Below are 144179 nucleotides of genomic sequence, written 5' to 3'. Positions count from 1 at the left end.
TGAGGACCACTAGAGGCATCACCCCTTGCTTGTTTGAGATGAGATTTTTGCAATGCCCTTAGGATATTTCATTCTTAGTCAGCATGCCTTGGCATATTTCTTGCTAGATATATACTTCCTTCATGTCTCTATGCATACTTTGTCCACAACTACATTAATATGTCCTTCAGGTGCTTCATGCTACATACATACTTTCTCCACAGCTACATTAATATGTGTACAAGTAGGCTACTTTTCCTTTTCCATTGCTCTCTTGGTGGCTATTAACTTTTCTTTTAGTTTTTTTCTTAGAATAGGTGATTGAGCTCAATTGATATTTTTTGTCATTTTAAATTCTTCAACCATAAGGCATGGCTGTTGCCAACTATTAGGCATGGGTATTGCCAACCATAAGGCATGTAGGCTTCTTTTCCTTTTCCATTCTCTTTTTGGCCTACTGACTTTTCTTTGAGTTTTTGTCTTAGAATAGATGATTGAGTTCAATTGAGATTATTTTGTATAAATTTCTCAAACATAAGGCATGGGTGTTGCCACCTCCTTTAGAGGATAAAATTGTGGCTACATATAGCCAATCACTTGATCATTATGGGCTGCAATACAATGGGTATCGTAGGCATTAGGAAGTCTATGAATGTTTTCCTCATACTTGTTGCCTCATCTTAAGATCTTGTAGTTCTCGCCTTTACTTTCTTTGGCCTTACCTACATGTTGTGTTTCCTTTGCTATAAGCCTCTTCTATGTTTCTCTTTCTCTCTCTTGGGATCTAGATATTTTCATTTCCAAAATTTAGCATTGGATAGGCCATTTCTACATGTTTGCTGCTACCTCTTTCATCTTTTTTTAAACATCTCTTGCCTTGATTTGCAATGTCATAGTATTTAACTTTATTGCAACTTATGCTTCATGGAGAGCATTATACCTTGTCCAAAGTACTTGAATGCCCTTTTCATGATTCTTACCTGAAGTCATTGCATCCATCATGTTTTTTTATGATTGTGGTTGATCTACTAGGGGTTTTTGTTTTGTCCTTTGCTCTCCTAAATAAGGTTACCTATCCAAAATACCTTTGTTGGTTGTCAAATGGTTTTGCCTTTCTTTTATTTTAATTTCAAAAAAATAAAATAAATAATGCTAGCTTGTATTAGAATGGTGATCAGCGCCAAAAAAAAACCAAACTACAAAACATTGCTAACAATTAAGGGCACACTAATCATAGCCTACATTTCTCTGTAATAGGATAAATTTAGGACAATAGAGCTACTATGAGGGAGGAACTCATGAAAGAATCCTTAATCCAAATGATCGCATTGGAACCTTGCAACATTTGCTACTACATTGGCAAGCTTCTGATATCTCTTCATCCAAAAGCAAGCCCGCCTCCAAAAATCAAATTATTTCTCACTCCCAAATAAAAAGTATAACTATATCATAGTTATCCTATTAGTCATACTAGTCATATTTGATTCATCATCAAATATGACTAATAGGCTACTAGGGGTTGAGATGTAGTTGTTGAGGGGAAGGCACAAACACACAAGAGAGAGATGCTCATTAATCCCCTTCCTTCATCATGCAATGTTACTTCCCACACTACTCTTTACATTCTTCTTACACCTCATTTACAAGAAGTTCATTAAGACACACACACACTTTGAAGATTCCATGTCACCAAGGCTATCCACACTCCACAACTATGTACACCCTGAATCATCCAAATACCATGAGTATGAATGATCTCAATCCCTTTACACTACACACACACTTTAAAGATTACATGTTACCAAGGCTATCCACACTCCTCATGGTTTTTGGATGATTCATCCAAATACCATGAGGAGTATCAATGACCTTAATGCCTAAAAAGTATCTGAGATGTCCTAGGTGTTTCATTGAAATTCCCTTCAAGCCAATTGCTTCTTTATGGCTATAATTCATGCATCATAGTTTCCCATGATGATCAAGTCATGAACATATATTATTATGATCATCATTTTGGACTCCTCACGTTGCACATACAAGGGGCAATCAGCTTTGTACTGTTTGAAATTTAATTTCAGCAAGGTTTTCCTTATCATGTCACACCATGCCCTTGGTGCTTTTGTTAGCCTATAGAGAGTTTTACTTAGCTTGCACACATGCATTGGAAACTTAGGCTATACATACCCCACTAGCTATAGCATATATACCTTTGCTTCCAATGAACCATTTAGAAAGGCATTTTAACATCCATCTTCCACCATAAATTCCAGCCACACGTGCTAGCCAATGCAAGAACCATCCTTAAGGTAGTCATCTTTGCTACGGATGAAAGTCTAACTGTAATCTAAACCATATGTTTGGGCATAACCCTTTGCTACTAACCTTGCCTTGTACCTTTTGCCACTCCCATGTGATTTGCATTTAACTTTATAGACCCATTTACAACCAATATACTTTTTTCCTTTAGAGAGTTTGCCAAGAGTCCATGTATTCTCTTTATCCAAGGAATCCATCTCCTCATCCATAGCATCTCTCCATGTATGAAATTTTGACAGCTTCTTCAAAGCATGATGGCTCAACATGTTGCACTTTACTAATCATGTATGGATAATGCATCCTCATATAGCCATTGTATGTCAACATATCCACCAAATGTTTAACCCTTTCCGATCTCATCAAGTTTTACATATTTGACACTTGCTTCCTAGTATGTGGTGGCACATATTTTGAAGCATGCTTAATATCTTGAATTTTGACAAGCTATAAATCACTTTCTTCATCACCGCTTGTGTCCTCAATGCTCTCATCAACCTCAACTTTTTGCTTCTCTTTGTCCACATGCATACTTACCCTTAGTCTTCCATTCCAAGGATTCACACTATCAAAACTTTCTTCTTGCTAAGATGGGCCTAACATAACCTTACTTGAAGGTACATCTTGTTGTAATTTTGCCATAGTACTCTTAGGCACCTATTCATCTTCAATCATAATTGCTTTGGGCTCATACCAAGATTCATACTCATTAAACTTGACATCCTGACTCTAATACACTTGTCTTATAGTGGGATGATAGCATTTATATCCTCTTCTTTTAGTGGGTATCCAATAAACACACATTTCACGTCTCTTGGCTCCATTTTCTTTCTTACCTCATTGGGCATATGCACATAGCATACATAGCCAAACACTTGCAAATATGACAAAGTCGGCTTGTACCCATAAAGCTTCTCATATGGTGTCATCCCATGTATGGCATCTATAGGAGTGCCTATTCATTACGTACATTGTTGTGTGCAATGATTCAGCTCAATATGTCACGGGCATATGCATTTCTAAACATATCTCCAATCACTTTATATTTCATTTTTGCAATAGCATTTTGTTGCGGAGTGTGCCTACATCATGTAACCCATCTCTTTATTCCTTGACCATACAAGACTCATCAAACCCATAAGATGTATTCACCACCATCAATCTATGTCGAAAGCATTTTATGTGACACCCAAGCTCCTTCTCAACCATTCTTTTGTATTGGCTCCATCTTAGACCAAGTTGGACATGCATAGGAGCCGCTCTCCTCATGTCCTCCTTTATAGACTCCTACTCCCCCTCCTCCACCTTCACAACTCACTCAACTAGTTGTTATTCTAGTCTTTCTTAGGGTGCCCACATTTGTGGGCTAGACCCTTTCTTCTTTTGAATCTCCTTGTTTTATTAGCATTGCCCTGCTAGGGGTAGACTATAGCAACCAAAAACTTGCCATTTTAGGAACTCCCCTAAAGTGGACCTCCTAAAGTGATTTTAACCTTAGAAAACTAGAGTTTCCTCCTGTGAGTCTGCCCCCTCTCCCTCCACTCAGTCCCACGCTCCCTCTCCTCTCCCTTCTTGCCCGTCTCCCTCTTTGAGAGATGTCAGCAAGAAAAACCTATTCTTTTTAATTTTGCTAGAGGATAATGAGTCAGGCACCCTTTTGTTTTGGAGAACTCTTTCCCTGCCTTATGTATTTTAATTCCACTTTTGGAAACCAGATTTGCAGCGGCAGGTAGCCCTTTCGTCATGGTTGCACCTGGGTGACCGTAGTGGCACTTGGCGTTGTCCTCACTCTCTTGGGGTTTCTATCTCTTCTTGCTCTTTCTGTACGGGACCGATGGCAGATTTCTTGGCGAGTTCAAAGCCGATCGGCAGATGCTAACTTTTCAAGTAATAGAGAACTAGCATGTACAACATGGGATTGTCGATGACATCCCTATTGGTGCTAAAATCATCTCTCATCAGGCTACAGTAGTAGTCAACCCAGTTCGTCACCTAAAGGTTCACCATCCTCAGTAAGATATTAGGCACAATGGATTGATGATGATCTGTGTGCTTCACTTGAGTGAGCCATTACAGGGCCCTTGCTAGGTGCTCTACCTCAGGCTTGTAGATGGTAGTGAACTGGATACGGCGGCCTCTGCACTTGTGGCGGTCGTAGGGATAGACCATCTTTAGGGAGTCGAGGTTCTTCTTTTTCTTGGAATATTTCTCTGCCACCACTGGTAGGTTCTGATTGATCTGGTAGTAGTGGGGGTTGCCAGTTGGGTCACGCAAGACACTAATGTTGGTGTTGCTATCGTATGTCGTGACGAGCTCCACCAGTAGATTCATGTCCATGTGGCATGGGAAATAGGTTGCTACTCTTCCCAAGCTTGAAAAGTTAAGGGCTTCCACGACTGCCGGTTCCTAGAGAGCGGGATATGCTACTGTGGTGTGGTAGTGGAGGGTGTAGTCCTAACCCTCGAAGGCAAACTGCGAGTGGATCATGCAAGCATCTAGCTCTTGGAGCCATGCTTCTCCTAATGGTGAGTGTGCTTGTGAATGCACGATCTTGTATTCGGCATAGTGGTTGGCATCGGGGTGCGCTTCCGTGTTTTTGTGGGGGTTGTGCCTGCTATGGCTGGCTCTTCCTGAGTCGCCTATTTGGTGGAGGTTTCTTCATGTAAGTCCTCCAAGGGTATTTCATCTGGCATTTGAATTGTGGCCGAAGGAGTGCTTTGAAAATCTGATGGGCCAGTGGCCTCTGGAATAGTAGGGCGCGGGTGGAGATCCAGGTGAGTCTCGAATTCGAAAAAGTTGTGTTCGGACTCCATGGCAAACAGAAGTGGAAGTTGCGTGATGAGGGAAACAGTGGATGAGGAGGAACAGGAGGACATCAATTTGCTAGTTGGGATGGAGAAGAAGTGGGAAAGAAACTATCAAATTCTGGATAAATTTTCACAAAGTTTGGCTGCAACAGCTATGGCGATGACCCGGTGGGGTATTCCTTCTTTTATAGATTTCTAACCAGTGGAATACTGGTATGGTGATGGTTGGTGCTGAATTTGATGGCGACAGTCAGTGTGAAGTATCTTAGGCCACGGTCGGCGGCACAGTACCTAAATGGCAACAGGGCGGTGTTGTTGGATGGCGATGACCCAGTAGGGATCGTGATTGCGATAGTCGGCGGTGAACCTTTCGGCGAGACAGACGGTGGTGAACGCTTCAGTGGCGAATGCTTCAGCGACAGTCGGTGGCATAGTGACTATGTAAAAATAGGAAAAAAGAGAAGGAAGGGGGAGTGGGGTGGGGGGATTGTGGATGGTGCACTTGTGTTGTGTGACATGACAATGAGGTCAACATGCGAGAACATGAGCACTCACAAAAAATGCAAGAGTGGACTCATCACCTAGTGCTGACTGTGTGTGCGGGTGCAGTGTGTTCGTCAAGTGAGATGCCTACCGTACTAACTCACCTAGACCTAGACGTGATGATTATGATGAATGAAGTGGAGGCAGATTTCATACTATAGCATAGTGAGTAAGGAGCCATGTAGAGTACATGTCTAGCTTGTCCTTTACCTTGGATGCAAGAGGCACCTTTGTGTCGGACTTTGTTACTGTTGTGGGCTCCGACATCGAGTGTCCATCCCCAAAGCGAGGTTCTTGCGTAACTCTTTCTGGGGCGAAATTCAGTCCCTGTGGGGTCTCTCGACTAGTGGTGGCAATGCTTGTGTTGAGTTGGACCGCCCGTGGCACCATTGCATATTTGATACCTTGAGGCTAGCCTGTTGTGTCTGAATTGTTGGCAGGTTCTTGTGGTGCTGTATCCTATAAGGACACAGGTTCTTGTGGTGCTGCCTTCATCGCCTTAATGGTTTGCAGTGTCTTCTTCTGGATCAAGGCAACTTTGTTGCCTTGTCCGCCCGAGTGGGTGGTGTTGCTCGAGTGTTGGTGATGTATGGCGGTGGATGAGGCGTGAGCGTTGGATGCGACTTCCTCCAAGTAGTGCCTATGTGTGGGGGAAGTGATATCGAGGTGGCTAGAGCTGCTACTACTGCATTACCATTCTCCAGGCATCGGTTTCGAATGAAGTGACATTGGGCAGTGAGGATAGCATCTTGTAGGATAGCATCTTGTACTTGCAGCTCTTGAATTTCTTGAGCAACAGATGGTGGTGTGGGTTGAGCATGCAATGGAATTGGTTTACCACTGTGGCGAGCTTTGTAGTCCTTTTGAGTTGGGACCTGTGGGGCGGTGTGCTGGTGGAAGCTGGGTTGTCTTGTCTGATTGTCTTTGCTGTGTCGCTTCATTGTCGTAAATCATCGAGGTCGGGGCTGAAGAGGGGGGCTTGGTCTGCACAACGGGACTACTCTCGTTTGACCACCATTAGTAAGCGAAGTAGTTTGGGTGCACCAGTCGACTTGGTAGTTGATGGCATAGCACCAGGTTCTTCCTAGAATAAGATATATGTTTTTTGGTGGCTTATGTAGGGAGAACATAAAAGCGTATATCCACAGCTTGGTGAACAACCATTAGATTTAGATTTACATAACCCAAGGTTTGCAGAAGTTGGCTATTTATAGCATAGTGAGGGTTAGGTGTACCTGTAGCTTTTCCATACCTCTCGGGAGATGAAATTGTGGCTCACCCCTAGGTCCACGAGTGCTTTGATGTGCATGCACGGTACCTGTAGCTGAACAAGTAACCTGGCTGGCTCTATTGTTAGCTCATCCATTAGTTGAATCTGTTCAGTCATTGCCTTAAAAAGGGTCACTTGTCTACACTTTCAAATCTTAGCGTTATAGATTCTGGCATCCTCTATGGCCTGGCGCTTCATCCTGGTCACCTCTGCCTTGAGCTCTTTTTCTCTATGCATGGCTTGAAGGGTACGGATAGTGAGTGGTCCGTAGTATCTTTTCAATTTGCTTCAGTTTAGGTAGCCATCCATTTCTGTCCCATCAAGGGTGGCTATTCCACATGCCCCTTGGGGGGTGATCTCAACCATGCGATAAGGACCCATACATCGGTACTTAAGCTTACGTTTGGTGTTGCGGATGCTATACAGGAGTGCCAAGTCTCCTTCTTCCAGGCCCTTGTTCTTGAGGTTGCAGTCGAACCATTTTTTACATCGGGCCTTTTTTACTCGGAGAGCATAGGCTGCTTGTAACCTTTTCTCCTCTAGATTTTCGAGGTCGACTAGCCTTTCGACTAGTGCATTTTTTGTGTCTTTCCTTTACGGCAAGATGGAGGCTAGGCACTACATACTCCATTGGCATTACTGCCTCTACCCCAAAGGCTAACTTGAAGGGGGTACAATGTGTTGCCACTTTGTAGGAGGTCCTGTAGGCCCTTAACACTGCTATGAGCTTATGCGCCCAGTCAGTACGCCTAGCTTCTACTGTACATGTGATAATCTTATAGCAAGTTTTGTTGGAGCTTTTGGCCAAGCCATTTGCTCTGGGGTAAGATGGCATTGACTTCCTATGAATGATCATAAACTCGCTTGTCAGGATTGCTATGGTTTCATTGAGGAAGTGGGTTCCTCAGTCACCAACCAACTCCAACGGGCATCCAAACCATGTGATGACTTTTTCATATAAGAACTTGGCAGTGGATCTTGCATCAGCCTTTACCGTGGCCCTTCCTTCTACCCACTTGGTGAAGTAGTCGATGGCTACTAGGATGATGTATCGAGCCCCAGTCCCCTTAGCAAGTTGGGCTTATGGGACCAATGAAATTGATGCCCCACTTCTCGAAGGGTTGGCAAGCTAGGATCCCGCGGTAAGGGGCATCATGTCTGCCTTGTGTGGGATTTGGATGCGCTGGCAAGGGTCACATCATTTGACAAATTCGTCCGCATCTCTAAAGAGCGTTGGCCATCAGAGACTAGCTTGCAGCACTAAACGTGCTGTAACCTCAGTGGCAAAATGGCCTCCTGTGATTCCTGAGTGGGCTTCTTCAAGCACCTCGATGTATTCATGTTTGCACATGCATCTTTGCAGTATGGCATCCTTACCCATGCGGTAGAGGTGGCCTGCTATCAAGTGATATGGCGTTGTGTCCTTAATGAGTTTATGGGCTCTATCCTTCTCAAGGTCTTGGCCTAGGGGTAGTCCATTGACCAAGTAGTGGCCGATTTCGGTGGCCCATTGTGGAATGATGTCGAGGAAGAAGAGGGAAGTGTCGGGGAGATCATCTTCTACTCCTGTTAGAGCTTCGTTGCCATTAGGGATCCTCGATAGGTGGTCGGCTAAAACGTGGGTTTTGCCCTTGCACACGACGACTGCAAAGTTGAATTCTAGCAGGATCAGCATCCACCTAGTGATGCGTCCCGTCATGCAAGGTTTGTTGACCAAATACAGCAGTGCCTAATGGTCCACTAAGAAGACAAACGTGTTAGCTAACAAGGAGTGCCTGAATTTCTTGATTGCATAGACCATGGAGAGACCCTCTCTCTCAGTGGTGGTGTAGTTAACTTCGGCTTCATTTAGTTGACGGCTTGCAAAGTATACCAGGTTATCCAAATTATGCTCCTCTAGCTGAGCTAACACACATCCAATGGCAAAGCTAGAGGCATCAATGTGGACGTGGAATATTAACTTCAGTCTTGCGATCTTGAATAGTATAGGCCTTATAGTGGGTTGGCACTTGCTGCAGGTCTCCTTTATCCTCAATCTCCCTCTCATTTTCTGTCGGGGCAGTGGACTTTTTGGCCTTTGCCTTGCCTTTGGATGTAGGGGATTTGGGATGTGAAGGGGGATCTTCCCTTGTACTTATAAAGTCGACAGGGGTGGTTACCTTACCCTGTTTCCCTAATTAGAGGAGAACTCGTGATGGGCGGTCATGGCATCTACGTAGGTCAACCAGTGATCTAATTTTACCCTTATTGTTCCCTTGCTTAGCTCTCGTGGTTTGAGCATATTGAACATCCTTAGGGGAACCACCGGGGTCAGCAGACCCTCAATCTCTAGGGTGGTGATTTGAAACCCTACTTTTTCTGGGACATCTATGTTGGCTAAGATGTGCATCCAATTCCGCGAGAATTCTAGCTCAGGGAGGGGTGCATACCAGAAGTCGTCAGAATCCTTCTCATCCTCTCCCTTGTCACAGGGTTGGAATAGCTTCACGGAGGTGGTTTGGGTGGTGGTGTTGTACTCCACAGCAAAGAGGTGTCCTGAAAATGGGTGGGCCTTGTAGGAATGCAGGTCCAGTCTCATGGTTTGCTCCTCGTGCCGTAAGTGGATAATATCATTATGCTAGTCATGCATGAGTTCGGACATTCATAAGAAGGGTCTGCCTAGGATAGCTTCATATCCGGACTATCGTGTGAAGTCCATGACCACGAACCTGATAGGGTACGTGAATCCAAACACCTTAATGTTTATGCCTCAGTACTCCTAGAGGTTCAATGGTTCCTCCATCGGCTAGCTTTACTACTAGATGGGTCTGCTTGAGTGTGGGTTTTCCCCATTTTTCCTATCATTCCTTGGTGCAGACACTCACTCCTACTCCCCCATCCAGGATGGCTTCTACCTTCTGGTCCTAGTAGACTATGGGGATTGAGGCGTTTGTGTCGTCACCCTCAAAATACTAGCCTAGCTTGTTGATGGGAATCTTGGATAGGTTTGGCCCCTTATCTAGTGTTGATTGGTTGGGCTTAGGGCTGGCAGGGGCTGGGGGTAGGAACAGCATGTTCATCCAATTGGACAGATCACGCCATAGGATGGGATTTCCTCTTAGCAAAGACACGATCGGCATTTTCACTTCTGTAGATAGGAAGGCAGCCAACCCGGCACTATCATAGGGTTCCGATGAAGCTTCTTCCTCCATGGACAACATGTCATCGAAGCCGTATAGGTCTCCTTTGTCTTGGAGGTTCTGTAGCACTGGGTCTTCTTAGAACATCTTCTGCATCAGATCCGGAGCTTCCGACTACTCCGAGCTGTTCTTCTTCCTCCACACTTTCTGGGACCCTGAGAGATTTCGCTCCTCGATGCCCCATCAGGTGGGCTGGATGGATAGTATTTGATCCCCTACTAGCCTTTAGTCAATGCTCAAACTTATCCTGGCACTCACGCACCAAGTCCTGGGCATCCTTTATGTATTGCTTTTCTAAGACCGGGTCAGGGTAGGTCTCTTTACAGGTGGGAGCCAGTGCCAGGCCCTGAGCCTGCACTGTTGTGTTTAATTTTGGAATAGGGGGTACCTTAGGGTCACCCTTGATGGAAGACTATTTGAAAGCGGAGAAGGTGGAAAGGGTAGCTATCTCCTCATCGGAACCGTCTTGGATGAACACCTAATCGGAATCGTCACCTACTCGACGAATGGCTTTCTTGCAATGAGTTAGAGGCTATGGAGGAATCTCGGGAGTGGACAACGGGGATACCTTACCCTTCTTAGTGAGCTTCTTCATGGCCTTACCTAGTGCCTTGGCCTGCATCCTTGTAATGACTTGTAGTGGTACTGTGGCCACATGGCCTTGTTCGATGCTAAGCAGATTGAGGCTGGTGCTCTTTAGCTGGGTGAGTGGAGTGGTTGGTCTTCTCGTGGGACAGTTCTGGAATAGATCCGTGCCACATCCTATGCACAAGGGGGCGGGGTTGGTTGCAGTTGGGGCGGTGGGCATATGATCCCTATATGGACAGTCCTTCGAGAAGTGTGGGCCCTGGCATTTGAAACAAGACACCGGCGGGTTCGAAGTGCCTCGGTAGGGGCATTCATTTGCTTTATGGGGACCTTGGTAGGTATAACATTGGAGCAAGGGCCTCCAAGCAATTGAGTTCAGATCTCTTGCCCTTGCATTTATGAGGACAGTCTGGAATACGGGGACTTGTTGATCCTCTAGCGGGAGGTAGTGAGCTAAGTCTCCACTTCCCTCCTCGTAAGGATAATACTCATGAGGTCCACGATCACGGTACGTTTCCTCCCAGTCGTTGGGAAACTCTTCAACCAACACTTGATTGACTGGGGCGATGCGAGGTAGCGGGGGTTGTGGGCCTAGTATGGGTGGAGGTAGTGGAGCTGGTTGAGCACGGTGCTGGCTAGAGCTAGCTACAGGGCCACCTTGCAGGATTTGGGGGTTGGGTGGGGCTGTTAGGGCCAATGGGGGTCGCATTTGATACATGGGTAGGGAAAGGGACCCTTAGATGCGAGCGCTCATTGGAAGGGTGGTTGCCATTGCATACCCCACACCAGACATTGTCTCGTCATGGAAACAAGTGGGGGTTGCTCGGCACACAACTTGAAAACAAACACTTTCTGGAAGTCAAAATGCAAAAACTCAGAAAAGGGAAGCTCTAGAACATGAAACTACTTCAAAACTTGACAAAAATCCTTAGTTTTGTTGTTTTTTGAGGTGATTAAACTACACACACACCTGTTAATCAAGCCTACTAAGTTCCTATCAACTTGAAACACCAAAAAGAAACCAAAACAAGCTTCCCAAGCTCACAAATGGCATTCCTACATGAAAAAACAGATTTTCGTTCTCTCTCTCTCTCTCTCTCTCTCTCTCTCTCTCTCTCTCTTCTCTCCTACAACTCCACTAACAAGCTCCATGTTAAACTTGAAAACTTGTGCAATGGGAATATAGTGAAGGGAGACAAGTGCAAATGCAAAAGCTTACCTTTTCTCCCTGATAGCGGCGCCAAAAATGTGGTGGGTCTCAGTGGTGACTCACGTGTCATGGGGTAGCTGAAGATATGCCGACGGAGCTTCTACTCCCGGCTACTCCTTGTGGGAGCAATGCATAGCACGAGCCATCCACAAGTGTCACTCAAGCGGCCTCCGGATTGTTGCAATGTGGTTTCACGTGAGAAAGAGGGAAGGGGAAGAGGGGAGGGGAGAGGAAGAGCAGGAAGAAGGGAGGAGGAGAAAGGGAAGGAGGAGAAGGGAGTGAAGAGGGATAGAGTGACAACCACAAGGGCACTACAATGGAAACAAGAGAACACCCAAAACACTCTCTTGGAAGAGAAGAGGGAGCTTGTATTCAAACTTGTGCAAACAACAATGAAGACCAAAGTCAAACTTTTGGCATTTTATACAAGTCACCTTTTGAAGGGAGGGCCAACCCTTTTCCTTTCTAGTACTCTCCCTCACTTTACAACCATGGGCTCTTGGGCTCGTAGGGTGCCAAGGCATATTGATATTCCTACCGAGTCTCCCTACTAGCGGAAATAGTGCTTGTGTCAACCATATTAAAGCGCTTTTGGGACAAACCTAGTATTAGGAGGTGGTCCTAACCGGCGGTTCTCAAATAGCGCTTGTGTTAGCCTCACCACTCCTAGGCTCTGGTGATTTGGGGCTCAAACTCCCCGAGCGCCCTCACACCTTCACTTGTTTGGTGTCATGCATGAGACTCAAACCCGGAGTGGCGAGACTCAACTTCGTCAGGACACTCAATGGTAACCCTATCCTGCGATGATATTTGGGAAACAAACTCCCTGAGTTTGAGTTGTACTCCTTTCATGGCTATTTTCATTGGCGTCACTATTTCTTGTGGATGTGGAGCTAAAAAGTGCAAGGCGCATGCACTCTTTGTGGCCTAGAAGTGTGCATCTCCTTGTTCCAGGCGGGGGCATCTAGAATATACAACTTGTGCACATTGCCTGGAATCTTTGGGCGGGCCTAGGGTATTTGGGGATCAAACTCCCTGAGTTTGAGCTATACTTCTATGTGCACATTGCTTAATCATTGATCTTGGTGTATTTAGGTATCAAACTCCCTTGAGCTTGTCCTGTTGAAGTAGATCATTCGGCTTGGTCACCTTTACTCATTGATTACCCTGCATTAGGCGGTTGTACTCTGTGGATGTTAACATCTATCTAAACAATTCCATAGAGGTTGACTTATTATCTCTCTAGGTTTTAAGTCTGGGAATAGTTTGTAGATCTTACCATGAATCCTTCAAGGTTGATCGCTGGATTGGATACATCTTTCACATTCCTTTCGTAAACTAACTTAGATGATTGTGGTGCATAGCGCCCCAAAAATTATAACGCAAGAATTAGTATCTTGTGAGTGTTAAAGCTTTGCAAATTAGTTATTGGTTGATTAATATTCTTGAGTCATCATACATGCGTAGCTCTCCCCCATAAAGTTTGTGTATTTATATTGTGGGAACCTCTGAAATCCGTTGATCTCATCTTCTTTAACCCAATCTCCCCAAAGAATACCATTCCCTGTGGCCTTGGAGGGGAGGTCCTTTCATTGACCAAACCATCCATAGATGCTGTCGCTGCTGACTTTTAGCACTGCAATATCGATTGGTTGATAGTTTGGCACCTCCACCTCCTTAAGTGCAATATCTGTTAACTGACAGTTTTCCACCTCCACCTCCTTGCTTTGCCTCTTAACCTCCCAATGTTTAGATTCGCTCCGGCCAATTTTCAATAAAGGGCGACTGAACTCTTCAATATGGAAGGCAAGACCTTGTTGAGTCTCGTTTGCTGGTGTTCACATTTTTGAACGCTTGCCAACATTCAATGCCCGGCACCGCTGCTTGCTTATTGATCCTATTGTTGCTTTTGTTGTCCATATTTTACATTGTTGCAACAGCCCGTCATGGATATGAGACTGTTTGCACCACATAAGGCTGAGCATTTCTCACACTTCCATTTCTCTCCGTGATTCCGGCAAAAGTGCTTCTTGATTCCATATCTTCAAGAGCTCTGGAGGGATCATGGTGAAGATACACTTTCTTCTTGATTTCTTTGCTGGTTCTTTGCCGGGGCTTCAAAGGTAGGTTGTGGTCGCGCCTGTGAAGCTGCAAGTTCTAATCTCGTTTAAATCCTTTGTTGCAAATCTCGAAAATGAATGGATTAGTGGCTAGGAGTGTAGTGGGCGACAAGGCTACGACTTTGGCATCATGATTTACAAAACTGGATTGATCCCCAAGCGGCTGCCAATTAATGGAGCTTTGCTGCAGTCAAATGTCAAGGTGTGGGAATGTCCACCACGAAACCAAATAGTCACTCAAATTTCTACCAAAAATTTCTACCAATTCTCATGCTATGTGGAGGGAAGACTCGCCTGGAAGCACCATTTGCTAGTGTAGTGAGCTGATGCGCCATCAATCCAACTCATGCACCATTTGCTAGTGAGCTCATGCACCATTTGCTAGTGTAGTGAGCTGATGCGCCATCAATCCAACTCATGCTCCTCTTGCAATCAAAACTTCGAGAGAGGCGCACAATCTATTAAATTTGTGAGTATTTGAAAATGGAGATCAATTTTTTGTAGGGCAGAGAGAGAAGTGGCAGCAAAAAGCTAGTTATTACAAGTATCGCCATAGCTAGAAAAGGTTTGAGCTTTCCATATAGTTATCCATGTCCATCAAGCTTGAGCTTTTTCTCAACAATCAAGCTCACCTTCATCTCACGCCATTGCTCAGTTGGGCATCTCTGTAAGCTTCAAGCTTGGCCATCGCCATAGCCAGATATCTGCCTCTATACAGGAAGAAAAATGTGACTCCAAATGAGCCTCTTCATTGCTTCCCTGCGCTCCATAAGGGCAATGCTGGCGACCGTCCCACTCCTACTCCAGCACACAAGCACTTCTTTGGAGTTTCAGTTTCAATAGGCAAAGGACTGAGATTCCTGCCATCGCTCTACGCGCTTACAGGCCATTCCTCATCATCACACACTTACTAGAGGCCTTCCATATAGATTACGGCATGTGGTCAGCCAAGATGAACTCCTAAATAGCGTATTTTCCATCGCAGCCAAGTTCAAGACGAACTTTCAGCTGCAAATGCATTGGAAGATTGCAGTCCTGTAAGACGAAGCATGTTCGGATGATCATTACCAGCAAAAAAGACCGGAGAGAAGGAAAGCCACTTTGGCTCATGTGAAAATACCATAGGTGCTTTTTGGCGATGAAGGGGAAGATAGTGAGGCGATAGCACTTGCTAAGGCAAGCAAGCACAGTGAGGATCCCAGCTCCAACAGGGCAACGTGCAAGCAAAGTAAGGTTGCAAGCAATCATGAATAAGCAAGACTCGAAGAATTGCTCAAAATGGGAGCTGCACCTTGGTATCACACCCCGGCAAGGGAACGCAGACCAAGATGGCCGTCGCAGGCCATAGTTGCAACCACTTGGCTTCATGCACACAGGTTTCATGCCACCCCCTGCTAGCTTTGATTGGGTGCGTCTGCCAATGCTCAAATATGGAGCTTCATCATTCCAGGAGCGGTAAGCCAGCACAACTCTGGCACCCCTGCTCTCCGTCGCAGATTGAATTCGTGCAGACAATGGCCATAGCTTCAATCTGAGATGAGGCTTTTCTTTCGCCACCTCCCCTTCCTCCTTTTGCCACCACCTTTGAGCTCTTTGCCTGACTCCGAACTATAGGCCCTGCTCGACCTCAAGTTGATGCTCGAGAATCCCAGCTCTTTGCAAAGCTAGAGCCAGTAGACTGACTTCTGTAATCTCCCCCTTCCCCTTCCCTCGCGCTCGTCTGCTGAGGAGCCAAATCTAGATTCTACATCACTTGGCAATGCAACACCTTCCAACACCATGCTCTCTACTTCTTTCTCGTCCGAGTCCCTCATGCTCCAAAGATTTTGTGGTGCCATTTTCACGGGTGACTCAAAGCTACCCCAAATTTGGAACATGAAGATGAAAGACAAAAAGCACACTCTAATTTGGAAGTGTGTTTGTAGCCCTCGAGATCAATCCAAGATCAAAGGCCTACAATCGAGCACCTGGTTCAAGGAAAGGGACAGCCGTAGAACTGCATGAGAAAAGCACTGATGTGCCTTCTGGTAGGTGCATGCAAGAGATTTTCGTTGCAGGAAGAGGTTTTGTCAGTTGCATGCAGAGGGGGTTTCTTACATCTTCGTCATTGTTTGTGTTGGATTCGTGTGTGCTACTTTTGGGAAGGGGAAGATGGACGATGCGGTTGGCCATGCATTTTCTTCTGCTACTCCTCTCTTGATTACGAGTTCCAGTGCACCCCTAAAGGATGGGCAGTTGCTCAAATAGTCTTCCATAAATAAGTCAATGGAAAGGTCCTTACGGAAGGGTAGCAGCAAAAGTAGCGTATGCAGAAGGTTGGGTCATCATATTTCACATGCAAGTTTTGTACAATTGTCTTGTTTGCAGAAGTGCGCTTACTCACTCTCGTGTTTGTACATGTTGCTTGGCAGGGTATATGTTCTATTGGAGCAGTAGGTTGTGCACCTACTGTTGCACATATAAAATATGCAACAAACAAATTTGCATGACTCTTTATGATACAGAATCTTCATAGTGAAGGGTGTTTTGTTTTAGCGTTCCATGAAACACTTACAGCAAGAATTTTAGAGGTTTCTCGGATGCTAGGTGCTGATAACGTGGTGTGTTCTTAACGTTCGTTTTTTTCTATTGGTCCTAGTCTAAGGATTTACGATTGCATCATATTTTCTGTTGTTCATTGGTCGAGTGCCTTCGTTTGCTTTTCTTTTTGGCCATGCAGATTCATTGAAATATAGAGAAACATTCGGGCCGTTTGTGTTTGTGTGTGTGTGTGTGTGTGTGTGTGTGTGTGTGTGTGAGAGAGAGAGAGAGAGAGAACCAAAATAGAAGGGGACCACTTGGCAACAAAGTGTGTGGGACACTTTTTGACAAAACTGTAAATAGAGCGCTGCCTGGTGGAAGGCGGTGCTAAAAGAAGAAACTAAAGGAGGTGTAACATACTATACAATTTTGTTGTGTTTGAAGAGATATTAGTGGAGAATTCGCCTATGGTGTGAAAGAGAACAATATGTCCAAAAAGGAACAAGGTGAATGATAGATATCTATCATTCATATGGCTTGCGTGTGCATGAGTGAAATGACCAGAGAGACCATAAAATTGAAGAGCCAGGGTAAAAAACAACGCATGCAACTCATCAACAGCCCAAATGCCAAGAACAACAAGGTGGCAATGCCACTGCAGCCCTGCAAAAGGAAAGAGAAGGTACGTTGGAGGAATAATATGGGATACCACAACCCTAAAGTTCCAACTAACTACAATTACCACTATAATTTGACTTTTCTCAAAGGAAGACCATCATCTAGACAAAACCACACCCATTCCATAGGCCCCTTGCAGGGCCAAAAATTGTCAACATTATCAGCCCGAATGTTCCTCTATAATTGAATGAATCTGCCAACAGCCAAGAACAACAAATCGTCCTCTTTTTTAAAATACTCTCTCTCTCTCTCTCTCTCTCTCTCTCTCTCTCTCACTCTCACACACACACACTTTGCAAATCTCTTTGCATTTGTAAGTGGTTGCATCGTCCATTCATCTTATCAATCGTTTGCATTTGGCAAATCTCTTTACATTTGGAAGTGGTTGCATCGTCCATTCATCTTAACAATCGTTTGCATTCGGCAGATCTTAACAATTGTTTGCATCTGGCAGAACTTAACGTAGTGCTCACTAGTACTTGTAGTCACTTGTTTAATTATTGCGACAGTGCCACCTACACCTCTTTCCTTGCTAGTCTCAGCATCCAAGAGGCCTAACTTGCTGTTTACACACTGCCAAACGGTGCCCAAAGTGTGGGCACCCAAAAACATTCATGGGCGGGTTGGAATGGGCACCCCCCGTTACACACCAACTGCCCATTGTGAGATCATTAAAAAATGGGTGCCCATGGATGGGCACCCTTTTTACACACCGCCCAAGTACAAACCCCTCTTGTAAAAATGTGGAGCTGGGGGACCCAAATTGTGATGGTGATTGGTTGAATCCAACCCTGCCCATCGGTGGGCATCCAAACTTGGCTGCCCAAGGAAGGCCTTTCTCAAGGCATGACGTGAACTCCATGTCGGATTAAAAGGTCTTGTATGTGTAAAGAGATGCCTGCCCAAACCTCAAATGGTGGCTTTCTATCGGTCCAAACTGCCGCCCAACGTTGGGGGCCCTTTGGTGTGTAAAGGGCCAAAGCTCGAATGTGGCTTTTCAAAGGGTCAATCGCCGGAGCAGCGTTTGTACAGTCGCTGTTTTCGGATCGCTTGGATGCTTTGATGGGCTCCAGTGACGTCGAAAGCTCGGTTAGAACCAGGAGTAAAGAAGAAGAATCAAAGGTACAATCATTTCCTGGCGTTCAGTTGAGTCCCGATTTCATTGGGGATTGGAATCGAAAACTTTCCCATTTTAGAGAATTCTAATCATTTTCAGCGCCCAACCGGGGAGCGTGGTGCGCTCCCGTGCCTCCGCCTTCTCGCGTCGATTAGACTTTTCCGTCAACATTTGAGCTTCGAGAGCTGTAAATATGTTAAGTTTAGATTTTTCTACGCCTGCAGAATTTTGTACAATAGTTCATGCTAATGCCATATACCTTTCATCCCAGGCACTTTCAAATAGATTTAATAATCTGTTCCATTCAGGATCGTGTAGCGCAATATATGGACAAGAGCTAGTACCTTCAAAAATCTCTGAACTGAGGCAGTTTTCAGTTTATTCAGATTTCTCATCAATGAGAGGCTTACCACTTTGTGCAAACGCTAGTTGTGGCTGTGTTGATAAGGATGATTCCCCCGCTCCCCTCTTTTGGTTGTCCACATTGGCTGGTTTGTGCCGACCAACACCAATTGATCAGCTGGCTAACGTGCCATAATGCAATTACTGCTGCTCTGCTGTGGCATGCATGCCTGGTACGCCCCCAGTGGGACTTACTGAACTATTCGAAAATAGGTATCTTCTAGGGTAAGCCCAAATGAATCAAGGATCCATGACTGTTCCAGAGATTGAAACATATGTAATTGAGGTTGGCAATACCTTGGGGTTGAGATTGGAAGTAGCATGGAAGGAAAAGCCAAGCCATCTTGAGTTTTGCCTTGAGGATTAGGGTGGGGTGCCAATTGGTACAAGCCAAGGCTCGTTCTAAGTGATCTTGGTAAGATAGCGTCCAAGTATTTATGGATATGATGGCATTTATGGATGCTTCTGTGGTGTGGGATGCATACGAGTACTTTCTGACTATAGATACTCGGGTGTGGGTCCACATAATGAATCTATGGCAAAGTCATGAGCTGCTAGCTTCTTGCCTACAGGGCTTCAGCGCCAAATTCTCCCTACAGGGCTTGCGGTCTTGGGGCTTCCAGGTTGTGGCTGGTGGGCTTGATTGGGATCCTTAGAAAATCCTGGGCAGCTGTTTTCCAGAACAAAAGCTTTCTTTCCCCACACCCCTATTATTGGTAGCAAATACTTGGGCTGCAACCTTCATGTGCTTTTCAGTTGAAAGGAGAGACGCTTGACTATTTTCAGTGAGCAAAGGCTTGCATGGAAAGCAAGCAGTGCTCAGGAAAAAAAGTTAGTTTGGGCACCAGGGCTAGGTACACTGAAGTCACACATCCCAGGGAACCATCCGGGTCATCTATCATCCATTGGAGCAGTAACTTGGGAGCAGATTGGAGCAGCAGGAAGCCAGTCTGAAGGACCCATCCAGGAGAAAAAGTGGTGCCAGACTGTTGCAGACAGCTCTCACCCTTGGCGGTGCCAGACTGTTGCAGACAGCTCTCACCCTTGGCTGTTTGTTAGGGCAGAAAGGAGGATGGATCAAAGGGGGAGCTTGTATTGGCTGCGTTTTGGAGGTGAAGCACTGCCTTACTTCTGTCTGGGAGGATTAGCCTTAAGGTGCGTTCGTGGGGCACGACGATGAGGCCCACTTAAGCCCATAGGAGCACGAAGGCCGAGTGTTTTGGGAGTGCCACGTAGGTAGGAGGACAACTGTTGTCTATGTAGCGGATTTTACATCTAAATAGCACTCTGCTACGCGGGGGTGAGACACTGGACATTGTTCTTGTATTGGTCCGTTATGGACAGAAACATTAGCAGTGTTTGACAATTTGTAATGTTCAAAGATAACCTGATGGTTTTCTTACTTTGTGTTTGTGTGGTTCTAGCTTCCTTAAGATTGCAAGTTTTCTTAGTGTTAATATAGTCTCCTTATTTACAAATTTGTATAGCATCCTTTGATATTTTGGCAGGTCAATATCTTTTTGCTCCCACCAAATATTATTGCAGAAGCTATGTCAACCCTTCATGAAGGCCTTGACTTGAGGTCTCCAGGTCCTATCACACCCATGGAAATGAGATATGTTGAGCAATATGTGCAAGCAAAGTATCCAGAGTATTCAGAATGCTATAAAGGGATGCTGAAGCACAGTCTTCCAAGTGGCTTTTCACTCGTGAAAGAAGACGGGGAGCATTCAGAGGATGGAAAGGGCCAGGATAGAGGTTTTTCCGCCTCTTTTGGAAAATCACCCTCAGGTCTTAGGACAACCCAATTGGAAGAAACATCTCGTTTGGATGAGATGCTAAAGAAGAGAGCATCTTTGTTCGACACTTCAATCTCTGTCCCAGAAATGCATGCTAGGAATCGAGTTTTGAAGCAATGTGCTGTCACTGAGGATGACTATGTTGTCATTTTTGTGTCTGGAATAAAAGAAGCGATGATGTTAGTGGGGGAAGGTTATCCCTTTCAGAAGCACACTGTCTACATGAGCATTTTAGAGGAGGAAATGGATGATATTAAGGGTTATGCTACTCACAAGGAGGCAAAGTTTATGTCAGCCCCTGCAAGTTGGTTGGACCTAAGAATTGCAGGGTCACAATTATCTCAACATTTTAGGAGAAAGACCAAGCACAATCCAAAGGGTTTGTTTGCATATCCAGTAGCGATAGGAGGCACTAGAAATTCATTGCACTGGGTTTCAGAGGCACAAAAAAATCTTTGGCATGTGCTGCTAGATTGTAAAGGGCTCATCCTCGAAGAAGAGAAGCTTAACTTGTCCGTACATAAACCAGATTTTGTGCTTTGTACCCTTCCCAAAGTGCATCCGAGTGAGAAGCTCTTTGAGAAGATAACCCAGGGGTTTTCTTATGTTTGTCTTTTAGTTCGCAGAAGTTCTTTTGTAACTGCATTCAAGTGATCATTGTTTTTAGGAGAGATCATGTAACAGAGACTTAACTTTTGTTAAAGGGTGGTTACCGTGCTGTCGAGCACCCTCCCTATGTTGTGAACAAACTCTCAATAGCAATCGCTTGCATATTTTCTTTAGAGCATTACATGCCTTTTAAGTTCGAGAATTGTATGGGAACGCATTGGTGGGAAATCTATTGTAATATATGTTGGTTTAAGTTTGCCTTTCCACTTGAAAATCAAATATTTTTGATCGACTTTCTTTATGTATTGGCAAGTCATTCAAAATTGACATCAAAATCTTAGTGGAGCCTTCTTCAAAGTATTGCCTTTTATAATAATGTGGCTAAGTAATGCGGAAATGTGTGTGGCGAGAGAGAGAGAGAGAGAGCGAGCGGGGTGACGTATTCCTCACAAGATGTTATGAGACAACAATATTACCACCACCATTGACTTGTTGCAACTTGTGAATGACTATCATAAAACTGAGGTTGCATGGTGGTGTGTTTTCAAAGGATAAGTTTTGGGCACTCCCCCTTCCCGCTCTTACATTGATTGGCCCCATCCCATCCCTTGTTCTCTCCTAGGTCTCACTCATGTGCATGGATTAGTGGAAGTTTGCATCTTTTGGTGATGGGAAGGGATACTATTATCCTTCTTTCAACAATTGAGAGGACATATTAATTTAATTTAAATTTAGAAAACCTAATATTTAGATTTAAAAAATGGATTGAAATTTTTGCGCAATTGAGGTCCTAAAATTTTAACATGTATATCGAATACACCATAAATAGAGAGAGAGAGAGATTTTAATGTTGTTTTTTCGGAAGATTTTATTTCTTGATTAATTTTGCTTAGTCACCTTCTTTCTTCTTTATTTCTTATTTTCTTTCTCTTTTGTTTATTTGATGTATTTTAGTAAGCACTGGGTTTGCCCAAGAGACTTTTGGGGTCTTTAGAAACCCACTCTAGCTGCTTATGCTCGGGCACTGATGATGACATAAGTGTTGCTTTGCTTGCTAAGTATGTCTTCCTTCAGTTTTTCAAAAAAGTTTTTGTAATTTCTTTTTCTTTTTTCTTCTCTTTCGTTTTCTCTTTTATTTTGTGTTCGATACTTCATTGACGGCTTGATGAGTTATTTTAGCTCCCAGTTTGTAATCTGATGTAAAACTCTCCATTTGTCTAGGTATAGCCATCCTCCCCTACCAAGTTTTGTGAAACCCGTGTGGGTCTTGATCGTCGAGGCTCTTCTAGTTCATGTTCTCTTCTAGTTCATGTTTTGTGTGTATTCAATTCTTGATCGGTGTCTAATGAGTCTTTTTAGCTCTTGATTTGTACCTTGATGCAAAAACTCTCTTATCTCTCCATGTATAAGCCATCCTTCCCCACCAAGTTTTGTAAAACCCACATGAGTCTTGGTCATTGAGGCTCTAGTTCATGTTTTTGTGTGTGGGTGGGTGCGTGGTGAGAGAGAGAGGAGTAACCTCTGCCGGTTCAGCCCCGTCAAGCCCCCCTACAGCCTTCCCTTTTTGTCCGTACATTCGTATGGCCCCGTACAGTCCTCCCTTGGTGCCCATGTAGTGTTCGTACATCTGTACGGCCCCATACAATCCTCCCTCGGTGCTCGTGCAGTGTCCATACATCTGTACGGCCTCGTGTGGTCTTTTTGTACAGGTCATCGCCTACGTACGTCGTATAGGAAGTTGCTACGCGTACACTATACAATTTTCCTGCAATCCGTACAGGTTCCGTGCTGTAGTCCGTAAAGGCTCCGTATAGCCTCGCTCTGATTTTTCGTACAGGTTGCCTACTTCCAGCCGTACAATTTTTTACAGTTGATCGTACGATCACATTCCGTACAATTTTCAGCCGTACAGTTTGTGGGTTCTTTGTGCAGTTTCTTTATGGGTTTCAGCCCCCCTGAGTTTACTCCTCCCTCCCTCTAGCTGTCTATGCCCTTTCTATAACCTCTTACAGACTTACCTTTCTCCTGTCTAAGCTCTTTTCGCTTTCTTTCTTCAGTTTCTCTTCCTCTTCTCCTTTTCAAAAAATGGTAGATTGTCCATATGAAAAGACTTTTCAAAAAGAAAGATCGGTCCAAAGCAAAAAGCAAAAGCAGGTTATGGGTTAGGATGACTCTTTTCGTGCCTCTGTAGAGGCTCAACTAGTATATGAGGTAATGCACGAGGGGTTTGAAGATACCCGAAAAAGTTGGAAAGATCCAGTTCCTACCACAAGCATCATGGTGAAAGTGGATGATATATTTGATCGAGTCAAAGAATATGCCAAGCATGCCATCATTATCTTTTTTCCAGCACGTATGCCTACTGGTGTGGATGTTCGTAACTGGTTGACTAGAACCCTGGGTGGTTGCTATGTCAAAAAAGTTCACTATGCAACAAGAGGCTTTTTTTAAGTGATCATGGTAGATGAAGAGCACAGGCAGATTTTATTGGAGCACTCTTCTCTTTTCTATGGGTAGCAAATGGTTCATGCGTTGCCTTGGTCTCTCACCAGAGATTATCAGGCTTTGATCCGACACAGATGCTCTGTCTGGGTGAAAGTTGTGGACTTCCCTCAATGTCTGGCTTCTCTTTTGCCAAAAATTGCAGCGTTTCTTGGCAAAGTGGTTTGTCCACCATGGCCTAATGGTAATTCAAACAGATTTTTTATTTTGTGGGACAAAGATAATCCAATCTGAAATTCTTATCCGGTCATAGTGAATAATGTTTCGATGGGCAGTGCCTTTTATAAATTGAATGCAGGTGATTGATTTGATGGGCAGTGCCTTTTATTGAAATCACCACAGATAAAAGCATAATGCCGCTAGGGATATTTATGCATAGCATCCCAAATCAAAGCTCGGTTCCCGAAAGATTGAGGAGCATATACTGATGCAAATTCAAAGATGTCGCCTTGAATAAGGCATTGTATGACCATGGTGATCATTGAAGACCACAATAGGCTGAAGATCATGCTTAACCAAAAAAGGCTACCCCAGAGGCGCTTGTAGAGCCACTATATCAGGCTACAATTGGCGTATATACAGCCAGACCACTTTCCATTTTCGACACAACTGCAATCCTACAAATATTTTGCAATCTCTTCTCCACAACTTGCATCCTCACAAACACGTACTCCTCAACGCATGTATTTGGCATGAACTGGCAACAGCATACAAGTTAGCAGCCTGTAGAAACTTATAGAAGCACCAAGACACTTCTCGGGCCAAAGCATGATCAGGTGTAGCCAATCGCGAAACTATTTTTGGGGCATTTTTGTGGTTGTGTGGTGTTGCGTTGTGACACAGTAGTGAGTGAGGTTTCAAATTCAAGGTAGGCTCACGCTTTGGTCGGGTGCTTTTTCTTATGTATTGATTGCCACATTGGCGAAATGCTGAGTCACAATCTATCAGAACTAGATGGTCTAATCATTCTGAACGCCATGCATAGCTAGACATGCGACACTCCAAGCCTTTAATCCATGAGCATACAGTCATTTTGAACACCATGCATAGCTCGACACTCCACACCTTTATTGGACATGCACACAACGTGGTGATCACGGAATAGTGGGACCACCGTGCTAGTTCTTGTGCGTGACCACTACACTTATTCAACAAGAGAGCTACTTTAGTAGCTTTAATGCTAATTAAATCAACGCGGTGGTCACTTTTTTCATAGCTATTTTAGACAGAGAAGCCAATAAACCACTATTTTTCTTACAACATATATTTTTTAGAATTTTAGAGCTCTTTTAGTGCATGCTATGAATGATATTTTAGGATTTAAGATATTTTTTTAGATCACTTGACTATATAGAAAACTACACTGTCACATGCATTTAAGGAAAAACTATAGTGTATAGATCTTTTTGTAGATCACTTTAGAAAATTACACTCACGTGTATTCAAGGAAATGCACTTGATTCCTTAGCATCCCAACCACGATTGTGGAAAAGTACACATTTTGGGCACTATTCAGCACATTTAGCATGCTCATAATCTCACAGAGACACGATCGCACAGAGACACTCATATTTTATCTCAAAAACTGGACTATCATTATTAGAAATCCATTAGCACCCCAAATAATGGCCCAAACCATCTACTCTCAACTTTTATTGCTCCATACTTTACTATACTAAAAACATTTTACTGTAACAGTCTAAGCAGTCTAAGCGGATTCACCATTTGGCAAGGGAATATGAGAAAAAAGAAACGTGTTTGCATCATTACAAAATTCGAGAAGAGAATATTGAGCTCTTGGGCCCTACAATTGGCCGATGTGCGACATCCTGAGGTGCATCTCGAAGGAGGTCCAAGATAAATAGGGCACCTCTCTTGGATGGATCCATCTTGTTCCAAATCCATTTGACTTCCAAATCATCTTGCTCTCATATTGTTGAAACCATCTTGCTCTAGGAGCTCCAATTTGAAAGAATATTGCCCCGCCATCATGCACAAGGGTTGCTAAGGAGCAAAAAGCGAGCAAACTCTTCCAAAAAAGTGCTAACTCCTACATCGATGTCTAAATGGGATCCACAGAAAACTAAATATAGTCCGACATTATGCATCTTGAACAAGTGGTTGATCTTGAGACCTATTGAGAACCATTGGAGAACACTAAGCCTATGCACAATGCACTGCAGAGTTATATTTGTGCAATGCAACAAGATCACCTTGCAGGAAGAGCCAAATAGAAGAGGAATGATGGCTGGTAAAAAGAGGCACATTGTTAACAGCAAACCTCCAACAAATGTGGCGAACAAGGGAGCAATGGAGAAATAAAGTTTTTGTATGGTGGCAAATAGGGGACCACATAAGCAGTGGAGAAATAGAGAATTGCATGGAGACTCGAGGGGTCCCAACTAGGGGCAAGGGCCATAGATGTCCCAATGGCATCCTTCACCTACCAAATCAGGTGGAATAGACTTCAATTGCTCTTTTACGTGTATGTCTAAATAATCAAGAGCTAATCACACATGCCAGCCTAGTGGCATCTCTAAATAGTCATAAGTTGCCTTCAATCGATATAAATTTGAGTTGCCTTCAATCAATCTAAATTCGAGCCAAATACTATCCTAGAGGCATCTCCAATGAATCATGTATCCAATGCATGCTAGCCAACCGGGTCATGAAATGAAGTGTCAAGTATCCAAATTCGAGTATCCCAAATTTTCTCTAAATTTGATTTGGCATCTCCAAATAATCATGTGTGCAATGCATACCATCTAGCTGAGCGCACCAAATTAAGTGTTAGTGACTCGTAATTAATTGCAAGCCTGGTGGTGCATGCAAGCCCAGTCGTTGTTATGATGGTTGTATTTTGCATCATCATTACATTCTTAAATTGATGCCGTTGCACACACTCATCATTACATTATCAAATTAATTTCTTGCACACAATCAATTTATTCTTGCATCTAATCACTTTGATGCAACAGCCAAGTGGCTTCATTCCCAATGGTTGGGGTGCATGCAAGCTTGGTGGTTATCGTAATGCACAAAAATAATTAAACACAATCAAATATAATAATCTAGACAAATCTAATATTCTATACAAATCATCATTATGTTCTTAAATTGAGACATATAGCATCCAATACTCTACATGCAAGCCCGGTGGTGCATGCAAGATGGTTGTCATCATCCATATTAGATTGACACCAAACTGACACCTCCCTTACACACTCCCTCTCACATTCCCTTGTAGTTCTCGACCTTATGCCCTTCCACTCAACCATCTTGAACTTTTCTTTCTTGCACTGAGCCATATTTCCAAAGCTTGCCATCCATCCCCTCTCCAGTGGATCCCTCTGGGTCACCATCGAGCCCCTCCCCAATGGACCTCTCCAGCTTGACATCCAATCTCTCCCTAATGGATCCCTTTAGCTCACCATCCAGCAAGATGAGACTTAGTCCCATCTAGCTTCCTCCAATCTTGAAATCATGAGAGACTCCCATCCAACTTCAGATGCCCAATATGTGTTCTCTTGCCAACTTCACCAAGATGATGAAAGAAGTGAATGTGAAGGAGGGATCTCTTATCTATAATAATTAAAAGATTATATTAATGAAAGCGTGATTGAAAAGTTGCCCAGCATGGGTTAGCATCCAGCATCCTTTGAGGCAGTTCTCAAGCTTGTTACATGGAGAAGGCATGGAGGGAAAAGTACCTTTTAGATTTATTCCCTCCTAAAGCTCAGATTAGTAGGGATGGTGCATTCAAGGTTTCGAGCTGGCCAACAATGTTCTAGCTACTTTGAAGGAGACAAGGCATTTCTTTCCTCAAACGAAAGGAACCATGAAGTTCTAGCAGGTACATGCAACAATAGAGTAACTGAACAAATGTTCGATCTCTTACTCAAGGGTGGTCTCCAGGACCATGCTAAGCAACTTGAAGAATGTAAAGGATGGCAAATCCTTGAAAATGAAATTTGAGACCACCAAAGATGGATTGCACCTGATGGGCACTTGCGTCAATATAGTGTTGTGCAAATATGAGCAGGAGAGAAGGATGCTACAGAGGGAAGTAGCCCATGCAATGTCGATGGTGCAACATGAGAGGGTCCTCGGGGAGGATGTAGAGGCCAAGGTAGAGCTTGTACAAGCCACAGTAGAGGAGGCAGAAGTAAAGGTCATGCAAGGACAAGAGCAATCTGAGGCTATTGAGGCGTAAGCAAGAGAAGATGAAAAAAGGTCAAGAAGGGAAGGTAGAGAAGAGAGGATGCACAAAGGCAAGTCAAGCACCTACAACAACAGCTTGAAGACACTAGAACGGATGAGAGCCAAGAAGAGGTCAACCTAGCAAAAATGAAAGAACAACTTGATGCTCAGAGAGCAGAAAAGGAAGTTTTCTATCAAAAGCTCCGCAAGATACAGAACACATTGATGAAGAAAATAGTGTTATAGCTCAGCAGTAGAGAAGGGATAATGCACACACTGTGGCAGTGATGCAGAAGTTTTAAGAGAGCTTTAAAGCCAGAAGGATGCAGTTTGAACAGAAAGCAAGAAGGATGCTGATTAGATAAAGAGCAGTTAAGGTGGAGTATGCGGAGCAAATGATAATGTCTTTAAAGGGTGATCTACAAATCTACATACTCCCTTAACAATTTTCCCACCTGCTCATTCTTCAAAGGGGTGATTACTGCATTTAAGTAATAATCATGTTCCTCACGATTCAAACTAAAGTATTGGGTCTTGACAGCTCTCAACTTTCTCACACCTAATCTACCTAAATAATTTTGAACACGACACATAGCAGTGCATGTCGCTTTTAATTGAGCCTCAAATGTTAGGAATGGCATTCTTCTCCTACCATAACCCATGGATCTTTTATTAGTGTGCATCCTTCCCTTTTGCCTTAGGTTCTTGGTAGAAGTAGATGCACTTTGTTCAGCTATTGAAGGACAAGGTGCAAATGTGATAAGTATTTAGTATATATTACTTGTATTTATATAAGTATATATCATGGCTTTTACTCTTTTGGGTGATGCTAGCATCGCACACCAAACCACAAAGGAACATCTTTTATAATGTTACATTTACTAGCACAAATGTAATTACTTGGACCATGTCCAGCTTTATATGGTGAATTAGAATAATAAAAATTGCTACTATAGATTCTTGCTCATGCAACCATCTAGGTGATTCTAGCATTACCTGAATTCTTTTGGATGCAATCATCTAGGTGATGCTAGCATGCCATTCCTAAAGATAGAAAGATAACCTTCATAATCACAAAGTCAATGCTAGCATCAATCTATTATAATTCAAAAATGAAAGAGTTTTACAATCTTTAGGTCCGATGCTAGCATCAACCAAGAGAGTAGAAACCCCTTAAAAGCCCTGCCCCTCTCCAACATTTTTCTTTTTAATCTTTAACAACCTTGTACTCTCTTTGACGATACTAGCATCAACCAAGAGAGTAGAAACCCCTTAAAAGCCCTACCCCTCTCCAACATTTTTCTTTTTAATCTTTAACAACCTTGTACTCTCTTTGACGATACTCACATCACCCAATTTTCTATGTAGCACAACTTTTAGTAGCTAGAACCAATGCAAGAGGTTGGGCAATGCTAGCATAAATTGACCCATTGGTTACAAACTTCGAGATAGAAGGCCAAAATGTGGGGGTTAAAGTCCATTATGCCTTAACTCCAGTTATGTACAATACTCAAATATACATATATATGGATGAAATAGAAGATTAGGGTGTTTTGCGCCCACCAAAACTTGTGTGGCTCTCTTTTAAATCTCCCTCTCTCTCACCCTCTTCCATTCCTTTTCTGTTGAGAGCACTCTCAACTGGTATCAGAGCCCAGGTGGTCTATCTCATGCTTGTGGGTGGTCTAGCTGAGCCCGTGTGTGTGCCTGGAGCCTAGATTTGCTATTGTAGCTCTATGGGAGGATGGAGCAAGCCTATGGCTGCTTGTTTGAGCTACCCAGGCGGTATTGGAACCTTGTAGAATACTGCAAGTGGTTTCTGGAAGTCTTCTGAGTGGTTTTTGCAAGCTTGCAAGTGCAAAAAGATGTTTTTTGACGATTCCCTTGTTTCTTTCAACGACGCGACTGAGAGTCCAGAATGACTTGCAGAGGCAACCATTGCTTGCTTTTCATATCCATTGCACTTTGGGAGTTCAAAATCCCATTCATTCTTGAATTTTGGATCATTTCGTTGGATTTTTGATTCACTGTCTATGCTTAAATGTTTTTCAGCCCACAGTGTGTTGGAACTCAAGTTTGAAGCAACCATTCACAGATCTGTCAATTCCGAAGGACTGAGGAGGTCCTACAACTTTTGTGTTGCTCATTATTCACACTCCATTGGTGTTTACAAATAGATCTGCTTGCAAAAACGTTTTTTGGTCCATGTGTTAGAGCAGGTGATTGGGACAATAGTTTCTAAAACCGTATGTTCCATTGCATTTCAAAGGCCCAAAAACCCCTACCGGTCATCTCTTGCATGATTCCGTGGAGATTTGGAAAAGTTCCGTCTCTCTGAGATGTCATATTGTTTGTTTCTCTGTCAAAAATCCATTCAAAGGTTCAAACCTTTAATTTTTTATTATAGGTAATTGCAAGGGTTGACTTCCCATTTCCCATCCATCGGTTGGGATTTAGGAGTTCCAGAAGAAGAGAGATATTTGCAGATTGTCTTGCTGAGTCCGATTATGCAGTGACACCCATGTTTTAAGGCATCTCAAGTCCTATTTTCAGTAGCGGTCATTGCCGTGGGGCTATGATTTTTAGAAGGTACTCTTTGCATATCACTTGTTGTAGTTTGAGCCGTGTGCACTCATTTGTGGTTTTGCATTGGGTAACAATGGATGCTTTATTGGCCATTTGGATGCATTGCGGTCCTTGTTGGATGTGCTAATAGTCCCAAATTGCCTTATGGGATGCTCTATTGATGGACATTTAGCACGCGGATGCTATTTTATACTGACGGATAGCTGTGATACATTGCAGTGGATGCACAGGTTTTGCTATGATCTCTTGGATGAGATTTTGTTGATGCATATGCTCATGGATAGCATTTATGCTTTAGGAATTTTGGCACTTATTGGCATTGGTATTACCATTGTTTTGACATTGTAGTTGGCATTTTCATTTGGGCCAGATTTGCTCATATGGATGCATAGTATATGCACATGAGTTAGTTGCATTTTGATGCTTTAAGCCTTTGAGGTTTGGTGATATTACCTTCCATTGTGGCGTACACATTTGGGTGCACCTGGTATTTGGTGTGATTCTTTCTTGCAAGCACTAGCATTTGGGATTTTGCTTTATTTGCATCATGGCATCCTCTTCCATGTCTGTGCCACTTATGAGAAGGAAACTGCCTCTAATAAAGTTTACCTCATGAAGAGGTTGTTTGAGCTGCAAATGAAGGAAGGGGTCTCCATTACTTCTCACTTGAATGAATTCAATATTATTTATAGTTAGCTTTAGGCAGAGAAGCTGAATTTTGATGCAAAGACTAAGGCAATATTCCTCTTGTAGTCATAGTTCATGGGATACCTTCTGTACAGCTGTCAGTAACTCTGCACCTGGTTGAATACTGAAGTTTGATGATGTTGTGGGTAGCTTGTTGGCCGACGAAATTAGACAGAAGTCTATAGATGGCAACAAGCAGAATGCAGCCTTAATGTGCAAAGGGATTGACCACAGTTCAAGGGAAAGTCCCAAGAAAGAGGGTAGTCTCATTTTTAATCTAGGGCATGGAACATTGAGTGTTACTATTGTGGCAATATGGGCCACATAAAAAAGTATTTCTACAAGCTGAAAGGGAGAAAAAGGATAAGAAAAAGAATGAAAATTGGGGTGCAAGTAAGAAGGAAGAGAGTCCAAGGGAAGACAAAGGAAAAGTGAAGATCGAGAAGATCAATGCAGTCACACCGATATAATGACATTCTCTAGACTACCTACAAAGTTTCTTACCACTTTAGATGATGCATATTGCCAGGATTGGATTTTGGATTTTGGTGCTTCATTCCATGTTCCTCCCCATGGGGAATGGTTCTCCACTTATAATAGTGGAAAGACAGGTTGTGTGCATCTTGGAAATAACTATGCATGTGACATAGTAGGAGCAGGTGACATAAATTTTTCTTTTGCAAATGGGTCTACTTTTGTTTTGAAAAATGTGATTGGATTTTGGATTTTGGCACTTCATTCCATGTTACTCCCCATGGGGAATGGTTCTCCACTTATGATAGTGGAAAGACAGGTTATGTGCATCTTGGAAATAACGATGCATGTGACATAGTGGGAGCAGGTGACATAAAGTTTTCTTTTGCAAATCGGTTTGCTTTTGTTTTGAAAAATGTGAGACATGTGCCTAAGCTAACCAAGAGTCTCATTTCAGCTGGTCAACTAGATGATGCTAGTTTTCAAACCACTTTTGGCTTTCAAAGTTGGAAAATTCAAAAGGGCTCTATGGTTTTGGCAAGAGGTGCCAAGTGTGGGACATTGTATCCCTTACATGTAACAAGGGTGTTTGATCATGTTGTTGCAATAACCGAGTAGCCAAGTACTTTTTTGTGGCATTGCCAATTGGGGCACATGAGCTAGAATGGAATGAAACTCTTATGCCATTTGGGTTATGTACACGCATTGGAGTTTTTCTGATTTTGAATTTTGTGAGCACTGTCTCTATGGGAAGTAGACTAAATAAGGTGAAAGAAAGAGTTTGAGAAGCTTAATTTGGTGCATTTAGACAAATGTGGTCCCATGCCTACATGGTCAATAGGTGGGGTTGAATACTATGTGACAATCATTGATGATGCAACTAGGAAATTGTGGTCTTATGCTATGGCTCGAAAGAGCAGCGTGTATCAGGTATTTCACAAATGGCTAGATTTGGTCAAAAATCAGTCCGGTAGAGCGGTTAAGTGCCTATGGACTGACAATGGTGGAGAGTATCTCTCTCATGGCTTTCAGCATTTTTGTGATACACATGGGATCAAGAGGGATCATACTCCAGAGTAGAATCCAATTGCAAAAAAGATGAACCGCACTAGTCAGGAAAGGTTTCAATGTACACTTTCCAATGCAAGGCTTTTTGGTGGTTTTTGGATTGAAGCAATGAAGACTGCAGTGCATGTGATCGATAGATCACCTAGTAAGAGTTTGGATGGTGGTATTCCTAAAGAGGAATGGAGTGGCAAGAAGCCCTCTTACTCTCATTTGCGTATATTTGGACGTGAGGCATATGCACATGTGCCAAAAGAGCTTCGGAAGAAGCTAGATCCTAACTCTAGGAAATGCATTTTTCTAGGTTATGATGAAAGTGGAGAGAAGGGCTATCGTCTCTAGGATCTAGAAGCAAAGAAGATCATATGAAGCCATGATGTGGTATTCAATGAGAAGAAGATGCATGACACCCATGAGGGATGTGGAAATGAGAAGAATCACTTTCTAGGATGTGAATCCACCCGCATATGTTGATAGACAACAAGTTGTCCATGCACCGAATGTGCAAGAAATGGTGCCACCAGGTACTTCCACAAGTACACAATCAAGGGCAAATGATGGATCATCTATTGATGGAAATGATGAGCCAAATGTGGCTGATATGCAGGCACGGCAACAAGCCGAAATTCCCTTGAGAAGATCAGCTAGAGTGTCTAGACCGCCTGATAGGTTTATTCCAGGGCCAGACTATGTGATGGTTACTAATTGCAAAGAGCCTTCTTGCTACAGAGAGGCCGGAAGGCTTTGAAAAAAGGGCAAAGAATTTTGTTTTGCAAACTAAAAAAGATTTTCTATGGCTTAAACAAGCACCTAGAGAATGGTATCAGAAGTTTTATGCTTTCATTTGGTCCCAAGTAGGGTAAAAAATAAGGAGGGGACAAGATTATGATAGTGTAGGTCAATGGGCGAATCTTTCCCCATATAGAGTTATAAATATTAGCCCTGCCACCACTTTGAGGGCGAATTTATCAAATTTGAGGCTCTAAAAATTAGTCCACCGTTATTTTTGGGCTAACTTATCAAATTTAAAGCTCTAAATATTAGCCCAACCAACTTGGGAAAGCCTCTAAATTAGCCCTTGGGCTAAAATTCACCCCTAATTTTTTCCCTAGTCCCAGGGTTTCAGAAGAAGTGAGATTGATCACTACCTCTACACTAAAAGGGCTAAGGATAATAGCCTAATACTCTTGGCACTTTATGTAGATGATATGCTATTGGCTAGTAAGAACACTTATGAGCTGGATGCATTGAAGGCCAAGTTTCATGAGGCCTTTGACATGAAGGATTTGGGACCTGCAAGTCATATTCTTGGTATGTGCATCACGCGTGACTGGAGTAGGAAACTCCTTTGGCTTTTGTAGAAGGAGTTTGTTACAAAAGTATTGCATCATTTCAATATGGAAAGGGGAAAGGCTATAAGTACGCCATTGCCTCCATATGTGACATTAAGTCAGGAAGATAGTGCCAAATCAGATGAGGAGAGGGCCATGATGGCTAGAGCTCCTTATGCATCAACGGTTGGGAGTCTTATGTATGATATGATAGCTACTAGACCGGACATTGCATTTGCAGTGGGAGTTGTTAGCCGTCAGTATATGGCTAATCGAGGAAAGAGGCATTGGGAGGCAATTAAGTGCATCATGATATACATGAAGGGTACCAAGGAGATGTGCATCTGCTTTGGCAAAGGAGAGATGCGTGTACTTGGGTACACAGATTCAAACTATGCAGGGCATGTGGATAGCAGGAGATCCACTTCTGCTTATGTGTTCAACTTTGTAGGTGGTGCAGTGTCATGGGATGTCTCGCGCATAGAAGTGCTTTGCTTTGTCTACCACAGAGGCTGAGTATGTTGCAGCCACATAAGGTTGTAAGGAGGCTATATGGCTTGATTGGCTAGTGGGATATTTGGGGATTCATATAGGTTTACCGACATTGCATAGTGATTCCATGAGTGTTATTCAACTAGCACGGAATCTGGTTTTTTATGCAAAGACCAAACACATTGAGGTCAGGTACCATTTCATCAGGGAGGTACTTGAGGACAAGCGCATAGAGCTTGTCAAGGTTCATACAAATGATAACCCTGCAGATATGCTGACGAAGAGTCTACCTAGTCAGCGGTTTGAGTATTGTAGTGTATTCATGGGCTTTGGATAGTATGCTCACTGGTTGTTCTCCCTTAAAGGCATATTGGCCTTTAAGTGGGAGGTTGTGGGGGTTAAAGGCCACTATGCCTTAACCCCAGCTATGTACAATACTCAAAAACATATATAAATGGATGACTAGAAGATTAGAGCACCCATGAAAACTTGTGTGGCTCTCTGCTAACTCTCCCTCTCTCTCACCCTCTTCCATTTTGGTTTCGTTGAGAGCACTCTCGCAAAATGCTAGCATCGCCCAAGAAAGTACAAGGCAATAAAAGTTGTAAGAGAGTATGAACCCAAAATAAAAAGGCCAAGAGTCAAGAGAACAAAGTAGAATAATTATTTTTTAGTGCCATTTTTAGCACTCAAATTTTTTTCCTTTGCTTTATTCTCTTTTTTTCTTTTCTTTTGCAAAGAAAGAAACCTTCTATTAATGCTTGAAAGACTTCAATACAAAACAGCAGCCCCGAAGGTGCTAAGTATGGAGAAAACTTAAAACAGTCTGAAGGAAGAAAAACCAACCTGTTCCAGAGAAACGGATCGGACGGCACGAGGAATACCAGAGCTCGGGTCGCTTGGTAGACGGTGATCGTGCTACAAGCATTGGGAGGCTTGGGCATCATAAATCCAAAGATGCGGAGCAGAGCCCTCTTGGGCAAGTTGGTTGTGTGCAGCCTCACTCATGGCGCAGAGCCCTGGAAGCTCCTCTTGTATAGCTTGGGCTTCTCAAGAACACCCCACGAACTGGGGGGCAGTGGCAGCATTCACATAGATGGATCTTTTCAAAGGCCCCCCTTACGGGGAAGGTTTCCCCCATGATGACGAGCCTCCATAGGGTCTGGTAGAGATTAGCAAGGGGCCTCATCCGGGCTCTCATCCCCATTATTGCAGAGAGGAGTTCAAGCACCAGCCCCTCATATGGCACCTGGAGATCATGGATTAGGATGCTCGAACAACGGACTCACATTGGATGGGCACATTGGGACAGTGGCTCGGCCTATTCCCTTGGCAGATGGAGCAAATTACCATGGAGGCAGAGACGAGGCTTGGAGTCATAGCGGATATGCAAGGGGTAGGGTAGTGTGGATGAGGGAGATTAACCTAGCCATCCTCAAGTCTTGGCGGGAGGGACTCCATGTGTGGATGGATAGTAGATGGTTAGGTCATTTTTTTTGGACTGGGGTCCCCTTGAGGGTGATGATTTCGTGGGGCAGCACGTGGCGGCTTATTTCGTGTAGGGCCTGGCGACCTACTCCAAGCACTCACTGAGAGAGACCCAGAGATGGATAGGAGCATGGATGGGATTCATTGGCAGATGATTAGAGTGGTGGGACAATTTGGGAAGGAGTGGCACATTGATCCTCCCAGCATCCAAGAGCAGGATGCCCCTAGATAGCACCTCTGGCTTTGGGAAGGTAGGCCCCTGAGGGAGGTCCAGTGGGATCTGGGAGAGTGGTTATGGCCTTCCAAGATCGGCCTTGCCGAGCAGGTGGACGAGGTTCCCTTCTTTTCATACACCACTCGGATTGGCAGGAGGCTTCAGATGGACTCTTTGACTTGGAACCCTTCGAGGGAGAGGCATTGGGTAGCCCAGAGGGTGCCCTAGGAGGCCCGTTCTATATTTTGGACACGTCTATGGTCTAGTTTGCGACCGAGAAAAATCTCGTACCTCTTTTGGCTGGCCGCTCACAGGGAGGGTTTCCCATAGGCCCATGGTTGGAGCAGATGCAAGTGGAGGGGTAGCCACTATTGCTCTGCTGATTTTCTGGAGACGATCCTGCATTTCCTCTAGAGCTGCTATCCAACATAGTGAGCATCTGGATGGGAGCCCTCAGGATCATGATCCGCATGCAGAACCTTCAGAGTGACTACACTTGGGGATGGTGGCCTGGTTGACTGAGGGAGGACACGTGCTCCAGATTGATCAGGCCTCTCTAGCTTATCGGATACAGTGTTAGAGCATTTAGAGGATAGAGCTTTATGAGGCGGTCCCTCCTGATAGCCTGGATCCTCACCTCAGGGGGTGCACTACCAAGAAACCCTAGGTATCATGTGCATTCAAGGGGAATTTTAGAAACACCTTAACTAAAATTTCCCCTACCCTTCTTTACTTATGAACTAATGGATTTTTTTCCAAAGTTGAATTTAAAAACCCCTCCTGTTATTGTAAATCTGCTCAATTTTTTTCAAAAATTCCATTAAAATACCCCTCCTTTTGAGGGCATGTGGGACACTAAAATTTTGTGAGGTGAACACCCCGAGATCCTCACTCTACTATCGTGAGGCGCGCTCGTTTCTGGAAGGCTTGGCCTGTAGGAGTTTTCTACATATTCACTTCGCGAGACGAACCAAATGTCGGAGCTATCCAATGCACCCTCTGTGAAAACACCAGCGGGAGGCAACGTGCCAGGCTGTGGCAAGAAGGACCTGGTTTGCCACTAAGGCACAGCCTGCTAGGGACAATTTGGCCGAGCTCGAGTAGAGAAGCTTGCACTGAACACTCTCGAGGACCGGAGCGATCTGGCAGTTTGGCCAAGCTCGAGTAGAGAAGCTTGCATTGAACACTCTCGAGGACAGTTTGCCCTACTGTAATATCAATACTCACCTAGGTATCTCACTGTGTGGCCCCGTGGAATCTAACGAAAGGCAAAGGCACTCCCCCACTCTTGAATCTCCTGTGTCTCCTTAGAGCCTGTGAAGAAACCAATGGATCTTGTCCAATTGATCCATGTGCCCGAGACCTTGCAGTAGGTAGCCAAGGCTCCCTTGACTCTCTCCAAGCTCGTTGTGGTGCCCTCTACATAAAGGCTGTGTCATCTGCAAACTATGAGTCTAGCAACTCCTCCTCCTGTCAAATTGGGAGCCTCAACCCTATGAGGCCCGCCACCTGCGATCTCAAGTAGTAGCCCAATGCCTCCGCCAGCTCTGACAAACCAAGCGAGAGAGAGAAAAGGTCTCACCTGTGTGTCCACCGACAAGCATCTCACTAGAGCTCCCTGCGTAGAGTGCATAGACTCCTCTAATCCATCTATTTGAGAAACCCCACAACTCTTGCGAGACTACCATTGGAACATGATCCCAAACTATCTCACGGGCCACAAGGCAAAGCTGGAGTCATCCTCTCCGCCTGAAAGAGCTGGTTGTAGAAAACCATGGTCAGCTCTAGAATCTCCTGTGGATCGGCGTGCATAATGCCCTGTGGATCCTGTAAATGCTACAAATGTGTGCCTACTAATGGAGTTCCAGTGGTATGAAAGATCTACTTCGTCATACTTTCGGGCCCTGCTGTACCCAATGGGCTTGGGTGGAGTGGTAGGAGAACTCAACCCGCCGAACCTCTGTGTCCTAGAGCTCAAGGCATGCACTCTCATATCTATCACTAAGCAACTAGGATCCTGGGTCCTAATGGAGGTGAGGTCTCGTCATTGCAGTGCACGCTCGCTCTCCTGGAGACCCCTCCATCCAAGGGCATGAGGCTACAACTCCTCACTGCTCCTCGGAATCGCATTTGCCACTCACGAAGCCCAACCCTCATGAGGTGCTAACTCTGACTGTTGCCAAATCTCTGTCATAACCTACTGAATCTCCTCATCCTACACGAGGTTCTCTAGAATGCGGACCCGTTTTTGGGGAAGACCCCAATGGGGCTGCTCTAGGTAGAGGACTATTGGAGAGTGGTCTGACATCGTGGTGCCTGCTAGAATCCCTGTAGAGCTGCCTCTATAGAGTGCCCAGTCCCCAACGTAGAAGCGATCCAGTCTCTCAAGCAGTCCATCATGTCACCTTTGGTCGAATGAGAAACGGAGGCTGCCAGGTATCCTATTGAGAACTCTAAGTCTCTCCATGGGTCTCTACCTCTAATCGTGAAGATGAAATGCTCCCACGTGCTCCCCTCTGAAGCTAGCATCTCAGAGAAGGAGGAACCCCCTGCTTGTCCTCCCCGAACCCCAGGTTGTTGAAGTCTCCTCCGACGAGATCCAGGAGTCAACATCTGGCAGACACTCCGTCCTCCTCCAGAAGGCCAGACGGTGTTGTCTTCATGCTGGGGCATACATGTTTAGGATCCCGATCTTGGACTCTCCCATCCTAACTCCCATCCAAACTGCCCGACATGGGATAAGCTCACCCTAATCATAGACGTCTGGGGCCACCACCTGGGAGACCGAGATGCAAACCCCTCCACTCCGTCCCTACGACAAGAGACCACACCTCCGAGCCTCTCCCGGGAAGAAGGTGATGGCACCCTCCGATGTCTGTGTTGAGAACTTGTGCTCCTATATCAAAAGGAAGGCCACGGCGCGCCCTACCACTGCCCTTTGCAACTCTTCCCGAAGGATCAGGTACTACGGCAGCTGACCACATGCACGGTCATGGAGCCCTTGTATGTTCCAACTCGCTATGGTCCAACTCCTGAGGATGGGGAAATGGGAAACAAGGCTCGCCTGTGAGTGGGTGGGTGTAGACAAGTGTCACCACTAAGCTGACTTTCTCCGAGGCGTAAGCCAATGAACCCGAAGGAGACCCGAAGCTGCACGGAAGGAAGAGGAGGGGTGGAAAAAGGGGGAAATAAGGGGGAGGAAGAAAACGAGTGGTGGGAGGGAGATGAGCCAGTGGGGGAGGAGAGGAGAGTTCACGGGGGGGGAAAGGAGCAAAGGCGGAGGGAAGTTGGAGGCGGGAAAGGGAGCAGGGTGAGGGGCAATGGATGGAGAAGGAGTGGGGGTGGAGGAGAAAGCATAGGGGTGGAGGAGAAGGCGCGGGCGGGGGGCAAAGGGTAGCCAGAGGAGGAGCAGAGGCAGGGGAGAAGAGCTTTGGTGGAGGAGAAAGTGCAAGGGAGGCAAGAAGAGGTGCTCGGGGGCGCAGAAGGAGGCATGGGGGCAGACAAGGAGGAGGTGCCGGGGGGGCAGAAGGAGGCGCGGGAGGGCGAAGCAACGCGACGAGATGCGGAGTCGCGAGTGCGGGCGAGGAGTGGCGAGGGAGGCAGAGGCGGGCTGGAAGGGAGGCTATGGCAAAGCAACTTCGAGAGCAAGGAGTAGAAGTCTCTCGGCTGAATGGACTAAACCTATTGTTGAATGTTTGGCACTAACTTCTTTTTGCTTGACCCAAGGCCTTAAAGAAGAAAAAGGCTAGGGTTTAAGAGCACAAAGCAAAAAAACAATTATTTCTAGCACTCAAAAATAATTTTTTTAGTGTGTTCTCTTGACACACTGCCTATTCTTCTTTATTTTGGGTTTATACTCTCTTGGGTGATGCTATATTCTGGCCTCTTATACCGTAGAGCATTTTGCCAAGTTTTATACGAAGCACAACTTTTGTTTCCTTCAATTTTCTTGGGCAATGCTAGCATTTTGATCTTCAATGTCATAGTTGAGGCCATCTTTTTTGTCAAGGAGCTCCACAACTTAGGTATGTGCTCTAAGATTGCTTCCTTGTGCATGCTAGTAGCATTGAAGCAATGATAGCAATAAGTCTTTGCATCATCCCCATGAGTTACCATTCTTGCTTGTCTAGCATTGTAGTGCTAGCCTAGAGTTTCCATTCTACTCTATTCTAGGCTAGCAATCAATTGATGAATGTTTTGTTAGATTTTTGACCAATGAGTATGGTCGATAGTCTTGAACAATGATTTAGCTTGACCTCAAGTGTAAGTCCCCATGCCATTAAATTATGAGGGGGGTGCACATAAGCTGAAAAGTTATGATCAAGCTTAGTGATGGCATTGCCTAGCCATCCCTCCTAGCAGCATTGTGAGGAGACCTTCGCATTCTTGCAATGTGGCTTTCATCTTGCTCCCTCTATGTCATCTTTATTGATTGTCTTGTTCCTAAGGGGGTCTTGTGAAGGACCCGAGGACTGCTCAGAGAAAACATTTTTGTCAACAAATCACAAACTTGAGGTTTTCTTGAAAATTTGCAAATTCTAAAACAAAAATATAACTAAATTGTCTAAATTTTAGTAGATTTTACCCAATTGAGAATATTTTTTACTAGTCAAAACGAAAATCATTCACTCTTGAGCGGAAGGGCAACCAGAGGCTCTTACTAAAACTACTATGGGAGGTTGGTGCCATGTGGCACTATACAGAAATTGCTAATAAAACAGATGAAATGATTGAGAACAAAAACTTCCCGCTAACATTTTGCTTTATTACTCTCTTACAGGACCTTTGTCCACACTCAATGCCACTATGAGGGCGAGGCGGCTGCTTCAGCAATCTCATTTTGGAGTATAGATAATTAATTACTTGCCAAACCCACTGAGTGCTTATGCCAAAATGCTCGATCAGAACAAAAATCTCACCTTTTGGATGATCGAGGCTTGAATCCCAGCTGCAGATGATGCATTTGTTCACCAGCTGGGAGTATCAGCTCGATGCAAGAGTAAAGTGATCTTGTAAAAGGAATGCAGTAGTCTGTCACAGCCAAACTGGGCTTCATGCATACCCTGCTGTGTTCAGGGGAAGCTGATAGTGTGGAGAGAGCAATCCCACAATGCTTCTTACCAGAAGAGATCCCAATGGATTGAGTGCAGAGCAGCAGAGGAACCCATTTGAAAGACCTTGTTGCAGAACAACAGAGGAACCCATTTGAAAGACCTTGTTGTTTAGAAATGGCAAGTTTTTCCAGTTCCCATCTCTGCTCCACAATCAAAGATTGCATCTTGCTTCTTGAATTTAGTGCAGTCTTCAGCAATACGTAATTGGGTATCTCCTACCGAACACTGACCACTTGTGGTTGAGCAGCAGGTACGCAATCCCCGCTTGTAGTTATCGACTTACCTTCAATTCTTCTAGCTATACCTTCATACGGCATTTTGTGTAGCTCTGAGTTCTTACTTTCCCCTTTCGGACGATAAAAAGCATACACAGCTCCCTTTGTATGCCGTGCAGATTGATTCCTGGACCTTCGACGCCGGTTAGTAACAAGAGTGAAGCCATCTCCATTGCCCTCCGACGTGCTGCGTAAGTTCCCATTTTCAATTGCATCACTATCGCTGCTAGCATCAGAATTCTCACCGAGCGCACTTCCATTTTCATGTTGAGGGGCTTCTTTCACGAAGGACAATCTATCTTCATCGACAGGCTCTCCCGTTGAGCGTCTGCGCTCGTCTGTTACAACATTTTTCAACTCACCATTGCCTGATTGGTTATATTTAGCCTTCACTGCAACGTTCTCGAAATTTAAGCGAGTTTCTTCGTCCAAACATTGGGAGGTAGAATTGTGTAAAGAGCCCTGAATATCTCCACGTTCAAGCTCTGTATCACTTTCACTTTCAACGTCTGCCCACGATTTTGGTGAAATTTGATTGGAATATTCAGGAGATTCTATATTTCGAGCAGAACTTTGCAGACCTTCATTTTCCTCAGTCATCATTTCCTCGTGTAATTGGTCATCATGCCTAACTTTCTGACTGGCCAGATTCTCTGCTTCACCGTAGTCAGCCATGGCTTGTACTTTTCCGTTACTGGTGCTCTCTTCCGGTTTGTCAGATGCCTTAATGTCTTCTGCCCCACAATTCTGTGACGTGCAAAAAATTGCGTCTGGACATTCTCTGTTTTGCTCTAATCCACTGGACTTAGATGACCCATCAGCAGGTATGTTTATCTCAGGATAGGGCGTTAATGACTGAGATGGTTGCCACGGTTTTCCAGGAACAAACTCAGGTGCGTTTGGGTTCATTGACTTACCTGGACCGAGCTCTACAGCATTTGGACTCCTCAAAGCAGGAGAATTGAGTATCTCAGTATTCTGCTGGCCAGCTGTAGAGCTTATGCCATTCCCAGCAGTTTTCTCATTAGAACTCGTCCCAGAGAGAATGGATAGGGAATTCGGTAAGCTAGCAGAGTTAGAATGACCTGGAGACCGAGACACGCGCCTCAAAGCACGGAGACGTGGAGGTCTCCGGATTGGTGTAAGGGCCATGGTGGGAGAATGTCCAGATGTCATAGTTCGAGGATGTGGGAGTATACCACCTGAGTGTGATGGTTTCCCATCCTTAATAGGTGTGACAGTCACTGTGCCAACAACAGCACACACTTGTTCTGAAGATGCTGGATTGAATGGAGTGGCTTCTGCTGAGAGCTTCTTGGAAACGTCATGGGTACTTGCTGGATTGCAGGTGGGATTTGAGAGTCCTTTTTCCTCACAGGACTCCACAGCATTTTCAACATCACCAGCACATTCTGTGTTAGACACTTGGTCGGTTAATGTTAGCATAGCATGATTTGCCCCACCTCTGGAAGTGTCAGTCTCTACTTCAAGCTTGGAATCCTGAGCAAAAGATTCACACGTGCTCTTGCCAGACACGTCAGAATCAGGCTCAATCCCATTCTCTTCAACCAGCCAAGCTGCAATGGCCTTCCCAACACTCGCAGTTCTTGTACCTTCAATGGTTCCAGGTAAACAAGTCTTGTTTCTTTCATCGTGTGTCAGAGAAACTGACTCAGAGTTTGGATCTGTATTACCTGCTTCGATCTTGCTGCTATCTCCATCCTTTTCACCCTCTGAATCTTGTATTCTTTGTTGCAACTGTGCATCTAAAGAAATTTTCATGTCTGGTTCCTTCTCATGAGATTCTTGCTCTACTATTTCAGAAGCCAGTCTTATGATAGTAGGTCTCAAAATAGCACACTTCCCTGGTGGAGCCAGAGCTACTTCTTTGTATGAAGGAGCAGATTTTGCGAGTGGAGGTGAAATTCCAGAGATCGAAGGTGCGACTGACACTGTATCTTTGGGTATGACATTGCCTGAAGTTGAAATTGACCGCAGTCTTACCTCACCATCTACAGCCGAAGGGGCAGAAACAACTTCTAAGGCTGTCGAGCAAGATTGTGGCACATCTGTCTTTAGTACACTAGCTGTGGACTGATCACCTTTTTCCTGATCTTCGAGACCCGCCTTGTTGGAAAGTACTGGGGATGAAGCTACACCATTAACACAGGAACTCTTCAATAGTTTTCTGGCAGGGTTAGTATCAGATGTAGCAGCACTCCTGGAGGATGCAAATGTGCTCCCAGATTGAGGCACCATTTTTTTCCATTTACTGGGTGCATTGCCTGAATTAGTACTCTTCACCCTATAGTGTACAGGCCTTTTCTGACCTCTTAATTCGTTATTGACATGATTGTTAACCAGCTTAGTAACGGCAGGTCTATGGTGACCAAATCTCCTGGATACTCCAGCTGAATTTCGCCCTCTGGGCCCTGCTTCCTGCCAACCTTCATCTTCATCAATTGCATTTTCTGTGCTCTGCAAATTCATTTGCACATCAGAGGTTGAGTGTGCACCAGAGGCTGCATCGATCAGGGAAGGATCTGTTATCTCTGTGGCAGTGAGGCCAGACTTTTCGTCATTCGTGACCACAGGATCCAAGAATCGTTTTTCATGTTCTGGTGCCAAGTCTGCATCTTGATCTTTGTTCACATCGATGGGATCACTTGGTAATGCAGATTCCCATGTATTTTGGCTCACTTTTTGTTTCGACTGCAAACATGGACCAATCAGATTCACCATTACGACTGAAATACACAATGCCAATTGAAACAGAGCATACAGTGCATCCACATTCTAGCAGAACCTGCCTGTATTGTGACGTACCTTTGTGCGGCGAGGCTTTTTCTTGCCCTCAGAGTCTTTCCCCTTCATATCCACATTATTATTGATGTATTCCAGCAAGTCTGAAACACTATCAGGCAGATTCTCATTTTAACTTTCAATACAATAATTATTCAATTACTTGGTTGAGTGGCCGCACGACAACACATTATGATTAACAGGTACCTTAGGTGGCCTTTACAAGCAATAGAAGCATCTGGCTTGGGAGTTCCATTTTGGGCAGCTTCCTGCTGTTCCAATGCCTTTGATTCAAAGTATTCCAACCATGCAGCAGCATCCTGCAGAAAGATTCAAACTGCTATTACATACTCTTTTCATAGTTGAGCCCAGCAGGAAACATGCCTCAAAGAAATTGCCTCTACTTAAACAAGGTACTACATGGAGCTACAAATGAACAAAGAATTATATTGGTACCTGAGTACGGGGATCATCAGGACCCAGCTTAGATTGCAGAATCTGTAAAGTTGTTTGTTCATGCTGAACACTAAGAGTGTATGCCTCCATTAAAGAAAGGGCAATAGCTATTGCATGGTAGCTAGCAGCAGTCTGCAACATCATTTTGGGGCAATTCATAAAAGGTGAGAAGGCTTCTCTATTGAAAAGGATGTGCACATAAGCTTTCAGAAAAGGCGAGCCAAACAACTGAAACAGTATCATTCTTTAGAAGGTGAACTCAGTAATCAACTTTGAGGCCATCAGAAGGCAGTTTTATGGTCTTGCTGTTTCCGTATACCTGTATATGATCTGCGCCAAGGAGTCGTTGATTGCATTTCAAAGCTTCATGTAGATAGCGAAGTGCAACATGAGCATTCCCAAGCCCTTCCTCCATCATGGCAACATTGATGTATGTTGCAGCAGTGTTAGGGTGAGAGGGACCACATGTTAAATGCAGTAGATACAGTGCACGATTCACATACCTGTAAATGCAGGAAGCGGTTAATTTTAACATCCAACCTTCTCACATTAAGGCATACATCAGGGTCCCTGGATGAGCTATCAGCAGACAGGACAAGCCAACTTACTTCAAGGCAAGCTCTGTGTGCTGGAGCCTGTAGTAGAAAACTGCAAGATCTCCATAGCTTTTCATAGTGTCTGGATGGTCTAGTCCAAGCTCTCGTTCATTGATATCCAAGGCTTTCTGCTGATAGATGGTGGCCTGTAATTCAATCATGTCAGAACCTTATTAAAAACTTTTCCCTCATTATAATTGCAAATTAGAAGAGTTGGCGATGGTGACCACGAGAACAATATGAACATCAAATCTGGTTGCAAAGAATGACCTGATTAAAATCCCCTGTATGATACAAGACAACAGCTAGAAGACTGTAAGCGCCAGCAGTCATTCGGTGATAAGGCCCACACACAGCAACAAGCTTGGCAAGAGCCTGCAGGTTCTCACACGGCATGTCAGTGATTTGGTAAACTGTTTCGTAGAATTTCAACAGATATCAAATTTAAAATTAAACCTGTTCGTATTCATAATTCCAACACCAAAGGATCTACCTTAGTTCCATTATTGACTGCATCATCAAGTTTTCCCTTATCAAGAGCAGTCTTTGATGATTCCAGTAATGTGCGTCCATCAGCTGAAGAGCATGCCACTTGCTGGACAAGGAGGATAGACGTAAGTTATATCCAGGCTGCGACTCAGTATGTTAAAGGGCCTTTGAATGAGTTCGCTAGTCACCTTGTAAACAGGTACCATGCTGATTATATCTCTTTTCTTGAATGGATTGGAGCTCTCCATGTCATAGTCACGAGGGGCCACTTCTATGCCCACCTGCTTGCGATTTACAAGAGTAAGATGTCATACTTCAATAAGTGATGTAAAATGAGCAACAAAATCGGGGGTTGAATTCCAGTGCTAGAAAGATGGCACTTGCAATGAACAGAGACATTGCGAGTCTGTCACCTAGAAACGAAACAGGCAAAGACCTACTATCCATGAATACAACTTCTGATCAGAGAAAGGCCCAAGGCTATATGAACCTGCCATGTGCCAGGAGAAAGCTTGCAAGGAGAAATATCCGTCATACTTATCTACTTAGCCCATAGCCTTTACATTTGGAATCTCATGATACTCTTCCCTATACTTTTCTAACTAGCACTACTTAACGCTGACCCGTACACTTCACACATCTTCATATCTCATAGAAGCATTAGATACTAATGTAAACCACTTGCATGAAGAAACCGATTTCATGTTTAAAGTAAACCCTTACACTTCACATTATGGAACTCTAGGAAGCATTGGACACTAACTTGAGACATTTGCATCACGAAACCAACGTTCAAAGTAAGCTGGTAAAGCAACTCCACAAAAAGAAACAAATCTCAAGTATTCCTAGAAATATGAAAAACAGATTGAAAAGCACTGGAACAGAAGGCTTTAAAATTATACAACCTTGTGACATAGACCTCGAAGGACTGCAAGCTTTCTGAGCTGAGGCCACACATCGTTTGCAAGCTTCGATCCAAACCTTTTTCCAACAAACTCTTGAAGCCATCTCCATATGAGAGCTGAGGCATCGAAGGCAGTACCTAACTCCTCTTTGGGTGTTGTTCCTAGCATGACATTCAGTGCTGCAGCAATTGCAGCTGCCAGGTTGGCTATGTTTGGTTCGGCTGCAACAACGGCCCGCAGCAGATGTTTATACGCACGGATAACCATCTCATGAATGCATAATGATTGTACATGAGGAAGATTTTGAGCAAGTTCCACCTGATCCAACAAAAGAAAGCACGTGCACGTGGTTCAATTTTGGACAAGGAAGTGAAGGAATTAAAGCTAACCCAAGAAAGTTCAAATTCCCTCATACAGAATCCAAAAAAGAAAATAGGGGGAAAATTGCAGGTCTGAAACTCATGCAAATTCAGGTCTGAGGAAAAAAAGAATTAAAATTTAGGCCTGAGAGACTCTTGATAAAATTTTACAATGAGTCAGATACACACATGTACTTTTTTAACAAGCATCTATAAGCACGCGCTCATGTCGTGGACCAAAGGTTTCATAAACTATGAAGAGTTACAGTTCAGTATGCAAAGACTGGCTATTGAAGAAATAGATGAGAGGTAATTCATCCATGCAGTCTTAAACTCCCAGATGCATTTATATTTTCAAATACACCTGTCTGAAACTCCATGCATATATTCTTTAAAAGTTAGATTGCACATAAGCTGATTTCTAGTGAGAGGAAAACAGTGGGATCACTTGAAAAATATATTTTAGCTGCAGCATTATATGAATCATCCCATCTTTGGTTACAATGCAGTCCTAGTAGAGCGGAAAAGGCAATTATTCTGGATAGGCACCAAGTTACCAAAGGCTGATATATTCACATACATGATCAGTACTCATGAGTATGTCAACCATCCCATCCTCGATTACCATGCAGTCCTGATCAAAGTAAAAGCGGCAGTTTTTCTGGACACAATGAAGTCAATCAAAGGCTAAAAACTATCACTTTTGTAACTGGTGTGAGAAATCGTTCAAGCGGATTGCAGAATACAGTTCATGAAAAGTCAGAATTCCTTAGGAACGCACATCGTGTCCACTCGAGGATGAATACAACCTATGGGACCAAAGACGAACTATTGGTCATCTGTGATATGAAAGTAGCACTATTGGTCATTTCTTCTTTTCCCTCCTTTGAAAATCAGGATTATTTTATTGATCTGCCACTCTTCAGGGAAACCTTCTTCCATTGCCTTATTTGCTATGTGTGTTGGCAATTGATTGGTTTTCTCCCTTCCCCATTTCTAGTTCGGGAACCTTTCTGTTTGCAGGATTATTTTATTGATCTGCCACTCTTCAGGGAAACCTTCTTCCATTGCCTTATTTGCTATGTGTGTTGGCAATAGATTGGTTTTCTCCCTTCCCCATTTCTAGTTCGGGAACCTTTCTGTTTGCTCATGTCTTCAGCCCCTTCTCAATGTTATCCTCAATAATGATACGATTTGGGGCCTTGATAGAGATTGTCTGATTATCTTTCCCCTCCCCTTCTCCTTTGTAGAGAGATTTAACAAACATTGTCATGTCTTCCCACTTCACTTCCGCCTTCTGGAATTTGTTTGAATGCAACTTCTTGAAGAACTACATTGGTTTTATTTTTGGCTCCTTGGATTGTTCAAACTGTTTGTCCTTAATAAACCTTCTTTTCTGTCTTCTGACCATACTTCTATAAATTCTCTCTTGCTGATTGTATCTTCAGCTGCTTCTGATTTCCATGCTTCAATGGCCTTTTTGCATTCTGCGTCATACCAGTTGTTGCATGACATTCCTTTGCTTCTATTTTTGAAACATTTATTGGCAGTCTTTTGTAAAGTTTATGTCAAGCATCTGCTCATCTCTGCACAAGTAGTTACACTGCATGATGATAAGGCCATTTCCAATTCTTACTTGTAAATGTGAGAGATTCTAATCAATCTTAAAATGGGGAGCTGTAATGCTTTCCTTATTTTTGGCACTTTATTGTATGCCTTCTATACACACACACACACACACACACACACATACAGAAAGGGTACTACAAAGAAGAGTTAAATAACCAAAAGCAACTGTTGGAGAACATACTTCAAAATAATAAATACTTTGATAACAAAACGCTGATAGAATACTTATTAAACAAATGAAACGATTGAAGTACAGAACATCCTTGATATGGCTCCAAAGCTGTGTGGCTTGCTGTATGTTGGCATCAGCTTCTTACTAAAGTTGTGCAGCTTGTCAAAGAGCTTTCATGGTCCAATGAAACTTGCATTATCCAATCTTCTTGTACAGAGAGATGCTTTTATACCAGATTCTTAAGTCATGATTATCTCATCTTAAGCCGTAATGGCATGTGTCAGACAGCAACTACGTAGATTCATTCCTCCTTCACAAGAAGAATTTTCTACCTGTTGCATACAAACTGTTAGGAAGCCTTTTCTGCAGTGTTCAAATTCCTTTAATTGGATGAAAGCCCTTCAATATCCTCCATGCGCATTTGATTTTCTAGATCTCTTATAATAATGCAGCTACAGTAGAATCTCAAGCTATTTGCAAATTTAAGGTCCAAAGAAATTTGCAATATCAGTGAAGCGGGAATTAAGATGCTTTTATGCCAGAGTCCTAAAATGTTTTTAAGTCGTGAGGATCTCATTTAAAACCCTAATGGCATGTATCAGACAGCAGAATAGGTGGACAAGTTCCTTTTTCATGAGAAAAGTTCTCTACACGTTTCATACAATATGTTAGGAAGCCTCTTTTGCAGTGTTCAAATTCCTTTAGTAGGATGACAGCCCTACAATATCCTCCAGGTGCAAATAATTTTCTAGATGTCTTATAAAAATGCAGATACAGTAGACTCTGAATCTAAAGCTGCTTTTCATTTGCTTTTCCACTATAATAGAAACAGTTTCACTAAAAATGGCAGAAGTATTGCAACTTACCACTCGACCTAAAGATCGCATTCGTAAACCTCGAGAGTGCATGAAATCTGTCAATGTGCGCCCATCTACTGGTGATAGTTCTAATGATCCAAAATCAGAAACCTAAAAAAATACAGTGCCCCGATCAGGTTTATGGACCCACACTCTAGCACAGTCGTAGAAACAAAACATTCCCACGTCAAGTAATCAATGCACTGCACAGTAAAAACAAGGAGTGCCTTTGCTAAAAGAGCAGCCTTTTATACTGAGTCAACAGGGTCAAAATGTTACCAGCTTAGGCAATGCCACCTCCTCATAATACTTTTGAGCTCCTTCGATCAAATCACTTCGAGACTGTCAAACGAAAAATGAGGCTTAAAACAAGTGATGAAAAAAATAACAGAGGCCTGCACAAGCAAGATTGAAATACTACAAACATAAGATGCGTAGTGCTTTAGGATAGTGTGTGCAACTACAGTGCAATTTGAATTTCCAAAAATCTCAAGTCTCAACAAACCTTAAGATGGAGCCCTGTTTCTGTATCTTTTAAGCGATCAAATGTATCCAGAGGAAGTAAGCCCCTGAGTTCTACTTCATGATCAGAATCATTCACATCTTTCTTGGTTGTGTGAGTACTAACTCCGTTCTCAGAGCACGGTCCCCCTTCTGGAATAGATTCAGCTCTCTCTGAGCTGGTATCAGGTTCAGTAATTGGAAGTGGACAATTTTCTATGTTACATGGATGTTCTGCAATGGCCATGTCTGCCTGCTTTGTAATGGCCTTTGCAGTAGGGTCATTCTCACTTGCCTCGGCAGACTTTTTCTCTGCTTTTTCTGCTGCTGCCTGAGATTGCAAATGTTGTACCCAACATGCACCAAGCTCCCATCGCAAGAAAGTATCATTATCTATACCTTCTCCCTCTAATTCTGACAGACTCTCTTGCAGAACTTTACTGACCAAAGGTCCTGCAGAGACCACTTCTTCTAACTCTGCAGAAGACTGAGAAGCTGGTCCAGAAGCTATGTGCCCAGACACTCTTTTATGCAGAAGAGTTCGAAGACTGCAGGAGTAAGTTTAATAAATGTATGAGGGGCAAGCAAGCTCAATTCTTAACAAAAACATACAGCATGCAAGTTCAGAGGTACTAGAAACATCCCAACGTAGGAGAAAATACCCTCTCCCACCCCTCCCTGAGAGTGTACCTGTTCACATTGAGAGCATTTGCACCTCCTCCAGGTTGTTCTTCAATGGTAATATCATCCTGGAAAGGCTCCATCTCACCGGCGTCAGCATCACTCATCGCTTTTACTAATACAATGAAACCTTGATGCCGCACAAGGACTGATCCCAAGGTGACAGTATCCTGAGAAAAGTAACAAAAAACGCCTCCATGAGAAACAAACCTTGACGAGGATCATAAAACCCAGATAAGTGCCACGCCCTATATGACCAAAAACTGCACATAAACCCTTACGTGCTGCATGATTGCACATCAGAGACCAAAACGACCCAAAAACTGAGCAATTCAGTTTGATCAATCTAGCTAGATCTTATCGACACCACGAATTTTAGAGAAATGGATAAATGAGCTATTCTAGGAGAAATCAGAAATCATCAAAGAAGAATAGCTACTTCTTATGATCGGACTACAAAAACAGTACCCTTATTTTCAAACATAGACAATACTTCAATGCCAAGTTGCAACAATTTGCTACCACTGTGCAGGATTGCAACTTCTGTTCTCTAAATAAAAACAAACTGCTGAGAACATACATGAATCGTAGTGCTTTCATCTGCTGTTATCCCTTTTAGCAAATTTCTTTCTGCCAGGGCCTTCGAGGAAATTTCCGGAGACCGGCTCCCATCAAGCTTGGTGGGTAGCTTCCTGCTTGCATTAGGGACATCTCGCATTACAATGATTTTCAAGTTGCTCTGATTTTCTTCGTGACAGGTATTTTCTAACAACCAGTCACTTTGCCGAGATCTTCCTAATGATGTCACTTGATGAACCATGGCTACAGCTTTGACAATGGCAATATCAACGAATAGACCATGAAGAAGAAAAGCCTTCCTGTCACGAACTTGGCGCTCTTCAACTGTTTTGCAAGGCATAGCAGCAAGAATGGAAAATTCTTTTGCCCAAGGTCTTGCATCAGCACTCCTATCTCTTCCTCGGCCACCACCATTGCCGCCCCAATTTTCATCCTCTGTTGGTAGAGGGGGAAATAAGGATGGTGCAGCTGCAGCTAAAGGTGGAGCCACCCATGTGTTTGCACGGAAGCCAAAGGGAAGATTGCCAAACTGTTAAAGAAATGGTCTATGTTCAGCTGAAGTCATGAATTCGAATCAACCAAAACACCTTCACCTTCTAATCACGAATTCTAATCAATCAAAAAAACTTCAGCATCCACAATTTCACAGGTGCACTCACCTTGTTCCTTTCTGCAAAGGCCTTCATGACTTCTCCATATGCCTACAAGTTACAAATAGACCAATGCACCACTAAGACACTCGTGCAAGAGAAACGGAACAATGACAATTGCAAAGAATGTACTCCCTTGAAATAAAGGGATATTGAGCATGCACCAAACTAATGAGACTCAAACTTAAAAGAGTCCTAATTGTGATTTCATCTACAGAGCTTGGAAAAAAAGGGAACACAAACATTGGCAAATGCATCGCTCAGTCTTTTCAGTAAATTGACCAAGTTGTGGCTGTGAATCAAGTGCTTCCCCACATTGTAGAATCCTTTCTTTGATGCGGCTATTGTCAGTAGCTTTCCATTACAAAGCTTAACCTGCTTACAGTCATAGTCTTGGTAATGAGTAAGCAAGGCATCTATCTGCAGACTAAGCATAGGAAAAGAAAAAAGAAGCAATGACACAGATCAAACTCTCTGACTTGACTCAATAATGAAAATTAGTGGGTGTAATTACTGACTGACACTTCACTCTCGAGCAGTGGTGCTTACATCAATTGCAAAAAAATCACCATTGGCCCTTTTGTCCTCCTTCGTTGACCTTCTCAAAACTAAGAGCGAATAAAAACAGGAATGAATCTCAGGCAGAAATCTTGTAAGGCAAAAGTGTTCAAACCGAAGTTTTCTGATACTCTGATTACAAATAGCTCACAGTTTACAATCATATCAAAAAGTGATAAAATAGAAACACGATACCACAGAATACAAATGACTTACATTGGATCGGGGGAACAAGATGAGAGAGAGAGAAAATTTCATAAAAGCGACCAAGCTTTGAAGGTGGACACATCCCTGTCATGTCTCCTTTGTCTGTGGCTTCTTTTGCAGCTGCCATTGCAGCAGCAGCTTCAGACTTCTCCAGTAAGGAGGGTCTAGAATTGTGAGCCTTGCCTGTCTGATTTGCTTTCCTCTGTAACTTCTCTCCAAGCTGAGTTTCTGGACAAATTTCACTTCCTGCATCAGTAGGATCATTGTGAATGGTGCCTCCATTCGTAGTACTCTCTCCCGCCCTTTCACACTGGATAGCGGACATTTCAGTGTCGGCAGGACTAGAGCTTCCAAGCTCAGCAGTGGTAACATTTCCTTGAGCATGAGATCCATCTTTAGCGGTTCCCTGAGCCGAACGGCACTCCAAAAGCTTTCCAGAAGGGCCGAAGGAATTGGTGCATGCTACAATATCAAGGAGTCTGCGTATATGGGAGATAGTTTGCTCTTCAGTGTACTCCTCTGTAAAAAGAGAACCAGAATAAAGTGCAATAACAAAATTAAAGAGAGCCGATTGAAGTCTCTCTCTCTCTCTCTCTCTCTCTCTCTCTCTCTCTCACACACACACACACACACTCACGAATTCATTCTTAATCAACAATCCACCATATATCACAACGCGGCAGGTTCTAACCTTTTCGATCAATCTGGTTCCTGATACAGAGGAGGTCTTTCAATTTTCTTGGGCAATCTCAGGGCAAGCAAAGAAGCGAAATGTACGTGGAATGAGAACCATTTACCCAAAAAACACGAGTTCCAGCTAATGAGGGACAAGAGGAAATCCTCGAGACAGAAAACCGTAATATCCATGGGGAGTGTGAAGACCAGTGCCTCAAACCGTAATATCCGTGGGGAGGGCGACAGGTATAGTAGTAGCAAAACAGTGTCGGAGATTAAATCGTAGGTAAAATTTTCACCTTCGATGACCTTAAGAACGCAGGGCTTCAACTGAGCGACCTCAAGAGCATCCACAAGCTTATGACCTCGAACCTATCAAAAAACAAGTTAAGCCCGACGTTCCATTAGCCAATAACAAACTCGACATCGCGTTACGATGAACATCCCCGGGCTAACGTCAAGCTCTGTGCGTAAAGGAAAGACCTATGCATTTGCTCCTCGTTAGTCAAAGAAAGCCTCTTATAGCGCTAACCTCGTGCGAGAGAGAGTAATTAGTGAGATGGCAGGTTTCAACGTTAACACAAAGAAGCCGCCGGACATCCACTATCCGATCTGTAGAAATTCCCTGGACAAATAAGCATCGAAACAGATGTTAAACCGGACAGAATCCGACGAAATAAGCAGCATTGGATTGTCTCCCCATTGAAATCGAACCGCCCAACAATGGAAAAAAGAGCCATTGTACGAAGGAGCGGCCGGAATTCGGTGTCTCACCTTCAGAACGACTTGATTTCCGTCCGAGAGAATTACTGTAATGTCCAAAATCACGGGCAGGACTGACAATACACATAAGATAGTGTGTGTTAACAATCCAATGCGGCAAAGCATACAGATTTCGGAATCAGTAAACGAAACTTTGAATTGCAGATGATGGAGCGTATATCTGTGCATACAGAAAGCCACAGAAGAACACAGCTGAGCTAAAAATCTATGCCGAGCAGAGCAATGAACAGATGATTTAAGCGACTGTATACAGAAATGCTGCAGTCGAGAGCTCTCCGAAATTTGTTAGCTATTCGCTGCTGAAAGCAAGCAAGCAATGCAGACTTCACGCAGTTATTCGATATCTTCCATGCAGCGGCACCATTCCGGTAGAAAACTCACTCTTTTCCTCCTTCTTCTTCTTCTCGCCTTTGGACTTGTGAGTCTTCGTCTTGTTAGCGCGAGGCGCCATCCCGCATTCCTGGCCTCTCAACGCTGAGGTGAACGTAGACACCCTCTGGATAACTTCTGCTTCTAGCAGTTTTACCAATGTACGTTTCTACAACCTCGCTCTCAGTTCTCCCTAAATGACCTCTGTAAGCCAAAAGTCTTTTTTTCACGTGGCCTGCGATGGCGACGCTTCCTACAGCGGCCTTGCTGATCGGGGTTTTCCCTTGCTCCTGTAGAATGCGAGGAGTTGGCACTGGACTGGGGTTCTTCAGTACGTCATAGGGCGTCTCTTCCTCATAGCATTTGATGCTGTTTTACTTCATCTGTGAGCATGGAATCTTGGCGTGGAGCCGCGCGGATATAGACTCAATCGAGCCAAGATGCTCTACAGTGATTCTAAGAAAATGACAATTTGATAATGGCGCAATACAAGTGGCAGCTCTGTTTGCTTACTTTCTGCACATTTTTCTTAACCGTCCGTTCGTCGCGGAGGAGTATTTCAAAACTGTATCTTGGAGCGCATCAGCTGATTCAGCTCGGGGCCAAAGCAGTCAAGCTTGGCAGGATATTTAAGCAGTAGAAGCCCGAATTTTCTTTCCGTCCGTTCGTCGTGGAGGAGTATTCAAAACTGTATCTCCCGGAGTATCAGCTGGGGCCAAGGTAGTCAAGCCTGGCGGGAGAGTAAGGAGAAAAAGGAAGCAGGAGAATAAAAAGGGAGACGAAGCGAATAAAATGACGCGCTGCTGCGCGAAAGCTCCCGTTCCGGAGCTAGAACCGAACATTCGTAGCTCCGAGCATTCGGCAGGAGAGAGGCGCGAGAAGCTTGAGCTAGGAATGAGGAAGGGGTGAGAGAGAGGGGGGAATCGAAGAAAGAAGATGAAGGGCAGTGAGGGGGGAGGAAAGGGAGGAGGGATGGGGGGATGGCGAGGGAGGTCGAGACTGCGTTGGATTGTTGGAAGCTGCAGGAGAATGCCGGTTGATAGTTGGAGATCAGATTGCGCGATGGAAGAGAGAGTGCGACGTTTGATTGTTGGAAGCTGCAGCAGCAAGGGTTGCAGGACGGAATCGATTGTTGGAAGCTGCAACGGCAAGCAAGAGATTGTTTGACGGAAAGAAGGAAGCAGGAATGGCGAGAGAGCAAAGGAGGATGAGAGGAAAGAGAGAATGTGAGGGGGGATGCTGCAAGCGGTGGCTATGGATCTGATCTATCCATTCAGATTGGTGAAAGATGTGTGGCTCCATGGAAATCGGACACCACTGGCTGCCTATCTTCTTCTCCGATCCCCATTCCGACGCTGAAATTTGGATTGACATCAACGCCAGAGGTTCTCTGCAACACGGATTGGTTTTCTGGTGTCAGCAATTTTCGTCCCATTACTAGACAGTGTTTGAAGTTCAAAGATCGAAAATATCTATCTTTCCTATCTACGCATCTGTCTTGAAATCCGTCTTCCCGGACGACGAGAGATGGAATTTTCCCGGCGGTACGTTGGCAAGCTTGGAATTTTCTCCGGCGACCTGTTGGTAAGCTTGGAACGGGAAGAAGTTTCTGCCGGAGCAAGACTGCGAGGATTGATTTCGCCGGCAGTGTGATGGTGTTTCTGGCGGAGAAAGACGGTGTTGAAGTGATATCGCCGGCGATGTAATTTGATGGTGGCCGGAAGAGGACGGACGGTGCCGGAGCAAGGTTATGTTTGATTGTTGATACGTTTAATTGTTGGTTGGATCAGGGTTGGTAATCTGAGGCGAGAAATTTGCAACTGTGTGATGAGAATTCGTTGGCAAATTTCTTTCAATTCAATCAATCAAGCAAGCAAATGGTTCATACGATCGGAGCCAGCTCCGTGACGGAAGGACCGGTGGGATTTTACAGTCCGTCGACGGTCGTAGTTTAAGCAGGTGTCATGGCACATCGCACCGCCTGCTCAACAGACTCGTCATTTCCTGATCAACACACACTTCCTCAGTTCATCCGGCTACCGGAGATTGGCGCTTACTTCCATCGGGCCTTTCTCTAATCCATTCCTTCTTCGGCTTCAGATCTCTTTTGTTTTTCCCTGCAAATTTTGGTTTCAATCTCTACAATTACTTGCACACATTGCCTTCTCTGTTTCAATCTCCGCGATTGCTCATTTCCTGATCGAAACAATGAATCCATTCAATTGCGCGTAGAATTTGCATCCTCATTTCCATCTCAGCCACTAGCTCATCCAAACACTTCATCCAAACTGTCAAGGTCGCGAGTCCGTGGAGATATGATCTCCACCGTCAGATCTAGTCCGTCTAAAACCTAGAAAATCTGACCAATCACGACACTGCACCTCCCCTCTAGCCTTGATCGCCGCATAAGGCCACGTGTCGGCCCTTCCCAATCGGTTTCCTCCTTGGAACGGCCTCCCCATGGCCCTTCCCAACTTCTGCAGCAGCTCATCAGTAATTTGTCACCATTTTCCATTTATTGTAAAAACACTTACTGGTAATTTGTTTCTTGCTGATCAAGAGACTTTTTTCCCAAAATAAAGATGCCAGCTTTAGTAAATAACAAAAACAAGAAGATATGGAAGATGACACAATTGCCGGCAAAGATTAGATCTCCGTCGTCCGATCACAGCACATTTAGAAACATAATACAACTACGAGTGCGTCACATCCAAGTAAGCCACTGGCTTCTCATTGACTAATACAACCCAACTCCATCATATATTTTCATGCAGTTTGCACCTCCCCTTAGACCCTATCGACCTTTCCATCGAAACAACAGAGTGACACTAGTTCAATGCATCCATAACCTTGGCAGATGACCTCATACCAAGATAAATCCCCCCAGTCTTGCCCTCTCACAACAAACCACTTTGTGCAAACCACTCATGGGGCGTCTAAGTCAAACAACTTAGGGAGCTGTTTAGACTAGACAGAAGAGAAACATTTTTCTTATCCACGTTGGGGATCCCTAAACCCCCAATTCGTGGCTTCTAAGATGAACTCCAATGGATGCGAACTGATCCCCAGCACCCTGCTTACGGTCGAGCGAGTGCAGAAATCCCAGTGAAGAATCTCATATAATGGTCTTGGCAATGCATTCTGCAGTTGCTATCTTTCCAGTAGGCATGCATGCGCACACCTCGCAAGGCCCTCCTGAACCTTTGACACCAACAACGCGGTTACGGGCGAGATGGGGGAGTGATCTCGAGCATGGAGACGTCATGTCGCAAGGCTCTTCGGGAGGAGTTGACCGACGACAAGGGATGCCTTCTCATTCACTCTCCCCGCCACGCTTGCGGCGGTCAGGGCAGTGGGTACGGGTCTCGTTGGATGGACGCAGGGTGTTGAGTGCATCCTCATCTCCAACAATGGTTTCGACTGCTTCTCGCAATCTCTTCGGTCAAGGAGTACCATCAGGAGGAGGAGCGCCAAATGTTGGAGGCGCCGCGATGGCATGCCAAGTCAAGTATGCCAAGTTTTCGAAAAAAAAAATTTGATGACCTAGATGCTCATGTCTGACAGTTTGAGAAGGTGTATGCGGTCAACAATCTACTGCCCGTGGCACCACTCCGACAGGAGGCTGTGTTCGAGTCAGCCTTAGTAGGCAAGGCGTCAAGGTGGCTTGCAGAGTATGTGGTGGATCAGTTCGCCACACATGATCTCGTCCGCATAGCATTCTTGAGACGGTTTCGTAAGGAAAAAACGATTTCGCAAACTCTGGATAGATTGCGGCAGTTGGATCAGGGAGATCAAGATGTGGAGGACTATGCATCCAAATTCAACTTACTCATGCAACTTGTGCCACAAGTGAATCAGCCTAGAGGTGCTGAACGACTACTTCATTTCGGGGTGTCCCGAGATCTGCGAACGGCATTGGCCATTGTGGATCGGACACAAACGACGCTCACGGTGGTCATGGCACAACAGTGAGAGCAGGGGAATGTCTGCATGGCAAGATAGCCAAGAACCGTAAATCCTCAAATAGCAAAACCAGAAGAAATTGGCAAAATCTAAGAAGTCGGATGATAGCGATGAAGATTCGGACGTCGCCAACTCTGAAGAATCAGAAGAATCCAACTCGGAAGCAAAGAGGAAGACCCAGCGAGCCTCTAAATGGGGTAAGGTCGCTCCAGTGGCTTCCGGAGAAGGATCAAGCCCCAAAGGGTTGAAAGGTATATGGTGCACTCACTGCCACAATCCTAGTCGTTCCGCAGTCGAGTGTGCTCTGAATGCAAATTGGTGCATGATCTACTTAACTAACACCCACAACACAGTGGGATGCCACTATAATGGTTGTGGCCAAAGAGCAATTGGTCAACAGTAGGATCCCGGGTGCATCTTTTGTGCAAGAGGAGCAACCACAATCATCGTTCCAACGAGGCGGTGATGGCAGTGGCCATGGCCAAGGACGCGGACGCGGTGGTAGAGGTCATGGCCAAAATCGGCCGAAAACTTGCTTGTTCTGGTTGGGCGAAGGCTATTGGAGGAATGAATGCCTAGATGCTCAAGAATGGGATCGGCAGCGAGCGGAGCGGCAAAAATTGACAAGGAAAATGCCGAGCACTTTTATTGTGCACATTGTTGAGGATGATCTATTAGTACGCCTGGAGATTAGTATAATCACCTGTGCGGGTACAAAGCTTCAGGGGCCGTCCCTCAAGAAAGGCGACAAGCTGCTGGATTGGCCCGTACAGGAGTGGACCTGAAATTTTACCAGCATCGAGTTAACCTAAACCTGTATGTGTCTCCGATAAAGATACAGCGCTATCGTATGAATCTGCATGTGGCCAAGCAAGTGCGGGAGGCGCTGAAGCACCTCCTGCGGGTGGGTTTCATTATGCCGATCGAGAACCCAGAATGGATTTCACCTATTGTCATCGTGCCGAAGAAGAATAAGAAATTACAGATTTGTGTAGATTACTGCAAGCTAAATGCGGCCACGGTACCAGATCCCTTTCCTCTACTGTACATGGATTCCATGCTGGATGAAGTGGTGGGGCATGAGGTATACTCGTTCCTGGATGGGTATAGTGGTTACAATCAAATCCGGATGGCTCCAAAAGACCAACCCAAGACAACATTTATCACATAATGGGGAGTCTATGTCTGTATAGTCATGTGGTTTAGATTGTGGAATGCTCCCTCCACTTTTCAGCAGAGCAATGGAGGAGATTTTTGACTCGTACTTGACGGACTTCATGCGAATATTCCTGGATGATCTCAGCGTGTTTGGAACATTCATCGAGCACCTGCAGCATTTGCGAAAGTGTTTCCAACGATGCAGGGAGGTATCCTTTAGCTTGAATCCAATGAAATGTGCATTTGCAGTGTGGAGCGGTCGACTCCTAGGTCACGTCATCTCGGCGGAAGGAATTGCGGTGGATCCAGACAAAGTGGTAGTGATTATGCAAGTGCCTACTTCAACAATGCCTAAGGAGTGCTTGCACTTTCTAGGACAAATTCGATGGCATGGTAGACATCTGCAGTTCTTGGCTCATATGGCAATTCCCTTGAATGCACTAGCTCATGTGGAACCAAAGACATTTGTGTGGACCACGAAGTGCAACCAAGCTTACCGGCAACTCAAAGTTCAACTTTCTAGAGCACTAGTGCTAATGTCTCTGGATTGGGAAAAACTTTCATGTATTTGTTGATGCTTCAGATAGGGCGATTGGTAGTGTCCTGATGCAGGAAGATGCGGACAAAAGGTATCGTCTAGTTTACTATGCAAGCCGACGGCTCTCATTGTCGAAAAGAATTACTCTGTCACGGAAAGAGTAGGACTGGGCAAGATTTCTTCAGTCAAAAAATTTCGCCATTACTTGTGGGGTCAACCGTTTGTCTTCCATGTTGATCATTCCCCATTATTTTACTTAGTAAAACAACAAAGTCTTACGGGTCGATTGGCACGATGGGTGTTGTTACTGCAGGAATATGACTTTGATGTTATTCATCGGCTGGGCTTGCAGCATGCAGTAGAAGATTACTTATCTCGACTGGAGTCCAAGGAGTTGCCAATAGGAGTGGAAGATGAGTTTCCTGATGCAGAGCTGGCTGCTATTTTTCGGGCGGATCTGACCGCGGTAGAGTCCGAAGTGGTTCCGGAAGGACCGTGGTCATGGTATGATGAGATGCTCTTATTCCTGACTACTAGCTAATGAGGCATAGCTTTCCTAGGTTAAGGTGGAGGCGAAGCATCAATCACCTGAGAACATGTGGCAAAAGGGTTTGACGCATGATGATAGTAGCCTTCCCGCCATGCAACAACCTGTCGTCAAGGCCGAGTAGATCTTTCTCAGAAGTGGTGTTAAATGCTCTTATTGGTGGGGGATCGAATCCCTTTACGACTATACTCTAAATCTTTTCAACAAAATATTTAGTATTTTTTTCACTGACATAGCACAATGCTATGAAAACATTCCTCTAGAAGGTGAAAATGGTCTAGTTAACATCATTAGGGAAAGAATCACTATGGCGTTCATGGATAGTAACTTCAAATTCATCTCTTTTTTAAAGATGCCCCATTTGCCCATTGAAGGAAGTTGGACCATGACAAATGGACTTGACCTAAACTATGATATGGATACTGTCATTAAAATTAAGTCATGGCTTATCTCAAACATGTACGTACAACTAGACAACATGACCTGGAGGTAGAAGATGGATGTGTTAATGACCAACATGACATGGAGGTAGAAGATGGATGTGTTAATGACGACCTTTTGATAGTGTATATAACTTTGTAGGGACCAAAGGCCCAAAAGACTAATATAACACATTGACTTGGGAGTGCTCTTAAGATTAAGGGCGTTGAAGTGTATTAAGACTATGCGCACACATTTCAAAGAACTTTGTATGAAAGTTTGTTTGTGCTCATAGATCTATGTGGTTTTCATGGTTGAAATGCATGAAAATTAGAAATGACTTTACGTGAAATTACTCACGTGGGAATGAATCGACCCACTAAAATGAACCGACTGGATCAGCTTGTTGCTATATAAGCAAACCATACAAGCCATTGTTGCTCATTGCGGAGTCTCTTCCTCGCAAGCCTGAGACGTATAAGCCAGGGATAAACCTCGATGCTCTCTACTCGTGGCCACAGCCGATAGTCTCCTAGTACTATAACTAAGTGCCAGTAATCCTCTCTGCGCTCAGACACAACCGCCTTAGCCACCTTCCGGATGGGTCTTCTACTCCTCAGAATACAAGCCGCGCAATCAGACTGAGTGAAGCCAGCTTGACGCGGATCTTCTATCACTGCTCTTACTCACGATAGCTAGCGAGACTAAGCTCGAGCCAATGCTTGCGTACAGGCAGATGGAATGCGTTGAGGTAAGAAGAGACTCTATCAATCGATATACTACATTTGATCTCTACTTTCGTAAGATGCTCAGTCTGCTCGTCTCACGTAAGTAGCTCGTGACTACGACTGAGATTGACGTAGAAATCTGCCTACCTCCGATTGGAACAATGAAACTCCTGAAGATCATAAACTTACGGGAAGTATCTTGTACTAAACATTGAAAGACTCCAAGTCCTGCACATACTTGCTGGTTGACAATTCGAAGAGCTATGGAGATCCCATGATACGACTGTGGACACACAAGTAGCGTCTGCAAGCTTGGAGGTAAGGTAACTACAACACATCACGTGTCGATGATATAAACCACCAGCTCAATTTGTAATAGTGAATTCCTATGAGAATTTGGATAGCCTCTACGCAGGTTTACACTCGTAAATTGGTACAGATTGGTTGATGCTCTCTAATCGGATACCTTAACCATATTTTGTCCGTTATGTGAGATCTAATTGAGCGTGATTGTCAACCGTGGGTAGAAACAAATGGAGACTATTTGTGAGGTTCATTCTATATAGGCGGGTCTTTAAGAGCTAAGCAAAGGCCAATTGACTCTCGGACTATATTCAGGTATATTGGGCCATGGATCTATGTGTGTGAAAGAAATGGAAACATGGATCTATGTGTGTGAAAGAAATGGAAATGACTGTGACGAGCCTTTTTTTGCCTTGGCCTTGTGGGGAGGTGAGGTGACAAATACATTAGTAAAACTAAGCATTTATGGATTCTACATAAGGTTATAACCCTATATTATATGATGATCATAGTCTTTATACATTGACTAATTGACCATTTTTTCTTTGATAAGGGTACCTTATTAATCATGATGATATTTTCTCATGACCCCTTATTGGGGAATTTGTATAATACCAATTCTAGGAAGAATTATAACATGGAGCAACTGGATACCTGTGACTCAAACATTGGGGTGCCATAGGATGCACCACCATCCAAGGTCGATAAGATTTGCTAGTGTAAATATCTTTTGATGTTGTGACATCGATAACAAGTGGAGCTGTGCTTTGAAGCCTGCAGTCCCACAATCTAAGGTCCTTATTCTAACTCGTCCTTATTATGGATGGATGGAGGTGAGTGGAGCTCCTTCAATATCATTTGATATAGGTGTGCCAAACTTGAGTGTCAGTGAGGGGTAAGGGTGACTTTCTCTCAAGAAACTTGTGCCAAAAATCTTTGGATTGTTGCTGAACAAAGAGAGAGAGAGAGAGATTAACATCTTCTAGAGGCCTCGGGTAGGCCTATGAGACGAGGTATACTAGAAAATAGTATCTCACAGCAGCCGCTATGGGCTGATGCAAGGCTTCGTTAGAGCCATTACTAAGTGCTATACCAAAAATAAAAAATCGAGAGCTAAAAAATATTGAGAGAGATAAAAGATGTAGTCAACTATGATTCTGATTCCTCAGTAGTCATTTGATGGGATAAAGTATTTGCCTCTTTTGGATTGTCTCTCGCCATGGTAGGAGGTATGGTCTCTATGATGTCTATCTGATGGGCCATATCAAGAGTGATACCTTGACTTTGATGATTCCCTTTGAGTAAAGTTGGCACACGTTGGATCTTCATCATGCATGGTTTGTTCTCTCTCTCGATTGTGCATGGTCTCTCTGGCTTTAGCTCTACTGCTCCTTGTCTCCTCTTCCCACCAATCCACCCTTCCTTCATCTTGACGGATAACTCCTCGTCCTTTAGTGCTAACTCTAACTTGTAGAAGTTTGTGGCATGCCATTATGTTAGGTCTAGCTCTATCTCCTTGTGTTAGCATTACCTCTTGTTGTTTGATTTATCTCAATAGTCTCTCAATGTTGTGGCATCTTGATCAAGTAGAGGCGATGTAGACCTAAACATGAAAATGAATTAGTTTAGAAAGTCTGGTTCAAACTCATGTCCCTCCCAGAGAGATCGTCCATGAATCTCATAGTTGGCTACTCATGTACACAGAAGATGCTCTTGTCTCCACCTCATCTAGTGTGCATAGCATGTAGATTTGCTACTTCTAGGTGTGTCTATAGATGTCCCTATCTTAACCATCGTCTGGTTGGGTGAGATGCAGTTGTGAATGGTAATCCTTAGCGCATGTGAATCTCATATTTCCTAGATGCTGGGGTCTAATAAATCACTCCATCCTCAAATACTCTCAAGAAGTCATCGTAATAGAATTGGAGCTTGGTGAAGATCTCTTGGTTCTCCTTCCAGGTTTGTGACATATTGAGCCGAATTAGGTCCAATCGTATGATATGGTTGATTCTCATACCATGGGATTTGAGAGGGTTGGGCATCCAAACTATATAGAAAATGCAAGAGGTGATCCATTTGAATATGCTAGCTGGCAATCCTTTTAGACATATGTGCATGCCAGGCCATGCTAACTTGTTTCAGCTAGTTGTGGGGATGACTCCAATGCCAACCTCAATAGTTTCTAATTCGAGAAAGATATGTCACTATCTGAAGAATGGCATCAATCTAGAGGGACATCATGGCAAACTTTGCATGTACTATTTGATGATGGATTGAGGGCTTCCTTCAAATCATTTAGGACCCCATATTCACTTGTAGCATCTCAAATCTCCTACACTTAGTTGTGGGGAGATCAAGCTCCTAAAAGGGTATTGCATACATGGCCGTTGGCCCCACTAGGGTACCAGAAAACCATCCCTTCATCGAGGGATGTTGAAAATGTGCTTGAAAGCACCATTGAGCTAGATCTCCTTAACCTCTCATAAGTTGTGCCCTAGTTGCATGAATCATCATGAACACTGATCCCTAGGTAAGTGTAGGGCTGCCCAGTCTCCACCAATTCCCCCTATGTTGATGCAATACTATTTGTGAGGTGTTGAAAATCATAACCTTACCAAGGTTGACCTGCAAAACACCTTCAAGCCTTATGGATGTCTTTGAAATCCTGCTACCAAGGATTATATAAACAATATTCTCTGCATACAACAATATTTGTATCATTAGGTGAGCAAAAGAGTGACCCTCATCTCCAAGGTAGTCAATAAAGGTCATGATCTCATAAACAAAAGTGTTGATGAGACAGGGCATCCATGCTTCACTCTTATCATGCTTGCAATCCAATTAGACAGGCTATCCAAAATCCATATTGTCCCTTTGACTAACTCATATAGGCTCATCACCCCCCCTATAATGACTCATCTCTTTAAGTCTTCTAATCATATGAGATCATAGAACTGTGTCAAAATCCTATCAAAACCCTATAGAGCAAGCATAAACTTTATAAGATCTCAATCTTGCTGCCTCAATGATGGCCCATAGAGTGACGATGTGATCTAGAGTAGAATGTTGTCTCCAGAACCCAACCTATCCTAAACCCCACTCCCCTTGTGCCTCTGTGAAGATGCCAATCTCTCTCTCTCTCTAGTGCAAACCCACATATCTTGGAATTTTGTGGCCAATCATGAGAGTGTGTAGTTCCTAGTATCCATGGGGTCCCTTGCTTTGTGTATCGATATTATGGTGGTGGTACTCGAAGTGGGGGAGAAGCCATGATGCACATCATGATTGAACATCATGATTCTCTTGCTCATATGCAAAGTGCTCCGTCCATGGTTCCTTAGCTTCTTGGGCTTTTCTATTATAGAATCGGCTTAATGCAACTGGCATGTTTCATGTGGTAAACAAGATGGATGTGGTGGGCTTAGGCAAGGAGGACATATTAGGTGTTTCTTGGTCTGGAGCATCGTAGATTGATGTGGTTTATGTATGCCGGATTGTTGGGTTTGTGGTGATGGGGATGGGTGGCTTCTTCAAGCCTCCATCTAATGGCCCGAGAGCAGATCACCTTGTCAATCCTATGTGAGCGGAAAGCCCTCCTCTTACTACTTGTAAGACTTGTGAGATCTATTGTGCATTGGAGATTGCTAATGTATGAGGTGGGATCTCACCCTCTCAACACTCGGCATCAAACCATGAGTTTTGGGTATCTTCTTGGCTAGGGGGCGTGTTATGGATTGAATTATCCATGAGAATAATTTGGTGCAACATCTTGAACCAGTGATACAAGAGTGCTTGAGGCATTGATGAGGTCTTCATCATCTGGAAGGGAGATCGATAGCTTATGAGACAGGTGGCTCTCATAGACCACATTAAGGGCATGATCAAAGTGTATCTGGACATGGGTGGTGGTAGAAGGATCAACGGTGGTGGAAGGATCAACGCCTGTGTTCAATGTGACAATCGAGATGGTGATTGTGCACCATCTAGTAAAATTTAATGCACCAAAAAATGAAGGGAGCTAGGCTATCCGGAGGGATTGCCTCATGGAGCGCTATCCTCTGAATGCTCTGCCCCTATATCCGATAGGCTAGGGAGACCTTATCAATGTGGAATGTGTGTCATCCCTCAGTCAACTAGGCCACCATCCCCCAGGTGTAGTCCCTCTGAAGACTCTACATATGGGTCACTGATCTTGAGGGCTCCCATCCAAATCCTCACTGCTTTGCGATAGCTCTAAAGGCAATGTGAAATCGTCTCTAGGAAACCACAAGAGCAACAATGGCACTGCCCCTCCACTTGCATCTACTCCAACCACGGTCCGATGGGCAAGCCTCCATGGGCAACCAGCCAGAAGAAGTAGGATATCTTCCTCGGCCGCAAATTGGAACATAACCGCATCCAAACCTGGAACGGACATCCCGAGTAATTCTCTAGGTCACCCAATGCCACTCCTCAAGGGGATCCACCTCAAAGAGTCCATCTGAAGTCTCTTGCCAATTCGTGTGGTGTAGGAAAAGAACGGAATCTCATCCATCTACTCGGCAAGGCTGCCCCTGGAGAGCCAGAACAACTCTCTTGGATCAAACTATACCTACCTCAAGGGTCTACCCTCCCACAACTAGAGGCGCCATCTGGGGTCTACCCTCCCACAGCCAGAGCCACCACCTAGGGGCATCCTACTCTGAGATATTGGGAGGGTCAATGTGCCACTCCTTCCTTAAACGTCCCACCACTCTGATCATCTGCCAGTGAATCCCATCAAGACTCCCATCCATCTCAGTGCCTCTCTCATTGAGTGGATGAAGCAGGCCTCTAGGTCCTAAACGGAAGAAGTCAAGGTGCATGCTGCCTTGCTACATCATCATCTTCAAGGGACCCTAGTCCAAGAAAACTTCCCCAACCAAATGTGTTCCCTCCCACCAAGACTCAGGGATGGCTAGGTCAATCTCATCCACTACTCTGTCCCTTGCAGATGCAGTAAGGCGCCAAGCCTCACCTCTGCCTCCGTGGGTGATCTACTCCACCTGCCAAAAGACCCAGCCAGACCATTGTCCCACTGTGCCGAACCAATGTGTGTCCATTGTCCAAGCATATGCCCCTCCTGATCTCGGATCTCAGAGTACCACATAAGGGGCTGACACTCAAACTCCTCTATGCATCTAGGCGGCGGAGCAAGAATAAGACACCCTGCTAGTCTCTGCCAGACCTGTGAAGGCTCCTCATCAAGGGGAAACCCTTCCTTGTAAGGGGGTCCTCTGAGAAGGTCTACCTATGTGAGGGTTGCCACTGTCCTCCAATGCATGGGGTGTTCTTGAGAAGCCCTCATCGTAAGAGGAGCTTCCAAGACTCTGCCCTTGGGGTGAGGCCATGACCAACCATTTTCCTAGAAGGGCTCTACTCTGCATCTCCGGATCTATGATACCCAAGCCTCCCAGTGCCTGTAGCATCATCACCGTCTACCAAGCGACCCGGGCTCTAGTATTCCGCATGCCATCTGATCTTGCCCAAAGGAAGTTCTGAACCAACCATCGGAGCTGCCCAATGCATACTTTGTGAAAACACCAATAGGAGGTGATATACCAGGCTGTGGCAAGAAGGACTTGGTTTGCCACTAAAGCGCACCCTGCTAGGGAGAGCTTGGCTGAGCGCTTGCATTGAACACTCTCAAGGACCGGGGTGATCTGCTACTTTGTTGTAATGTCAATACCAACCTGGGAATCGAGGTATCTCACTGTCTGGCCCCATAGTATCCATTTGAAACAAAGTCACTCGCCTACTCACGAATCTCCTATGTCTCCTCATAGCCTGTGAAGAAACCTATAGACTTTTTCCAGTTGATCTACGCACCCAAGGCCTCACAGTAGAGATAACCAGGGCTCCCTTAACTCTCTCCAAACTCGTTGTGGTTCCCTCAACATACAAGGCCATGTCATTTGCAAACTCGTAGTCAAGCGGTTCCTCCTCATGCCTAATTAGGAGCCTCAAACCTGTAAGTCCCGCCATTTGTGATCTCAAGTAGTAGCCCAAAGCCTCCGCCATGAACAAGAAGATGAAGGGAGCAAGTGGGAAGCCCTGGTGAACCGAGCAAGAGAGAGGAAAGGCCTCACCCGTGTGTCCTCCAATAAGCATTATCATGCACACTGACCCGCAAGAGAATTAGACCTGACCACAGTTTTTTACAGCCAACTCTTTCAGATAGAGAGGATGACTCCAGCTGGTATTGTGGCCTGTGAGGTACTTTGAGATCACGTTCTGACAGTAATCTCATAGGATTTTGGAGCAGCAAGCTGGACACTTTCATGGATGAGGATCTCTGGGAAGCCCTCAAGACTCTCTCAATCCAGAAGTGTCCTGGAGAGGATGGCTTGACTCCGGCCTTCTTCCGAAACTTTTGGGAGATTATCTCCACCCCTTTCCGACTAGCATGTCGAAGATTTTTGACACGGGCTCCCTCCCTCAATCCTTGAGCAGGGGGTGGATTTGTTTGCTTCCAAAGGGGGGGGATAGGTCAAACATCCGACAATGGAGACCGATCATTCTTCTTGATACCGCTTACAAGATCCTCGCCAAGGTCTTGCACTTGCGGTTATGGCCTTATCTTACTGACATCATCCACGATACACAAAAGAGGTTCGTCTAGGGATGCACCATCTTGGACAACATCTTCACATTCTGGGAGGCAGTGGATTAGTCCAGGGAGGAGTCACAACTGCTAGCCATCCTTCTCTTGGATTTTGTGAAGGCTTACGATAGATTGGAGTGGTCCTTCTTGGAGGGACTATGTTGAGATCGAGTTTCTCAGACAGATGGGTCAGAGGAGTTTTTGCACTTTATGCGATGAGCATATGGTCATACATGAATGAGATGTTTGATCCGTGACTAAGACCCTACTAACTCTAGGCACCCCATCAAACCTGACTGGGGGGGGATCTCTATGACAAGACGAAATGAAACACCAATGGAAAGAAGGTGTTGATGGTAAACTTGAGGGAGGCCAGGATCAAAGACCCAAACAAAAACGTGAGATGAAGATCCTCCTTGAGCCTAGTATTAGAGGGTTAGCCTTCTACATTATGGCCATAGACTCCGGAGTTTTAAAAACCCCCTGGAAGGAACCATGTCCCAATAAGTGATCGTCAGTGAGATGGGTTGCAAGATCTCTGGGTAACGCTGCAAGCATCCAGTCCCTAGCCTATAGCCCAAAGGAATGGATCCAAAAACCTAAGCATGGAGAGAAGTAGAGCTTTCAAGATATACATATTTTCTTAGCTATTGCAACTCATCTTTAGAAAAAATTACTTGTCTCGTGGCCAGTGGAAGCAGTTGAGGATTGTTGGCTGAGTGGGAAGCCATTCATTAATAGGTGAAAAGACCAATTCGACCACAATGAAGATTCATACACCAACCTTTGCTGCTACATAAGGGGAGAGGAGAGGAGCTTAATGGGTGAGGGAGGGCTGAGAGAAGAGGGAGGAGAGGAGAGGGGTAGAGGGATGAGAAGGGGTCTAAGCAGGAGAGAGAGGATTGAAGAGGGGGAGAGGTGAGAGAGAGGCTGAGGGAGAGGTTGAGGGGTAGAGGGTTAAGGGAGAGGATCATAGGAGGGTTAAGGAAGAGGGTTAAGCAAGAGGATCGTAGGAGAGGGAAAGGGGTAGGAAGAGGGTGGCTAAGAGGAGAGGGAAGGGGCCAGGGTTAGGAGGGCTGAGAGGAGAGGAGAAAGGGCGGGGTTAGGGGGGTTGAGAGGAGAGGAAGGGGGTAGGGGTAGGAAGGCTGAGAGAGAAGAGGGGGGATGGGGTTAGGGGGGCTAAGAGGAGAGGAAGGGGAGAGAGGGGGGGAGTTGGGAGGCTAAGAGGAGGGATTAGGGGTTAGGGAGGAGGGAGGTAAATGAGTAGGTGAGGGAGCCGGGATAGGAGTTAAGAGTGGGGAGGAGGGGTGGGGGTAGGGGTGGGTAAAGGGAAAGAGAGAGGGAGGGGGAAGGAGACGAAGGAGGGGAAGGGAAGGAGAGAGAGCGAGGCTAGATGAGGGGAGGGGGAAGGAGGGAGCAAGGGCTGAGGGGGAGGGGGGGCTGAGAGCGGGTAGTAGAGACAGCTCGGGGAGAGGAGCAGCTCTCCAAGGACCATGTACCTGTGATAAGTGTACCTTCAAAAAATATATATATTTGAAACTATTTTGTCCCTTTATTGAAGGTACACTTGTATATTAATATAAAATCCTGGTGAACATTTATCGATCTATTTTTTTGAGTTTTAAAATATTGATAGAACATAGTATATTTTTATATATTTTATATTTTGAATTTATAAGAAAAACACGTAAATCTTGGCAAAACTTAACTTTTTCCATAAAAGTTTCAAATCCTGGCGAATGTTTCAAATTTTAATTTTTATTAGGGCATACAAACTTTTGAAACCACTACAAAAGTTTCACTTCTTAATGAAACTAACATGAAAAAATCATCCTTGCACCTGATACAAAGCACATATCTTATTATTTCTCTCTAGATCCGATGCTACTAGAGCATTGTGTTAGGCACTTTCACTCATTCTTCACGACAATGTTTTTACATATTTATGCACATCATTTCTTGACTTGGAGAGCCATTGTGCACCTCAATTATTTTGTTTCTCAACCTACATTACATTTTTCTTCAGTATTGTTCACTATATTATGCATAACTAACACTTGTATTTAGTGGATTGGATGTTGTAACATTTTTTGTCTCCTAGCAACATTTTGGTCTCTCTCTTTATCCCTCTCACAACTAAATAGCAACCAATGATGTAGATTTCCTAGGCAACCATAGCTCTCTCTCATTATCCCTCTCACAACTAAATAGCAACCAATGATGTAGATTTCCTAGGCAACCATAACTTAAGCTCAGACACCTCCATAGCCATAACTCAAGCCAGGCTATTTTCCTATGCAGCTATAACTTAATCCCAAATGCCATCACAGCCATAACTCAAGCCAGTAGACTTTTCCTATGTTGAAGTTACACTTTTACACAAACCGAACGAGGCAAGCTTTGCATAGCAAGGATATCTTCAATAAGAGTGCATTGTTTTGGCTTTAACACACTTTTTTTTTCTTGTAGAGAAGCCCAACTGCTTCAAATCTATGCACAACTGGACTAGAGATCCTTGCACAATCCCCCTTGGGTTTAAGGGAAGGTCAATCTCACAAATGGAGCCTTTACACTCTCCTCAAAATTCAAGATGGAGAAGGTGTCCAAAAAACTCCATTATAAATCCATACCATGCAAGCACCAACCTGTGACCTAACTCACCTTGCATGCAAACATGCCTTGGACCATGTGGATATTCTTCACAAAAAGGGGGTTTTCAAAAGGACATTTTTATGAAGCCATGTCTATAGAATCTATATGCATGCCAAGTGTGGACTGTTGTGAAAAGTATAACAAGTGTGTGATGAGAACATGATCAATGATGGACAACATAGGTGTTTAAAAGTAGGCAATGGTGTCTCTAAGTCAATGACAAGTATGTCCCATGGAATGCATTGGTCGATGACTATATGTCCATCTTATTCTAGTTGATCAGCAACATAGAATTGAATTTTAAGAGAGGCTCACCTTTGAGCATAGGTTAGAGCTTCCATGGTGGTCATATATGGTAATTAGTGCAATCAAGACTACATAAATCAAGCTCATTGAAACCTTGTTTGTCTACTAGTGCATTATTGAGGACATATTTCTTTGAAAAAAATTTGTTGCTAGTGCACGTGTTTCTTCTTAATGTATCATTTTGAAACCTTGCAAGATAGCATACATTCATCCATGCTAAGGTGCATGAGTTTGGGTTGATGGGAAGAAGTACTATGTGCAACACTGCACTAATGAGCATGTATGCTAAGTGTGGAAATCTAAGAAGAGCACAAGCAATCTTACAAGATGTTGTCCTCTCCTAGATTGAATTGATTGATGGGTATACCCAAAACGAAATTGGGATATTAAAAGGATCATACACTGTGCTTCCCTTACTACCATCATAGATCCCTTCAATATGATTATATTGTCCAATATACTGATCTATTTCTATATTCAATAACCCTATTTTTCTCCATACAACTGCTAAGCTGGGTAGAAGCACTCATTTGATTCTCTGATCTCTTAAATTAGAGGAGAGAGCATTGTAAATTGAAGCATATCCTTTTCTGCTGACTCCATTGACATCAAGAGCTTCTTGAATTGTAGCCACATCAACCTTATTATTGGATATGAATTCCTCCACAACATTCCATCGTATTGTTTTGAACTTCTTCTCTTCAATCAATCCCTTTGCTATGTGACTGGATAGCAATCCTTTATCTATTTTAGAGGAATAACCTTTGGGTCTATGTTTTCCTTTGCAAGCTCTAGTATTTTCCTACAATAAACATGCAATAACAATTTCACTTGTAATCAGAATCATTGTATAAAGAACATCCTATTTGAAGAATTGGATTGATAAATTAAATTAACTGTTTGCTTACCTTACTAGTTGAATTCGACACTTGCATCCTCCACTACCAGCCTTCAACTCTACAATGTTTCGAATCATTTTGTTTCGTAGTCTTTCTCTAAGAATTGTTTTCTTCTTTCTTACTCGTCGCAACTCCTTCGTATTTGAGTGTTCTTTGATTTCTCTTTGCAGTTGCTCTGTCAAAGTTGACACAATCTCCATTTGTTGTATCTTTTCTGTACTCTCTTTGTAGGGAGAAATTGGTGGATTCAAGCAGGTGCATTTTGGGATTGTGGCTGTGCTCGTTTGCACACATTGGCAGTAGAATTTGGTTCTTTTGCAGATAAATTGCAAATTGGAGCTTTCAGTCAAAATGCCCCTTTTAGAGTTGCAATTTCTTGCAAAAATTTGTGGCTTTTTGCTTTACACTACAATTTCATGCTTTTTTGGGGCTTTCATACAATTTGCCCTCTTTTGGATGCAATTTCCTTGAAGAAATTGGGGCTTTTAGCATTTTGATGCATTTTGGCAGTATACAAGCATTTTGGGACTGTTGCAAGCAATTTTGGACTCATTTTGAGTGACATTGTAGACATTGGCAAATTTTGCAGTGTTTTTTTGGCGAACATGTTCTCTACCTAGATTGCACTACTTGATATGTATGTCCTATGAAAATTGATGGACAAATCCTTTTTGTGCCTCAAATGGGTGAAAGATGAGGGCCACTCTCTATATAGGGTTCAATCAAGTTTTTAGCTGGAAGAAATACACACTGAATTCCCCAAATGCATCCACTTGTATTTCCCATTTAGGAAATTTTCAAGCATCATGTGCATGACTACCAAGATGGCCATGCACTTGATCTCACAAGATTGTTGATTACACAGCAAGTATTTTGTACCTCCAAAGAAATTCACAACCTATGCAACTACTTGATAACTTTCCTAACAAGTCATCATGTTTGCAAATAATATATGAGTCCAAATGCTAATGGCAACACATCACATTATCTTTTTAGTAGCATTATCTCTTTCATCTATAAGCTTTAATATATATAATGCTACTTTGTGTAATGGCTTAATTTGCTAGCTTTCTAGTCCTCTCTTCCATTCAAATACATTTTTTCTAATTGTGCAATGGAACATTGTGTACATGTTGTAACCATGTTCTCAACATAATAAACAAGTGTACTTGAATCATGAAGATGGTGGTAGGCAAAGGGAGCTAGATATTGAGAGGATCTTGCCATGGTATAGTATAATAAAGGGGGTTTATGTTATCTACCTAGCTAATCCACACAACTCCTTGAACTATGAATAATTTCTCAACATCAAAATTCCCATAAAGTATGGGTTGAAAGTGTCTAGTGAAAAAGAGAGGATAACATTGTATTCCATCATGAATAGCACAATTATGATGTTGGTTTCACTAGAAAACAAGCATACATCACAATTTCAGAGCTCTTGACACTAGTTTCATAGTCACCATCACTCTCTTCACTGTGCTACAATGTTATGACAGTGACCCTACCATTTGCACATTATAGATACAAACACTTGATACATATGGCAACTCTTCCTACACTACATGGTGTGATACATTCCCTGAATATGCAACCAAAATATTTCTCCATGAATAGTAGTAGCGCACATGTCCTACTAAGATATTAGGTGTAACTTATAAGTTTTAAGAAAATATTTTTCACTTGTATTATTAGCCAATGTCACTTCATTTAGAGAGCTTATTTTGAATGAGTGCCTTTATCCTTTATGTTTCTTATAGGATGGACTTTGCAAGTTCCATTGGCATCTTTGGGTTTCATTTGACCAATATTGGAGACTTTTGGATGAGTCGATGGATGTTAAGCCCTACCACCCTTGTCTTTCATAAACTACTAGTACTATGTCATAAGCCAGCTCTTTGTATCACTTATTTTAGTACTTGTTAGACCTTTTAGCTCTTTGTCACTTCTTTTAGCACTTATTAGCATGTTGTCATTACTATTTTAGTAGTTGCTAGCACTTCTTAATACTTTTTAAGCACTTTTTAAGAACTTTTTATGCACTTGTCAACATCACTGTAGTGGTCGGGAACATGAGTGATAAACTGCTAGTACTATGTGATAAGCAATGTGCACCTCTCTATCCCATCTCTCACTTGCACACTTGTTGCCTTTCTTACTGATGCTTTTTTTGTGGGAATATTTGAAAAGAAGAACACGAATTTATTTTGAGATATGAAGCTTTTAAGCTCTTATGTTTCACTTTAATGGCATTAGCACCTCATAATTTTACTCAATGCTAGATCATGCAGATAATATCTATAGATTCCTCTTCAAGGGCCTCATATTGATAGACCATACTCTTTAATGAGCATACCATCAATACACAAACATGTATTTTAAAACTCCTCAACAAACCCTACTTCTTCATCCTACTAGTGATCCAAGAGACATAACTTGTGTTTGGAGGGCTCAAAGATTTATCACCATCCACCCACTCAAATTTGACATGGTGTATTATAATATTTTCAAAATCTAAAAATTTATCAAACACTTCTTGAGTTTTTGAAATCCAACAAATTATTGTGAGCCATATGTACAAGTTTTGATGAACATTGACGAACATGTTGCCCACCTATCTCAACATGTTTTGATGAACATTGATGAAGATGTTGTCCACATATCTCAACGTGTTTGTCTTTGAGCGCCTCATTTTCTATACTAACGCATGCGTGCACAACTTAAAACTCCTCTACATTTCCATGATTTATGGATGACAATCCCATTGTCATTAACAATACATAGGACGCCGAAGAAATTGAGGTCACAATTCTAAAACATGACGAAGATAACAAAAGTGATACCTCTTAAAAATGTTTGATAACAAAAAGTAATAGTCTCAAATAACTCTAGCTAATCCAAACCTTCAATACATGGTTCTATATGATCACTTAAGAGTTAACCAAGTGTCCAAAAGAATAATCAATCTCATAGCTAGAAACCATGTCAGAACCATGTGAAGTTACTACCTAACAAAAGTGTGTCAAAAGTCAAGTAGTCAAACTTTGAAAGATTAATAGATCACCCTAATCATTAACTGATCAAAAGTTCACTACAAGACAACAATTGGAAACCACTTTCTAATTAATCCAAAATGTAAGCCAATGCCTTGCTAGGAGCACTAAAAAGCAACCTATATACTGCTATAAAACATAAAGGTAGGTTGCTTGCTTAGGACCAACACTACTCTGCAGTGGAAGATGAACTTGAGACCACAAGAAACTCAACATGGAACACAACTCAAACATGTACTTTGTTTGAAATTGAGAGGAAAAAATACATCTAACAAAGTATCATATATATATATATCCAAAGCCAAAAGGATATATATGGAATCTAAAGTACAAAAGCTTTCCCTCCAATGCACCAATTGCTCTAGAAACAATCTCTTAGGAAAGGTACCAAAACACGCTTTGTTTTGCTACACCCTCTACAGGAAACTCTTCCTCTCTACCATGGGCCTTTATGATAGGATTCCATAGCTCCTCAAGTTTGAGCTCTCCTATAATGTTTTTCTCTTGATTTTACTTTTGACACAGCTCCCTCTTTTGCACCTTCTTATGCTCTCCTACAACCTATAGGTATGCACCTAAGTATGCTTTGGAATCCTGGGACTCTACTCTTGTACCAATTCCATTTGTGCATTGTAAAATCCCCTACAATGGGGCTGTATATAGGGTTCATTCCCCCAAAACTAGATGATTCGTGACTCTATTAATTTCTACAAACTAGCCAACATTTATTGACAGATTGGCCGATCGGTATGTCAGTCAACCTAGCAGGTCGCGTTCCTTGGCCCATATAAAGCACTCTATGCCATTTTTCTACTCCCTCTTTAGTGCCTATTATAGGAACTTTTTTGACCCACCTAGGTAGTGGTTATGTTAACCCAATCTATTACATATTCCTTATAGACAATTGCCTATAAATAGGCCATGTAACTACATAGGCTATTGTAGACATTCCATACTATATTTACACCTACTATTGCAAAAAAATTTCATAGTGGTAGCCCTTCTTCTCTTTTAATGTTGTGCCCTGCTACAGCTCATGGATCTTTGCTATAACCTCCAAGTACCTGCATTGCTACCCATGTGGTAGCCATGTTGTTTCCCACATGGAATCTTACCCCTTTCCTATAGGTTCATCGACCCTTAGGCATGATAAGGTGTCAACTCCTAGAGATCTCCTCATTTGGGTTCTCATAGGTGGGGCATTTACATTTAGCCTCTTTAGTAATCCAAGGCACCAATAATAGTATGCAATCATCCCTCTAAGAACATAGGGGCTAACCAAACCCTACAAGCTACTAAAGATCTAGGACTGTTTCAACCTAACATACACCACCAGTGCCATCCACATCCTAGTCCATGATTCCTCACACAATTATAGAAATTTCTCTAGCTAACTCTATAGTGAGTCTATCACCTACTAATATTTTGGATGTTTGATCCTTCAAGCATCATGCACTGGGCCTATCTGAAGAAGCCTCTTGATCACCTCCATTGATTAATAACTCAAATTTTGTCAAAGTATATGCCACTAGTCTCAAGACAATCCTACAATAGGCATCAAAAGCTCTATAATGAGATATCCCCCTCTATCTATACAAAAAGCTGAGAGCACGTGCCCAAATACTGATCCCAAAGTAGTCTACTGAAATATCTAAAATGAAAATATATACCTTGGGTATTTAGTCTAGTGATGCTTGCCTTTGGAGGAAGCTAAGTACTTCACAAGAGTACCATCTTCATCCTTATCTTTGTGTAAGTCTTTGCATCCTCCGTGACTTCAAGATCCATCTCTGAGTGATATAGGCCATCTTTGTGAATGGTACTGGATTGGTCCTCTCATGGCTGAGTAGCACCTTCTAGCCTCCACCACAAAGTCAAGCTCTTGCTCCAATCATCGATGTCTCTCATGAACACTTTCTCTCCTAGGTCTGAAAACTCTATCCCAGTGGGACATGGTGTCCTCACTAAGAATAGCTCTATCTTACCACATTAGTTTGATAAAGTCATGGGTTGGCTCTCTTTCATTTACCTTTATGTTGAACAATTGGTATCGAAGCATGATAATGCCCCTATATTTCTAGTCTTGTAAAGATCTTGCAGGGTCTTCCATGCCTTGTGCAGTATGTCTACCAAATATTTGTAGGTATTATTGAATTTGTAGCCTTGTTAGATCTTGTAGGGTCTTCCATGCCTTGTGCAGTATGTCTACCAGCTAGATGTAGGTATTATTGAATTTGTAGTCATATTGATGATCATGGAAAGAGAGACAAAATCTCTTAAGATCCTCTCTTTCAATTTTTAAGGATCTTCCAACATTCTAATCTTTCCTAAGACATCTAGCACATCAATAGGTTTTGCCAACTTATGATCTTTTCTAAGAAATCTAGCACATCAATAGGTTTTGGCCTCATGCCTCCCATCATCTCTTAAATCTCTCTTGCCACTAGATGGCTCTGAAGCTTTACTTTTTGAATTGGATAGTTGGTTTCATCCAGCTTCCCTGTCTCTTTGAAGTTCAAATGAATGGATTGGATCCCATGACTCTATCCTTTCTCCTCAGCAAGGCGTCCACCATTCAGTTTAAAGAAGGTTCTCAACATTTGACCTTTTGGGCTTTGTGTTATGAGCGAGCTATCCCTAGATGATAACCTTTTGTGTTATGAGCAAGCTATCCCTAGATGATAACCTTTGGCTCAAATAACATGTTAGAAAATGTAGAAGTAGGTTGCTTGCTTAGTGTCAAATCTACTCTGGAGTGGAAGATGGACCCCAAGATAATAAGACACCTGAAGTGGAGCACAACTCAAACATGTGTTGTACTTGAAAGTAAGAGCACAATAAGGATCTGAAAGAGTACTCAGATGTATATCCAAATACAAAAAGATATATATAGAATGTTAAGTACAAAAACTTGCCATCCAATGTACCAACACATTTGAAAATAGTCTTTGAGCTAAGGTACCCAAACCAGCTCTATTCTGATGAACCCTATGTAGGAAACTCTTCCTCTCTCCTGTGTACCGCTGTGATAGGTTCTAGTAGTTGCTCAAGCTAAGCACTCCTTTAAAGTTCTTCTCCTCTAATAGAGCTCTCTCCTACGCATCTTTTTATGCTCTCTTACAACCTGCAAGTATGCATGCATGGTGTGCTCTAAAAATGCTGGGACTTTTTTCTCCTATAAGAACTTCTTTTGTCTATTATAAACTACCTCCACAATAGGGCCACTACTTTATAGGGTTGTTTCCCCCTAGAACTAGATGACTTGTTAGTCTGTGAATTTCTATAGACTAGCCAACCCCTTTACTAACATACTTGTCAACAGTTTTGTCAACCAACCAATCAACCAATTTGGGAAAGTCTAATTCTATTAAACCACTTGTGTAGATAGACTAGGTCAATAGAACTACTGCCTAGGTAGGCCAAGGAAGGGCCTACAATAAGCCTTGAATAGAAAGTAGAAACTACTACGCATTCCTCATAGACAACCATCTACCATCGCTTATATAACTAGACCTTGTGTGCCTATGCAAACTGCTATAGTCGTAGCCCTTCTTCCCTTCAAATGTTGTGCTCTTCTTCCCTTTTGATGACATGACTTGATTTAGCTAATGGTTCCTTATTGTACCAGCCTCGACACTTGCATGATTTTGTGCTATCAATAGATCTAGGTGCTACCATGTGACAACCATGTTGCTTCCCACATGGCAACCTCACCCTTCTCCTACACAGGTTCATCTACTCTTTCTTGTCCTAGAGAAGGTTCATCTACTCTTATGCATGATAAGATCTCAAAGCCTTGAGCTCTCCTCATTTAGAAGCTACATTGGCCCTATTTCTCTAACGTATACTAGCATCAAAAAACCTGTTAGAAAAATAATGATACCTATATGAATATACAACACTAATTGATATGATATTTCAAGTAGTGATTCCTTCACAAGAAGAGTGGCTTTGAAGGCATGTTGCATGGGTATATGTACACCTGCATATCTTATGTATTCTCTCTATACTCCTTGATTTACAAGTGTTTATGTTGGTACATGTATCCCTGTAGCATTTCTTTCAGGGTACACAAGGGATGAATGTATACTTTTCAATCTTCATGGAACTTTGCAGGAAGAAACAATATTTTAAGATCAAGTACTTAGACTCATCTAGGGTAGGGATGCTCTGCTTATACTCTCTCTTTAGACAATGTGGTGTATCATACTAAATGATTTTCCCAGTGCTTGCTTTAATCAACATGTTGTGAATGGTATAATGTGAGTTATGTGCTTTTGTTAAGGTAGCTAAGAAGCCCATAAGTTGAGAGTAGTTAGACTTAAGTCTCTAGCATTAAATTGTCAACCTTTTGACACCTATGGGAGGATGCATTATAGATTGTTAGTGATAACAAGTGCAATCCTAAATCAACTCTTCTTTTTTCTTCATGTGCATGAGAGAAAGTTGTATGCCCATGGGAATTCAAGATTTTAGGGAAGTAAGTTGTTGAAATTATTGTGCAAATGTTATTTATATTGTAAGCTAGTAGGAATGGGCTCAAAGCATAAACAATGGGCTCAAAGCATGCAAGGGTCATTTTCAATCCGTATGGAGCTTCTTGGGATGAAAAAGAATATTTTAAGATCATAGCATCAGATTCATCTGGGGTAGGGATGTTGTGTTTGTATTCTCTCTCTAGACAAATGTGGCGTATAAGATAATGTTACCATTGCTTCCCTTGTTGTACCTTTTAGTTGATTTGATTAACATTTGTACTGTCTCTTTAGATGCACTCCCTTTTTTGAAAGGAGACCTAAACATTCCTCACACATGCCACCACAACAACCCGTCATGGATTAACATGAAGTGGTGAGAGAGTTGTAATGATCCAATGCATTTTAAGCATGGAGCATCTCAGGATCCATAGAGAAATAAATCGCTCATGTTACTACCACACAATGAAACACTTGCAATCCAATACTATCCACAAAGTAGTTAGTTGAAAGCAAAACTTAAAAAAACATCCTCACTCCAAAACATCTCTTCCAACATGTTTGGAAGAGCATAAAGTAAATCTCTTCCTTGTCTTTGATGAGCGATACAATATGTTTCACAAATATGGGTATGTTGAGGATCTCTCCGGGGACGTAGGGAGCAGTGTCATCAAGGATACGGAGGCACTCAAGACCAATGCTCATATAACATTCTATAGCACGAAGCACACAAGAGAAGCAGTTAGTAAGTCTCAGAATGAGGAAGATGAGGAAATGAATAAGGAGAAGAGAACCTTGCTTTAGACTTCACGAATACTCTAAGAAAAAGGGTAAGTAAGATAGGGGGAGCTTGACATTTCATGGCAAAAAGGAGCATGACTACCAGGGGAGGTCTTGGATTGCACCTCCTAAGGACATTAAGGCTATAAATGATCACTCTAAAAAAGAGATGGGGAGGGGGGTAAAGGGGAAGGGGTAGCCAGTGGATGAAGTAGGAAAAATGGAGGGGATAAGAGAAGCAAGGAGGTGTTTAGAAGGGAGTGTGAAGGTAGGAAGCACATGCCTAGTATGTGGTGGGATTGGTATGTGAGAGAGAAGGTGGGGTGGAAGATGAAGCCAATGCAAAGGTTGTGGAAGGAGGTGTAGGGGGAGGGGGTTGGCAGGTTCAAGTGGCCATGACCAAGTAATAGGAGAAAAAGGGTGGGGTTAGAAGGGTAGCTGCTATTGATGAAGAAGGAGAACCACAAGGGATGGATGCCAAAGTACAAGGGGAAAGAGGAGGTGGAAGTTAGTGCAGGGGTAAGGACTCATTTGTGTGAGGTAAAGGACATTGTGAAAAAAGCTAGCAACCTAAAGAGGGAACAAGCCATGTATTGAGATAAAGCAAAACGTGAATAGGGAAGAGAATGATGGAGACCAAGGCCTCTCTTGGCCACCACAAAGGGGTCCTGAACTATTTTGCTTGTGTTATGTAGTCTACTAGAGTTCCATTAATGGGATCCAATCTTGTAGCTAGCATCACACCAACTCCAATTATCATCTTCCAAACTCATATGAGCTCAATATAGAATCATCTTGAACTTCTAGAGGGTGAATTTCATGCCATCTACCTTTCCTTTAGCACCAAATGATGGAGTTTGCACTCTTGTAGGTTGAACCATCTCTCCAAATCTGCTTGCAAATAGAAAAGAACTATAACACTGCTTGTCTAGAGACAAAGCTCCAATACCATGTAAAAAAATACGACTTCTACATGTAACATAGGAAATAAGTTTTTTGAAGACAAAAGAGACACAATTTGGAGAATAAAAACAGTGTAATAATTATAATACATGGCAACCACTTCCTAGCCATGTGCTTTTGTGAAGAAGCTCAATGGCATTCTAAAAGCAACAGATAACAAAGTCTGATACAAGGCCTATAGATAATGTATGGTGATGGTCTATGTAGGCTACCATAATATATCCCTTACTATGAGATTAGTTCGTTCCAAGTTAGTGCCCGATCTAGTCACCCTTGGAAGGCTCCAAGTAGTGGTAGGCAAAGAAGCTTATAGCTTCTGAGATGGCTTTTCGAGGTACAATAAGTCATTATAGATCCCCTAGACCAACATAATATGTCGTTCACAACAAAATGGAGAATATGTGCCTACAAGATTATGCTCTTTGATTTAACAACTAGACACATTCCACAAGTTCATGAGCACATCTTTTAAAGACCATCTAAGAGACTTCTTTGGATGATCTATGTGTGAACTCCAATTTGAGTGAACACATGAAGTACTTAAGAGAGGTATTTGAGAAGTATTGCCTTTAATACATCTCTCTCAATCCATTGAAATACCCATTTTGGGTAACTTACTCCATCTAACAATTGGATGTCCATGCATGAGATTAAAATTAAAATCATTACAGAGCTACAAATATGAAAGGACTCTAAAGGTTTATGGGACATCTCTATACTAGGAGATTCATCCTCTAGCAGGCATAATCAATGTGCCATCTCCTTATAGATTTCAAATGGATAGTGCCCATACTCATATGGACCATGTACCGTCTTCTAATAGATTTCAAATAGATAGTGTCCATACTCCTATGGAAAATTGAAACAATCCCTAGTCACAACATCTATACTAAGGACCCCAAATTGGAATTAGTTTGAGCATGGGAAAACGAAATTTACCACTTCTTGATCAATGGATTTCCCCTAGAAATTCCCACTTTACGAAGAAATTTCCACTTCTTGACTAATTAAAATTCCCCTAGAAATATCACTAAACAAAGAATGAGCTCATCAAAAGTCATTCATATAAAATTCGAGTAGTAAGACACTTTGCAATAGAAATCATCGCTTGAAATCTAATTTAGGCTAGACTTTGGTGGCCATCCTATATTTAGCATGCCACTAAGGTTGTCAAAGGATGTTTTGAATGCCAAAGAACTATAATACCTTGATAGAAGGACCACACCTATCATGTCCAATCAAAACCTTCAAAAAATGGGAGATTGATTTTGTTATACCCTTTAGTCCTAATACAAAGCATATGCAAGCTAAATATATCTTTCTCACAACAAACTATTGGGTCAGAGCATGAGGAACAAGGAAAGATGATGTAAGCTCAGAACCTAAATTCTTATCCATTTTGGTCGGGCTAGAATGGTCCTAATAGTGAGACGACTAGCATCTATATGAACATGGGGAGGGTATCTCATTGGGTGACAATGGGGGGAAGGTAAGGGCAAGCTTAATGGCAGAATGTTCACCTTAGATGTTCGTATGCCTAAGGTGAATGCTACTACGTTTGCACATGGAATGGGTGTCATTGCAAAAATTGAAATATGGTAGAAGCGCATTGGGCACATGGATATAAAAAGTGTAAAATCTATGAAAGCATAAAATATTGTTGTAGATTTGCGTAAATTCAAATTTGATAGAATGCATAAGGTATGTGAAGCATGCCAACCAGACAAGCATGCCAAACATGCATTTTGGCAGAATGCTCATGTGCGTAAGAGGCCTTTGGAAGTGATCCACTTAGATATGTGGACTAATAGAGTAGCATCCATTACAAGATTCCATAATTATATGAGTTTTATTGATAACTATATTAGAAAGCTATGGGTCTACTTCATGAAATAAAAAAGAAAACTGTTTAGAGACTTCCTCATTTTCAATGGAAAAACGAGAGGAATAAAACTACTAAGGTCTGAAGGAGGGGGAGAGTACTTCTCAAATAAATAGGGAACTCAAAGAAGGTATTCATGCAAGTATACCACTCACATCTCCCTCACAAAATGGAGTTGTAGCAAGGAATAACATAAATATTGATAGTGATGCTAACTATAAGATAGCTCTGAGAAAATAGTGGTTGATTTACTTATTTGTGCACTAAAATTGCTACAAAAACCTAAAATAGCTCCTCATATCTCTAAGAACTAGCATGGTGGGTAAACAAAACCACCACACTGACTTAGCCTTAAAAATGCTAAAATATATCTCTTGTTGAGCAAGCGTGGTGGTCATATTGGGAGGTGAAGGTCATTCGCACTATAAGCCAACGTAGTTGTAGCATAAGAACCATTGTGGTTGTCACTATTATTCCACGTACCACGATGTCTCATGCGTTATATTCTTGTCTAGTAAAGGGGTGGAGAAAAAGATCCTTGATTTTTTTTGTTGAAGTAGTAGTTTGACTTACCTAGTCTGAGTAATCAACTAAACAGGCACCAAGGCATTGCCAACCAAGCATCCAAGCAAGCTCCCGATTGGCACACTTGAGCAAGGAGAAAATATGCAAGTGAGCCAATCAATGAAGACGATCATAGATGACTATGGGCAAGGTTGGAAGGCGCTTCCCAAGAACATGTGAGTCTAGAAGTTTCTCAGTTTTATTTAAGTTTGAAGCTCGATGTAGAACGACTTTTGATCAGGTGTGTCTAAGTAGAGTCCTAGACATACTATCGAGCTAGCATTTCTCAAGGTAGAGATGGGCTTGTGCCTTGATCGAGGCAAGGTGTGATAATTTTCTACACAAACACCTCATTACATCAATTCCTTATAGATATGGCTATTTGTAATACATTTTGAGCCCTTTTCCTTATATAAGTGGATTGCTCTTTACACATTGCTCGAACTATTTATTCATTTGCCTATTCACCTATCTCCATGGCCCGACCCTTCTCTGAGCAAGATCATGTAGTTCTTCCAGCCAGATCACACGATCCTCGTGGCCACTAATAACAGGCGCACCAGAGATCTAGATCTTGAGACACGCCGCACTCAACAACAAACGGGCATGCAGATCACATTGAGCAACCTCCCATCCATGTTCAAGCCTGGGACACGACCCAGGAGTAGAGTCATTGCCAAGGGATCGAGACAGGCAGCACCCACAGACAACAGCCACCGCTTCATCACTGGCTAAACATCAATGCCTCTCTGACACACATACCCTTGTGGGAGCACATTGCATTGACTAGAGCCAGCTAGCCTTGTTAGTGATTGATGGTGATTGAATTGATGATGATGATGATGATGATGATGATGATGATGACAATGATGCCATTACTAATAATATGACTATGTACTGCTTAGCACTTAGCATTCAACATGGGTGATGATGCTCGTTTAGTAGCTCCACCCTTTCTAGTTGTTGTATCAATTTTCTATCAATCTCATAGACCCATCGATCTTCCAAAGCCTTTAATAAACTCTCTCTCTCTCTCTCTCTCTCTCTCTCTCTCTCATGAGGCCATATGGCATAGAGACCATTTGCTCTCATGGCACATAGATGAGATCAAGGTGCTCAATTAGATTCCACTTAAAGTGTGATCACATATTTTTTAACTAGATAGCACGGACTAGCAAGCCCTAGGGAGATGACATAGATGAGGACCCATCAATGTCAATGCATAAATCAAGCTCGGGGATCTTCCCTCCATGTTTGGTGCTTTGGTCCTGCATCAGACAAGTGCCACTATCATACCCGTCGACTGCCTCTACATCAGACCACACACTGTTTGTCGCTAGCGCTATATCACAGGTCTTTATGCCACCATAACCTCACACACCACGGCCTCCCATGGGCTTGATCCCTCTGCTAGCATTTAGAGGACCACTGCAATGATACCACACAACAGCTTTCATCCTCTCCAAGGGCTATGTACTAGTGTTTCTATGTTTAGGTTGCACTTGTCTTGGGTGCAGATGCCCGCTTAGAGGCTCCACCCAATCAATTCATTGTGTGTAGTTTTCTCAATCTCATAGACCCTTCAGCCTTTCAAAGACTTTGAATAACCTCTCTCTCTCTCTCTCTCATACATACCCAAACGTACATTCCTTGCAGACGACCATTGAAGGTACCAATTAATATATTTGTTTAAGCATCTTCTAATCAATATGGTGCATGGGCTCTTTGTAGGCATGCTTTGGATTGGCGATTACTAATCGGTGCATGCTCTCTCTCTCTCTCTCTCTCTCTCTCTCCCCCTCGCCCCCCCTTCCCCTTCCAGAATAACCATTGCTTTTGAAAAAACACAATTAGGGCTAGGCAACCTGTTTCCAATCAAGCTGCATGCCCAAAGGTGAATTCATTAGTTTAGACATCCACTTGAGGATGAGCTGGCATGTGAACAAGTGTGGGAGCTCATTAAAATAGTCTTGTGCATTATGTGCATGCTTACAACATATGCATGCCGTTGCATCCATTAGGAGAATGATGATTGCTTACAAAGGGGCATACAAGCCTGTTGCTTAGAAGATTTTGTGAGGTTTACATGATGCAAGTGCATAATTTTGGCATGTGACATTAGTCACAATTGTTTGCTCTCGTAAGAGAACCATGATCAATGGACTTTGGCTCTCCCTGTTTAGAAGTTTAACATAATATGGTGGTAGACTGTAAAAATGTGTCATGTAATGGATACTTGTAAGGGTTTGATCTTCACAGCACCAAACTCTTTTTTCTGCTGCAGTACCAAGGGACTCCAAGGACCCCTTGGACACTTTGAATTGGCAGCTAGGCTAAGCGAATATGTGAAAGAAAGATTGCCATCCAAATTGTCAATGACAACACTGAGAGAAGATACTGCAGAAATACCCAGTCAAACTTTATTAGATTAGCAAGATAATACAGTTTTTTCAACCAGGAATTAAAAATAGGAAGGATCAGCATCAAACCTGTCTAAGAAGAAGATTTGCTAGCGGCACAGCCAAAGGCCGTGTGTTGGCATGCACCTGACAGTCAGAAACAGTGTGTCAGAAATCAAAATGAAATTAACCGATAGAAAGCTGGCACTTAACAGCACCTCCCACATTCACACAATATATATTTGTTTTCTCTGAAGCTGTGATCCTTTCCAAATATATCTTGCAATTCTAAGAAATGGTGAGCACAATTCCAATTAACATATCAATTGTGTGCTCTTCTAAGAAATGGTGAGCACAATTCCAATTAACATATCAATTGTGGGAGCACAATGAACCTTCTACTTAACAATACAAAATAGCTCCTTCACCCCTCAAGAGATCTAACACATTTAAAAACACACAAACAAATCAGGTGAGAGTCTATGCACAATCCACCACCAGATGATGCAATCATCCTTGTGGGGGCTCTAAATGCAAGAGGCCTAGCTACTAAAGAACCAGGCTGGATGAGAATACTGTCAAATCATTATGTCTTTTGCTCTTTGATATAAATAATCACCTCTACAGGCTCTCTAAAAGGCAAGCTGGCATAGGCATGAAATCGCTTGTTTCATTGGGTTAGAAACGTTTTGAAACAATTTTGTTCCTTTCTTAAGATAGCTGTTCAAAAAGTGGGGATTGCCTCTTTCGAGCCCTAAACCACTTGCGTACAATCTGTTCCTGCACCATAGGGTACCTGCAGCCAACCTCTCAAGCCTTGATCCTCAAAGAAGACTGTACAAACAGCAGCTGACCTACACACTCAAACCCTCTCAAGGACTTCAAGATTAAACTCAAGGATTCAGTCCAAAACTGGTGTAATTAATGAAGTGTATTTCTGGCACTCTCGGCATGGGAAAGAGGTTTTGGTTTTGTCTTGAAGACCTCAGTAGAATCAGAGATGCTTTAGGTTTTGACTTATGGGTCAGTGTGTGCTTTTGCTCATTGACCTGTAAGCTATTTAGTAAGCATTGATAAGCCTCTCTCTCTCTCTCTCTGGTTGAAACAGACCCTCAGAGCATGGTGCCTGGAAGACTCCAGGTTGTTCACTCATTATGAGGGGGACAACTGGAAGATCGTGGTGGCTGGATTGCTCGAGTTCGAAGGCAGGAAAGTGACTGAAGGAGGTGGTGCCAGGAGGTGCGGACTTGTGTACCAGGATGGTGTACAGAAGCAGAACCAGACCTGGTGAAGCAGGAGCCACTAGATTAAAAGCTAGGAAAAGATTTAGACATCGAAGTGTTCCAGAGGACTACGACCAGGAGCATCGGCATCGACGTGTTGGCATTGGGCCGAGATGTGTCGGTGAGAGGGGGTGTTGGAAAGGTCACCTCCCCATCTGTAAACCCCCAAATGAGGAGAGCATGGGGGAGGTAGACCAAGGCCTGAAGGGGCTGCCACATGGGCAGCACATGGGCTGCCATGTGGGCAGCACAAAGCCATGGAACCTAGGTGCCAAGGAAGGGCCTGACAGAAGCAACAAGTGGCACAAGAATAGGCGCCTATATGGCAGGACAATTGTACCGCAGGTACGGCTGCAGTACAGCAGGTGGCGGCGAAGCACAAGAGCCTGGCAGAGGCACAAAAGATGGCAGGACAGGGACCTGTATGGACAGGTATGGCCTCTATACGGCAGCATGGCGGGTGTCTACAGGCAGGGACACGACCTGCAAGCAGAGCTGGCACATGCCGCAGCATAGCAGGAGCAGAGGCGAGCCTTGTGGGCAGGATTGCGACCTGCAGTGGCAGGCCTGGAAGAGGGCGGGACCTATGGGCTGGACCCCGCACTGGAAGGGGCCAGCAAAGGGTCCTAATGGGGCTGGTTGGGCTGAGTCAAGGTTGGGCCAGCCAACCAGGTCGGACCAGTCGGCCCAGTTAGGGCTGACTGGTCGGTCCATTTGAAAGGGCCTTGTGCCCTATAAAAGGAGAGGCCCCTTGGCCTCATAAATTATCTTCTGGAGCAGCACTTCAGGGAGCAGGAAGGAGCAGCAGAGCAGCACCAGTTGGGCCTATGAACAGGAGGTGAACTGGGCTGAGGAGCTGCAGACTTAGCTCACAGAGGGCTGCCTATCTAGGCTGACACTCACGGCAGCAAGGTTGAGAAGATCATTCTGGACGGAAAGTCTACACATGCTCGAGGTGGAGCACGCGGGCTCGAGTCTACAGATAGCTGGCAAATAGGAGAAGGACCTTGTGGTAAGATCAGAGGACCACACCATTGGTGGGACTGTAGATCTTTCTCTCTTTTGTATTGTGTCCATAGCTTTGGGACGGAAATATATTATTTTGGTGGTTTCTCTATCTGGCTGGTTCATTGTCTATTGATGAGTCTGCACATCTATTCTATGCACGTAAGTTTAAGAATTTTGTGATTCCACACCCCACACCACACTGTGTGAGCTCCTGGGAATTTCTATCACTCTTCCGCTGTGTGTACCCTCTATTGGGTCATTTCTAACAGCCCCATTTACTATGAGATTCGAGGTCGTTACCATTGTCTCTTCAAGGATGGGTTCCGACCCCTCTCCAGTCTCGTCTTACCCAGATCAGAGATGCTTAGCTACTTTCATTCATGAGGCCATATGACACATATACAAGATCGGGGTGCACAGCTAGACTCCACTCAAAGCATGAAACATAGACGAGATCAAGGTGCATAACTAGACTCCACTCAGAGCGTGATGAGTAAGTTCTTCCAGCCAGATAGCAATGGACTAGCATGCCCCATGGAGACAACGCAGCCAAGGCCTGGAGCAAGAGACAAGGCAGACTTGGTAGTGGGTCAATTCACAAATCAGGCTCAGGGACCTTCCCTCCATGTTCACAAGACTGGAGACACGATCGACGGGTGTGACAGTGGCAACAAGCAGGAGACCACAGCAGACCACACACACTGTTCGTTGCCAACGCCTTCTCACAGGTTTTGTGCATCGGGATCCCCCATGGGTTTGACACCTCTGACAGCATCTAGATGACCATTGCAAGGATGCCACACAGACCTTCCATCCTCTCCATGGGCTCAAACATTTAATGTACTAGTGTTTCTATGTGTATGTTGCATTTGTCTTGTGTGTAGACTCCTGCTTAGAGGCTCACTATATCTGGTTTTTTTTGACTCATAGAGCCTTCGCCCTTCAAAGACATTTAATAACCTTTCATTCTTTCACTTCTCTCTCTCTCTCTCTCTCTCTCTCAAACACACACACACACACACGCACGCACGCACATAGAGACACACACATGGAAAAGATCCTATGTGGGCTCATGTGGAGCAATTGGCACGAAAAAAATAATGTTGGATGACATATCTACACTTGTTTGGAGCATAGCATAGCTAAAGATAAGGTGTAGATAGAATCATGTCCTTGCCAATCAACAACTAAGAAAGAAAGACATCCAATGCGGAAGATGTGCCATGGTACAACACTTTGTTATCACACTTCAAGACATGTGCAAGTACAAGAAAAGATAGAGAACACTTTCATATCTAATAGAGAATACGCAGATGTACAGCCCAACTAGGTCTCATCTATAAAATAAAAATCAATACACAATTCTTGTATACCACACCTCCAGTATCTCTAGGAATTTTTCCACATCTTCATGAACGACCGGATCCAGTTTGGAACACTAGTACAATTTCTGGTCCATGAATGCTCCGGAGTCTTCAGAATCCCAAGGCACCAACAGAACCATCCAGTCGTCTACCGCAAAAGATAGAACCGACCAAACCCTGCAAGGTACCAAAGACCTGTGTCTGTTTCAACCTGAAATACAACCAGCACCATCCGTGTCTTGGTCCTTTATTCCACGGATAGTGAGATCCTTGTGGCTAGTCCACGTGAATCCCCAATAGTAGGAATCCCTTCAATCAACTTTGAAGTAACGATGTCATCCATTGATTTTCCATGGATGCAATCATCTCTCCTTGATCATTCCTATCCCACATCTCCATCATAAAGGCTTTGACAGGAACATCATCTGATCTATCAAGTGGCATGCAATTGGGCTTGCCTAGAGAAGCCTTGTCTTCTTCCTGAAGCAACAATGGCCCAGTAGCACTGTGGAGGAAGCCTATTAACCAGGGGCATGGCCCAATCAATTGCTGTCCACCTTTTGGCCAACTGCTACCAGTTGATCCCTATAAATCTTCACTCTAACAAGGAAGTCATGGGCGGACTCTCCTTCCCCCATCATCATGGTGAACAACTGATTTTGGAACATGATGATTCTTGCAGTGCTTTAAGTTTCATAAAGATCCTGCAGGATCTCCATGCTTCATGTGCATATTTACCACCTGGATATGGGGTACCACCAATTCTGCAATCGTCCCAATAATGATGGAGAGAGCAACTGCATTCTTCAAGTTCCACTCCTTCAGGCTACCTGGATCTATCCGAATTGAAAACTCCCTCATGACATCCAACAAATCAACAGCTTCAGCTGTGCCTTCCATCACCTTCTAGATTTCCGTGGCCACTAGATAACTATGAACCTTCATTTCCATATAGGATAGGGGGTGCCATTCAACTTCCTAGACTTGCCAAAATTTGGAATGAGTGAGCTGGAACCCATGATAAGGCATAGATGACCTGAAGTCTTTTGACCCATGCTGCACTCACGCTGCAGCGTATTGCACTTCCTACATGACAAATTTGACACAATGACAACGAAATCATGAAAGAAGCTTTCAACTACAGCATCCAAAAAAAATCTTCTGCGAAAAATTGGCAACACAATCATAAACACTCAAGAACTAAGCTCACAACACGCTGCATATAAAAAGCTCTCATCCCTATGTTCTCCTATGGGTGTAGGTCTCCACCTAGACTGCTCCTGATGTCAGGGATCTATGCTCTTGCAAGAACTCTCCACTTTGGTGACCCCCACTGCTCCACTCATGTGAGGTGATATGCAGGCTGAGCACTGATGATGCTGACCTCTTGAGCTGCTTCTGCTACTTTGGTTGCAGCCTGATCCCAAGGCTCTCTGAAGTATTGAGACACCACACCCAAAGGTCGGGGCCTTTATTTAGGGGCGCTGGATGCTCCAAAATAGCTGATCCAGTCAGCCAGCCAGTTGACCCATACAGCAGACTGACCAACTAGGTCTACAGATCTGCCAACCTGGCAGTCTGTCTGTATGGCAGACCTGGCCCATCTGCTGCCCTGTGCTAGCCCCCATAGCCTATTAACCCTGCCTCCTGCTAGCTCTTGTCCGCCTGCAGCCAGTCTGTTCCATGCTGTTCTGCTGACTGCCGTGAACATGCTCTGCACCTGCGGAACTAAGCTTAGCAGCCTTCCTAAGATGGCTGTGGATTGCTCCAGTCATTGCTACTGCTGTGGGTCGCCCATGTGGCTGCCCCAAATGAACACCAAGGAGGATCTCTATCTGCTGTCCGTGTGGCAGCCATCTTGCTGCCCACATGGTAGCCTCAGTCCCACCCGCTACTGATGTATCTAGCCACAACATTACGTAGGTGTCAAGCCCCTTAGATCTCCTCATTCGGCGACTACAGGTGGGTCAACTTTTCATAGTCCTGGCCACTAATCACCCCAAGGGTGAATCAATGAACTAATCCATAGTTCATCACTCACTTTCCAACACTCCCCCTCGCTGAACAATGAATTTGGCTTGACACCCATCATGTTGAAAAATTGCCCTTGCTTACCCTTGCAAGAGGCTTAGTTAAAATATCGGAATTTTTGTCCGAGAATAGCTTCAATGCTCAAAATTTCCTTACGTACAAAGTGATGCTGAACTTGTATGTGCTTAGTGCAAACATGAAAAACATTATCAGCTCCTCTATCGAATCCAAATTGTTGAGGTGAGTACTAAAACAAGAAAAACACAAGTTTGTAGTTCAAATACCACTTCAGTGTGCAGCTACAAATATTTCTTGAAGCTTAACCACAAATCCACAATCACCCCCCTGCTAAGAGGGCTTATTGCAATCAGAAGTCTATAAGTCTCAAAATCCTGGAGATGATAAGCTAATCTAATAAGAGAACTCCGTTAGAATACAATGGCCTTCTACTTTAGAAAGGCCTTGGGAGATAAGGGATAGATGTGCAGATTCACCCAATAAATGAAAGGAGGCTCAATATTGTGCCGTAGATGGATGACTCAAAACATAAGAAGGGCATTTATAAAATCCATGTAAGGAAATGTATACGTATCTAGACATAATTGATATAGGCAAATAGTGGAACTACAACAAGAATTCTATATCACATGCCTCTCAAGGTGTAATCCATTCTAAGACACTAAAGATAAAGAATCCAATCAAGCCCTAATGAGGAATCGTAAATTCACTAACAAAAGACGCTGAATTGCTAATGTCCCTTAAGACTATATATAAACCTCAAAGAAAAGAAAGCCAATTCAAACCAGTAGGGCGTTATTCTAACTGTTAGTGTAATTACCAACCAGCAATAGGCTCGAAACCCTACTGCATCTCTGTGGAAGGAGGGATTGGCCTTTAGGAAAGCCAACCGAACACCAGCACATTAAGGTCGAAACAGATGCCTCAAGCACCGAGATAACTCTCAATGCAGCCCTTCACAGAAGTATATGCTGCCTACAGGGGGCACTTGTCTCTTGGACAAAGGGCAGTAGTGTCTGCAACAACTAATAAGGGCATCCTTTTATTTTACAAAAAATAAGAAAGGAAGGCCATCCCCTCTGCTTTTAGTTGAAGCTCAACATGTTGTAGTCATTCATACTGTAATACTTGCCTTCAGACAAGGAGGCTACCTTTGCCATGGCCCACAACCCAAGAAATACCATCTCTCTCTTACAGAATGTCTTTACTTTAGTTGTTTTTATTTTAAAAAAAGAAAAACCTAGTATTTATAGAAAGAAACGAAAGTGTCCAATCTTGATAAACCCTACAAATGGATCCAGTTAGAATAAGCACCAAGTTGACTGCAAACATAGGAATCATCACAAAGAAGCATTTTACAGCTTTCTAATGCAATGAAAAAAGTGTGCCATGTTATGCAATATACATGTATTCAGACTCACCTGTGCCAAAACTACAAGGTTTTGAGCTGTGGGCATGGCCGCCTCCATCTAAAACCAATACACCAAATAGGGCATTATAATTGCAAACATTTTCTTAAGCCACCAAAACAAATTGCAAGTCAACCTCACTACATATCAATAAGCCCTCCAGCCCTGTTCGTCGCTTGTTGACTAGTTTTGTTCAATGATAACATCCTTGAGTTCTCATGTAAATAATGAACTTCATTTGTTACAGACAAATGATGTCTTGCTTAAACATTTATCATAATGAGAAATAATGATAATGTATTTTTAAGAATATTCAGTATCATATCTTCGTGGTTTCTTATGCATGTAAAAAGGCATTTCTAATCAATATGATGACAAATGGAGCAGATAGAAGTTGCAGTCAGCCAGCCTAAGATGCAAATTAATCTATAGTATACTAGGAAGGGGATTAAGTGAAGATGAAAGTAGTAGCATCAAAGGATGTCAGTGAAGATTAAAGGAGTATTCAAAGAGTGAGAGAGGCATGGACAGCCGCACGGAAAAGGAGGGAGGGGGGGGGGGGGGGGAGCGGATTCTGATTTTGTTGCCTTCTAGTGTCAGAGACAGTTAAAGGTAGTGAGAAAATGCAAGCTTTTCCTCTAGTAGAGCAAATCATCCTATTAATTTTCATTACGCTGTCCAAATAGTTATTCAAATGATGAACTGCCAGTGTTCATAAATGATTAAAAACAGATTCAGCAGAAATTCTAAAAGGGCCCGCAACCACAAGGGGTGGGGGGGGGGGGGGGGGGGCAACAGAGTCATAGGCAGTTGAAGGTAGTGAGGAAATGCAAGATTTCCCTCTAGTAGAGAAAATCATCCTATTGATTTTCCTAACAATATCCAAATAGTTATTCAAATGATGAACTGCCAATGTTCATAAATGTTAAAAACAAATTGAGCAGAAATTCTAAAAGGAGAAGCTAGCTGCATTAACAACATTGGTTTTGCATCTACTAAAGAACACTTACGTTCACATCCTCCATGAATTCTCTATCGATTACTACATCAATGATTGGACAAGAAATAATCCAAGGGGGTGGAGACGGAGAAGCATGTCCTAGTGCAACGTTCTAGATACTATGAGACTGGAAAGAAAGAAAGACTCAGGTGCAGATTCATAATACCCACCACGGGATTCGTCCTTAGATAGCAAGAGATCAAGGACCTCTTCTTCAAGAGGTTGAAAGAAATGTGAGTGCAACCCTAACTTCCAGACACGCAGGTAAGCAGGAGATTGGACTCGGGCCCCACGAGCACCTGCCCCACTTGGGTACTAGTATTGCTGCATCTCAACATCAGGCTGCTTCACGTCGCTCACCACCACTACAGTGTACAAAGAGGAGCCATGGACGCTAGCAATAGATCTTAGTTATGTTTTAATGACCCCAAGACTCCCATTGACACACTAATTGGGCCCAAGTGGGACTCAAGCTACTCATGGTCAATACACATGATACATAACAAACAGGTCAGCAGGAGATTGGACTCGGGCCCGTGAGCACCTGCCCCACTTGGGTACTAGTATTGCCGCATCTCAACATCAGGCTGCTTCACCTCGCTCACCACCACTACACTTTACAGAGAGGAGCCATGGATGCTAGCAATAGATCTTAGTTATGTTTTAATGACACTGAGGCTCCCATTGGCACGCTAGTTGGGCCCAAGTGGGACTCAAGCTACTCATGATCAATACATGATACATGACAAACAGCATGCCATGACAAGAACTACTACACCAGATGGAATTTTTCCCTATTATTCCTAGATTCATCAATAGTTTCTTGGAGCTCTAGTTCTTCCATGGGGGACGTACTCTCCACCAATATTATAAACCTCTTGTGATCACAGAGACATAGGAGTGGTGCATCTCTGGATTCCCCTCAGCGGATGATCACGGATTTCTTCCTACCAGATGATAGGGATACTCCCCCTACTGGCTCTAGGCGCAGTGACACAACAGCTCAGGCAGAGGGGAGATGCTCAGATTACACTTGATGACATCCCATCCATGTTCAGGGTGGGTACACGACCGATCGGAGTGATTGTCGCCGCCGTTGTCAGACACAAGATTAGGGCCCGGAGACAACACAGAGCCATAGCCACAGGGGCACAGCAGCATTCTATATCAGATTTCATGACATCACTCCCTCACCCTTGATGGGGGAGTTGAGAGACCATAGTGATATTGAGGCTGTACATGATTGCTTTTCTTTGTATCTGGTCATGTAGTGATATGCATTTCTTGCTTTATATGGAAGTAAACGCTCGATTAGTAACGTCACTATACCAACTGACTGTTGTATCAGGTTTGTCATAGTCTCATAGACCCATCGGTCTTCCGAAGACTTTAATAAACTTTCTTTCTTTCCTCTCTCTCTCTCTCTCTCTCTCTCTCTCTCTCTCTCTCTCTCTCAACAGAAAATGCCACCCTCAGGAAGGATATGGCACCTATGCAAGCAAAATTGCAAGGCACACATGCTGAAGTCAAACCACAAATCAGTAAAGAAGAGGCAAAGATGATGGAACGGAAGGATGTGGTTAGAAAACGCACTTCAGCCCCTAAGAAGGAGTTTCTCTCTGAAGCTTTGGAGGAAGAAAAGAGAAGGGCCAGCAAGGTACTAAATGTCTTGGTCAAAGGCCTACTAGTGAGAGACACTCACATGCCAAAGTCTTGTTCAATCATGACGGTAGACCTGTCCATTGCTGTCTTGAGCTTCATCAATAGCGGTCTCATTGGTGTCTCCGTTTTTTGCGCACTCTCCAAGCTGTCTCACGAGTGAGATTGACCCCCATCTTATTGAGCAAGACTTTGGCATCTGGGTGTCTCTCACTAGTAGGCCTTTGACCACTGTCTATTCTCTCTTGAATGATCACTTTACCATCCCTATTGACAGCCCATTTTCCTGCTTCTCTTGCTGCCATCATGCGCACCATTCTCTCCCTCTGATGCTCTTGCTATAGGAGAGTGAGTTCATCTTCCAAATAAATCCTAGTCCCTTTCAGGGTTGCCCTCATACTCACGACGGTAGACATGTCCATTGCTGTCTTGAGCTTCATCAATAGTGGTCTCATTGGTGTCTCCGCTTTTTTGCGCACTCTCCAAGGTATGAGGGCAACCATGAAAGGGACTAGGATTTATTTGGAAGATGAACTCACTCTCCTATAGCAAGAGCACCAGAGGGAGGGAATGGTGCGCATGATGGCAACAAGAGAAGCAGGAAAATGGGCTGTCTATAGGGATGGTAAAGTGATCATTCGAGAGAGAGTAGACAGGGAAGAAAAAGAAGAGAAGGAAGAGAAAGAGACAAGAGAGGATCCAGAAGAGGACTTCTGCCCATTCAAGCAAGAGGGAGTGTCACGACAAGAGAAATCACTAATTTGTGATTAGAAGACATTAGACCACTATTATATATTATACACCAATATAATGATGTAAAATGTATGATGACACCAACCGAATTGTTATGGCGGTGGATCAATCTGAGTAGATAGGGCTAGTTGAGCTAGACCTATTTCTTCAAACAACACCAAATTTGGACGTGTAACACTTATTTTATTGATAAAGATGTGCATGCATGTGTCTAGGTCCTAGGCGCAATAGGAAGGGAAGGGTGATTTAAGGTGCATTAAATGGTAGTTGCATGGGTCATGGGTTAAGGGTAGGTCTAAATGGGAAGATGGAACTTGAGTGATCTCAAGGGACATTAATGAAGGGTATCACCCCTCATTGTGAATCTCACGTAGCATTCTCTATCTGCCTTGCTTTCATTCGCCATCTTTATCCCACCTTGCATATAGGTCAAAAAGAGAAACAAGTACTCTCACGAGGGTGCTCCTCCCCCATTGGAGGGCCAATTGGCATTCAATTTCTGCATGCATTGCACACATTTGCATTCTTGAGGAATCTAGTTCTTCACAAGCATGGTGATCTCTGTATCCGGTGGGCTATATCAATAGTGACGCCTCTGTTCAAAAATCGAGAGAGAGAGAGAGAGAGAGAGAGAGAGAGAGAGAGAGAGAGATTAACGTCCTCGGGAGGCCTCACAGGCTTATGGGAGAGATCACAACAAATGGAAAGAAACTCATACAAGCCACAAAGGGAACGCTAAGGCCCTTACTGAGTGAGAGAGAGAGAGAGAGAGAGAGGCCTATGGGACAAGGTACAAAGTACACCAAAAGGATGATCTCATACAAGCCTCGGTGGGCTGCAACAAAGGGCGCACTAAGGCCCTTGCTGAGTGCTAAGACTGCTAAACTAATAAACTTTAAAAAAAAAATGTAAATTTGATAAGCTAAAAAGGTGATAAACTGATAACTCTACATAGCTCAATAGCTCGAGCAAAATTAGATATAACCCAGAGACTAGAAACTATCTGAGAGCTGTAGCATGTTGAGATCTGAGACTCGGGCTCAGAAGCCAAAGCCCGGCACCGTGGTGGCTCGTCTGTGAGTGGCGAAAATGTCTCGAATCTGCATCTGTCGGGTTGTGATCTCTGAACCTGTTGGGCTATGTGTAGAGTAACCCCTCGCCTAGGGTGGTCTCCCCTTGGGAAAGCTGTGATAGGACGTACCTCAATAGAGTGTGCTCTGGTCACTCTCCGTGCTGAAGGTGGTCTCTGCATCCCTCTCAGTAATCCAGGCTGCCCACATGTCTGCTATCTCCTCCACCTCCATCCCGATGTGCCCTGGGGATGACTAAAATGCATAGAAGTGTGTGACTTGACACTGTGCTATGTCAGTCTCTCTGTCCTGTGACCTGATCGCCTCTTGCTGCTCTCTAATCTGTCACAGTAGGGTCTCCCTCTGTTGGTGCATCTCAAGCCCCCAATACAGACCTGGTCTTGGAAGTGGATCAATCGTGTGTGTGGACCGAAACCGCTCTCCTCTTGGTAGAGGCAATAGTATCGTCTCCTGATCTCATAATAGGCGGGGCAGACACATAGGAAATGCTCATATGTCTCAGTTACTCCTAGCTTGCAAAGCATACATATCTGTTGCTCCTCTCCCCGTCTCGATCCTCAACTGACCTGCCTGTCCTAGTGCTCGCTGTCCTAGACTCTGTATGACTACTGAGCTCCCTCTCTACAACCGATCCATAAATCTTGGCCAGGGTATGACCAATCATGAGGGTGTGGTAATTCCTAGTCTCCATAGGGTCGCCGGCTTTGTGTATCACTACAATAGTGGTGGTGCTCCAGGCGGGTGGGAAGCCATGACAAATAGCCTTATTGAACATGTGTGCAGAGACATGCAACTCCGAGTGGGGGCGGGGGTACAACGAAATCGTGTATCCGTGATACAAGGGCTAGTGAGCCTAGTAGGTCGTCCACTGTCCACTGCCATGTGGGAAACAGGGGAGTCCTCTAGACAATGGCCATCTCTGAAGACCATTATAGATGATCAAGTCATGGACTGCCCCCAAATCAAGTAGATGTTGCCCATATCCTGTCACCTATGGAGCATCTGCGGAGTGTCTCAATATCCCTAGCTCAGTTGCATCTAGTTTCGGGAGTATGTGGGGATCTCTGTCATCTGTGAAGTCAAGCAAACCCACCTCTCTATCTCCTGTCCGTGCATTAAGAGAGAGAGAGAGAGAGAGAGAGTTTATTAAAAGTCTTCAGAAGACCAAAGGGTCTACGAGGCTAAAAGAAACTGTGAGAAGTGCAGCGGAACCTGTGGTCTCTTGATCTTTGGATTCGATGAATTATGTCAAGAGTGATGCCTCATCTTTGGCGGTCCCCTCTAAGGAGAGCTGACATAGGCCGGACCTCAATTGTATGTGCTCTGGTCACCCTTCGTGTCATGTGTGCTCGCTACGCCCATCGCTCAGTAGCATTGCGTCGGCTCTCTCTGCTGACCCATACTACCCTCATATCAACTACTATCTTCTCCACCCTCAAATGCATATTTTTTGTGACATGCCTTTGTGCTCGGTATGCCTCAATGAGATGTGGCGCAATTGCCTCATGTTGCTCTCTGATTTGTTGCAACAATGTCTCTTTGTGTTGTCGCATCTCAATCAAGTGCATCTTAACGTAAACATGGTCATGGAAGTGGATCAGCCGTGAGGGTGGACTAAAGGTGTACCCCTCCTGAAAGAGGCAGTTGTATTGTCCCCGGATCGCATAGTATGCTCACATGCATGGAAATGCTCCTCTATCTCGATCTCCCCCAATGTGCATAAGTGCAAATCCGATGCTCTCTGGGTATGCCGGGAGCTCTCCCTGACTCAATCCTCAGCTGATGGGATGAGATCCGCATCTGTCCAATGCCAATCCTCAGTGCATGTGAGACTCCTTTGTCCTGGAGGTACTGGGGCCTAATGATGAGTCCATCCTCTGATACTCTCAAGAAGTGATTGTGATAAAACTAGATCCTAGTGGGAAACTCCTGGTCTTCGCTCCCCCCCCCCCCCCAAGTTTGAGACATATGGAGCTGGAGGAGATCCAATTGTATGATACGGTTAATCTCATCTCGTGGAATCAACTCGGGTGGTGCATCCATGTTGTACTGAAAGCGGGGAAGTCGGTCCATCTGAATACTATGATTGGCAAATCATGTGGACATGTGTTCATACCATACTGTATCAATCCCGCTATCTGCTAGCCATCTGGATGACTCTAGTGCCAGTCTCGATAATCTCTAGTGGGGTAGGGCCGAAACTTTGTGGAGGAATGTCACTGTCTGAAAATTGGCATCAAATTGGAGAGTGGTCATGGCAAACTCTACCAGCACTATCTGATGAGGGACTGAGGGTTTACTCCCGATCGTCCTAGATCCATAGTCATTTGTAACCGCTCCACTCTGTTGCCAAAAGATCACTCCCCAAAAAAGTTGCCGTATACATGGCGGCCAGCCTCACTAGGGTGTCAAAAAGCCAGCCCTTCGTCAGTGGATCCTAGAAGTGTGCCTAGAAGCACTGTCTCTGTCACCACAATGTAAATATCCTAAGTCAAAGTACAGTTGACCATTTATTTGATCTTAATTAAAGAGTTTTATATGTGTTAATTACGGTCAAAGAGTTATTTTTAATGGTCAAAGGATTGACTACGGTCAAAGATACTTGACTCCAGTCAAGTGAACCTGACTACGGTCAGAGAATGTTGACCGTACTTGGCACACGCCAAGAGGGGTTAACCTCGGTTAACCAAGATGTGCCAACCTCGGTTGGAGAGACTTGGCTATAATTAAAGCGCCTTGACCTTTGGTCGAAGCTCTTTAATTATAATCAAGAGTGTTGACCTCGGTCAACCAGAGAAAATATATATATATTTATTTATATATATATATATATTTGTTTAGATGTGCACATGTGTTCAGTGGGGACGCCCACCGTGACTAGGATTAGTCCACAGTGTGTTATTTGCATGCAAAGCGCTAACAATTAATGGGTACCATGGCGGTGCGCTTTAATTAATTGTTGCAGGTACTAGGAAGGATTATTTTTCCTAAGCGAAATGGGAGCCTGACAAGCACCTAGGAAGCGGTTCGTGTGACCGAGAGCCTGGAAGACTCCAGAATGGCCCTAAGTGGCTTGTAATAAGAGTTAGTCTAGATTGTAGACAAGTGGCATGTTGCCAATTTGAATGGGGTTTGAAGCCCTTGTAAAGAAGGATTTCTTTTCACGTATGAGAGAGAGACTTACGAGACAGCTTCCTGCTGAACTTTTGTAACAGTTTTTCTGAAAGTAATAAAGACCTTCGGGGGGGTCCAGCCCGACAATTTGTCCTGGGCCCTAGTGTTTGTCCAGAGAGAGAGAGAGAGAGAGGGAGAGCTTTAGAGAAGGGAGAGCTGTGGACAGTTTTAATTCAGTCGTTGACGTGAATCCATAGCTGTTTATTTCCCACGATCAGTTCCGGTTGTATTGGTATCAGAGCCCTGTTTTCGAGGCTTTTTCAAGCTTTGACGATCGGGTAGATAAGGCGTGAAGAGCGTAAGGATTTGAGATGGTGCAGAGCTAGGCGCTAATGAAAGGAACGGGAAGGAAGCAGCTCCGTTGATGGAAAGATTGACGCAGAGATTCTGTTCACGCAGTAAGCATAAGTGACGGGACTTGATTTGGAGCTCACGTTGCGAGAAGAAAACCTTGTTCATTGTTTGGAGCCCCTATTGTTGTGCGTCAAGCTGCCGGTGTAATCCGCAATGGCTAACAAAGTGTAGCGAATGTGCAAAGCAGCGGGTCTACACGCAGCGAAAGAACAGGTTCCGACGTGAAGCAGGGGGGGGGGGGTTTCGACCGTCGCCTTAACGTTTTGGCGCCTTCTCTGATCTGATGGCCACGTAAACCTCCACAGGGGCGACGCGAGACCCCGGATGATAATTACCAGCCAAGGTCTAGAACCTTAGGCTGATGTGGTAGTCAGCAGCTGACGTGGCAGCCAGCAGGTTCACGCATGCAATAGATGACGTGGCGCTGACGTGGCGCAGGACACGTGGCGCTGACGTGGCGCAGGACACGTGGCAGACCGTGCAATTGCTGACGTGGCAGTACAGGTGGCAGTCAGCTCAGATGCTGACATGGCACTGACACGTGGCAGCCAGCCTGGCAGACCAGTGATTAACTTAATCCTGGTACAGTTAAACCCTGGTTGGTAGACCCGTGGTTAGTGAAACCCTGGTTAAGTCAACCGCAGTCAGTTAACTCTGGTTAGTTGAACCAGTATCCAGTTAGTTCAACTTTGGTTCAGTTAAGCTGGCCTAACCAGACCAGTTTGGTTGGTGTAACCAGTCCAGTTAGTCTAGTTGCAGACTAACCAGACCAGAACCAGACAGTCGGTTAGAGTAACCAGTAGTTACCATCTGGTTACTGTTTTCACCAAAAAAAAAAAAAAAAAAAAGAGACAGTTGCAGAGACAGTTTTGGCTATCAAGTTTCTCTTGCCTGTCAGACTTTTACTGTCAGAAAAGTAGCAGAAAACCAGAGAAAAACCAGAGAAAACAGAGATTTGCAGAAAAAGGAAAATGCATGCCTTTGAAAAGTAAAAAGAGGGAAAAACAGATGCCTTTTGAAGCCATCTGCAGCAGCCAGAAAAGGGCAACATAGTTGATGATGCTTTGGCAACTGTGTGGGTACATGCTTTGAACTGACAGCCCGTACTGGCATAGATTGTGAGTGCAAAACACCTCTTGTTGAGGTACTTTTTCTGTTGGAAAAGCAAAGGTAGTGTGCATTAATTACTTGCACAGTGTGAGAAAATCTGCAGATCTCAGAATATGGATCAATCACCTATCCAGTGGGATTCTCAAGATAGGGATGTGCATCCAAGACAGAGGAATGTGCTGCAAACTCAACAAGAATTTGAACAAATGGTACGCACTCGTATACAAGAGCTGGAAAATCTAAAAAGGGACCCCAGGGCTCAGCATTTGTTTCCAGCAGAGGCTATGCCTAATCCAGTATATGACGTGCCAATGCCAGAGGCACACTCCCGTGTACAGTCTGAGAGAGAGAGATCTCATAGATCTCATAGGAGACGGTCCCATAGTAAAAAGAGATCGAGGCATCGTCACCGATCTCCTAGTCCATCACCGTCTACCTCGAGTTCGACTTCTGTGTCTTCTTCTTCCTTATCAGATAAACCATCCAGGAAAAGAAGGAAACACGAGAAGTCTGGGAAGAGAAAGTCTTCCAAAGCGACCAGGGAATTTAAAGAGGGAGGAAAATCTGTCAAGTTTATGACCTACAATGGACAGTATGGTCATACAGACAAAGCATTGCAGTTTATCAGACAGTTTGATGCTGCATTTGGTACAGAGAAATTTTCAGAATCCTCCAAATTAAGAATGGTCAGCTTACACTTAACAGCAACGGCTAGTGCATGGTGGAGTGCACTGACTACAGATGGGTCAGTCCCAAGAAAGTGGAAGGGCTTCAAGAAAGCCTTCTACCAGCAGTTCATGCCTAAACAGTTCAGAGACCATGTTCTTCAAGACTGGGACAGCTTGCACATGGATGCAGGAGATACAGTGGATGGGTACAACCAAAAGTTCTGGGATGCTTATTTGCAGGTTGCACCGTTCAAAAAGATCTCCAAAGGTACCCAGATGAGAAAGTACAGAGCAGGTCTCACTCCAAGAATTCAGGCAGTAGTGAATGCTTTGGGGGCAAAGAATATTCAAGATCTTATGCATTCAGCCTCAGTAGCGAGTCTTGTACCGCTACAAGATCCATCTACAGTGCCATCCTTGCATGCAGGACGTGCTGATAAAAAGAAATCTGATTTTATAAAATCAGAAAAGAAAGAGTCCCCTAAGGCTGAAAAGAAAGGGTTTCAGCCTCAGAAGCCGAGGGGTACTCAGTTCTCAAAGACCTATAAAGGCAAATCTACTTTTACCCCTGAACAGATAGCGGAATTCCGTAGAGATGGGAAATGCTTCAGGTGCGGTAAAGAGGGGCATGTGGCTGCCCAGTGCCCAGAAAAGCCTTCATCATCGAAGGGAAAAGAGGCAGAGAAGCCACGAGGACCGCAAAAGCCAATGGCGGGGGGTATTCCTGATATATTGGGTCATGCTTTGAACCCAGAAGAACGAGAATTGCTGCTATCATGGGGCAAAGTTAGAGACCAGCAAGCGCTAATTTTATTTGATCCAGGGGCTACTGATAATTTCATATCAGAGGATCTAGCCCTGAGGCTGGGAATAAAGACGGAAGAGTTAGGCAGGGCTTTGGATGCCGATCAAATGTTTTGTGGGAACCCTGTGCCAGTTACTCCCTTGATAGGGAAACTCCGTCTACATGTTCAAAGTTATGTGGATCAGGAAGACTTCTTCATTTCTCCACTGAAACATTATGATGTAGTTTTGGGGATGCCTTGGTTTCACCGCAAGGCAGTGAAGTTGACTCTTCCTGAAAGAGTGCTGGAATTTGTACATAGGGGGAAAAATCAGCGTGTAATTGCCAGGAATAAAGGGGACACTATCCCCATTGTATCTGATGTTTCATGCGGTAAAGCAATAAAGTCTGCAATTTCTACGTACATGGTTTTCGTAAAAGAAAAAGCGAATGATATGCATGCTGAAATGGATGATGCAGACAAAAATAGGTTTCAGTTTTTGGTAAACTTTAAAGATTGTTTTTCTGATGTTTTACCAGGGGAGTTACCCCCAGAGAGACCAGAAGATCATCAGATAGAGTTAATGCCTGGTAGTGAGCCACCAAACAGACCCCCTTATAGAGTCAGTGCGACTCAGAGAGAGGAGATTATGGCTCAAGTACAGGACTTGCTGTCCAAAGGCTTGATTCAGCCCAGCTCGTCTCCTTTTTGTTCCCCTGTACTGTTAGTACAGAAGAAAGATGGTTCATTCCGTATGTGTGTTGATTATCGCGCACTGAACAAAATGACCATCAAGAATAGATTCCCTATTCCGCGTATTGATGATGTCTTGGATCAGTTAAATGGAGCTTCAGTTTTCAGCAGGATAGACTTAAAGAGTGGCTACCACCAAGTGAGGATACAACCTCAGGATGTGCATAAGACAGCATTCCGCACAACATTTGGGTTGTATGAATACTTAGTGATGCCTTTTGGGTTGACAAATGCTCCAGCCACATTCAATAGAATGATGGATCGCATCTTCCGGAAGTACAGGCATTTTACGGGTACTTTCTTTGACGATATCTTAGTTTTTTCTAAGACAGAGGAAGACCACAGAGAACATCTTGCTATAGTGTTTCAAGAGCTGAGAAATCATCAGCTCTATGCAAACAGCAAGAAAAGTGAATTCTTCCTGAAAGAAATCCATTATCTGGGGCATATAATATCCAAGAATGGGATACAAATGGATCCAGCGAAGATCCGTGCCATTCAGGAATGGCCAGAGTTGAAAACTGTGCATGAAGTTCGAAGCTTCTTAGGCTTGTGTTCTTACTACAGAAGGTTTATCAGGCATTTTGCTGATATCGCAGCTCCATTACATGACCTTACTAAGAAAAATGCAGCCTTCACATGGGGATTATCACAGAAGAAAGCATTCAATACACTCAAGGAAAAGTTGACTACAGAGCCTATTCTGGTAGTTCCGGATCTCTATCAGTCTTTTGATGTGGATTGTGATGCTTGTGGAGAATGTGTTGGGGCTGCATTGCATCAGAATGGTCATGTAGTAGCCTATGAAAGCAGACGACTTCGGGATGCGGAAAGATATTTAGGAATCTATGAGAAAGAGTTATTGGCTGTAATTCATGCTATCCATACATGGAAACACTATCTTTTGGGTGCAGATTTTACTGTCAAAACAGATCACCAAAGTCTGAAATACTTTTTGACTCAGACCAAGCTTTCAGAAAAGCATATGAAATGGGCAAACATGCTGTCAATGTATCATTTTCAGATTGTCCATACTCCAGGAATTCGGAACAGAGTGGCAGATGCCTTGTCCCGAAGACCCCAGGTCAATAATGTAACTATTGCTTATCATCAGGACCTGGAAGGCATGAGGGAACAATATGCTCATGATTCTGATTTTGGTGAAATTTTACAGCAGATGCAAGAAGGACAATCTACCAGTCACTATTCCCTGAAAGATGGGTATTTAATGAAAGATGATTGCCTATGCATCACCCAGGAGATGAGGAAAAAGATTTTGGGGGAATGCCATGCACCTCCCTATGCTGGACATAGAGGAATTACAGCAACAACTCTAGCACTAGAGAGGTATTTCTTTTGGCCAGGAATGCGCAAAGATATACATCAGTTTGTTACTGAATGCCTTACGTGTCAGAAAATAAAGTATGATAGACAGAAGGCACCTGGCCTACTTATGCCTCTTCCCGTGCCTCAGGCACCATGGGAAAATATTACAATGGACTTTATTTTTGATTTGCCAAGATCAAAGTCAGGGAATGACGGAATTTGGACTATCATAGACAGATTCAGCAAGCAAGCTCATTTCCTTCCGGTTCGCAAAACCATAAAGGCAGATCATATGGCTAAGTTGTTTATGGCACAGATCTTTAAACATCATGGTATGCCTAAGTCCATTGTTAGTGATCGAGATCCCAGAATGACCAGTCTATTCTGGAGAGCTTTATTTGATAACATGGGGACGAATCTGAATTTTTCTTCTTCTTTCCATCCCCAGACAGATGGTCAAAGTGAAGTAGCAAATTCTACCATTTTGGATATGCTGAAATGCTACGTGGGTGACCAAAGTTCAGACTGGGAAAAGTACCTACCGTTAGTAGAGTTTGCTTACAATAATACAGTACATAGCTCTACAGGGAAAGCCCCTTTTGAAGTCATATATGGGAAGGTGATTTGCCACCTATATTGAGGACTAAAGATGAAATATTTGCAGCTGATCAGTTTGTGAGAGACCTCCAGACAGCTTACAGCCAAGTCCGGACAGCAATTGAAAGGTCTCAAGAGAAACATAAAAGGGCTGCAGATAAACATAGGAGACAGTTGGATCTCAAGGAAGGGGACTGGGTACTTTTAAAGTTTGAAAAAGCTAGGCTCCGCAAGTTTAAAGGCAAACAGAAAGTGTATGCAAAGTTATCTCCCAGATACTATGGCCCTTTCAGGGTTACAGAAAGAATAAATGAGGTTGCATACAGATTAGCATTGCCAGAGCATCGGAGGATTCACAATGCATTCCATGTGAGTCTTCTAAAGAAATTTCAAGGACCAGAGCCTACAGAACCAGTATCAGAGGATCCACCAGAAGTGGATGAGCTGGAGGAAGTCCTTCAGCCAGAGCAAATTGTGTACCATACTGTACTTTAAGGCCCTCAGGGTAAGGAATTTTACAGGTATCTTGTAAAATTCAAGAATTATACGGCATTAGATGCCAAGTGGATGGACGAAAACATGTTATCCGATCATCCACAGCTTTTGGATGTTTACAAGGAAGCTTTTCAGTTGAGGTCAACTGAATAGAAGCCGAGGGGATGTCACCACAATGTAAATATCCTAAGTCAAAGTACAGTTGACCATTTATTTGATCTTAATTAAAGAGTTTTATATGTGTTAATTACGGTCAAAGAGTTATTTTTAATGGTCAAAGGATTGACTACGGTCAAAGATACTTGACTCCAGTCAAGTGAACCTGACTACGGTCAGAGAATGTTGACCGTACTTGGCACACGCCAAGAGGGGTTAACCTCGGTTAACCAAGATGTGCCAACCTCGGTTGGAGAGACTTGGCTATAATTAAAGCGCCTTGACCTTTGGTCGAAGCTCTTTAATTATAATCAAGAGTGTTGACCTCGGTCAACCAGAGAAAATATATATATATTTATTTATATATATATATATATTTGTTTAGATGTGCACATGTGTTCAGTGGGGACGCCCACCGTGACTAGGATTAGTCCACAGTGTGTTATTTGCATGCAAAGCGCTAACAATTAATGGGTACCATGGCGGTGCGCTTTAATTAATTGTTGCAGGTACTAGGAAGGATTATTTTTCCTAAGCGAAATGGGAGCCTGACAAGCACCTAGGAAGCGGTTCGTGTGACCTCTCCTGGAAGACTCCAGAATGGCCCTAAGTGGCTTGTAATAAGAGTTAGTCTAGATTGTAGACAAGTGGCATGTTGCCAATTTGAATGGGGTTTGAAGCCCTTGTAAAGAAGGATTTCTTTTCACGTATGAGAGAGAGACTTACGAGACAGCTTCCTGCTGAACTTTTGTAACAGTTTTTCTGAAAGTAATAAAGACCTTCGGGGGGGTCCAGCCCGACAATTTGTCCTGGGCCCTAGTGTTTGTCCAGAGAGAGAGAGAGAGAGAGGGAGAGCTTTAGAGAAGGGAGAGCTGTGGACAGTTTTAATTCAGTCATTGACGTGAATCCATAGCTGTTTATTTCCCACGATCAGTTCCGGTTGTAGTCTCTCTAGTCAAGTCAAAGCACATGTGAGTTGTGCTCTGGCTACATGAGTTGTCGTGAAAAGTGGCCTTGTGAAGACTGCCCCTGGGACTATACTATCTCCACTAGCTCACCTCGGTAAGTGAAGCTATGTCGGTGAAGCACTGAGCGGGAGGTATTGAAGATCATAGCCTTGTTCTTCCCAAGGTTAACTATCAGGTCTCTCTCTCTCTACAAAACACCTCTAGGGCCTCTAGATGTCTCTGCATCCCCTCTACTAAGAATGATATGAGGACTATGTCATCTACATATAGTAGTATCTATATCACCAGATCAGCCAATCGTGATCCCTCTACTCCTAGGGGGTCTATGAAGGATGTGATCTCATCAATGTAGAGCCCGAGAGAGTTGGTGAAATGGGCCATGCCTACTTCACCCCGATTGTGCTCTCAAACCAATGCATAGGCCTCCTGGGGTGCGAACTCTCCCTCTGATAGACTCATATAGAATCATCACCCCCCAAATAATAATCTCTGGGATCTGCATCTCCTGTAGCCTCTTGATCAGGCGGGATCGTGGGACAGTGTCAAAGGCCTTCTGAAAGTCTACAAAGCAAGCGTAGACTTTCTGACGTCTCGACCTCACCTCCTCAATGATAGCCCTTAGGGTGAAGATGTGGTCTAGGGTGGAATGTTGTCCTTGAGATCCTACCTGCCCTAGAGCTCATTGCCCATGAGCCTCTTTGTGGCCACTAAGCTCCCTCTCTAGTACCAAACCATAAATCTTGGCCACAGTATGACCAATCATAAGAGTACGGTAGTTCCCAGTGTCCATGGGATCCCCTGCTTTGTGTATTGGTACAATAGTGATATTGCTCTTAAGAGCCCTCTGAAATGGCCGACTTTGTCTGCCCCAAAAACTGACCTGGTTGGCTGCCCCTACCAGCCCAACCAGGGCCCTGTATAAGGGTTTTCACTTGCCCTTCCATGCCTTTGTTCCTGAACCACCAGCCTATCCTAGCCAACCCAAGCAGGCCCAAACCAACCGATTTGCTGGTCTGCAGGGCCCAACCTGGTTGGCCATTCCTGACCAGCCGTTTGCTGCCCGCCTGGCCATGCGGCATCCAGCCACTGGCCCAGGCTATTACAGCCCCAAGTCGAGGGCTTCTCCAACTCCGTTGCTGGCCAGCACAGTCACCTTACATACCGGCCCGCTTCTAAACATATCCCTACCTGCAAACCTTCACTGCACCTCCATACAGCAGTTGTGAAGAGGCCGTACATAAGGCACCTACCATCCGTATAAATACAAATCCTGCTAGCTCCTGGGGTGCTGATGTCATCTACCACACTAGATCTCGTTCGCAGTTCTTTCTTTCTCCTCAATGCTCATGTGGGGGGCTAACAAATGGGGAGGCGATCCGCTACATTCCAACAGTTCTTGTAGCAATTCTCCACCTTCGTAGAGTGCATCATTGAATGATTCAAGCTAAGAGTGTCATCATCATGAATTTGAAACAATTCGAGTTTTCACCCCGTCTATCAATGCCTGTTTTGTTTCAGAGTTCTATCCATGTTTGCAGGCAGAAAGGTCTTTAATCCAAAAATTAAGGACATATTTGATCGATTGAGACGGTTGCTGGTAATGGTTTCCGCACCAGCCTTCATCAAGCTTCATTTATCCTTCATCTTGGGAGCTCTATCACGTGCTTTATGTTTTGGGGTGACCAAAGAGAAGTTCTATGAAATTTTTCCCGCTATATTGGATGCAAAGTCTGTCAGGAAGATCAAGAAACTAACAGATAAACTCTCAAACTATTCACATTTACTTGTTGATATATATGATTGGCATGTCAAATTTTATAGGCGTGATTATAAATCATGTCAATATATTTGTGAGATCTTAGAGCTGCAAAAGACGATGCAGATTTTACAATCTAATATACTTTGCTTGAAGAAGATTCAGATTTTGAAGATGATGAAAAGAGTAGTGTGAATTCAGATGTTTCTGTGTATGATCAGATCAGAATGGATCTGAAAGCACATCACAAGTTTCAGTTTTAGAGAGTGATCAGCCAATGGTCAATATTTTTTATGAATCAGCATCATATCCAATGCTATCAGTTCCATATTGTTTCATAGACAGCGTGAGCAGCAAGAAGATCCATAATCAAGAGTTGGTGAAGATAAAAAAGAGGCTTATGTTGCTAATGAAGATCAGTTTTCAAATTCATTTCCTACTTGTGCATGCCAAGCATTTGCACATGCCTTTGCTATTTATGTGATGTGCGGACACCAAGATAAGTATCTAGGCTCAAATTTTGAGGAACCTGAATTCAGACACCCTTATAACAAATAAGGTTTGGATTCATTTCTTATCAACTTCTCGAAATGAATTCAAAGCAATGAAGCTAGTTTTTTTCTTTTTATGCCTTGTGTTTTATGAATTATTTGAGAAAACCATCTTTCGTGTGTGATAATGAAGATGACGAGGAACATGCACCAAATTCATATCCACGTATATTTCCGTATTTGGACAAAGCTAAACATATGGATCAGCTACATAAATCAGAAGTGAACTTCAGTTTATGGATGATGGTGTTGATGATAGTATTTCAAATCATGATGTTGATGTCTATGATATTGATGCTCAAATTGATAAATATACAATTTGCTTGGGTAGTATATCCATTGGTAATCTGGAGAATAAGGAACATTCAAATCTCGTAAAAGAAAACAAAAAAATAGAACATTCAAATCTCAAAAGAACAGAACATTAAAATCTCAAGAAAACAGAATATCTCAGGAAGACAAAATTTTCAGATTTCAGGAAGACAGAAATATCAGAACTCAGGCAGACTGATTTTGAAAAATCACAGTGCAACAATCATTGTTTTTTTGATGCAGATGTTCAGATTCTACTGGACGTGGTTGTATGGTCTTTTACCTTATGCTGCATTAACTTATTTTCTTGGTGATGTGCCATTTTGGTACATGTTCTTGTGGATGTTGAAGCATCATCGACGTATTTTTATTTGTATAGGCGCTGTGTTGCCTATGCCATGTCCACTCCATGCCCATGGAGTGTGGACACTTATCCATTCATGGATCTAGATTTTCATTCTCTATGATCTTGTATGGATGACATTATATTTTATGGGTTCCTAGCTCTCGCATGTTGCTCTACAATGGTGGCATTGTCTTCACATATGCACTTCACTATACTTGAGCACATTATCAAGTTATAACTTATGCCCTATAGGATAGTTCTTTTCTGCACAGTAATAAGGATAGTACTTTGGCAGCTTCTGTGGGTTTAGGTGCAAATTTTTCAAATTTTCCCACTGGTTATGCCATGCGTTGAAGGTGAAATAGGATACTATGGTTAGAAAGTAGTCACACTAAGGGTACGTTAACACCGTTGGAAATGTGAAGGGCTGTGGACCTTATTGTTTTTCTACCTGTGAGGACTGCCGTTGATCTTCCATCTTGGAGTTCTACATTACATGTACCTTGGGAGGAAGAAGAAACACAAGCATTTTTGCATTTCGGATCTTTCTGTCGTCTTCCTCTTGCTCAGGAAATGTATATTTCTTTATCTAGCTATCTCTTCATCTTAAAGGGTGCCAATTTCCCTTTATCAACCAATTTGGAATTAATAACAGCGTGTATTGAGGCTGATATTGATTCCATTCTGGCAAAATTCAAATACCGGTTTATCATAGTTGTTTTGTATCCCTGTGCTTGCTTTATGTAAAAAAAGATCAATCTTTCTTGGTGCCAAAAAAGAGAATTGAATACAAGCATGAAAGAACTAAACTTACTAGAACTATGAGAGTGCAAAGAGGATCAACAGATAGCCATCTTCTCCGCTGAAATAACTGCTACAACATAAAAGGTCATGAGATATGTCTTTAACCACAAAATTATATATGAATATGAAATTATACATGAGATAAGTTCATAACACGTCGTAAGATATGCTCCTAACAAAGAAATCATATATGAATATTGTAAAAGGATATGGATGGATGGATTAGTAGAGCTTTAAAAAACTTACATCTACAAGTATCAAGCTCACAAAAGGCAAGATTAAAAGCCGAATAATAGTTATAACCCAAAAAGCTTCACCCTCAAGAGAGATTGCAGCCTCATTAAGATCTTTTTTTTTACTGTTTGAATTTATTGTCGATTCATCATCGAAAACATTGGTCTTGATTTTTTTTATGTCGTTGCTTTGGCCAGCCACAGTTTTTGAAGCTGCCAGGGTAGATGCTAGCACAATTGCTTGCAATGCTACAGCAGCCGATCCCAGCAACTTCGCTGCCTACAGCCATTACAAGGAACTATCTTATGCATGTATAAAATAAGTTACACAACAAACCTCTCTAGCCCTTTCATGCAAATATAGTCACTTTAATCGACAAATGAAAAAAGGTCTATACAATATGAAATCTAAGGCCACTTCCACATAGATGGGACTAAGTCAATCTGTTATGACACCAGAAAAGTGGAAAGGAACTAATTTAGTTGTCTGCCTTTAAAAGAACCAACCTCTAAGATGGGCTGCAGGATGCTGGATGCTGAAGAATAGAGAAAAAGCAATAATCCTCCCAATTTGTCAGTACCAAATGTGGGCAAACTCCCCTTTGTAGGGAAAAACAAGTGTGACAATGGAGTGCCACCTGCAAGGATTCCCACCAAGACCTGTCCTGTCCAATTACTTTGTAAGCACCTTATTTCACAGGTCTGGCAGGGTACCACAAAGCAGAGAAGATGCATGGATTGCTTAAAGTAGACAGTGCAGTGTCAAATGTGGTTTTTCTATCAAACTTACTCCATAAAGAGGAGGATTCATTAATCGCTTCAACCACTCAATAATCTTGGGGAAGAGCAGATCATTATTTGAATTGTTTGAAGAAGGTTCCTCGGCGAAGCTCATAATCTGGTATGCAAAAGTCCACAGGCAAGGAGACCAGCCAACCATGAAAAGAGCCAAATACCTGCACACCCGGGTATTAATTCCAAAGCTTTGGAAATTATCCTGATTTTAAAAAAGGAACACAAGACATTGCTTTGTGAGCACTTACCCTGCTGCAGTGCTGTACTCATCAGGGGGCAACATGCCACTCAAATAGACCTACAAATCCCTTCAACTTGTCAACAACATGTGCCTCTTCTTAAATCTTTCTAGCAGTCAGTTCACTACTATAATCAAATACAGAATTTAGCCATGCACATACTATAATGGTAAGTGCCCCTATAGGCATTACCAAAGGAAGAGTTACAGTGTTTCCAAATGCACAAGCTGTAGTGATCAACGCCTCCTTCTTGGACAAATCTCTTTCAAAACTTTGATGGATGCCTTCTGTTTTAGAAGACAATTGCATGTATGGAGCATGAGCCAAATTTGTTGAGCTGCCTGCTTCCAGTGCCTTAGCATTGAATTTGCTTGCAGAGGAGTTGAACCTTCTATACATACATATGCAGGCAAACTTTCCCAAAATGCCTCCAACAAAAATCTGCTAGACCACATAAGCCTGTCAAATATCAGATGGCTACACTTGTAAGAATTAAGTGGCTGGTGCCATAATAATACTTATGATAGAATCATGACATTCACTTATTACTACTGCAGCAGGAAAACAAACTTGACCTGAGTGGCAGCGATCAAAGGCAAAGCAACCAAGCTTCCTTCACGTTGTAATGCAATTGTCTGGGACACCTGGATTTCCCACCTCCCAAAACAAAATATTCTACCTTCAGAAAGTCTGCCACCTAAAATAGTCCTTAAATACCCTCACCCTGACGGGCAAAGCTGGAAATAAAAGGTCCCTTCACAAAAGCTTCGACCTTTGTTGGAACAACTACAATTTCACATAGGTTTACAAAACCTTCAAACTCATAAAGCCAACAGCTCCACCATGAACACAGATGCGTATACAAAGTTTTATGTTTGTTTTTTCACCTTTGACATCAAAAAGCAGGGGATGGCCAAATTGAAAGAAACCTATCCATAAAAAACAGAGACAAGTGTTAGAACTCTGTTGTGAAATCTACAATTGGACAGAAAATTCAAAAAACCGTTGAAATAATCTCCTCCCCAATAGCTGAATTGTACTTGCAGAAAGTGGCAAAGGAAGGATTGAAGTCACCAGGTTCTTCAGAAGAATGAAAGCTATGAATCGACACTACATTGTACTCTACTCTAGTGGCATCATGTGCTTCAATTACATCCAGCTAATAATGCCATGTCAAAGGCATGCAGACTTTTTCCTGCGCTGCTTTCACTCATAGCACTGTCCCTTGTATTAATCAATCTAACACCCGATGGCCTTGTCTTATGGGCTGCACTTTGGAAGACATACTCTTAAAGTTCCCTATCTACTGAGATCTCTTATTGGCTGTTAAGATTTAGATGACATATGTGACAATTAAATTCTGAGTTTCTCCTGATTTTGTACATTTTTAATTAAGATGCCCTGCTTAGTCCTTATACAATGCAATTAAATGCACAAGAGGAAGCAATTGCTACCTGACTTAGTACTGTTGCAGTGTTTGTAGGAAGACGTCCAGATTTCTGCATCCACACAACAAAAGCTGGAAGTATTCATCAGAGAGGCAGTTTTTAGTATCACTACTTACTGAGTAATCTTAGTAACAGCGGCCAATTGAACAAGCATACGTAACATGCTCTATAGCACATTTATTAGGGCAGATGGTTTGAATAGGAATGGCATTGTGTTTTGTCTGTACACTAGAACCATATCCCCTTGGGCATGATTAATGAAGTAAGTGCGTCATGATACGAACCCATTACAAATGAGTTCCACAAATGTTAAACAGGTGTCAATAAATATTCATGCAAGAAGAATCATAATTGTACACAACAAAAGCTGGCAGTATTCATCAGAGAGGCAGTTTTTACTATCACTACTCACCGAGTCATCTTAGTAACAGTGGCCAATTGAACAAGCATACGTAATGTGCGCTATAGCACATTCATTAGGGCAGATTGTTTGGATAGCAATGGCATTGTGTTTTGTCTCGACACTAGCACCCTATCCCCTTGGGCATGATTAATAAAGTAAGTACGTCATGATACAAACCCAATACAAATGAGTTCTCCAAATGTTAAGGGTGTCAATAAATATTCATGCAAGGTGCATCATAATTGTACACAACAAAAGCTGGCAGTATTCATTTTAGTATCACTACTCACTGAGTGACCTTAGTAGCAGTGGTCAATTGAACAAGCATATGTAACGTGCTCTATAGCACATTTTTTAGGGCAGATTGTTTGGATAGCTATGGCATTGTGTTTTGTCTCTGCACTAGCACCATATCCCCTTGGGCATGATTAATAAAGTAAGTGCATCAGACAAGATTAAGTTTTACAAATGCAAGATAGAGATTCTAAGGCCCCATACAACTTGCCAAGCCCTCCAGATTTCTTGATATTGCACGTTGGTAGTACATACTTGAGTAGAAGGTGTCAAAGAAATAGGCCTCAAGGAAAAATCCATTGATTCAGATGGCATGCTAGGTGAGAAATTACGATGGTTATCTCCTCCTTTATCTGCATGGCTGCCCCTGCTCCGTGTCACAGCTTCATCTCCACCCTGTTCTGCCTTGTTTGCTTCCCCTCCTGCCCCTCCTGCCTCTGTTGGTGCACCCCTTCCTCCCTACTCCGCCCTGACTCCCATACAGCTTCTTCTCTTCTCCATACAGCTCCTGCTGCTGCTAAGCCTACGCTCTCCCACAGACTTCTGCCTGCTGGCCATTTATTTTCCAACAGACCATCCGCTTCTTTCCACCTTCCTCAGTCTTTCGCTCCTGTATAGCCTAGTTCACTCACTCGCTCACATGCACAGTCTTTCTGCTCAGTCTTTCCACACACAGTCTCACACAGTCGTACACTCACAACGAAAATAAAATGTAGGGGATTTTAAAATTTTGTACCGCTTTGGTCTTCATCAAAGTAGCTTTCATCACAAGTGCATTTTCAAAGTTTGTATGCATTCAACAAGCACGGTAGAATGAGTGTAATGATGATATTGTAGTGTTTTTTACTTTGGTCTCTCAATCAAGGGTGTGTCCTCAGTTCAAGCGACACGCACCCACATTTTATGAGTTACAATGTTGTCTGAGCAACCCGATCATATATATATATGTATATGTTTATGTCCTGTAGAAAGAGGGATCTGACAGTTAACCTTGGGAAGGCCAAGGTTATGATAGTTAACACCTCATGCGCAGTGCTTCACTGACATAGCTTTACTTACTGAGGTGAGCCAATGGAGATATTGCAGTCCTACACATACCTGGGGGCAGTTCTCACAGGGCCACTTTTCATGATGACTCATGTAGCTTGGGCACGACTCACACGGGGACTGTAAGAAATCCTAGATTTACTATATTTAGAAATGTGCTAAGGAACAGAAAGGAGACTGAAATAGCAGAGAACAAGGAATATTCGTATTGCTTAAGTGTCTGTAGTGTCATCCATACAATTGGTCCTCTCTGATATAGAGAGTGAAGAGTGAAAAGGCGTGTACTCCAAAGTGTATGTGCATGAAGAGGTGTGTACCCCTTGTGAAGGGTGTGACCCTTGATGACAGGGTACATTACAATGGTAGTGTCTTTTCAATAGAATGTGTCTCTTGTGAAGGGTTGTGCCTCATTAGAAGTGTCCCGTCGAAAGGGCATACCCTTCCACAAGTGTCCATTCATCAAACCATCCATGAGTCTAAGGTATAGAGAAATGAATACTTCACAGATCGTGACATTCCCTCCCACTCGAAATAAGACCCTGGTGAAGATAATGAACTGGTGTAAAAAACATCATGGTAAATTCTGAAAATATTGCTGTAATATGCCAAGGTACTGCTATAAGTCTTCATCAGATTGCCAAGTAGCGTCGGCGTCGTCCAGATCTCGCCAAAGAACAAGGAATTTCGTGATAAGTCGATGTCGAGTCTCTCGCTGTTGATGGTCCAAAATACGCTCAAGAATAAGGAGAACATAATCGTCTTCGATTTCTGGGACAGTCACTTGCAGGAGGAGCTGCTTCATCACCTGGAATATATGTCTTTAACCAAGAAATATGAAATGTCGGATGGATTTTAACTGATAATGGTGGTAATTCCAATTTGTAACTTAAAGGTGAATTTTTCTTGATGATTCGGAAAGGTCCATAGTGTCTTGGTCGCAACTTAGGAAACATAGACTTGACCGTCTTGTAGCGATGTGGGGCTACAAATAAGAGCACCATGTCACCAGTTTCAAATTCAAGGTGACGTCCACGTTTGTTGGCGGACCATTGATACCGCCCTTGCGCTTTTCGCATATGATCCCAGACTTGGAGTAGAATATCTTGCATTTCTTGAACCAGTTGATCAGCTAGGGCCATTCGATCTTAAAGTACAAAATTCGTTGGTACAATCGGAGTGTGTCCATAAGCTGCTTGGAAGGGAGTCATGCTGATGACACCATGGAAAGAGTTATTATAAACAAACTCAAGGAGTGGTAGATACTCTTCCCAAGCTGCTAAGCATGACTAAATATAATGTCGGAGCATTTCTTCTAGAACTTGGTTGACTCTTTCAGTTTGGCCATCTAATTCTAGGTGGTAGGCTGAACTAAACAGTAGAGTTGTACCCAAAGATTCGAACAAAGAAATCCAAAAGTGACTTCTAAACTTAAGATCTCTGTCGAAGACGATGTTCTTGGGCAATCCATGGTATCGAAAGATATGTTGTATGAAGAGTTTGGCGATGTTCGGAGCCTGTGCACTGCTTTTACAAGCAACAAAGTGTGCCATTTTGGACAATCGATCAACAATTACCATAATCTGAGTGTTACCTCTAGATGATCATGGTAGTGTTCCGATAAAATCCATGGAAATACTTTCCCACCTTTCAGTTGGAACTAGAAGAGGCTGAAGAAGTCCTGTTGGAAGTCGTCTGCTTGCTTTCATTTGTTGACAAGATAAGCAAGATGTAACCATTTTGATGACGTCGCTTTTCATCTGAAGCCAGTAGTATGTTGCACTGAGTAACCTGTAAGTCTTGTTGATGCCTAGATGTGTGGCATAAGGAGCTACATGATGCTCTTTTAACAAAAGACTTCAAACATCCGTGTCATGTGGTACACAGATGCGATCTTGATAATACATAAGGTTGTCCGTATAAGAATAGGATGAGAAGATCTTCTGTTCGGAAGTAGAAGATTGATCTTTCGAAAGAACTTGTACTGTTGTGCCGAAGTCTTTATCATTGAGATACTTCTCTTTAAACGAATTCGGAACATCCACAAATAATGTAGATTTTACCATAGCTGATGCTAGAGTTAACGTGCTGAGAGCATCTGCAACTACATTGCATAGTCCTGGAATGTACTCAATGGTCACGTGAAAGTTGGCCAGAAACTCAACCCTGCGTGCTTGTCGAGCGTTCATTACTACTGAGTAAAGATATACTTTAAAGAGTGATGGTGTGTCTTTACCACCGAGTCAGCTCCCATGAGATAATGTTTCCAAGAGCGGTAAGCATGTACAACGGCAAGAAACTCCTTATCATAAACCGAGTATCTAGGTTGGATATCGGAATGTTTATGGCTGTCAAAAGCAATAACTCTGCCTTCTTGCATCAAGACTACTCCTGTAGCGATGTCGGAAGCATCGGTCATGACCTCAAACGGAAGGTTTGGGTCAGCAATATCCATAACAGGTGTGGTAGTGAGTGCTTGCTTGAGTTGTTGGAAACTATACTCTGTTTCGGGAAGCCACTGGAAAACTGCCGTGCTTTTCAATAATTTGGAGATCGGAACTGCAATCTCGGAAAACTAATAGACCTTTTTATGGTAGAAGTTTGCTAATCCGAGAAAAGAGCGGACATCATGAATGTTCTTACGAGTAGGCCAGTTATTACCTGGACCTTCTTGGGATCCACAGAGATGCCTTGGGCTGAAATAACATGTCTCAAATATTTGAGTTGGGTTTTGAAGAACTCTCTTCTTTTTTTTTTGGCAAAAAAGAGACTTCTATTAAGTAAGAAAGAAACTCGCTAGAGCAAGCTCTGAGCAAAAATACAACATCATGAAATCATGAGGATAAATAAAACCCCCTCAAAGTGAGGTGGAAAACAACCAAGGCTGAGGCTGAAAGTGCCACCTCAACCCTGTAAGAGTCTCAGAGAAGAAAGGAGAGTCCTTCCATTCCCTGAAGAAAGAAGCCCTCCTAGCTAAGACTGCACGGGAGTCTCCCTGTATCCTCATCCATATGGCCATCAAAGTATGTACGGTATCTGTCCAGATACTAGCCAAAGTGTGCAAGGGATGAACCTGAGTACCCTCCATAGCCTCTGTACATCTCGCCCTCCAGATATGCTAGGATGCTATGCTCGCTAAAATCTCCCAAGAAGTATCCACCGAGACATGTACATCTGTAAAAGGAAGATGTGGTACTACATCCAACGAACAGGACTCAATCTGATGACGTCGAACAAAAATGGCCTGAGAGGAGTCAAGTTTCTCATAGAATACCTGAGGCCCTGTAAGAGAAAGCCAAGCCACTGAGCCCCATGTCATAAAGAAAGGGGAGTGGGCAAAGTGACTGAAAATCCTGGCTACCCCCATCCAAATCATCCTCGCCTGGCTGCACTCCCATAAACAATGTTGAATAGTCTCCGAAGTAGAGAGGCAATGAGAGCAAGTAGGGTCCTGGAGTTGTTGGACTTTCTGGACCAAATCAGAAGTTTTGTCCTGAAGCTGAGAAATTTGAAATTGAAGTAATGCTTCACCATGTATATTTACTTCAGGGATCTTTTTTGGATTAGGGTCGCTTATCTCTAGATAGGTTGCACGCGAGCAGTTCGACATGTCTAAGGTCCATGTGAGAAGAGCACGAGACTGCGCTCTAGTTTGTACCATTCTTGGAAGAAGATCCAAGCTGCTCCTTGAGATTGCTCATGTTGGAGGAGGCAGGTGAGGCAGGATGGAACCACCCGTGGAAATCTGGCAAAGGAGGTCCTAAATGAGGTAACATTGGTGATGCCAAAATGGGTGTTACTGCTCGTGAGAGGACAGGAGTTGGTTGTAGAGTCCACGGATCTGAGAAAGGGTAAGGAGCTGTTGTCGGAAACGGAGAATATCCACGAGAAGGAGTGCCTTCAGAGTGTGAATACTGTCTTGGGGGAGGTAAAACCTGCTCAGGAGGATATTTGGGAGCTGAAGGAGGTGGAGAGTACCTTGGAGATGCTGAAGCTGAGGGGTAAAAGTCTCTCTAAAGATGGACATCGATCTCGTGAGGAATATCGGGTTCTGGGTATCTACGTGTCTCGTGAAACACAACCTGGGATGTGCTAAGGAAGTAGTGTAACTGAGGTGCCTCACGCAGAAGATATAGGATGTGGTCCAAGTCACAAGAAGGGCACGTGACACAAAAGACCCACGATGCAAAAGCTCCAAAGTGGGCTGGTTGTGCAATCTGAACACGATATTGAGTGATAGGTGATGCCCGAGGTGTCTTTGAAGGGGCTGGGGCATTACCAAGGGTTTCCATGATTTAAGGAGAGGGCTTTCATTTGCTGTAATTTGATATTGAGCAGCAAATATCGATATGAAAGAGAATCCTTAGAAAAAAGAATGGAAAGAATCCACCTGGCATAGATTAGATCTGCCAATTAGTTGCATAGAATGGCCTGAAAATCTCTGTCCGGAGGTCCATTTACTGTCTTTGCAAGTCCACGTTGAAGTGTGAACAAGAAAAAAGGTGCCTGGTGAGACTTTCGAGACAGATAGGGGCGTTGGCAGAGGCGTGTTGCAGAAAAGGGCAGATTGCGTGGAACTTGGCGCACTTTTCCTGCGTTAAATTCAGTGGCAAGTGCCTGTGGGGTGCTAGGACCAGGACTAGGACCGGGCCCGGAATTGGAAGGCAGCAAAAGGCCGCTGTTCACAGGCTAAGGTGGCGCGATGAGCCAGCAAGAACCAGGCAGGTCTAAATCGAGATAGAGTGGCAACAAGGGCTGCTGGTCACAGGCAGTTATGGCGATGAACCAGAGCTGGCTGCTGCAAAACGATCTAGAGTATGCAAGATGGAAGCCAGACGAAGGGCACAGCTTGCTTGCAAGACGATGGCAAAAAACATACGGCCGTTTTGGAGCGGAGAAGACAGACAGGAAAATGCGATTTGATTTCGCCTTTTTGCTGGTTGGTGGTTGCCAAAAATTAAAACGTGGGTCACCTTGAACCTAGGGTGACCTAGGGTTAGGCCTTGGGTAAGGGGCTGGTTGTCCCTTTTTAGGCCCCTAGGGTATAAGTGGGTGCTTGGTGCCAAATGGTGTGCCTATTCTAAGGGGTATGACCCTTGGAATAGGTGTACCTTTTCATGAAAGGGTGTATCCCTGTTTTAAAGAGGGATGTTCCCACAAGAAAAGGTGTCTCTTTTTCACGATGGGGTGAGTCCCTTGGGTGAGGAGTCAAAAACTCTTCATCAAAAGGTGCATCCAACGGTGAAAAAGGTGCGTTTCTTGGTTTTGGGACAGCCCAAGCACATCAAAAGACACCATTTTGGTCGTGTCCATTCACATCAACTCGTGATGTGAGGTAGATGGAGAGGCCATTGATGACTTAGGTGGGGTTGGCGCTAAAAAATTTTGCGCTCATTCTCTCCATCTCTTCCATGCACAAAGTGTGTGGATATCCTTCTAGCGGAAGTAGATGTATCAGATAGGTGCTGGAAGGTGGGGGGCATTTCCTACAAGCAGAAGCGTGCTCTGATACCACTATAAGAAATCCTAGATTTACTATATTTAGAAATGTGCTAAGGAGCAGAAAGGAGACTGAAATAGCAGAGAACAAGGAATATTTGTATTGCTTGAGTGTCTGTAGTCTCATCCATACAGTTGGGCCTCTCTTATATGGAGAGTGAAGAGTCACACATGAAAAGGTGTGTACTTCAAAGTGGATGTGCATAAAGAGGTGTGTACCCCTTGTGAAGGGTGTGACCCTTGATGAGAGGGTACATTACAATGGTAGTGTCTCTTCAATAGAATGTGTCTCTTGTGAAGGGTTGTGTCTCATAGGAAGTGTCCCGTTGAAAGGGCATACCCTTCCACAAGTGTCCATTCATCAAACCATCCACGAGTCTAAGGTATAGAGAAAGGAATACGTCACAGATCGTGACAGGGACAGGGTGCTCTACCTCGACTAGAGAGGCAGTGCTTCCAGGCACACTTTTAGGATCCACCGATGAAGGGCTAGCTTTTTGACACCCTAGTGAGGCCGACTGCCATGTATGCAACACCTTTCTGGGGGAGTGATCCCTCGGCGAACAGAATAGAGGAGATTTGAGAGGCTATAGGTGACTATGGAGTCTAGGATGATTTGAAGTAAGCCCTCAGCCCCTCATCAGATAGTACAGGCAAAGTTCGCCATGATAGTTCCTCATTAGGATTTGGAGTAAGCCCTCAGTCCCTCATCATGACTATGGGGTCTAGGATGATTTGGAGTAAGCCATCAGTCCCTCATCAAATAGTACAGGCAGAGTTCGCCATGACACCTCTCCAGGTTTATGCTATTTTTCATACAGTGACATTCTTCCACAGAGTTTGGGCCCTACCCCACTGGAGACTACCGAGGCTAGCACTAGAGTCATCTAAACAACTAGCAGAGAGCGGGGTTGATACGGTATGAAATGCAAGCATATCCGCATGGTTTGCCAGTCACGGTATTCAGATGGACTTGCTTCCTCTCTTTTAGTACAGCATGGATGCACCATCCGAGTTTATCCCACATGATGAGATTAACCGTATCACATGGTTAGATCTCCTCCAGCTCTATACATCTCGGATTTGGGTAGAGGGGAGGGGGGGGGGGGGGGGCAGCAGGAGTTTCCCCACCAAGATTCCAATTCCATAGAGACCACTTCTTGAGAGTATCAAACGATGGACTCATCATCAGACCCCAGTACCTCGAGGACAAAGGAGTCTCACATGCTTTGAGAATTGCCGTTGGACAGATGCGGGTCTCGTCCAATCAGTTGAGGATTGAGAGAGGAAGGGCTGCATGTACTCCCAGAGAGTAGGGGATCTGCACATTATGCATGTTGGACGAGGTCGAGGCAAAGGAGCATTTTCTATGTATCTGCCCAGCCTACTACAAGATCTCGGGACAATATCACTGCCCCTTTCAAGAGGGGCAAGGCTTTGGTCCACTTTCACATTTGATCCACTTCCATGACCAGGTCTGCATTGGGCTTTATTTGCTTGAGATGCGATGACACAGAGAGACACTACCGCGACAAATCAGAGAGCAACAGGAGGTGACCGCACCACAAGCTATCGAGGCAGATCGAGCACAGAGACAAGTCACATATTACTCTACATTTGAATCAGCTCCAAGATACAGTGGGGTGGAGGAGGAGGAGCTAGCTGATATGAGGGCAGCATGGATCAGTAGAGACAGCCGACACAACGCCGCCGAGCGAGGGGCACAAAAACCACACCCAACCCAGAGAGGGACCATACGATCAAGGTCCGGCCTATCTCAACCCTCCCTAGAGGGGACCACCAGAGACGAGTTGTCACTCTTGAGATAGCCCATCGGATCCAGAGATCGAGGAGCCCACGTCTCTGCCACAATGTGAGACAGCTTGACAGATTAGGTTTTAGAACCAAAAACATTTTATGTGCAACGGTACGTTTCTTACCATAATAGACTTCGCAAGGAGTTTTGTCGTCAATTGCTTTCGTCTTTGACTTGTTCAGGATGTAGGCCTTGGAGAGTTACTTCCCGCTCATCATGGTCAACTCTATTTTCACTATCACACTGTTCTTCCTCCTTGCAACCGCATTCTGTTGAGAAGTGCGGGCTGTCTTTGATTTCATGCTTCTTACAGAAAGTGTCGAATGCTTTCGAAGTAATCTCCCTCCCCCTACTAGTGTGGACTATCCCCGAAACTTTCCTTGACTTCTTATCTACCTTGGCCTTCCAATGCTTGAATTTATCAAAATGCTTGAGACTTAGCTGTCTCCTGGCTGTAGCCTTGCGGCGGCGAACAAGTGTCACAGTCACTCTTGTGGGTCGTGCATATGGTTTGATGAGCATGGAAGGGAGATCCCCTAATGTGATTTGTGCCTCAGTATGTAGACGAGTCTCGCGCATCTCAGACTTTGGCTTGGGGTCCACGGGGCTGCCACCTTTGTGAGTCATGCTGGTCGGAGCTGTCTGGTTGGAAGAACTCAATGATCATGTTTTGAGTAGAGTCTCGCTATGTGTCATCATGATCTCCCCTACATGGCTAAGCAACCACTCCATGTGTCGTACAACCTCATGGATGAAGGCTGCCAAGCATCTCTGGTCTAGGTAAGGATCTGAAACCATCTCTAAAGAAGGCATTGTATAGGGCATTTGAAAGCGAAATGCTTCTCTGACTCAATCTCCCGAGAGTCGCACCAGGTATAGATGCAAGAGTCTTTGGATATGCCCTCCACATGACCCTGCTAGAGAAAAATTGTGTAGACATAGTCAATGGTATCATCATACATGTCACCATAGTCATATACATCCATCCTTGGCAACATCATCCCCATGGGAGATGCAGTCTAATCCAATACAATACGAGATAGTGCATAAGGGAACGTCAAGGTACACCCATTGATAGACTAGGCAATATAAGCAAGAAACCCGTGATATCTAGATGAGTAGTCCGCCGTGTCCTCTTGGTAGCTACCCCACTCCTGACGAGTGCCACAGTAGCCCCGGTCGGCCGCACCTCGGGTCTAAAAATAGAAGAAATGCCATTGAGTGTGATCTATGCGTCTGTCCTCCGTCAAGTGTATCGTACCTCGATCTCGGGGTCTCTGTCCCTCTTGCTATCTATGGTCGGGGGAACAACATGCTCTGATTGAAAGAGAGAGAGAGAGAGAGAGAGAGAGAGTAACGTCCTCGAGAGGCCTTGCAAGGGCATATGGGACAAAGTACACCAAGCAAAATAGCTCATACAAGCCTCGAAGGGCTGAAGCAAAGGGCGCGCTAGGGCCCTTCCTGAGCACTATGATAAGCTAAAGCTAAAGAGCTTAAGAGCTCAAACAAAACTCAAATCTCAAATATAGACTGAAAGCTGAGGCTCAAATCCAAAGCCCGCGGCACCGGTGGCTCTCTGGTGAGCTGCGAGGATATGTGCATAAGGATGAAAGGACAAGCTGGATTCTAGGAGCCATAAATGTTTCTTTGTCGGGTACAATGAGGAGTTGAAATCATATCATCTCTTTGATCCACACAAAAGACAAATCCTCATCAGCAGAGATGTCTTTGAGGGGACGGAATCCTAAGGTGGCACAAGAAGCTCCATCAGTACTCCCACCCATACCCAAGTTGGCAATCAAGGAGAAGCATGAAGAGTTCGATGAGCTAGAGAGGCGCCGGAGCCAAAAAAGTCACCACTAACGGAGAAGAGGATTCCACAATAGTAATTGAGAATAGTCTCGGTTGGACTAAATTGCCGGAGTCTAGTTCTGGGTAAGGGAATCTCCACATGTTTCGAAAAATCCTACTGTGATCTATGCATTGGGGGCTAGATTGATGAGCCGGGGTCTTTCAAGGAGGCGAAGGATATACCAGAATGGCAAGAAATCATGAAGGCTGAAATGGATGCTATTTTGAAGAATGACACCTATGACTTGGTGGACAGACAATCACCTAAGGTGATTGGTACTAAGTTGGTGTACAAGGTGAAATTCAAATCAGGCTGATGGTGAAGGGTTATGCTCAGCCAGAGGGTCTCGACTTGGATGAGACCTTTGCTCCTACAACTCACATGGTGACCATTCGAACACTGGTAGCCTTGGCTGCCCATCATGGGTGGTCCATCTTTCATACGGACATGAAATCTGTGTTTTTGAACGGAAACCTTAATGGAGGTATATGTGGACCAGCCTTAGGGTTTTCAAGTTCCAAATTCCGCTTTTCAAGTGTGCAAATTAAAGAAGGCTCTGTACAAGCTGAAACAGGCCGCTAGAGCATGGTACCAACGCATCGATGAGTTCACCAACAAAATCAGGTTGAATTGAAGTCCATCAGGAAGCCGTTCCAAATGGAGGACTACAAGGAGGCACAGGCATGACAACCATGTCTAGCAATTTTGCACGGGGAAACCGCAAATCTTCAAAGCAAGAGTTCTCACAAGCAGCATACAACAAGCACAAAATATTAGACAATCCTAAAGCCACTTGTGGCATGCATACCATGATCACTATTAAAGAAGGCATGCTTGTTGACGGAGGTGGGTGAAGCTGAGTGCTCAGGATACAGCTGGTTGATGCTAGCAAGCATCAGAGGTTAGTAATCAGTTTGCTCTACCTGACCAACACCAGGCCAGACATTTCTTGTTCAGTTGGGTGCTCTGTCAGTTTTCTTCGAAACACAGGGAGAATCACTGGAAGGCAAGATTACGGGTACCCAGGTACTTGAAGCATACTAGCACATATAGTATCACATATAGCACAGGTATAGAGTTCGGTGGTTTCTGTGACTCAGATTGGGTAGATGATTGAGACACTTGGCGTTCGACTACTGGCTATTGCTTTCTTCTTGCTTTAGGGGTCATTTCATGGCTGAGCAAGAAACAGCCAACATTTGCCTTTCAACTACAGAGGTGGAGTACAAAGCTACTTGTATTGCAGCATGTGAGACATTGTGGTTGAGGTGGATTCTCGAAGATATGGACATGCTTCAGAAGAATACAGTGGTGATCATGTGCGACAATCAAAGTTGCATTGCCATTGCCAAGAATCCCGTGTACCATGCACGGACGAAGCACATCGAAGTTCAGTTAGCACTTTTTTTGAGACCTCATCATCGACGCCTCACGTACTATTCAACCACTCAAAGATGATCTCACTGATGCAAAGCCCACTCATGAATACAAGCAGTAGATAGAATAATACAAGCAGTAGATAGAATAGGAAGAGAGAAACAGAACTCGAGACTTTATTGTTCCACAATATGTGGGCAAAACGTACAACATTCTTCCAGCAAAAGGGGCTGGGAACATGAGAACTCTCCTGCTGCTAACAACTTCACTAGATCGTGCGCTGCCTGCTGCTGAGGCTTCAGTTCAAGTGGATGAATTGTGTGGAGGATAAGGGGGATTATGTAGGCTGGGAACCAGCCTCAAAACTGCCGACTGGTCCTGTTGCTGCACCGACTGATCCTGCAGATCCCCACCAATCTGACCTGCTGCAAAACTGTCCTGATATACCCTGGTTTAAGCCGGGTTTTGCGAGGGTGTAGGTGCCTATTGCCAGGGCTATAAATAGGCCATCTACCAGGCTGTTTGTGCAGCCATCTGCCACGTGAACCTGTCTCTCATTGCGACAGATCCAGGGTGATCCAGCAATCCATACTAATGCTGGCTGCTTCGCAATCCTTTGCCCCTACACTTTAATGACCTCTTTGTTCTCCTTATATGGGGGCTCATAGGTGGGGCCATTGACCTCTAAAACCCCCTTCAATGACAAACATCCGAAATGTTCAGTGATTGGATAGAGTTGAAGCAATCACATTCGCATTGCAGAAATATACTCGTGTTTATTCCCTATGCAGTCAACATTGCAGTTGACTGCATCTGCAATCACATTCGCCTTGCAGAAACATACTCGAACCGGTTATTCCCTATGCACCTCCAGCAAGTTGCTTTATTGAACTCGTCCCTCTGACTAATGATCAACATCATCAGAAGCCATCCATGACGGTTTACTGCTGGCTTAGAAGACATACTACGCTGCAAAAGCACAAAACACTTGGACTACGATTCTATCTCGAACGCACTTGGGTGGCCATTCCGCCAAACTAGAGTACCGCTTCCTTACTAGTTAGCATCCATGTTACTATGTGGCTTACCCAACTAAGCAAAAGCCAATCATGGCGCTGTAGCTAGTGCCTCCTTAAATTGCTGAAACACGTAACAGCCGATTCCATCATAAGCCAGAGCTCGACTGGGTGATAGCGACTGAAAGCTACGTGTGATCCATGACACATCTTGCACTAGTAGATACCAGATGCTGCGGAATTAGTGTGTAAGCCGAATGCAACTTGCTGAATGCGTGCAGATTGAGGAAACGAAGCCGATTAGCATTTTTGACTTCGTCCTTGACTACCCACGTCTAAAAATGTGATTGAGGGGATGGAGCGTTCCTGCAATTGAGCATTCCCTGCAATTGCGGTAACTCAGGCCAAGCACTTACTGCAGAGAGCGATGAGGTTGAAGGAAGCAGCGAGCGAGGTGCGGAAGACAGAGAAGTCGAGCTGGGGAAGGGCGGAAGCAGCAGGGGGAAGGGGAAGGCGGGGGGGAAAGGGATGAGGGAGGGAGGAGATGAGAGGGGATGGGAAATGGCGAGGGGGGAAGAGGCAGGATAGTTTTCGGAGGGGAGGATGGAAGCTACTGAGGGAGGAAGAAGGGGGCAAAGAGAGGGGAAAGAAGCTGAGACAAGAAGAAGACGCCATAGCCAGAGCTCTGAGAAGAAAGAATTACTGGCAATCTCTCGCCGTAGCCAAATACATTCCTAACAATCTCTCACCATAGCCAGATAGATTGAGCACGTGTGCCTCAGATTGCAAATTGCAATCCCTTAACAAAGTTGCTCTCAGTAATTATTACTCGAAGTTGGTCCGACCTTGTCTGAGTTGTGGACACATCATCGGATAGACATCTTATGATACACATCTTAATATGGGTTAATGGTCTATCGATTGCTTTTCCGATGGCGTTATGGGGACATTGTCGGATAGAGATGCAGGCACATTGTAATATGAGTTAAGGGTCTTTCGATTGCTTATCTGGTGCCTGCCTGCCTGCCTACTTGTGCACTTTGACATGGGTTTGTTTGTCAGGTTAAAGCCACCGATGGTGTCTAAATCATATCATGTGCTTCACATAAGGCTTGTTTTAGACACATCCGTACGGGTGCACTAAGAATTCTCATCCAGGCGTTTGCTCTTTCACACTAGGAGTCTGCAAAACGATTGGTGAAGCTGATAATTCACTTTCTCGTCTGCACACGATTGGCATTATCCCATTGAACAAATTTTGAGAATTTTCATGTCCGGGCCCAAAACTGCAAATGAATAGATATTCGCCAAGGGTGAAACACGCTCCTGCACTACTGAGTCTACATTCAGGCAGGCATGGAACCTGCCTGAATGTTAATGGGCAATGCTACGGCACTGCAATGATAGGGCATCTGCCTACTATAGCACAACGGCCTACATTCAAACCTTGCTATGTGCAGTGTAGGTCCAGGGCAGGTGCCCCTTAATAGGACAATGGGCGAGTGAGTGACAGGGTGAGTTTTTTCTATAAATAAGGATGTTAATGGAGTGTTCACATAAGTGTGCCAACAGCATTGAGACCAAGCAGCTAAAGCATGTTGATGTGTCTCTGCTAATCCTGAGCTCAAGCCCTAGGGGGTAGCTCAGGGCTTACACTCTCAATTTCAATACATCGCCCCAAAAAAAGGTATGTATTGCCATTAAGAGTCTAGTTAACTTCAATCTCTTGCAGCTTGTTAAAAGTGCTCGTAACTTTGACCCCCCAAAAAGAGATGGTTATGTGAAGAGAAAGAAGTTAAAATGTACAAATTTAATGGTTAAGGGTAAAAAGCCCCAAAATTTTAGTGAAGACCACTTACTACATAACATAGTGGGTACCAATGAGAATGCAATTCCCTTATTAAGATTATCTTTAACTTAACGGAATTGCTTAAGTTAAGCTTACTAATATAACCTAACTCTAAATGGGAAAGGGTCCTAAGTATAAATAAAGACAGTGGGAGGCTCAAGTTCAGGCAGGCATCTAAAGGATTGAACCCAAGTGGGAGGCTTAGGGTCAAAAGTATAAATAAATGGGAAAGGGTCCTAAGTATAAATAAAATAAAGACAACGGGAGGCTCAGGTTCATGCAAGCATCTGAAGGATTGAACCCAAGTGGGAGGCTCAGGTTCAAACATGTGTATGACACTCTAGACTCCTTATCTCTTTCAGTTCTTTATCATGGCCGATAGATACCAGATCGCAAATTTTGGTGAGACTGGCAAGCTCGACGAGACCAATTACCCCATGCAAAAACTGAAGGTTCGAAGCCACTTTGTGTTGAGGAAGGCATAGGGGATTGCGATGGGGACAGAGCTGCTGCCTCAAGCCACTATAGTCTATGACTACCCCAGCCACAACAACTTTGGTGCAATGACAACACCAACATACCCTATACTAGTGAGGTCTGGCATATCTAGGATGCGTAGGCCTTGACTAACATTGTGGGTACAACAGTGGATATGGTGCTTCCACACATACAAATGGTAAAATCTTCTTTCGAGGCCTAGACAACATTGAGGGATATGTATGAGCTCGACGATGAGGTGAGAATCTTAGACCTCAAGGCGAAGCTGTACGGCATGAGGATGGATGAAGGGGAATTGGTACAGGAACACACCAAGGCGAAGGTGGTGCAGAATCAACTAGCAACAGTTGGTCAAAGGATGAGCTCAACCAAGGACAGTTAGAGGATGTTGGTTAATTGGAGAGATCAAGTTCAAAGGTGAGCGACTGTAGGTGGTGGTGTGCTGCCAAAGATGACCTATGTAACAAACTAGTGTGCAAAAGCGGAATCGGACCTGGCGGAGTAGGAGCCACTCCAAAGAAAGACTATGATGAGTCCCAGAGTGTTCCAAAGAGCTACAACACAAGAGCTATTGGAGTATCTTCATCGACAAAATTGGGTCTAGCCACTGTGTGTTGGAATAAGATTGGTCACCTTCCCACTTGTGAGCCCCATATGAGGAGTGCATCAGGGAGGTGGACCATAGAATAGAAATAGGCATCGAATTGCCACATGGGCAGCACATGGGTTGCAATGTGGGCAGCTAAGAGAGAGAGAGAGAGAGAGAGAGAGAGAGAGAGAGAGAGAGAGAGAGAGAAAGAGAGAGAGAGAGAGAGAGAGAGAGAGAGAGAGAGAGGAAAAGTACCAAGCAGAGGAGATCTACCATGGAGGGCATATCAAACATGGAGAGGACATAAATGCACAGGGAAACCAGTTCAACAAGGGTTTTGGGACCCTATAGGCAGGCTTGGGGCTAAGAAAGAAGGCTAGAACTGCTTAGGCCAATGGTTGGATGCCACATGGTCAGGCAAGCCAACAAAAGACCTACAAAGGGAGCCCAGGGGGACATCCGATTAGTTGGCAGGCTACTTAGTCGACTGGTAGGGGGTAGCAAGTCAGCTAGTAGGTAGAGGGCTTCATCCTATAAAAGGGAGGCCTTTGGGCCTCATTTCATCATCACTTGGAGCAGCCCTCAGAAAATAGACAACAGTAGCAAAGGGACAATGTACCTTGGGTCTACATTTAGGAGGAGAAGGTGACCGTAAAGAAGCTGCAAATTGAGCTAGATTGGTAGCCAACCTGGGCTAGCTTTCTGGACAGCAAGGTGGAAGGGATCCTTTGGACAGAGAGTCTACGCAAGCTCAATGGAGCACGTGGGCTTAGAGATCTAGAGGTGCCATGCATATAATAGGAGAACATTTTGGTATTGTATTGAGGTCAATTTGTGGATGGACAAAAGTATATAGGTATTGCTTCTATATTTGTCTTGATGCATAGTCCATTTGCTAGTTTGCACACACATGAATGGTTATGAAGTACACACATGTTGATGAAGCTTAATTCCATAGTGAAACACTTCTCGTGTAATTCCTCAACCCATTTGTCAGTCTTCTGCTATGGGATACCCTTTGTAGGGATTTGATCTTCTAACACTTTCATCTCAAAATGTCTATTTTGGTGACTCTAAAAAGCTCAATACAATCGTCGATAGCCTTAGAGTTCCTTTAAGATTCTTTGGCTCCACTTTCAAAGTAAGAAATACAATCTTGTGGGATCATATTTTTCAATTGCATACTACTTGCATCAGTGGGAGCCAACTTAGATTTTAGGAACCAATGTTTAAGCTTGCTAAATGTCAGACTTATGGGGCATTAACAAACTTAGAATCAAGATATTCAACAAACCAAACTAGAATGCTTGGCAGTAGTGTAGTCTTTCTACCTACTACACAGAGCTTGTTTTGTGGTGTTGAAACACTAACAGGATTACCTCAAAGAAAGATCTCCGTGGATTTCTTACATGCTATTGCTCTTGCTATAGGACTATCAGTTCTCAATCACATAGAAACCATGAAAGTTGATGCTCTATCATGTCGACAGTCACAATTGTTTGTAACCCACTATCACCCCCATTAGCTACAAGTCCCCCAGTAGCCTCTCATACTCTGTTACCTATCCCTATCTCATCTTCAATTTCACCCTCTTTAGATAACCTTAAAATCATACAAGCCCACACAAGATCCACATATTTTTTTAAATGTCCAATATTTAAATTCCCCCGAACCTCCATAACATTTCAAAATCTTGCCCCCCTTTCAACCCATGGTCTTTGTCTTGCATCAATCCAAAATCTTTACATTAGTTCTTTTCACAATGACACATTTGGAGGTCATCCATTTGTAAGCTTGACCAATATGTCAATATGTCAAAGTCTCCCCATTGCTAGACCTTTTCCTACATATGCTGATGGAAATTCATAAATGATTGTTATAACTGATGTGACAAGGCGATGGAAATTCATATATGATTGTTATAACTGATGTGGCGAGGTGGGTGACTGCACAATCTCTCCCACCAGCTATATTGCATTAGATATTGCCATGTTTCTAATTGAACAAGAAATTTCACAAAATGGATTTCCAAATCATATTCTTTCTATCAAGGGAGAATTTTAAGTCAGAGGTAATGCAGATTATGGCAGATCAATTCAATATCAAATAATGCTTTACAAGTCGCAGAAAAGCTCAAAATCAAACAACAATTTACAAGTCCCCTTCACTTGGACTATAATGGATTGATAGAAAGACTTCATGAATCGAACAATAAAGATGATGATAGCCATGTATGTGGACCCTCAACATGACACTTGGGATGTTGCTTTACCATTTGTGCTCTAGACCCTAGGACCAATTTAGGATTGTATTGAAAGTGTGCATTCTATTTGAGATTGGAGGGGATCTATGTGCTTGTGTTAACATCAAATTCATCGATGTCATCTTCACTCTGTTTGCAGTGTTAGATTGATAACCTTATCTACCAAAGATAACTCTACCTCTGGCCATGTCCCCTTTTGACCTACACTTGTGCTACATTCTGTCCTTATCTTCTCATGTCCAGAGAATTGGGAACATGTGAGAGCTACTCAAAAGAGCATCAAACTTTGGAGTGCAAAATGTTGCTATGCATCCATCTTATTAGCAGTACATAGATCTTGGTTAATGTGTGGTCCACCATTATCATACAATAGTGGTTAGTTACATCATTATCCTTCCCAATATTTTCATACCCCCCTATGTCTCTCACTCTCATCTATACTTTCTACATATTCTAAATGCCCTTAATCTCAGCAAATAATTCCATAATTATAACTTAACCTTAGGAGAAAGGCAATTGAAAAGGTCTTTATTTTCATTAGAGAAATTCAATTGATTTCTTACATGAAAGGTGGAGTACCCTAGTCAAGCTAACGTCAATGGGAGAGCTTCCAAACTTTTGATGCAAAGGGGGACTTGAACTCAAGACATCCACTTTGCACTGTCAAGGTCTTACCACTAAGCTAAATGAAGATGTTGTGAAAGAAGTAGAGTAGAGGTATGATCAAAGGGGAGGCCCCCCCTTCCCTCATGAATAGAGAGATTGCCTCATGAACCTCCCCTTGCCTTTCTAGACATCCCATTTTAAATTATTTTCAAGTGAAGGGACGTATAAATGCCACACACTATGACTACTACAACCTCCTCTTTTTCCCACTAATCAATAAAATTTTAAATTCTTTTCAAGTGGAGGGACCTATAAACGCCACACACTATGACTACTATGATTCAAATTGACCAAATTATGATGATAATAGGAGGTCTCATGAGGTTATTAATTTATGACGTGATAGATTCACTAAAGTAGATGTAAGGTGGTACATGAATTCAAGGGGTTTCATTTTCGTATGGAGTTAGTAAAATACACATACATAAGGGGTATAAGGGTTACTTAAAAGACATTTTCTTAAATGCACGTCATATATGGGGTTTTAACATAGTGAAACCATCAAGATTTATGGTTAGAAGAAGTCGACAGTGGCCCTTTTATCAAAGAAGGCAAGGTACTGAGCCTACCAAGCTACTTGCATTTCAACATGTGAGGTAGGTTGTTTGGGATAAATCTTGGATGACATGGTCCCCTTTAGGTTGATTCCACCAGCATCAAGTGCAAAGATCAAAATTGTTGTGCTATAGCAAAGCATCCGGTATTTCTAGCTCAGACAACACACATTGAGGTTTTGTACTTTAGGTTAGATCTCTTAACGACATGTAAAAAATGCTTAAAAACTTAACCCCTTTAAAATCTATGAGGGGCATGTTTAAAATGATACCCTGTGTTGTGAAGAGAATAGGTTGAAATATAAAAATAAGGTTCTTACTTAATACTAGTGGCAAGATTTAGAGATTTTGAAAGTTGAGATCAAGTTGATAGGGCCACTTGTTTAAAAGCCCTTGAAATGATTCATTGTGATTGTAATGGATTTAATAGTGTAAAGAGAAACATTTTCTATGAAAGATCCAATACACCTTGTTGAAACCACTTGGTGCATAACTTAATGGGTACCGATGGGAATAGATTTGTGTTAAGAAACATCGTATGGTAGGTGGAAAAGTGCCCTCATATTAAATGTTCTCTAAATAGTATAAATGCCTTAATTATCTCATAAAGCACATCTTTACCTCTTTTTTCAAATTTGCAATTTATGAGAACGTTTCGTTTGTATGATTAGTTCTCAATTTTATGAATGATATAGACAATGAGAGATAGTGATAAAACTATAAAGTACAAGAGGGAGATACACTATATGTGGATCTTATGGGCACAAACTTTTAAATGAGAGTCCACAAGGAAGATATTCCTCTCTAATTCCATAAATCCCATTTCCCAATGGAGCAATATAAAACACCTGTTTTTTCTTGTGAGTATTTGTATTATTGTCATCTATATGTAGGGAATCCCTTGGTATTTCACTAATCCCAATGGGAATTTCTTTATAGAGCACATGTGTGCAAGGCCGATTATTAGAAATATGTTTTTTTCATAGTGGTTGTGGGTGTATGTGTTCTTGTCATTCTACATTCATAATAAGGTTAACCTTTATACAAGAGATGAGTAATACGTGTGCTTTAATCATTTTATGATAATGAACACAATGTGCATAGAACTAGACACCTTTCACAAGACTCTTTGTTTCTTTATTCAATATATTTGTAGTAACATAACACTTTACCTTGAAGTTGATCTGCCAAGCAATCTTAGACAATATACAGATAATGTGTCAATACTACACATGTTATAGGATTGATATGTGAGGATTGACATAATACATGCTCTAAATGACTAATTAGTATTGTGTCAAAGCAAACTAATTGTAAATTTATCCTTAACTATGACATCATACTCTAGTATACTTGAGGATTGACCACAACATCAAACTGTGTCAAAGAAACTAAGTAGAAATTTCATGTTGGACACAACATCATACTTCAGGAGGAGAATGCTTCTATGTGTGTGTGCATGTGTAGATTAAATGCTAACTAGACAAACCTAGCTTGTACTAGACTTATCTCCAATCATAAAAACTTTTGTCAAAGCATCTAATTTTTATAACATTATCTCACAAAATGTTGCTTGGGTAGGAAACCTTGTGTTCGAAGAATTCTTTGCTTGCAAAACATAAAAAATATTCACTCTAAAGCATATGATCTTCTATTAGTTTCATATTAGCTTAGTAGAAAGTGTCTCCAAATTGCCTTGCCAAAATGTTAAATGTCCACATGTACAATTTTGTTCAAGTTATCAACATTTAACTAGAATTTTTATTCCACTATATTTTATCAAAGATGCTCTTGCTATACCGAAAGTAAATTAGTCTAAGGATGCAAAATTTAGAATATCCAATGGCAAAAGTGAGGTAGTGGGTAACAACAATGTCCAAGTGTAAGAGGTATGAATTCACCCTTCTATAAATTCCTTCTCTTAAAGTTGGTCTCATAAATTTTCAAATCATTGTCAATAGATTGCTCCCTTTCCACCATCCCACTAAGACCAAAGATTGGACTTTCAAAAATTAAAGGTGTAGATTCTTCAAAACTAATACCCCCTCACAAGCCCTTAAAAATATAAAAATACTAGAATTTTGCTTATAAAGGATGATCGGTGTTATGTGTAGTTGTCAAAGAAGGCTCCTTAAAAACTTGCTTCATGCTTGTGAAATAAGTAACAAACTAGGCTAAAGTAGCACTTACCCATGCAAAATCCAAATTATACTACTCTTATTGGCATCTAATTTAGGACAAACTTAAAAAAATAAAAAAATATCTTTCTACTTTGTGTTATGTACATATCCCTATTTTAACAAAATTAAATCATGAAGATAATTTTTGTAAAAATACCATTACAATCTAACAAAGTACGATACAAGGGCAAATTAAAAAGTACCCACACGTTTTTTTAAAAGTGGATGTTAGCTTGGTTATCTCATAGTTTAAGAAAGATAATATACTAATTGTCTTCTTTTAGAAATAGAATGCAAAATAATAATTATTATAATTATAACTGAAACTTCTACCCTAGTTAGACCATTAAAAACTATTATCAAGGTAAAGATTGCATTCATGAAGTAACCAACTTAATATTTAACCCAAAAAATACCAATACACAAAACATTCCATTAAAAACTAAAAACAACCCTCATTTCAAGGTACTACAAGCCTTTATCTTCTCAACACAAGCCAATCACATAACTGATCAAAGAATTCCTAGAATAGTTTAGTACAAATGAGGAAAAATAAAAATGTTGAAGATAAAATTTTCATAATGAAGAGGAATTAATATGTCTAAGACCTTGCTATTACAAAGAACTAGCAAGCTTCAATACTTAGCTAAAAACAACAATAGATTATAGACTTACATAACATGTCAAGCATCCATGCTACAAAGAATTAAATGAAAAGATAACTTGGAGGCACTAGGAACACAGATTAGTCATAGATCAACCAATAATTTGCTCTAGAAAAGTCCTAAGTGAGGCAATTTAGAGAAGTAAAGAGCTATGTATAGAAATACGATGCAACGGAGAGATTGTTTGACAAGAACGATAGTACAATAACCAAAGAATAGACACAATAGAGCAAAAATATATATATATATATCACCAAATAAGATACAAGTGATGGTGATGTCCACCTGTGCACTCTCCAATAGAGCTTCGATGGCGATCTAGATAGACTCTAGATGGAGTAGGACTTGAGGTAGGGGTATTGGCATTCGATGTTGAGGCTTGATAAGTGGCCTCCTTATATAGCTCTTCGTAGTAGACCGATTCCCCCACACTGGTGGGTGAGTGGTGGCACATGCATATTGACTTGGCACATTGCATATTGACTCAGCACATTGCATATTGACTTAGCACATACATATTGACTTAGCACATTGCATATTGTTTTAGCACATTGCGTGACTAAGAGTGAGGATGGTGGCACATGTTTGCTTGAATTCCGCCACCGGCCAAAGACCATTGACTACCGACAATCGACCACAGGCACGTAAGCAAATTCACATGCGAATGCTCACGCACATGCAACAAAGGGCATACCGTCGGGGGATGGGGCTTCCCAGAACCTGAACCCCATTGGGGGCATTGCCTCCAGACCCCTAGGATCGGGGGCACTACCCCTGAACCCTCAAGGAGAACGTTGGTCCTTCTATCATCTCATAACCATCAAACAGTCACCATGAGACATCTAATGACAAAACTAGGATCCTACCACAGTGCTCACACCATGGCTTCTCCTCATAACGGGGGCCTTACAAAAGGGCACTATGGAACATGGGGGGTTAAATATGAGAGGTGGGCATTGCACATATACCAACACTATGGTCATATTTGACCTTAATTTTAGATGATCAACCCTAAACTATTGGTAAAATAATTGGCCAAGTAAAGGATTCAAAGTAGTAACTAAATAAAAACAATCATCCTCTATAAAATATAGAGGAACACAAAGAAGACACTTAGAAGACCACTGCACTTTGTATATGAGCATGTGCTAGTATCACACATTGATTTTACCTAAGTAGGCTTATCTTTCAGGCATTCCACAAAAGTTTTGCTTAGTTAAAGAGACCATCTTATGTATCAAATATTTCATTTTATCTTTAAGATGGCTTCATCATGCAATGGAGGTGGTCTTGCAATGGTAAGAAAGTAAAAGCTAAGGCATTAAGCATATCCTAAGATAATTAGAAAAAACAAAGCATAGGGAGGCTTGTGGCTTGTCAAACATTAAATAATGCTCTATAAACTAGTAATCTTGTCAGACACACATATTTCCACAGCTTATGATAGAAAGAAATAATGAGAAAATGTCTAGCTTGGCACAATTCATCTAGCTAGATAGAAGATTGTGCTAGGACGTAAAATATGGGCTAATAGCAAGTGAGAGAGAGAGAGAGAGAGAGAGAGAGAGAGAGAGAGAGAGGGAGGGAGGAGATAGATAGATAGCGAGAGAGAGACAGACAGACAGACAGAGAGAGACAGAGAGAGAGAGAGAGAGACAAAGATAGACAGAGAGAGATTATTAAAAGCCTTTGGAAGATCAAAGGGTCTATGAGACTAAAGGAAACTTAATACAATGATATGAGGGGTTGAGCCACTAAGTTGGCATCAACACGCACTATAAGTACACTAAAGAAAACTTATAATCATGATCATAATGACACCAATACATAAAGAGGCAAGGCATCAATATTGAGATGGGGGCATCGCCATGTGAGGCAGTTGTGGTGGCGTAAAACTTGTGATGGAACGCTGGTGGCAGTTGGCAACATGCGTGGCCCACTGTGGCCTCCTAGCTATGGCCCTATAACAAATGAGCACCATTGTCACCCCTATGGATCATGTCTCCAATCTAGTGAGCATGGAGGGAAGGTCCCCCAATATGATATGTGCCTCAGTCTGCTGGCAACTCTATCATATCTCTAGCTTGGGTCCTCATGTCTGTTGTCTCTATAAGTCCTGATTGTCAATAGCGACCTCTGATCTCATAGTACACGTTGCATTTGAAAGTGAATTGCTATTCTATCTCAATCTCCTGGTGATCCTATAGAGTGCAGATGGGACCCTCTTTGAATATGCCCTCTCCACGACCACTCTTGATGTGGAGGTGGTGTGATGAAAAACATAATTGTCTGATCAGTATTCTCAAGGAGTGGGGGAGGTGGATTTGTGTGTACCCTGATAGATTGATGAAGCCCTCAACTATATCTGCAAGCACTGATCTCTATAAAATCTGAGCTTGAAAGGAAGTTCTTGTGGTTCTAACCAAATCCTAAATGTGCGCAACTGTAAGAGATCCTCTCAGATGATCTAGTTCACATTGTGATATGTAAGTGGGATGGAGAGGGCCTCGATGTTGAACTAGAAGGGAGGTAACCTATCTATGTGTAGGCCAAACTCTCAAACTAGTTGCATGTGCATGCATACCAACAACTCTAGTTGCCTTGTGCTACCAATGCCATGGATGAGGAAAAGGCAAGCCAAGGAAATCTATGTTTCCTTGTAGTGTTAAAGCCATTCTGTCTAATGCGGTAGAGATATGTTATAACCTAAAATGCTGCATCGAGTTGTGGTGGGGATGCTGTGAACTTAGCCAGGACTGTTTGATGTGGGAATGAGGGCTTACTACGAATCATCCATGAAAGCATGAGAGCTTAAAGCCTCTCAACATAAGCCCATGCTATCTCTAATAGGTCATGGCCCCCAATAAGGGCTACCATACATGCCTCGTGGTTGGACCAAAGAGTCAAAGAGAAGTGTTTTGATCCAAGGGTCTTGGGAGTGAGAATGAAAACACTGCCACTTGAGTTTGGCTAGTGGGGCATACCCCCTACTAAATTGGGCCTGTAGTGTTGGTCGCATTGTTAAGATCGCTCTGGAGATAGAGGACTCCCAAGTAATTGTAGGATGCAACCACCTCCATTGACAACCCTCATAAGGTGAAGCACTCTCTATGCATGATTGCCTAGGATGTGCTGAAGATCATGACCTTGGTTTTACCAAGGTTGACCTTTATATCATTTCTCATAGAAGGTATAAAGTGCATCTAACTGTACCTCTGCTAAGAAAGAGAGCAAGACCATGTCCTCTTTATACAAGAGAATCTGGAGTAAGGAACCTACAATGGAGCAACCAGCCCCTCCTATTGTGCCAATAAAGTCTCAAGCTCATCTATATAGAGGGCAAACAAGGTTTGTGATAATGAGCAACCTCATGGACCCCAATGGTGCTCATGATCTCCTCTATCCACCTTGCACCTATCTAAACCCGACCTAACACTCTCTCATTAAGTGCCATGATTACCTAGGTGATCTCATGATCTCTATCCCAACTCTTGTAGACATCTGATGAGTTTGGCCCTTGGTACTATGTCAAATGCCTTGCGAAAATCCACAAAGCAATAGTAAGCCCTTTTTCTTGATGCCCTAGCATCCTCGATGACCGCCTTGAGAGTAAGTATATGATCCATGGTCTCGTAATCAATCCAAAATCCTACCTATCTCATGGCTGTGAAACCCTAAAGCTCTACAACTAGGCTAACTTCTACATCAAGCACTGATGCATAGATCTTGAACATGACATATCCAATAATTATGGTCCTATAGTTTTTTGAGCTCATGGAATCTCCTGCCTTCTAAATTGGAGGGATGGCGTTAAGTGTCCAAGTGTGTGGACAGTTTGTGCAAACTACTTCATTGGAGAGTTTCATTAAGATCTAGGCCAAGGCATTGATTCCATGTGCAATCAATTCAATACATAGGCCCTTATGATCTTTTACTCAACTATTGTCAAGCTTAAGAGCTACACATTTGAGGTGGGGCATGGTACATATGAGAGATCAGGTGCTGCCTAGTTACGAATGTCATATAGCATGCGTAGGCCCTCATGATCTTTTGGTCAGCAGTTTGTCAAGCTTTAGAACTACACCTTTGACACCACCACAAGATAGTGTAGGAGGTGGAGCATGGTACATATGAGAGATCAAGTGCTGGCTAATTGGGGGATGTCATGCATGCATTCATAGGAGTACCAAATTTTGGTGTCTATGAGAGAGGATGGGGCTCGTCACTTAAGGAACCTGGCTCAAGGGTGGTGGAAGTCACAAAGCCAATCATTTGATCCATAGGGGTGGTATCTATGTGAGGGATGCCACATAATTTGATATTGAGGGCCTTACTAGTCCTCTACTACTATTGCCCCAAGATGGTGGCTGAAAGGGTGGCCTATGCAAGCTCTCATTTTGCAACATCCACCCAAGTCTCTACAATTGTTGACTACATGGTGGCTATCTGTGCCTCAACTTTTGGTCCATTGCACAGGGCTATCACTATGGTTGCCTCCTCCTTATGAAGCTATAGTATCTCCTGGCTCAGGCTATGGATGAGACAGCAGTCCTGCTCTTCCTCTCATGTGCAAAAGCAATGTATCTATAGAAGAACATGTTGAATACACAATCAAAGTGAAATGTTTTTTTTGTCCCCAAAATGGTATGGTAGAGATGTAGTTTGATTTCCAATTGTTGAGCTTATGTGGATTGCATCTTTTATTGATTTGGCTTGGTAGAACATCTTATTATTTCCATAAAACTTGTGTCAAATCTGTACCTAAGGGCTTGCTTAGAAGAGCTGTGGAGTGCTTGTATGGAGCCTCCCAAGCCTTGGCGTGACGGAACTGCAGTTCCGTCGCCTGTTCCATCGCCTTCCATCAGTTGATGGCGGAGTCTCAGACAGCCAATTCTCCTGCGTCCGAGCTCCACGGGTCAGGCTACTTCGTAGGGGAGATACTTAGAAGAGTATCTCGACCCTCGCAAAGTCTTGGATCGAGCGGATCCCCACAGCGGCTGCACTGGTCTCTGTATCAACAAAAGGACCTCCTGAGCGAGCAAGTCGACGGACACAGCTCCTCCCACATATTATCGATCGTGCTGCCCTTTTGTGAGATTCTTCTCCAAGACCAAGGGAAGCCCTAGCTCAAAGTTAGGCTGTTGAAACCACCTACAAACGCCACACTCAATGAAGGGGAGGGGGGAACGATGCATGCATCTTATCTACCTCCATTCTCAAAACCCAAAACACTCAGGGAGACGAATGCCTTGTATTCAAAAAGAAGGGGCCCTGTGGTCAAAACGCCACATGGTAAGATTACATTGAGAGCATCTCTCTGATGCAGAAGAAGAAGACCTCACACTCTCTCAGGATTACAACAGGAGCTCGCAACTCTCATGCTCTCTTCCAGTTCTGGTCTTGGACTGAATCCCTATGTGTGTGTGTTTTTTTGAATTTTGGGAGGGAGCCTTCCCTTGGCTCCAACGTCCAGCCGCCTTCATTAAGGCCTCATTCCTCCTTGGTACCCTTTTCTCCAACAGTTACTTCGAAGGGCCAATCAATTCAAATCCTCCCGTTTGAATTGAGTCCCTTCAAGGCCAAAGTTGGGAGTCCAACCTTACCATGGGCTGCTCCCCTCGGTTAAGTCTAGGGGTGTCAAAGGGTTGCTCTCCCCTTGACCCAAAAGAGGGCAAGGATATCCTCCTTGCTGCCGATGTCGAGTCCGAAGGTTATGATGAAGGAGGGGTGGACTGAGGCTCAGTCCCTTGTCAACGGGCCACCCGTTACATTCCCCCCCTTTTACTCTTGCTCCCCGCTTCTTCCGAAAAGGGTGTGAATCATTGTAGCCACGCACGATGTCCACGAACCGCCATAGAGAAGGTTCCATCCTCCACGAGTCTTCACTTGAAGGCTGCCCCCTCCAGTGACAATGGTACAGCCTGTTAGGCCCGAACTAATTCGGTCTATCACGGTGTGCCATGATACTCTCGAGGTCTTCACCCTCTCCACGATCCATCACTAGAGCCGGACCTCTATTCCTCTACTCACGATCTGGATCATCATC

At 43.4% G+C, this 144179-nt stretch overlaps 3 protein-coding genes across 5 annotated transcripts; 1 reads left to right on the top strand and 2 right to left on the bottom strand.

The window, feature by feature from the left end:
* The first annotated feature begins 18262 nt into the window (after positions 1 to 18262).
* On the top strand, positions 18263 to 21353 carry LOC147879591 (uncharacterized). The gene is made up of 2 exons (XM_087372089.1): positions 18263 to 18329; positions 20235 to 21353. The coding sequence occupies exons 1-2, from the start codon at positions 18270 to 18272 to the stop codon at positions 21177 to 21179; spliced, it is 1005 nt and encodes a 334-aa protein (XP_087228215.1). The 5' UTR covers positions 18263 to 18269; the 3' UTR covers positions 21180 to 21353.
* A 19477-nt stretch (positions 21354 to 40830) lies between these two features.
* LOC147879590 (protein REDUCED CHLOROPLAST COVERAGE 2-like) lies at positions 40831 to 55857 on the bottom strand. Of its 2 annotated transcripts, XM_087371493.1 has the most exons (23): positions 54843 to 55857; positions 54453 to 54514; positions 54211 to 54303; positions 53978 to 54050; positions 53013 to 53522; positions 52788 to 52846; positions 52482 to 52613; positions 52248 to 52289; positions 51590 to 52117; positions 51019 to 51179; positions 50333 to 50876; positions 50107 to 50169; positions 49837 to 49938; positions 46811 to 47128; positions 46094 to 46186; positions 45910 to 46011; positions 45687 to 45791; positions 45429 to 45562; positions 45140 to 45323; positions 44821 to 44952; positions 44572 to 44684; positions 44389 to 44476; positions 40831 to 44274 (listed from the first exon to the last, which is right to left on the bottom strand). In XM_087371493.1, the coding sequence occupies exons 1-23, from the start codon at positions 54910 to 54912 to the stop codon at positions 41503 to 41505; spliced, it is 6480 nt and encodes a 2159-aa protein (XP_087227619.1). In that variant the 5' UTR covers positions 54913 to 55857; the 3' UTR covers positions 40831 to 41502. The 2 variants fall into 2 exon arrangements, with proteins under 2 accessions (XP_087227619.1, XP_087227620.1); XM_087371494.1 differs by lacking the exons at positions 52788 to 52846; positions 53978 to 54050; positions 54211 to 54303; positions 54453 to 54514; positions 54843 to 55857 and having other exon boundaries at positions 53013 to 53181.
* A 30712-nt stretch (positions 55858 to 86569) lies between these two features.
* LOC147879589 (uncharacterized) lies at positions 86570 to 129675 on the bottom strand. Of its 2 annotated transcripts, XM_087372130.1 has the most exons (13): positions 129286 to 129675; positions 115575 to 115639; positions 115008 to 115049; positions 114696 to 114764; positions 114313 to 114561; positions 114130 to 114179; positions 113877 to 114042; positions 113594 to 113746; positions 113100 to 113366; positions 112864 to 112920; positions 94208 to 94255; positions 87173 to 87229; positions 86570 to 87080 (listed from the first exon to the last, which is right to left on the bottom strand). In XM_087372130.1, the coding sequence occupies exons 1-13, from the start codon at positions 129542 to 129544 to the stop codon at positions 87012 to 87014; spliced, it is 1551 nt and encodes a 516-aa protein (XP_087228256.1). In that variant the 5' UTR covers positions 129545 to 129675; the 3' UTR covers positions 86570 to 87011. The 2 variants fall into 2 exon arrangements, 1 of the variants encoding a protein (XP_087228256.1); XR_015540691.1 differs by lacking the exon at positions 86570 to 87080 and having other exon boundaries at positions 113171 to 113366.
* Positions 129676 to 144179: the final 14504 nt, after the last annotated feature.

This window comes from Dipteris shenzhenensis, chromosome 33 (assembly GCF_047967505.1).
Source record: "Dipteris shenzhenensis isolate YYH24624 ecotype China chromosome 33, Dip_SZ_1.0, whole genome shotgun sequence".
Taxonomy (NCBI): Eukaryota; Viridiplantae; Streptophyta; class Polypodiopsida; order Gleicheniales; family Dipteridaceae; genus Dipteris; species Dipteris shenzhenensis.
This window is presented reverse-complemented; position numbering and strand designations above follow the sequence as displayed.

Excerpts from the sequence above, each read along its gene's own strand:
- LOC147879591 (XM_087372089.1), top strand. The coding sequence starts at position 18,270 with ATGGGCTCCAGTGACGTCGAAAGCTCGGTTAGAACCAGGAGTAAAGAA. Across the intron at positions 18,330-20,234 it reads GTAAAGAAGAAGAATCAAAG|GTCAATATCTTTTTGCTCCC; the intron begins GTACAATCATTT and ends ATATTTTGGCAG.
- LOC147879590 (XM_087371493.1), bottom strand. The coding sequence starts at position 54,912 with ATGGCGCCTCGCGCTAACAAGACGAAGACTCACAAGTCCAAAGGCGAG. Across the intron at positions 45,792-45,909 it reads CAGTCAATAATGGAACTAAG|GCTCTTGCCAAGCTTGTTGC; the intron begins GTAGATCCTTTG and ends GAGAACCTGCAG. Across the intron at positions 44,953-45,139 it reads TTGGCGCAGATCATATACAG|ACTGCTGCTAGCTACCATGC; the intron begins GTATACGGAAAC and ends ATGATGTTGCAG.
- LOC147879589 (XM_087372130.1), bottom strand. The coding sequence starts at position 129,544 with ATGGCGTCTTCTTCTTGTCTCAGCTTCTTTCCCCTCTCTTTGCCCCCT. Across the intron at positions 114,180-114,312 it reads ACACTGTAACTCTTCCTTTG|GTCTATTTGAGTGGCATGTT; the intron begins GTAATGCCTATA and ends AGGGATTTGTAG. Across the intron at positions 114,043-114,129 it reads GAGTACAGCACTGCAGCAGG|GTATTTGGCTCTTTTCATGG; the intron begins GTAAGTGCTCAC and ends CCGGGTGTGCAG.